The following is a 132,094-nucleotide window of genomic DNA, read 5'->3' on the forward strand; positions in this document are numbered from 1 at the left end:
TACAAGGCAGACAATACAAACATGAACGAAATGAATCATGACAATTCATATTAATTGTGGGCATTCACATCTCTAGCTGTCTGGTCACAGTGGAAGAGTAGGCCAAATACCCCATAGAGGGCCTCTCGGGTGGAGGCCCTTTTGCCAGCAGTGGCGTGAGCAAGCAAATGCAAGACTGCACAGTGAGTTATTCAAAGATTAATCCACACAAATTGCAGAGGTGACGTTTTGGGGAAATAGTGGAGGCATAGTCACATTCCTAAACACTGGCGCTGGTAGAACGAAACTAGCACAGTCCTCTCCTCTCCTCTCATCCGAGTACCTGGTGCAAAGTCAACATCGGCACGTGGGTGATAATAAATTAACCCGTAAAAACAAAGTTTTTCACTCTAAATCCTTTATATGCGTGGCGGCTAGAGTCCTCTCGTCCTCTGGCTTGAGATGGCTGCCACCTATGGGTCAGATGATTGTCTGCCAGCATTAAGCAATTGGTAATTAAATATTTAAAACATTTTCCCTAAACAGTGTAAAATTTTGGGAAAAATTTTTCACGAAAATTAATTGTCACGCACAACGAGTCTGTGTGGAAAATGTCAGCTCGAGTGGATCACGGGAAGTGGGTTAAAAAACGACCGAAAGATTTGCACGGTCGTAAGCAAGCAAGCAAGCACGCAAGCGAACTTAATATAAAGGATTTAAAAAGTGCCAGCGCGTGCATTGGTGCTGACACCACCACCACCACCACCGGCGCATCCGATGCAATGCCAATCTCAACGTGTGCTTACGAACAGAGCCTGCCTCGGCGGTTTTGAGTCGATTCATGGGCTGTCTTTAGCGTTGTGCATCTGTTTGATCACCGTTTTGCAGTTAACAAGAACACGACAGAAGCGCAGAGGATGTGAGCAGAGAAGCCATCAAGTTGCGTCACCTTATTGAGGGGATAAATCGAGCAGCGGTTCTTAACATCAAAGCCACATGCTCACACCTCCGCATGGTTGAGTGACAACTCTTTGAGGTCTGAGACACATTCCGACCAGAGCAGGCTATTGACTTAAACCACTCTGGGGTTCCCTTTATAACTGTGCGACGCTATATGTTTAAATATATATAGAAATCTGGCATATGATGTGCTCAAATGTGGCCTTATTGTGAGATAGCTGGAAGGCTTTGTAAATTAAAATCCCATAGTTTTAAGCTAAAAAAAACGCATTATCAACAACACACACACACACACCATGATAGACATTTTAAAATGCATACATGTTTAGTTTAATAGGTTGTTTTGAGCTGAGACAAATGGTCGATGAAGACAATGATGTATTGGCTAGAAATTATAAGACTACTTATTTTGTGGCCAATTACTCCGACTCTTGCAAAACCACTCAGACATCCTGCCTTCTGAAGGCAGGCAACCCCTGACAAGCCACGCCCAGCGTGATGCAGGTGATAATGCTGATGATGTTACCAAGCCCCGCCCATCACCTCTCGTCCAGCGGCATACATGGGAACAAAGGTGAGACTTTTTTTCACAACTATGTTCGTGCTATTCCATTAGTCAGGTATTACATTAATGAAAAGCCCAGTTTTAAAGTTTGTTTTCTTTCTTTCTGAAATTCGAAGATTGGCGTCTGAAATCATAATGAAACACAGTAAATCCAAATTGTACTGCATTTTAATGCTTACCAACAATGAAATAACCAAACACGAAAAGTCATGCAAATACTAAATGTCCCAACAGTAACGACTAAATGTCAAAACAGCAAATACGAAAAATACCAAAATTCAGGCCGAAAAAGCTATAAAAACACATTCCGGACTGCAGTTATTTATTTGTGCATATTAAGAATGTATTATTCTAACAAAGTGCATCTAAGATCGAGGGCCCATTTTAACAGATGAAGTCTATAGTCATATTAGAAACATAAAAACAAAGCGCAACGTTCCAACGCTTCACAAGACAATGCCAAATATGATGGGAACTAAAGTTAAGGACTGTGGATCGTGTACTCGGGAACGGAAGGGCATTTTAAACGTTTATTAAAACACGCAACAGCACATCTCAGTGTTAAGTGAACACAAATGCAAACATTTGCACCTTGAGGACATGGAATAAAGATTCAATACGCCACGATCATACAATTTCAGTTGCTAAATGACAGCCACGAAAGAAAATACCTGCTGCCAAAAAAAAAAAAACACTCGAGCAGATTAAACAATCTATAGGAAATAGCCACACGGCTCAAAATTCGCACGGTCACATTTTTAATTGTGGCAACTCGCCCGTGACGAAAACTGATTTTCGCCCCGCGGATGGCTTGTGAAAAAGACAGCAGGGGGAGCGGGGCATGGATATATTATTTTTTCCCAAGTGTAAAACTCAAACGTTAAGTTTCACACACCCGTAGCTGCAAGTAAAACCTGCTGGAAGCTTTCGTTGTCCGGCATCGTGGTGATGGCTCTCAAATTAGAATTCTAAATCCATTCAGTACACACTGCCAAGCAGAAGGGCAGATGATGAGGCTGTGCATTTTCATCCATTGTCATTGTAAGCATCGCTACTGTGTCGGTGTTTTTTTGTAGTTGTTCCATATAGCTCTCCTGTGTATTTTTGGGTTGTTCCGCGTGTTGTTCGGGATGATGTCCGACGGTTCGCTCCCAGAAACGTGGAGCAAAACGTCGGACATCACGCCGGACAACAGGCGGTACAACACGAAACACACCAGAGATACGTTTCATATTTTAGCACTAAATTGTAAAAAAATATACACATATTGTCCCGAAGTAACTGCATGAACAAATGTCGAACTCACCAACCAGACAATTTGCCTGCAACTTTCCCAAAACCCATTGCTCTGACACCCCGGGGTTCATGCAAATTTCCGTCTTTAACAATCATCAGTTGCGTGCCAATTCATCACACAACCTAATTTACATTTAAATGGAGAATACTGGGAATCATAGATATATGGAGCGTGGGCAGGCGGCAACACTGAAGTCAGAGAGCCTCTCTCCGAATGTAAATCCCTTCCATTCTAATGCCTCTGTTCCTTGCCCACAAGACTGTACCAGCCCAGGAGCAAGTCAACAGTAGCACCAGGACCGAGTTGTGTCCTCAACCTACGGAGAGCGGTTCAACTCTGTTGACATAGTCCTTCCTACCCTTTCCTTCAACATCCTACCCTCTTAGGCCAAGCAGCGGTGGTTAGGAAGTGATCTTAAACATACGTTCCTTTTGAAATGAAGTTTATTTAAAATGCCAACGTGTGCTGGTGTAGAATAGTTAACTTCTGTTTTCTATGTTGAAGATCTTTTGCACCATACGTAGCCAACCGTGCTAATCGGAGGTGCAGGGATGTGATTTTCTACCATGTAGATTTAACACTATCACGGCAAGGAGGTCGAAACAAGTGACTTCAATTACATCATACGCGTGTATTACTTCTGCCTTGACCCTGTGTGTCATGACTTGTTCTGGTGGTCTACCCAGCTCTACGCATGCGGTCTGGTGTGAGAAGAGAGCTCAGGGTCACAGTTCTGGTATTAATTGGAAACCAGCATGAGCTGGTGTCAAGGGAGCAAAGACTCCCCCTGACTGGCTGGCTGACAAGCACTGGGCCAGCATAGTTCCCAATGGTCTTGGAAATGAGGCATCAATTATTTACATATTAATATATACATTTACCCAATTAAAGTGGAATTGCTGCTGTGGTGGTAATGGTAGATAGCACACTGGAATATTCAGAGGTCACCAGTTCGATCTCAGGTCATGGTAGGTGAGATAATGGATTTTTTTTTCAAACTCACTAATCTATTTTTCTTTTACCAGGTCAGGCCCACTGAGCTATATTTCTCTTTTTCAGAAGCGACCTGGCCACAAATGATAGCTCAACGAAGTGGCTCATTATGTGGAAATGTATAGCATCCAAACACTTTAAACACGTTTCTAAATGTGGAGGGAAAAATTGCAGGACCCGGAGAAAAATCCACGCGATCACGGGGAGAGAGACATGTAAACCACAACCTCCTGCATAATAGGCGAGGTAGTTAACATCTCTCCCTCCTCCCCCCCACCTCGTCCAACTCAGCAGTATTAATGGGCACAACAGTCAATCAGCAGGTTGGCGTGTGGTGGGGTAAAGTGTGTATACCAGCACTTCTTCTGAGATGTCTGGCCAGCGTGAAAGAGTAGGCCAGATGTCATGTAGAGGGGCTCTCCAGAGCTACCGCTAGTTTGAGGCCCTTCTGCCAGCAGTGGCTTGAGCAAGCAATTGCAGTGATGCGTCTTTGCCCTTTACCAACTACTTTTGCGGTGCACGGGAGGTGTGCCGTTTGTTTACCACTTTCGAACTTTGTTCAACAAGGACAATGTCCTTGATTTACTCCCACGAAACAAATCATTCATTTCCCAAATCCCGGACGTGGCAATAAATCGGCCTCTGCAAAAATGAAAACGTGATTACACTGTTTATTTTTCTTTGATTTTGTACTCCGATAGTAAAGTCACAAAATCTGAGCATCCCCAAGTGTCCTTGGGCCCTTCCCGGTGCAGCATAGATGGTGAGCTTAGGCAGAGGATTGCCCCACAAGACCAGTTAGCCACGCAACGTAAACCGCAGATAATGAACATTTACAAATTAACACTCAAAGGCTGACGCTGCCAAAGATGCATTCTCCACCTCCCTACTCCCAATCAAAATAAATTAAATGGGATGCCATTATCTGTTGATTTTGATTAACCATGCTGAGCTGCATCATTTTAAGTCCATTAGAGTTGCACTGCTCGGAATTTGGCTCATGGAGCCTCAGGCTTACTCCGTGTGCTGCCCAATTTGAGGGCTTGATTGCAGAGCAAAGAGCCAGGGTCTTTTGAAGTGGCATCTTGCTCGTGCACCGTTTTATTTTTCCCATCAACAGATACAATAGAATCTAATGCACGTTACATAATTTAAACCTGTGTGGGTGAGGAGAGCTGACACGGGAAGGCTGGAGTGAGCTGTTTCCCTATGCAGCAGAGTTGAGAGCTTCTGAAATGCACTTCTGCAGACAAACATTGATTGTTTCATGTGTTGGGGCAGGCTGGTCATGCATGGAGTGTTGTGGCCTCTGGGTTTGGAACTGTGGGTTTTTGCAAATAAAACACAGCAAGTGCCATTGGCCCTGCAACTATGTAAACCAAGCATTAGGGCGCTACCTGCCCAACACACGCACCGGGCGAAAAAAAAAAACGTACGTTCTTGTTATCTTTATAAATCTAAAAACTTGCACGCACAGATACAGGGACACAGACAGAAACGCACGCATACACACACCTCTCCGTAGGTCCTCATGCAGTAAGTCTGTATGCTCAGCGCAGACAGGCGCGGACGTGGTGTGCATTTCAATGCTGCCGAGGACATCGTGCGGGTAACGGAGGGGCAATTAACATGATGGGACAAACAAGCCTGCGGCTAGCAGACGGTCCCCGTACACGAATTGCCTTTGGGTCTCGCTCTATCCCCCATTAGAAATTATTTAGTTTCACCATAGCCTTCTGCCAGGCTCTAAAGTATCTGTACACGATAGCACGGGATCAATGCAGAGGGAAGCATTTGTACACGTTGGTTGCTTTCTATTCCGCTTCGATGAGGGCCTCTAACGAGCGAGCCGGCCACCGGGAAGGGAAACGCTGCACGAGACGCAACGGAGAAACCTCGGAGGCCCACCTCGTCCCCCACTTAGTTCATCTTCCTGTGCAGGAAAAGCCCGGGTGAAACCGTTAATACACTGGTCTGAATATCTTGACATTTAAGGCATGAATCCCTGGCCAGATTGCCTTGCGTACACTTACAAATTTAGATTCATATGGTCTAGCCATTTGTGATGCATTCACGGACGACAGATGTGTCTTGTAACAGTGAGGAGATGAGCATAAATAAAACATAAACAACCAAAACTTGCAAAAAGGGCATGCGGAGGCTGCGGTGGTGGTCTGTGGCACGAGTCGACACTCCCTCCCTTCCTTGCTCACGCAGCCTTCATCTCCGCAGGACACCTTCGTCAACATAGCCCCGGCGCGTTGGGCAGCGCCTGAAGCGATGGTGCCAATGGCCCAGATGCTCGCGCCCGATCACCGCTTGGCGGGGGGCGGCGGCATCAGGGATTCTTCGTCCGCGCTCGGGCGTTTCACGCCGGCGGCATGGTTGGCGTTTGACGAGACTGTCGGTGGTTGCTGGGCTGGCGGTTGCTGCTGCTGCTGCTGCTGGTGATGCTGCTGGTGCTGTTGGTGATGCTGCTGGTGTTGATGGTGGGGTGCAGCGGGTGCGGCAGAAGCGCCGGTTGATTTGTACCGATGCTTGTCAATGTGGTCCAGAAGGATCTCCTTGGTGACGGGAAACTGGATGCTCTCGCACACGCCTAGGAGGGCCAGACAGATTGGGTCACGTACGATGTCTGGGGCACGGTGACATTACCGGCGGCTGCTGTGTCTGCAATTCAGGGCCATCCTCCACAGCCCTCCTGTCGAGTGACTTGGCTCTTTGTAATACGGTATCAGTGGGGCTCCTTCTATGTGTGCTTTTAGTTTAGCCTCCCATGGCATCTTTATTCATAAGACACAAAAGGGAGAAGCCAGCTATGCGCTTACACGCTACTTTCCTTGGGAGCCTCTTCAGCCCTTAACCCTCCCGGCATGCAACCAACTCGCCTGAAGTAAGTCACTTTCGATTTAAAGCTTTCGTGACTGCAGGGATTCATCTTCTTGGTTCTTTCGGTAAAGTCACGTAGAATGGAAATAATAAAAATAATACATCATAAAATAATTCTCACGACGTTTCGGCCACAATGCAGGACGGCTACTTGCATTGTGGCCGAAACGTGAGAATTATTGTTTTATTTTTTATTATTTTATTATTTCCATTCTACGTGACTTTACCGAAAGAACCAAAAAGATAAGTCACTTTCCTTCCACAGCTCCAACACGGCCCTTAGATCCGCATAGCTTGGGTCCAAGTCAACGGCACAACTATAAGTCAGAGACGCTTCGCCAATTCAAGCGATGCATCATGCCTGAAGAACAAATCTGGCTCATAGGCTGGGGTTAGAGGAGTGTGACTCTCCGTGCACACGCGAAAATAAGTCAGCATCAGGGACAGTACTGACATGAAACCCCGAGGACTAGCAGCCAAAGAGAGGCACTCGCCCTGCAACCACGCAGGCACAATACCAGCACACTCCAAAATGGCAGGAAATATAATTATTTAAATTCCAGAAGAAACCACCCCCCCTCCCCACTAAACCACTTTTTCCGCAGACTTGATTTTACAGTCAACCACACTTGTTCCGTATTAATGCGGCATCGTTAATTAAATCTACACGTGTACAGACAGTTAAAGTGCCCATTAACGTTGTCGCCTTTGACCATTAAGGCCGTCGAAGCAAGTCTGTTTTTCCCCCTAACACGACGTCCATGCAGATAATCTATAACCCAACTCACCTTTAACGCAATGCACCTACAGCACAAGGACTGATCCATTAGGTCTACTGTGTGGCCAGCACATAAAACTGCGAGTGTCACATTTCAGTGACCTAGCACCGCTCATTACAATTTAGTCGTCACTTTAAACAGGAGGCCGAGTGCTGTATGGCGCTCAAGAATTAAGTTTGTCTGCTTCGCAAGCTGGGCTAAGAAGCCGAGTTCAAGACCTGGGGCATGGGTGGCTCAGGAGGCTAACGCCGGTGTCAGAATTCAGAGCCCGTTTCTTCGAGGTTCTACGTTCACATTTCGATCTACTTGCACGTGGTGAGCGTTCAGCCATTAGTTCACTAATGAACATTGTGAAAAAGTTACCGGTGCCAGAAGTGCTGTTACACTAATGGCTATGCCTTTACAATGCCTGTCAATAACGGGGTCACATTACCCTGGAATTTCCCATTTCACAAGACAAGTGCTCAATGTATTGCCCAATTCTAGATTTGAAGCTTTCGTGACTGCAAGGAATCATCTTCTTAGGTTTTTTCGGTAAAGTCACGTAGAAAGTAAAATAAATAAATCACTTGATACAGCTAATCTGGCTGTGACGGTCCCACCTGATGACGGAGACTTGTGTTGCCTCCGAAACGTCGTGATTTTTGTTTTTATTTTATTTTACTTTCTACGTGACTTTACCGAAAAAACCTAAGAAGAGTATTGCCCAATGTCTTATATAGCTCAAAACTAGGTATCCCTTATATTTGATAAATACCAGGGTATTCCCTGTGCCGGGGTGAGAGACAAGGGACCGATAGGCAATACCTTGTGATATGTAATAGAATCCAGTAACAAGCCCACCATTGTCACCCAGCACAAAGAGATATGTGCACCTGTTTCAATCATTCTCGGCTCCAAAAGCACACCGATTCTCGATTCTCACAGCTGCCCGTCTGCCGCAGCTGAAGAGTTTCTCAGGAAGACGAAGTGGGAAAGTTGTTTACCGAACCCCCACCCCCCGCCCCCTAAAAACAAAGGAAACCTACAATTTATTTTAAATGACCAGAGTGAAATGAACATTAGGTTTTAGGTGGCGTGGGCTAGGTTGGGTTTGTACAAGCAATCGCTCAGCGGACGTAGCGCCCCACAATCAGCGGTCAATGTGGACACGGTGGCTGCGCTCAAGAGAAATGCAGGAGCAAATGTGGCATGAGGGAGGGGAGCCTCGGGGCCGTGAGGTTGTGCCACATCATGTGGAAACGAGATTGGGTCCGAGAGCGGGCGGCTGGAAGAAGCGTGGCAGCACTCAGCGGAGCGTGCGTCCAGTTATCACGTTCATGTGGCGGATCACATGTGATGGATGGATGAAAGCAAGGGACGGTTCACTGCCGCGGGTGGCAGCAGGAACCCATCGCATTTAAGCGCTTCTGCGGCCGTCTGGAATGCCCTTGCTTCTGATATCAGGAAGCCACTGGAGCTGTGCGCTTTTAAATCATCTAGATTGAAAACTCATTTCGTTAGAACTGCTTCTTGTGTTTAGTTTGTCCTTCCCCCGCACATCCGATTAGCATGGTTGGATACCTTTTTGCGGAAGAAGTTCAACATACACTACATACATACAACAGTGGCTGTTGTTGTACGTATATACGTGAATGTGATTAAATAAAGCGGCCACTTTAGACCAACTCCTGAGGTTTATTCCAATGTAAATAAATACCTTAACTCTTGCCTCCCAAAGTCTTGGTTGAAGCTACCGGATTTTCTTTTGTATAATTTGCTTATTTATTTTTGTTCTGTTTTCCATACCTCCACTTTTCACTTCTCACATACGTGAAGTGTTTTACATTCATGACGAAGTGTGACTGCACACGTGCACATGACGTCATGGTTGTCGCATGAAAGTGACATCACTCTGCGACGTCAATGTGTCTTGCGCGACACCCCTCAGCACGGAGGATGTCACGCACGCTCATGAATATGAATGAAATGGCAGCAATACAAGGAATAATTAATATGATGTACATATTTATTAATATATTCCCCTATGCTGTGAGTCTACTTTAGCTATCGACTTCTGAACAGATTTGCTTAAATTTATTAATTTTTTACTGTAACAAAAAAGTTATCAATATGAATTGTTTAAAGTTGTGAGAGAAAAAGTGTGCGAATTTAATTTGAATCCAAGTTTCACAGTGGAAGGACTTCTGGTTGTGGACACGATGAAGGTTCACTGAAAAATACATATACTAAAACTATAACTGTGGATAATCACTGAAGTTAAATTACAATAAGCTAATATCATATGCAGGCTTTCATATGAAGTTCAATGTTTATACCAACATGATCTAACCCAATAAAACTAATTATGAGTCAATACAATACGCTATTGTTAAGTAGGAAAGCCCTACTGCTCCTCAAAAATATTTTTCAAGAGGGCCTTGAATTGCAATATTTTCAGTGAAGTGTCAAAGGAAATTGGTATATCTGGAGAAAACTCAAGCAACACAACAAGATACCGATAAAAATTCCATATAGCTCGAAAAACTAATTGCTTTCATGATATCCACTAACCATCTTGTAGCACTATCAGCTACATCTCATACAATGAAAGCTGTGAGCTCCCGCATGGCCTTGTTTGAAAGTGTAATTGCACGGACAGATTTGCCTTGAAAAAAATGTGTTTAATTGTAAATAACGGTATTATGATAAAGATAACCAAAACACTTCACTTATTAGTCCTGTTCCATGCACCGTTTCTAAAGATTCTTAATTAAAAGTTGGCAAATGCAAAGTTGGGAAAAAGAGTGAGCAAAAGATTAGGCTTAATATATAACCGGTAATATTCTTAAGACAACTCTAATCCTTCATGCTGAAAGTTTCTCCATCTTCTCATGTGCATTACAAGCTTCGCCGAAATTACTATGCACTGATTTAGTTTAACATGACACCTAACAAACCGAGGGTTTTAATACAAAATTAGAGTTTGACAAAAAAGTGTTTTTAATTGAAATTATGACACCCTCAAACCTTGTATTTCTCTTCTAAGCATTCACATTTTAATAGATTGGTGCTGTGCGGTGACAGAGATAGCCTACGATTGGGGCGACTGTGAGATAAGGCCCGGGTGGTGGACAAAGCGAAGAATGGAGCACGATTTACACTGCCAGTAAGACCATGAATTTGCTTCTTACTCAAATAGACAATTAATGTAGGCCTTCTTCTCAAAGAACTGTAACATTGCTCTTATACAGCACATACATATACGGCCGTTTTCATCTATCCGCTGCTGGATGAGGGAAGGGCCTCCCTACACCATGCGAGTCATGGAAGGGCAATTAACCATACTTCACCATCCTGGTCAGCATGGGATAGTTAAAGTGGAGAGTATAGAAACTAAAACTAAACTATTTTTTTTTATTTTATTTTACCAAGTAAGGCCCACTGAGCTATGTAGCTCTTTTTCAGAAGCGACCTGGCCACAAATGATAGCTCAACGTAGTGGCTTATCGTGTGGACATTTATAGCAGCCAAATACTCTAAAAGCATGTTGCGGAGGGAAAAACAGGAAGACCTGGAGAAAAATCCACGTGACCACAGATTTTTCTGCACTGCCCACTTATGTAACCCTGACACCACCTATTACAACCTGGCATGCATGGTGCTTGCCCAGCGAAGCATGATCTAGGTTCAACCCAGGCACATCTGAGTTTAATGCAGTATACATAATTAATAATTAAAAAAAAGATACATACAGTTTCAACGTGTTTTCACCAGGTTATAACATTTGTTTCCATCGGAAAGTCTCACTAAATCTCAAGTCTTTTTTTCAGGAAGCTTCTGCATTGGGATGTGTGGCCAATGCCTTTAATAAGGAGTGTTTGAATGTATTCATGCATGCATGCATGCACACACATGCAAAATTATACGACATCTATTTACTTTAACCTCAAGTGGAACTGAGTCATTAAAACACATTTGCCTCGATGTGACGTGCTGAACGAATTTAATTGTGCATAAGAATCCACCGGGGAGCCAAAAACGTGCCAGGAAATACAAATCAAAAGCACACCAACCTACAGCGAACATCGCCCCAATTACCCTTCAAGCATTACCCTGGCCTTGCAGTCAGCTGCAGAGGGCCATGCGGTGGGGGTTAGGAGCTGATAAACACCTAATGAGTGATACTAATTAGAGTAAACACAACAATATGAAGCTTGGGTAAAGTGGAGATAAAGCGAATTAACGCACTGTCTAGTGTCCCACATGCTCAAAACAGTGGCGGTGTGGCGTCACGTACGCGGGTTATGTATGAATGCTCTTGCTAATGCACGCGTTAGACCCCTTCACACCTACCTCCTGGTGGGAAGGGCAGGCCCGAGTCAGCCCGTTACAGCAGGAGGCGTTGCATACAGGTATTGAGAGTCTCACTGAGAGTGGGTTTTGAACGTGCAGACTAACCTCACTATGCAAATACATCGGTAAAGGATTGTGCAATTGTGTATATGCGCAGCAGCAAATACACGTAGATTGTTACGCAGAGTTGTATTAAAATCAATGCTAGTGAAACATTCAATCCCAGAAGGCCATGTGGCTGATGGTATGTGTACAAATGTACTTGTTTTTTTATGTGGATGGACAGATATGGGATGGAGGCGTGTTTTATCTTTATTTATTTTGTTACTTATATTCTTCACGATGACACTATTGATTATCTTGTAAGTGAGAATGCTTTTAGTAGCGAGTTAGGTATATGGCCAGACACATGCACACAATATGCCGCATACATTGATAACCACACACACCACACACAATATATACCACATCCTCACATAACACACATCACACAAATACACACACACACAGCACAAACACGCAAGACCTCATAGACACTCCACACCCTTACTGAGCACCATACAAACTAGGCATTCTCTGCACAAGATACATGATACAAACCCTACAAGTACCCACACCAATTGTACTATACAAACAACAAGACAAAGATTTCCCATATAGTCTTAACAAACATTTGGGGAAAGTTCTGTTAGCGAGCACCTACGAAGGCAGGCACAGAACACGAGGAGGTAGGTGACCAGCACCATGCCCGCCCGCCTTTGTCTCCCACGTGGCAATGTTTTCACACTGCAACAGATATTCATTTGAGGCCGAGTTTACCTAGGGGAGGCCCAGGACCAGTTCAGATAATTCTCATTGGTGTTGGCCGTGAGCGGGAATCGAACTCGGATCACTGAGCTCATAGCATGACGCGCTAACCACTACACTACCACTCCTCACTCAACATACACTAAATACAAATGTATACTAAACAGTATACCCACACACATACAAAGACATGCCATACAAGATTCACACAAGCAGACAAACCCGTATAGCCTTAACAGACTGTTGAGGCAAGTGCTGTTAGCGAGCACCTATGAAGGCCGGAACGGTACACGAGGGGGTGGGTGGCCAGTACCACGCCCAACCACCTTTGTCTCCCTTGTGGCGATGTTTACACACCACACTAGGTACTCACTTGAGGCCGAATCCACCTAGGGGAGGCCCATTACCGGTTCAAATATCGTCACTGGTGTTGGCCGGGAACGGGAATCGAACTCGGGTCGCCGGGTTCGTAGCGCAATGCGCTAACTGCTACAAAGACAAAGATCCCCCGTATAGCCTTAACAGACTGTATGGGCAAGTGCTGTTAGCGAGCACCTATGAAGGCCGGAACGGTACACGAACGAGGAGGTGGGTGGTCAGCACCACGCCCGACCGCCTTTGTCTCCCCAGTGGCGATGTTTACACACCGCACCAGGTACACATTTAAGGCTGAGTCGACCTAGGGGAGGCCCAGGACCGGTTAAAATATCGTCACTGGTGTTGGCCGGGAACGGGAATCGAACTCGGGTCGCCGGGTTCGTAGCGCAACGCGCTAACCGCTACACTACCGTACACACACACTGTGCATGGTGCTTGTCCACAGATTGGCTGAATATGCCCCGCTTAAGTATGCAAAGTATGATCTGTGTTTTGATTTAGTGCGCTGATCTTAAAGGTGCATTGAAAAATGTTGATACTCCGACTGATGCTCCTACTGTTGTGGAGTGACTCATGCAGCCAGCTATGGCTGCAGGGTTTGGTAGTACATGTTGTTTACGTCGTTTATTGTGAAAATTCTGTCAGTTCCTATGACCTGCACTGTTTCATTGCTTTTATGGCTTTATTTTGGTGATTTTCGAAAAGTTTTTTGGTTTGGCCATGTTTGTTTGTTGTAGTACAGAGTTAGACTAATGGCATTAATCTAAGTTGTCTTGTGGTTGTTGTTGTTTGACTTGCATCCCACTGGGATATTTGCACACAGCGTTGGTGTACGGTGTTTTTTTCTGCAATATTTTGCTGTCTTTTCTTGGATTTTCTGTTTGCACATAGTCACTTTAAGATGTTTTCTTGTTCATGTTTTTGTTTTTTGTTTGTTGCGGTTGCACCCGATTCAATAGCCGAATGGCTCACAGGACTATACCTAATAAATTAATTTCGATTTAAAGCTTTCGTGACTGCAGGGATTCATCTTCTTGGTTCTTTTGGTAAAGTCACATAGAAGGGAAGTAATAAAATAAAAAAAATAAAAAAAATAAACATAATAAAATAATTCTCACGACGTTTCGGCCACAACGCAAGCAGCCGTCCTCAGGTGAAAACCAGGTCTGCTGTTTCATTCAGACGTGACTTTACCGAAAGAACCAAGAAGACTAATAAATGAACTTTGAAATGAACTTTGAACTTTGAACTTACCCATGGCGGTGGTGAAGCTGTTTGGGAAGCTCTTGTCAGTGCGCTGCCTCATGAACAGCCACTCGTTGTTGTGGAACTTGCACTCGATGATCTTGTTGTCGTACTGCCGGAGCTCCTTGGTGGCCTGGAGGAATTTCACGCAAGGCGATCGCGGTGACCGAAAACGCAGAAACGTGCAAAAAAAACAACAACGCGGGAATGGATGTCGAAAGGCATTGAGCCTGACAAACCAATCTCGTTTTGTAGCCTCCACCCTGATGGAACAATCACATACGAGAAGGCCCCGTTCATTCATTCACGCCATTGGCTCCTTTGTGAATAGCAGTCAAATATCTCGCTTTTGTAAACAGATGCTGTGGGGACGACATGAATGATACGTCAACCACATTGCAGCACCTGTCGCAACACCCACACACATAGAGACAAACCTCATATATTCACACTAATAGCAGGAGAATGACCCACTTTTTTGATAGGTGAAGGTGCATTATGCAACAATGCAAAATGCATTTGCATGCAGACAGGCCTAGGGCACGTCGGGACTAACTGATAAAAACTCCCACACAACATCAATAACGTGTGTTCTATATTTATTTTTCTTCACAAAACTCAGAATTACGTAAGTTGTGAAGAGCTGAAGTAAGGATCTCTGCCAAAAACCACGAATATAGGTATACATAAGAACAAACACCAACAAACGAGCGATTTATGCAGTGCTCAGTGATAACACTTTCCTGCTTTCGTGCAGAAGACTGCCCCCACTAAGTGGATGATAGCAGAGCCACGCCAATCAACATTAATCAAACTCCGCCCACTGCTGTAAAGATATGCAACTACTGTACTGCAGAAGTGATCAAGTGGATTTCAGATTAACCGGAGCACACATTGTTTTCGCTTAAGCACGTGACTTGCCATAAATATTTCCAACAATATATAACTGTTTTTATCGTATTAATTTTGGCTGAAGGGAAAATCCATGAGTTATTAATTCGTGTAGAAAATCTCAGGCGTGCAGTTAATTTGCCAATCAGATAAACCACGCGCGGTTTATCGAGAGTCTACTCTACTTGGCATAATGGTGTCAGGCGTTAGAATACCTTCATCTGTGCAAATGGAGTGTCCTTTTGGCCCACATACAAGAGCCCCATGGTCTTCGTCAGCAAGCTTAACACACGCACACACACACATGCAAAGACAAAATATTGACAAGTTAACCTCACAGAATGTTGGGACAAGTGCTGTCCGTGAGCACCCATGAAGGCCAACATGGCGCACAAAAGGGTAATGTCGCAAACACGACATGCTCACAGCGGTAATGTTTACATAACACACTGGCACTGGGTACTCAATTAAGGCTAAGCTAACCTAGGGGAGGTGCAGCAGCAGTTTAGCAGTCACTGATGATAGCCATGGCTGTGAATCTTAGTCAGATGTCCGGCTTGTTGCGTAGTGTGCAAACCAATACATCACCGTTCCCAGAACACACATTGGCTCAACACCCATCCTCACTGTTGCCAGCCCATGTCTCACACATAACTGATTGTGCAACATGATTCATGTGCATACAACATCGACGCATATTTAACTGATGTCCTGTATGCACACAACTCAATGGCCACAGAATCACAACGAGGAGAGACACAAGTAATCCATAAGAAGCATACTAGACTGACATTGTGATTTATACTGTTTACATCCTTGTAATTCAACGACCAAGGAACTGCATGTTATCTAGGTGTAGGTCTGCTTTACCACACTCTTGTAGAAATGAAAGAAAATCTCACGAGCTCATCGGTCTTTGGACCTCCTGGACCTGTTTTCCAAAAGTATCTGTTTCAGTTTGTCTGATTCAGCAAACTTTACTTAAAAACACTGGCCCAAGAAGGCCGATGGAACTGAAATGTTACTTTATTTTTATATGGTGACAAACTCTTGTCTATTTACTACCTTCTTTTATAATATACACAGAAGTTTATTTGGAATCTGCCAGTTCTTGATTGAATGCATATTGGCAAGGTAGCACTGCACGCAAAGTGTTCGCCCCTTATGGGACAATTTATTTTCTTTATGTTCTTTACCTTCCACTTTCTGTTAAATTAAAGCTTTCCACAGGATGCCCAGATGCTGCCATGGCATAATGATGGGCACATTGGACTTGCAATTTCGGGGCCAGCAGATGCAACCATGATCAAGTTTTCCTACACCGTCCCCCACAACGCTTCTGTCCGCCCAGCAGAATTAATGGGTGCACCGTGAGTCGATTGGCAGGTCGCGTATGGTGGGGAAAAAAGTTAAGTTACTCCAACCGCTTTCAAGACATCCGGCTAACGTGGAAGAGTAGGCCAAACACCTTCGACAAGGCGCTCTCTTGAACATCCTCTTTGTGGACGCCCATTCTGCCTGAGCAAAACATTTGAGGGCTGCACTTTTACCTTAATCTTTTAAGCTTTCGATTGACCCCACTCACCCCTCGCCGCCGATCTTGCTGATTTTGAGGCGGAAATCCACCGAGTTCTGGCTTGGAGGCTTCCACTTAAGCATGTCCGAGCAGCGTCCGGGCACGTACACCTGCAAAGATAAAGAACCCCCATATAGATGAAACAGACTCTTGGGGCAAGTGCTTTTAGTGCTGTACGTGTACAAGGCCAGCACAGTACACGAGGGGGTGGGTGGCCAGCACCTTGCCAGGCCACCTTTGCCTGTATATTTGGAGTTTGCAGGTCTCTCTCAACGTGGCCGCATGGATTTTCTCCAGGTCCTTGGGTTTTTCCCTCCACATTTAGAAACATGCGCTTAGAACATTTGGCTGCTATACATTTCCACTTGATAAGCTACTTCGTTGAGCCATCATTTGTGGCCTTGTCGCTTCTAAAAAAGAGTTACATAGCTCAGTGGGCCTTATCTAGTAAAATTAAAATAGTTTCATTTACTTTCTCCCTAGTGGCTATGTTTACACATCGCACTAGATACTCATTTGAGGATGAGTCGACCTAGGGGAGGCACAGGATCGGTTCAGAAAATCGTCACTGCTGTTGGCAATTAGTGGGAATCGAACTCAGGTCGACGGATTGTAACACAGCGTGCTAACTGCAGCGCCACGTAAACCTACGCACACAGACACACACACACGTGCGGAACAGTGTATGGTAATTCACAAACTATGCCATTCATTGTTCACGCCATAAGCTACAGCATGGGGCGTCACGTGCACCATTTGAATACATGATACATTGGAGGTGGCTGGGTGGCTCGGAGGTCAGAGTGGTGAATTGGCACCACTAAGATCCTGTGTGCGAATCTGGGTTTCAGCTGTCTATGATTAAACTTGTTTTTAAATCCTTTATATTAAAAGTTCACTTGCTTGCTTGCTTGCGCGCTTACGACCGTGCAAATCTTTCGGTCGTTTTTAAACCCACTTCCCGTGATCCAATCGAGCTGACATTTTGCACACAGACTCGTTGTGCGTGACAATTTCTTTTCGTGAAAATTTTTTCCAAAAGTTTACACTTTTTAGGTAAAAAAAAATTAGATTTAATTACCAATTGCTTAATGGTGGCAGGCAATCATCTGACCCATAGGTGGCAGCCATCTCAAGCCAGAGGACGAGAGGACTCTAGCCGCCCATTTCAAAGACCAATGTGGGCTGGGTTGTGGCCTATTGAACACGCATATAAAGGATTTATAGTGAAAAACTTTGTTTTTACGGGTTAATTTTTTTATTCAAGGGTAGTGAGTTAATGGTTTTAATGTTAAGCCACCAATGAATGTATACAATACATTACATTAAATCTGGTTATGCACTTCAATTGGCTAAAATCCAGCTCTGAGAATTAAAATGTTGGTTTGTCATACGATGAACATAACTCTCAGACGGCAGAGTCGGCAGGAAAATGCTGCCCCATACTTCATTGGCTGGGTCTTGAAGGCATCTCAAGAAGTAGCTCTGTGAAATCCGATTACGTGGACCATCCCAGAACATTAAGCATTGTACTGCTTCTGTGAGAGATCTGAATGGATTTTTCATCTCGTGACATGATGCTGATTGAGAAATCTGGATTAATTGTGGGGAAAACAACATTTTTTTTCGCTAAAATGGCATTATTTTACTGTCCTATATTGACCCCACTTAGTAAAAAAATACAAGACCACGGCAAACTGGGAGGTCACGTGCATGTGCCGGGTCGTAGGAATGTCACAAATCAATGAATTGTCATGATCTCATTCATAGATTTGTTCCCACCATGGTTCAATGTAAAACGCATAGTGGTATGAATCTACAGAATCTATACAGCTGCAGCAAACTAACCATGTATGCATCTGAAATAACGGATGCTTACATGCATCATGTGATTTAGGTACCATCGAATTAAGAACATATTTGAATTGAATAAGTGTCGTCGACAATTTCTAAAGTGAAAAATGTAAGCATCGCTCCTCTTTGATGCCACGTTAAGTAAATATGATTTAGCATAATACGTTAGGCTCTTTTATGTTACATTACTCAAGAGAAAACTCCCTTGTCGCAGTAAACTTGTGTCATCAGATAGTCTACGAAGATTCATTCCAAGTGCTAGGGAATAAGCGTGGATTCCAAGAGAGAAGGAAAAATTTAATAAGTGCACATATTTACATTTGAATGTCAGCCGACAGCTGTGCGTGGAATCTTTCCGGACATCTGAAAAGGTCTGACTGCTAAAAAGGTGCCTTGTCATTATCATTTCAGCACTTCCTCCCCCGACCGTAATTAACGTCCGTTTGGGTAACTGAAGCTGCAACAGATTCTCTCTTGATCCTCTTGACATTAAAATCGGGATCATGCCAGGGAAGTGGGTTCTTCTGCGGCTTTCTCTGAAAGCCAGCACACACGAGGCCATTTGGGTCCAGGGCTCACCAACACTCCCGGGGAATCCGGCTGCGGCGCCCACGACTCAGAGCAACGGTTAAGCTCTCCCAAGTGCTTTCGGGTCGTGCCGCATGTTTGATCGGCACGACGTCCGACGTTTCGCGCCTACGCGCTTCGGGGGGGGGGGGGGGCGCTCCTTTAGGAACTGAAGCGTATTCTGAAGAAACTCCCCGCACGTGGAGTGCAACGTCGGACGCCGTGCTGAACAGGCGGTAGGTACAACCCCCGGAAAACACAGCGGAGCTAACACAGCGCAACCGAGAAGACCTACGCAGTAGATCTCCACGGTCGTTACGCAGGACCCAGCTTTGCCGGGCACGCTGCGCTTCACCGCATCTCCCACGGGCAGCACTGCCATCACCCCAAACCCCCGGCAGCACAACGATATTTCACGAACAACCCACCGCCGAACGGGCCAAGGGTTATGAGCACTTGGTTAGAGAGGATGAGAACCCTTTTGCATCGAATAGCAGGGAAACAGAAGGCCACTTAGCAACCCACCTGGGTATGAAGTGATGCATGCACTCTCTAATACGGCTTCCGAATGTACTCTGAGCTTGCCGATGATATCTGAACATCTTCTTGGTTCTTTCGGTAAAGTCACGTAGAATGGAAATAATAAAATAATACAATAATTCTCACGACGTTTCGACCACAACACAAGCAGCCGTCCTCAGGTGAAGAACAGGTCTGTCGATTATTTTAATTACTTCCCTTCTACGTGACTTTACCGAAAGAACCAAGAAGATGAATCCCTGCAGTCACGAAAGCTTTAAATCGAAAGATATCTGAACAGTGGACGCAGGCAGGGGTTTGCATGCTGAACCACACTGATTTGATCATAACAGGTGCCAAGTGCTTACGGGGCACGCAGCTTTCTTTGGCGACCCCTTGACAGGGTTTGTGTTGAGCATGTAAGCTCTCCTACTGCACACAATGAGAAATCAACTGCACGTCAAATCCCACCACATAAGGTCCAAACAAGAAAAGGTTTTGTTCCCCATTTCCTATCAAAGTATTTTATTTTATTTTACAACTAGCTCAGCTTTATATTGCACTATTTAATGAAATATAATGTATTACAGTGCACTCTGTTTTATAATGATCACGACTTACAAAGAGCAGCTGTGCAAAAGTATTGCTTATTAAAGGACAATTTCATCCCGATTGATTTTAAGGCTTTTTCCAGACAGATCTGCTGCATACAGTGGAAATCCCATTTATTGATTTGCCCTTCCATAAATACAAGAAATTGGACATAACTATTCCTGTTCAGATCGCTAAATGGAGAACAGCTTATCAGAATCGACAAATGCATTAGAAATCCTTGTAGGCACCAAATTATGAATGCATTTTTTTTTTACATTTACGTTTATAAACAACGAAGAGTACATTTTATGGAAAACATTACAAAGTTGGTTTTACTCGTACCTCAAATTAGCACGGTTTCATAATTTCCTACCGAGGATTTTTTTGTGTGTTTCCACTGCATTTGGCGATTGACTGTGTTTAATGATGCTCTGCAGTGGCCCGCTGGCTCTCGCCCTTACGGCGCTACACTTTCATGAGCGGGCCGAGGCACCGCGCCGCGTTTATTAAACATTAAAGCAAAAATTCTAACCACTCGCGGGAGGGCGCAGAGACAGCATACATTTTGAATGAGCGGTGATATTTAATCAGCCGTACTCCATCAACTGGAAATGGAGTTGGGGAGTGGGCGGAAAAAAAAACAGAAGTTCCTTCAGTCTTCTTTAAGCAACCTTCACGTTCAAACCCAACGCACGTGCGTGGCCGAGCATCAGTGGCACCCACGCTGCTTTGGCAGCGTCATGAGCTAAAGATTTGAAGTGTGCCCGAGAATTGTGAACCGTTCACCAAATTTACACCAGAAAAAAATTGCCGATTCGAGTGATGGACTCTTGTATTGCACGATATACTTAAAATATAACAATGAATGAAATAATTTACAACTCTTTGTCACTACTGATGAATGAAAGCCTAACCGTGCCAATCGGTCACATGCGGTTGTTTAATTATGTTTGGTAATGCAGAGACATCAACAGGATTTTGCCAAAGAAAGTGATAAAAATGGACATTCGCCAATGCATGAATCAGAATATGTCTTATGCGTACGGGCTCTAGCAACCATACTTGCTGGGAATTAGAGGACAAAGTTACGCGGTCGCACTCTTTGTAACGTAAAAAGTGGAGCAGTGAAAGTCATAACTTGTAAAAACTACACATATCTGCAGTATAAAGTAAATCGCATTTGTGATGCACATAAGCACTTCTCCTCGCCACGTTTCTCTCGCGATAAACTCTTTACACGAGCCATAAAAATCGAGTGCTTGTGGGCACACGCTGTAATAACAGCGTCTCTATTAAGAGGAACACGATCAGGTGTATTCCGAATGTGTCATAGCGATGATGACATGGACGATATGGATATTTAAATATCCATTGAATGCCCCAGTGACAACTTATTACATGGCACCTACATTGTTCAACAGACTACGCACGTCGACAGTAATGTGCCTTTAAAGTTGTCTGCATTCATCTAATTAGGGGGACATTAAAAAAAAAGAATCCGGCTCCAGTTAACACAGCCTGGTTTAATTGGAAACCACACGTGTAATAAAGTGTTCATTGCATGGGGATCACCAAAGAAATTGGTATCCCATCCTCATCAAGTCGTGCTCAGCCTCTGTCTCTACGCCTACTTGCCTCCGAGCATTGCTCTGGCATTTAAAAGGCGATCTTTCCACACACACCCTATACCAGGTGATGGTGGCAGTTGGCAGGCACCTCCGATTAGCACGGTTGGCTACGTACGTTGCGAAAGAAGTTCAACACATGTACAATACAAGCAGCGCTGACCTGACAGATAACGAGGATGATGATGAAGATGATGATGATGAAGATGACAACAACGTCCATATTTTGATTGATATTTGATGAACACCCTTTGCAGGGCACATACAAGGTGTGCATCTAGTGTGGATGAAATGGCCGATGGAAGTGACCTAAAAAGTAGCTCTGTGCTGTCATTTTCCAGGGCTCGCCTCTGGCACACAGTCGCGCGTACTACTAAATTTGTTCATCTCTTTGGATGATTCTGATGGCATAATTTTAAAATAATTGAATATGATAATGATGAAGTTAGAAATGATAATAACAATGACCCGTGAATTATTTCACTGGCATATGTTGCCAGCTACAGGGAATGCTCGTTGGAAGGCTTAAGAACATTCTACCACTGTCATCACAATCACCGTTGTTAATTACGTCTCGATGCACAGCACCATTTAACTACTAATGAGAGCATGGGTAGCATATGAACCATGCAAGGCTCACAATGCTCAGTCAAGTCCAAGGCGATAATTAAAAATGGATTTAGGAAAAAATAATGAAGACACCAGCATTCACTTCATTTTGCTCGGATTGGTCAAAAGTGATTTACACAGACATTAAAATTAAAACCGTCACTGCATGTAGTCGTTTATCAATCCATTCAGGCATGAGGACATCACTACACCATGTGGGGCATGGGGGTTATTGAACAATACTTCACAATACTGATTTGTGCGGGTTGGTGAAGGCAGCTTGGCTTCTGGTCGCTACAGGACGTGTCTGTTGTTCCCAACAACGTAACAGTCAATTCAAGATTTACCCTAAACGTGTGCTAGCCTGTGACCTTCACTCAATCTAAAAAAATGCTGTAAAGAGTAAAGTGGGTCCGTTATCATGCAACTCAACTGGCCTTGTGTTCAATTAAATTATAAAACCCAAGAGCAATTAAATTGGTACTTTAAATAACGATCCAATTATAATAATCATTTTCTATTCATGTGTAATACTCTTATGACTCGTTCACACCGGAGTTGGAGGCACACTTGTTTATTTAACACCACACGTTGTGACATACACACTGAGGGGGTATCGGCCCCCTCACCCGTCTATCTGAGGACACACCTCTAGGCTAACCCTAGCCTGCCTCAGAGTCCTCCTCTCGTGGACTAGGGGAGGCTATCTTGGCCCGACACTGGTCAGTCGGGCCCGGTACTCAGAGTCCAGACCAACCCTGGCTCTGGCTCTGGCACCACGCCACTGACTCGAGCCTGCGCGGTCCTGACAAGGACGGCGTAGCAGGGGGAGACCAGGGCTCTATCTGGGACGTCTTCCGTCTCCTCTTCTTAGCTAACCAAACTCTCCCTAGCCCCCCGATACATTTCCCTTTTATACATCCCCCTCCCTGAGGGGTGGGGCCCCGGGGGATCGTAACGTCCGAAGCGCGGACGTCGTAGAGGGCACCTGCCCGTGCACTGACGTAGCCCCGCCCACTGTGCTAGTTTCCCGTTGGATCCCATACATATCAGCTCGACACATATTCCCTCCGTAAGACCCCTACACATGGATAAAATGTGTCTAACTCCAATGGAACATTGCAACAGATAACAATATACGCATAGTATGCACTTTAAAATGCAGTGTGCACACAAAGACGGTGACAAAGATCTCCCTTGTGCCTCTCACAGACTATTTGGGCAAATGGTGTTATCTGTTGGGACATGGCATACAAGGGGGTGGGGTGTCGGTAGCACCATGCTTAGCCGTCTTTACATGCCCAGTGCAGGTTTTTTTCACAATGCACCAGAACTTGTTTAAGGCTGAGTCGACCTAAGGAGAGAGACCGTGGACCGGTCTAGATAACGCTTGGCACTGATTTTAGCCGTGGCCCAGAAATCTAATTTAGGCCCCCCCATGTTCGAAGTACAATACAAGCGCACACGGTGGGCAGAGCACACAAAGACAAAGATCCCACATACAGCCTTAACAGACTGTTGGGGCAAGTGCTGTTAGCGAGCACCTTTCAAGGCCGGCACGGCACACGACGAGGTGGGTGGCGAACACCATGCCCGGCCGCCTTTGTCTCACCAGTAGTGATGTTTGCACACCACACCAGGTATTCAATTATGGCTGAATCGATCTAGGGGGAGCTCCAGAACCGATTCATATCATCGTCACTGGTGTTGACCGTGAGTGGAAACCAAACTTGGGTCGTCGAGTTCGTAGCGCAGCGTGCTAACCACTACACTACCGCTCGCTACACACACATTCATAGACACACATGCATGCACAGACTCAAACGAGTTTCGGCAAACTTAGAAACGCACAAAATAAACCACTCGCACGTGTATAGAATGTTTCTACGGCTCTTTGCGGAGATGTAAAGTTATTAAGTGGCGAGTTAAAAATTGTTCAATGTCATCTGGAATTAAACGGTCAATGGAGCGAAGATCATTTGTGTACACGCACCGCAGGCTCTGCCCGAGAGCGATTCATGATGACTGCTGCTCATTATCATGTCAAGCAGCAAATGTTGGTTTAAATCGCAGTGAGTACTTTCAAATGTACAAATTACCTTAACATTTAAAATTACAATTTCAATTCAAATCACTTCGACAATACAATTAAGAGTTTTTATTAGCTGGCTTAGGATGTTGGACATGCGGAGTTTACAGCAGGAGGTGTGGGCAGTGATGCTAACTGGAATAGCGCTGCAACATAGACATCCTATGCACTCACGGGCATGCAGAGATGGTCGGTGTGCAACGTGGGGGGTGTGCAACGTGGGGGGGTGTGCTGTGTGTGTGCCCTGGACTCCAGCAGAACTTTACTTGTCACCAAATACATGATGCGTGTAAGCATGTGTAGATTCAAAACAGACAAGCGGCAAATCACCCCAACCCCCCCCCCCCCCTTCATTCAATGATTTGTCACGAGGCAATGTTGTGATTTAATTGAATACTCTTCTTCGTATTGGTTTTATCGTCTCATTTCGAGCTAGGCAACACGATTAAGTGATCAGTTACTCTATTATCGGTGTCATTACTTGTCTAATCGGGAAAACATGAACACAGTTTAGAAACAGTCTCGCCTCTTGTTCTCACGCGTGACGCTAGACAGGAGGATACGAGTGGTGCTTGGTGACATAATCGGCATCGTCTGAAGGTTGTGGCTGATAGGGGTTTCCCACCTTCAAGGCAGGTTGTCTAGGTGGCCGCCATTTTTAAATGGGCCCGAGTAATCGACCACAGAAAAAAACAGCCGATTATGAATTTAGACGATTAATCAACTCAATTGACTAATTGCCCCAGTGCTCGTCTCATTTGAGTTGTTTCTAATTTGTTATCTCATTTGGACAAGCTTGTTTGGTCCCAAAGACTAAATGCGGTATTGGAATGTAGTTCGCATGAGTAATGAATAATTTAACACACAAACTTTAATAATTTTTTGTTAATTCACTTTCATCAAAGAACAGTTGCATTCCAAGTGCAATGTGTGTGGTGCGTGCATTTTTGCACGAGGGACTCACATCGATGGGCCTTGTGCCGGCCGGCTGGAAGATGAGTCCATCTACCTCATGGCTCACTTGCTGCACAAACTTCCCCTCCAGCAGCTGCCAACAGAGAGGTACACACATCACACGGGCACCACACACGCACCACATAAGCCCCGTGCGCACACGCACTTCCACAGCAGGTGCTGCTGACTCAGTGCTGCCTTCATGGTGTTATCAGCCAATTAATTAGTCAGTTTAACACGTAGGCTTTCACGAACAATATAATCCAAAATACAGGGTTTTTTTGGGGCTAGATCGCGTAACAGGAGGATTTTTCCACAAATCTGGCTGTCGCCTTAAGAAGCTAGTTGTAATTACTGGCGAAAAGTCGTACTCAGATTGTAAATGTTGTGGCTTTGCTCTCCAACACACCGGTGTGCAGTACTTGTAACAAATTGTCACATTCTGTTTACATGATAAACCTTACAAATTGGCTGTGTCGGGTGGTGGAGGGTTTAATGACACATTTATATATTTAGGCAATCTCACCCAAAAAAACTGTATTATGGATTAATTAATTAGCGTTTACAAAATAAAGGTTGTGGATTCACTCTTCAACACACCGGTAGGCTAAAGTAGTGAACTATTTGTCTTTTGTCAACGTGACACATTTTTTACGGATTGGCCGTGTCGGGTGGTGGAGGGTTGCGACACATTTATAAATGACGCGATCTCACCCAAAAACCATTATTATGAATAATATTGGTCGTGAAAGCCTACGTGTTAAACCAGTGTTTACATGTTGGAACAGGAGCACCTGGAAAAAAAACCACGTGTGCGATGGGGAAACTCTCTCCTATACAAATGAAACAGATGGAATCTCCAAAACGCTATACCGTCTTCTGGCATGCCAGGGGGCATGGCATGCCAGAAGACGAGGCTCACAATGCTCAGTCAAGTCCCAGGCGACAATTAAAAATGGATTTAGGAAAAAATAATGAAGACACCAGCATTTACTTCATTTTGCTCGGTCCACCAATGGAAGGGGACTTTCACAACATTTGTGTGAGCCATCAAATCCTCACCGCCAGTGCTGGATAACAATTGTGCGCCACAACCGCCCAGCGAATTATGTATTGAATGTCAGCCTTGCTACTGGCTATTCTCGGCTGTGTTGAACCTCGAGTGATTTTTTTTTTTGACAATAAAGCCACACTATGGCATGCTTTCAAAGCCTGTATTTTAAGGGAGCCGTCATTTTCGTACTAGCGGTCATAGAATAGGTAAATGTTTTAATGAAGGACAAACACACGTACAAAACAGACACGTACACATTAAGCATGCGTTTTGAAATATACAAAGTATCCTCCGACAGATCATATGTACAGATATACTATTTCCCGGGCATAGCAATAATTGGCTCCATTAAAAACTGGAATTGTTTACGTTGGCAAACATTTTAGCTTTAACGATCGAGATGCTAAGCCAGAAGCGGGGTTACACTTCCTGCCAGAAATGGATCCACTAAGCCAGCTGTGACCAAGAGTAATTGGCTCTAATGTGCAATTCCAATTTTGGTAACAAACTGTGCGCTTTAAAAATGGGTTTCAAAATAAAAACCTTCAAATAGACGACAATCTTACCACCACCAATGCCCACACAACTAAAGGCCCTTAGCCGCTTACATAAATGCATGGGTATCATAAATATAATTTATAAAAATTTTCTTTAGACCATCAGCCAACTAATATAGCTAGCATTTATGCTCCATGTGCTACAGAAACCAACGCTGAAAAAATTTAACAAAGGAACCAGTTATCATGTGTATATGATTTCCTTCAAAATTAGATTTTACTATTTACATTTCCTGCTACATATCTATCTCACCACCAGCTCGGGAAAGGTAGTCAGAAGTGATATCGTGAATTTCAAAGCGCAGTCATACCCGCGTATTTATGGACCCTTTGATAACCTATGACACAATTCAAGACCTGCCAGTTGGAAATACAAGGACTCTCAGCCTGTGCACACCAGGGCACCCTTTAAAATTCAGAGCTCGCGTTCTGCACACAAATGAACGTGGCACAAGCGCTAAACTAATGCCACATATATCCAGCCAAGTGCATTACAATATCCATCTACAGAAATCCTCGAGGCAAACAGTCTCAGGAATATGCCTCTGTGGAGCCGCACGATATTCATTCACATGCTCCTATTATTGAATTTTATATTTTTTCCCCTTTACCAGCCCTGTTGAGCTGCAACCAATATCTTCGCGGCATTGAAGTGGTAACCGAGACTTAAGTCATCTCGGCAGGGCTACCTGGGCCTAAAGCCGAGCCACCGGCATCAAAGCCCAGCAGCCCAGACTAGACCATCAACCGTCTTGAGGTTGCAAAATCCAGTTGTTTTTTTTAAGGCTCTGCAACAGCAGATGATAACTGGAATGTGATCACCATAGAACACGTTTCCGCATTACATGCATTTGTCACAAAACGAAATTGGTAGAAAGAGAAGTAGCACCGTGGTTAACGCACTATGCTATGAAACCAGAATCCGAGTTAGATTTCCGGCCATAGATAACTTGAACAGCAAGTAATATCCCAACCGATTCCAAGCACCATCCTCCCCCTCCCCTTTATAAAATTGCACTGACCAATGTGGTGAAGAATGGTCAAACAACCCCCATGACTGACACAGTGTGGACAAGTGTTCATCTTGCCGTGGACTAACAAAGGCCTGTAATTATTGACGTTTTTATCAATCGTAACATTGGTCTACAGCCAAAATGCTTCCGATATAAATGTAGTCCAAATTTACTCATTCTGGGTCACTGAGAATGAAAATGATGCTTAAAATTATGGATTGGCTCTAGTTTTCAAGATATGCTACTCGGTGGGAAGGGATCCCAATTTAAGCCAAAAATGACTAAATACATCTTTGACTGGATCTACGAATAAATCTATGACTGGGTTTGGACAGTACTTGCTTTTTGAGTACCTCCGTGGAAAATTTCCAAGGTTAAGTGAAGCTAAGATAAAGGAAGGTGTCTTTGTGGGTCCTCAGATTCGTGAACTTCTTCGAGATGATGCATTTGACAGTGCACTGCGTGGCAAGGAAAAGACGGCATGGAAAGCCTTCCACAGTTAGTGGCAACACATTTTCTCGGAAACAACAAGGCAGACAACTACAGGGAGTTGGTGGAAAACCTCCTCAAGGCATACAAAAGCCTTGGGGTTGCAACATGTCACTAAAGATAAAAAAAATTGCAATCTCATCTAGATTTTTTTTCACCGAACTACGGAGCAGCGAGCGACGAGCATGGCGAGCGATTTCACCAGGACATTGCGACAGTGGAGAAACGCTATCAGGGCAAATGCAAGAGACAAGCCAAGAAGCACCGAGTGGACACTGAATAGGAACTAAACTATGTACTTACAAATTTTGACTTACAGCTTTCGTGACTGCAGGAATTCATACCCTTTTGGAAAAGTTACGTAGATATTATTTTATTATTTTTCTATCTACGTGACTTTACCAAAATACCCAAAGAGTATGCACTTATATATACATAGTAGTTTTTTGCCTTTTGTTTCATAATACATTTTATTTATATAACCCTTTTGCTGATTTTTAAAGTGTTACATAAACAGGATAGGTGACATGTTATCATGTAAAGCAACCATAAACACATGAAAAGACCCAGGTTAACAATTTATGAGTAAAACTCTACAATCTACACAATATACAGAGACGTAAAATGTAATAACGTAAATATCTTGGGGACAGTAGTCAATCAGTTGTTTGAATTGTCATATTTGAATTCAGCACACCAAAATCCATAATAAACAGCACCTTTCATCTCTGAAGCAGACAAAGTCAAAAAAATTGTAGACCAGTGTTATTGGTGTCACTGAATTGATCGAATTCAGGTGGTACCAATTTTTACCTTGGCCATGGTACACGACTCCTAATCCCTTCACTCCTCGCTCCCTGACCAATGCACGCAGTGGCCAGGAGGCTACACACGTCTGCTGTACTGCATCTTCCAACCCACGGCTGCAAGGCATTTGACTCTACACACAGCGGCAGCAACAGCGTCGCGAACAACTGCCTTTAGATCGTAGCAGAGGCCGCTAAGTGCATGGACAGAATAACGACACTATTACATTTGGTGACTCTTGGGATAAACGGAAGCATTTCACAAATCAGTGCCAACAAAGCCACGGAGTAATAAGTGTTAAGTCATTTCACATTATGTTCTACATTTGTATTCTCATAACGACCCGGTGTTGAAATCCAGCCCATTTGTTTGTGGCTTTAAATTAAGACTATTTGGATATTTCCCCTTTGCAAAGAGGCTAGTGGGGAGACATTTGTTAATTTTCGAAATGTACCCTGCGTAAGGAAATTTCACCAAATTATGCTTTTACATTTACGATCAACCATCACTGTATCTCTACAAGTCACGTTGTGGTAATGGGAATCTATGCAAATATACTTACGTTTGTTTTATAGCATGCTGATGGGTTTTTTTTTTCTTTAGGCTCATGGCTAAGCATCAACACCAACATGCATTTCATTGCAGCACGTGTGATGCCTCCACGAAATGTAATTTTGTGAATTTATTCATTGAAAGCCAGAATGAAAACATATAAGAATGTTGTTTATCTTCCCTTTTAGTGATGTTTAAGAATGTTGTTAAAGTACCAATTATGTGTAATATTCCTGTCAGACTTTATTATTATTTCTACTTTGAGCCACTGATAAGACAACACGAATTTGAAACAATGCTCTTTCAATAGAATTCCATAAATAAATATGCTGCTACTGTCACAACAGATTTATGTCTAGCTCTCCACGTTCTAATTTAGAAACATGCATTTAGAGTATTTGACTGCTAGAAATTTCCACATGAGCCACTTCATTTGTGGCCAGGCCGCTTCTGAAAAAGAGATATGTAGCTGAGTTGGCCTGACCTGGTAAAATAAAAAATAGAAAAGAGTAAAATAAAACTGACGACGAAAGTGGTGCAATCCACAATCTTAAAAAAACTAAACTGCATTGCCCTACATATGAATTCAAAATAAACTTACCTCAATACCAAATGCAATCAATCATTTCAATAGCTTGACCTCGTGGTGCATGTTATTAATCGAGCACTTTGCATGCAAGGCATGGTGGATCACACTAATGTATGAAACACCCAAACACGCTTGGCTGCGAGGTGGCCAGATGACACTCCCAGCATTCCCTCGCTATTCGCGACGGATACGTTCCGCAGATGCTCGTGATTCGCAAATTTCGCGGATACGAATATCATACAGCGCAACATCTACAGGTGCTTCTAAAGCTTTGAGAAGTTCTCTCTCTCTCTTTCTCATCTATTTATCTCATTATTTTCTCCATAGTCACTTTATCTCGCCACTTTCTCGCATCACATTCTCTCTCATCGCTTTCTCTCTCTCTCTCTCGATGCAGCCATGTCGAGCTACAGATGCGATTTGTGGACAGCCAAAATTGCAGATAGGAAGTTTGTGAATCACGAGGAAATGCTGTACAGCAAATGGGTTGTGAACCCATCTGTGCACAGCTTAAACATTATCCCCTCAAATACATGGGGTTTCTCCAGGTACTCCTTTATCTTTTTACACGTAAAATACAAAATAAAAATAAACACAACTGGCGAAACATCCCCAACAGCATTATTATTGTTGGATATGTGAATATTTACAGCCCTTTGTCAGCACACTGCTGGATGGTGGCATCCCTAGGCCTTGCTGGTTAGTGTATGTTGGTGAAGGTGGGTGGCCAGGAAGCATATATGTGGGAGCACACAAGTACAGTCCAACAATTAATTTAGTTGCACTTCCCCTGTGCTGTCCACCACATATCCCCGCTGACTATAACACCTGTTGTGCATGATGGTTGCTATTCAGGCTCAGCCCTGCTTAGCCTCTGAGGTCTTTGTTCAAAGGCATGATCATTATTCCATTCAATTATTTCCACACAGAAATAAATTGAGTCTCATTTGCTACCTGGCAAACAAGGATTTTGCTCACTCTGGATCCAAACTGTGAAGTTAAATAGTGTGCTGTGATCCCGGGACACGCAGATTGTCAAACAGTGGAGAAGGACTGTGATTTCGATTTAAAGCTTTCGTGACTGCAGGGATTCATCTTCTTGGTTCTTTTGGTAAAGTCACGTAGAAGGGAAATAATAATATAATAAAAATAAAACATAATAAAAAATAATTCTCACGACGTTTCGGCCACAATGTAAGCAGCCGTCCTCAGGTGGAGAACAGGTCTGGCCCACTGGCTCTCCACCTGAGGACGGCTGCTTGTGTTGTGGCCGAAACGTCGTGAGAATTATTTTATTGTTTCATTTTTATTATTTTATTATTTCCATTCTACGTGACTTTACCGAAAGAACCAAGAAGATGAATCCCTGCAGTCACGAAAGCTTTAAATCGAAATTTAATGACTGTGATGTTAAGAAACGAGGCACGGATTCGCCAGGGTGGGGAGGCAAGCAGGAACGTGTGTGAGAGAGGGTGGGCACTCACGGAGCGCGACTGCGTCACGTCCCAAAAGGGCTTTGCTCGTACGCTGAATGGCTCCATCGCCTTGTTGATGTGCCCTGCCTTCATCTTCTCATGCCGCGGCTCGATGATCTCGCGCTGGATGCACTGCTGGCGCGTCCTAAAGTCGCACTGGCCCACGGGCTGGCCCTGTCACCGCCGCCAGCACCGGCAGCAGAAGGGACAAAGGCATGAGCGCGCACACTCACACCCCACGTGGGCAAAACAACAACAACAACACAAAAAACTCCATTTCAAACAGGTCCTTATTCCTCTGGCACGACCCGTCAAAACACAAAACGGAATGCGGTAGCTCAGCCATGAATACATCGGCGATATTTCTTTAAGGCTCGATAAACCATTCAGAAGTGCAGGCAGTCTGAGAGAATACATTAACACTGAAGCGTGGCACGTTAAGGACGATGTCGTCCTACAGGGAAACAGCGCTACGCATTTATAGCTGTACACCGCAACCTTCCCGGAGATGACCGATACGCAACTGCATCTCACATTACTGCTACAACACACCAATAACATCTAGCTTTGCTTTCTAGAAATTCAAGTTATCAGTAAATGCACTTAGTTGATTAAATATTAAACATAATTGACATGTCGTGTAAAAAAACTAAAAAATATAATATACTCATGTTTCAGAGCCAATTCTCAAAAGTGTAGTGGTTTTTTTTACTGAAATATAAGTGGTTTCTGGCAAATACAATGAAGCACACCACTTAAACTGTGCTCACTGTGTTCTGAAAACTACTCTTTCCTGACTATTTAACACTATTCAACACCTCCTATTAGCACGCTTGTCGATGTACATACATACATGTATGCTGAACTTATTTCGCATACATAACAGTCCAACGCACAGCTACCTTTTAATGATTCACGTGGCAATAATTACTCGTGGTGGCCGTATGTTCTGAATATATTATGGCTACAGCCAATTAGCCATCAAGAGGGGACAGGATAGCACATTAATGTCCCAAGGCCACATTTAAGCCTCATCTCAACAGGAAAAGTGGATTTAATCCGAGTGGAGCCGGTGAGCGTGCACCCTCTGCTGCTCGTAAACATAAACGCACGTGGTGACTGGGAGCACAACCCTGCAGCGATGAATTAAATAGATGGTACTAAATGTTCTGAGATTATTGGACGAAAGAGTTTTATTTTACTTGTTACCTTTCTTGGCTACGTAAACAACAAACATCTGGAAATATTGTGCAGTTGTTTTCACAGCGAGTAAGGAATCTGCTATGATTCTCAGCAATGGTCAAGAATCTGCTGCTGTACTTCCCAGGTAAAATATAATACTACGGGTATGTTGACCCTTTACGCATACCAGCAGCTGTTCAGCACAGCAGGTAAGATTATCCAGCTAAAGGCAGGTAAATAAATCCCGCAAACTAAGCTCAATTCTCGTCATGACTAAAATCAATCAATCCAGGACCCAACCATGATTAACCCACAATGACCAGTGTGGTGATTGATGGGGAAAAAAAACGCTCAAGAATGAAATGGATGGGAAGGCCTTCATCCAGCAGCAAGCAGACTATGCTTTAGACAACTGGACAAGTTAACGGGTGGCTGGGCGGCAGAAACCATCTGTACAAATTGCGGCATAAAGAAAACGTCTTACGTTGAATTTGACGATATCGTAGATGAGGTAGCGAGGAACGTCCTGCCCATTCACCTTGTCGACGATCATCTCCTGCACATAGCATGGAGGGACATTCGAGATTAGTTTATGGGAAATGCTGATATGGGGTGTGCAAGTTCCTTTGTCAAGGCGCTCTTCCACCCCTAACCCAGCTTGAATGTACGCTGCCAAGCCTGGTGGTGTTCATTCAGACGCTGTCTTTCCGACAGACCAGTTCTTCGCCTGAGGAGGGCTGCTTGCGTTGTGGCCGAAACGTCGTGAGAATTATTTTATTGCTTTATTTTTTTATTTTATTATTTCCATTCTACATGACTTTACCGAAAGAACCAAGAAGATGATTAGTTGTATTCTTTTTTTCCCCATGTACTTATGGCACCACGGCACAAGAAGAAGGTATTTCCATTCGTAACTCTCACACCTCGAGTGCACAAGCATACATCAGAGAACAGCCCAGGGACATAACATTGTGAACTACTTCTGAAGCCATTTCAATATGCTCTGTAAAGAGTGTTCTTCACATGTCAATAAAATTAAAATGTTGCTACAGGAAGAATAAACTAGTAAGTGATTGCACTTGAGAACTCCGTTTAATAACCTGACGGTCACCAGGACTCTAGCCCAGGAATTCAAGTTTACCGCTCGCAGTCCTCATTCTGGCTCCCGACAGCTCCCACGGCAATGGTTTTAAGTACATTTTATTCACACACGACGCCTCTCTGCCCCAGGTATTGTGTTTGGGCCCTGCTGTACAATTTGAGCAGCTCACCCCATCCAAAAGCGTATTGTTGATGTGGCTGTCGGGGCTCTTGCGGTTCGGGAACTCAAGGCTGGCGACGTGGAATATAATATTGTCCCTGTTGATCATGAACACTCCATTTTCGCCATCGATGAGCATCATGTACCTGTGGAGGAGTGCAACATCAGCGGAGAGGAGTCATGCAGTGTTGATACGAACAAGGAGGGTAAAAGGGTGACATGCAGAGAAGTGAGAATTTGACTTTTCTCTCTGCACAGAACCTCCAGCATGTAATCATTCACGTTCCCCTGCGATATGATGAATGGGCATGATTTGATTTTTGAATGTAATGTTTTTTTTCATCCTGGTGTCACTGTATGTCATGTCTGATAGGCCGTTTGTTTCATTAGCCTAAACGTAACATTTGTATACCCTGTATAAGTCGAAAACCATCTGTGATTACAAAAACTAATCAAAGCATGCACCGCGAGTGTAGAATCCATTTAAACTCATGTATTCATTAGTTATTGCATTCCATCTGATCCTGATTATAAGGTTATTGTGCAATGTAAAAAAGTCTCCCCCCTGTGTGTAAAACGAAAATAAAATATCCGTTGAAAGTACACAGAGACCTCACATTCGCTGTTAGGTAAAGTAAGTGGACTTAGGGAGGACACTTCGCCGAAAGGGAGGGGAGCAAAGACAACACCCCCCTAGACCCTAGAGGGCAACTAATGTTGACATTAAGCAGTGGAAAAAGCATAAAGTTGATTACAATGGTAAAAAATTTGCATGAAACTTGATTTTATTTAAAAAAAAAACTCGTGGTGCATTCCCAAATCCTTAACCACTAAACACCAGTAACAGATCACACCACTGCAGTTCTCACACCCCCTCAACTGTGTCTCGATTCAATCTCTTAATCAACTACAAGCTTGCCCTCATCATCTCCAAGATTTCACGCATTGACAAGCGCTATCTACCTCTCTCATCATCTTACCATGCCCCTTCACCAGCTCTTTACTCCAGCAAATAAGGCCTTCTCTATACCCCCCTTATTTTAATATCTTTTCAATGAGAGGCTTCCTTCTTCTCTGCTGCTATGCCTAAGGTCTGGAACTCCCTCTCCATAGCAAGGTTTAGAACATTATTCTTTCTCCTCAGCTTACGACTGGCCACTATTCGTGTTTTAGTAACCACATCACCGTACCTCCCTTTCCTATAACTTCCCTTTAAACTAAAATCCCTCTTCCCCAGTCTCATAATGTGCATGTCTGTGTACAGCATCTTGAGATGCGGTCAGATGCAAACAACTTCATACATTAAAACTGCATGCAAAGTAAATGCTCCCGGGATGGCAGGCAGGCAGGTACTTACCGTGTGCCGTCAGCCTTCCAACTGACCATGTAATGCTTATTGCTGAGGAACACCAAGTTCTTTCTGTCCATAGACACGGGCTGAGCACCTGGAAAGCCAGACCTGTGTTGGCAGCAGCATGGACACAGAGAAACAAAGACGTCAGACAGAATCAGAATATGTATTGATTCTGGAGAAATCAATCCGATGAACTATGAAGCTCTTAATTCTAGATTTGAAGCTTTCGTGACTGCAAGGATTCATACTCTTCGGTTTTTTCGGTAAAGTCACGTAGGTAAAAAATCGACGTTTCGGAGGCAACACAAGCTTCCGTCTTCAGGTGGAACCGTCACAGCACGCTTGCTGTATCAAGTAGAGCCCACAGCGTTGTAGCAATGATCGGCAACGGCGGATAGGTGAAATTCCTCCCCATAGAGGGTATTGATTCTAGATTTGAAGCTTTCGTGACTGCAAGGATTCATACTCTTAGATTTTTTCGGTAAATTCACGTAGGTAAAATTTCACCTATCCGCCGTTGCCGATCATTGCTACAACGCTGTGGGCTCTACTTGATACAGCAAGCGTGCTGTGACGGTTCCACCTGCAGACGGAAGCTTGTGTTGCCTCCGAAACGTCGATTTTTTTACCTACGTGACTTTACCGAAAAAACCTAAGAGTATGAAGCTCTTTTTCACAGATTTCCAGTAGGAGTTGGTCAGAATGTTAGAAACATCAAACAATACAAAACACGATGATAGGAGTGCAGAGTATAGGAAAGTTATGCAGATCAATGTTCCATTTGTTCACCAGAGATGTAACGCGAGGCTCACAGCTCGATGTATCCACCGTCACCTTCGACCCACTCTTAGGCCAGGCTCGTTAAAAGTCTACGTCCAGTAAAATTCATTGACTCTCTTGCAATTGTATCGGCTACTGTCCTTGCCTCTTCATCAATAACCACATGTAGCTCCAACATAAGCTAGGACTGATATTTCCGTGCTAGCCGCAACTACGCGAGCGCTTCGTGAACGCGGGTCAATGTGACACACAACATAGAGGATCTGTTCAGTAAGAGTGGTCGGCAGGTTATACATTTTCCCCATCTGCGGAACACCATACCCTTTCCACATGCAGAATTCCTGGCCCTTGTGCTGCACCATGGAGATTTTATGCTGGGTGGTCATCTGCGTGACGCCAGGCACTTGGACACCCTCCAGGAACACCACGCCCTGTGGGACAGTGGCATTGTACACGGATGTCACGAAACGGTGATACTAGGTTATACGATGCAAGGTTCGCAATGGTCTTATCATTCGTTTTACAAAAACATCGTTCAATGCTGATTACAGTGTAACAAAAAAAATGTTGTTCCTGGGTAGTAAGTGTTATTTCCTAATTGCTTATGCCTCAAAAGCACAGAAAATGGCTATTATTTCCCACAAACTTTGCTTTTGTGACCAGGACAGTGACATTTTGAAATTTACCTATTTTCAAAAAGAAAACGTGTGCATTTGTGTCTGTCATTCACAAAAAAGTTCTGGTCACAAAAGCAAAGTTTGTGGGGAATAATAGCCAGTTGCAATACTTTTTAGGCATAAGCAATTGAAAAAATAACACTTAGTACCCAGGAACAAAAATTGTGTTACATATTGTTATCGATGCATTTTCTTTAACGCTCCATTTAATGCCAAAATGATTCATTAATAAAAAATTATGTTGCAAATAAATAGCTATTATTAATTAAATTACTGCTTTGCAAAATGTGTTCTGGAGTAATTGATGGCATTGTAAATTATACGATGGTTATAAGATGTAATCGTTTTTGTAGTTCTCTGAATTATTCAATAATTTCATAGGTTACTGGCAGCATCTGCATTATAAGAAATATAGATTATAAAGTCAGAATGCTTGGAAGATTTATGGCAGGCTCATGTTGAGTGAACTGCTATAACGTATTGTACAGTACGACATTAGCAGTAGCCCTTGTACCTCCCTTCCTATAACATTTAAAAAAAATCACACTGCTTTTGGAACTTGGGATGATGCGGTGCGCGCATGTGTACGGCTGGAGGACACGGTTACAGGCGATGTGAGAAATACAGCATCACACTCACAGTGCGAAAGATCTCCCTGCGATTGCGACCAGTGTGGGTCCCGCCAGATGAGCTGGGCGCGGCTCCATGTGCTGGGACGTCACCGTCATCGTCGAGCCCGGCATCGCCGTCGTCAAACTCCAGGCACCAGTCTGGCAGTGGCGGAGGCGCTGGCGTGTCCTCGGAGTCGCCATATCGGCCGAACAGCTCGTCCAAGTAGTCGCCCTTGTAAATGCCGGGCGGGCGTGCGCGGCTGAACTCCGCCACGGCCGCTTCCACGCTGCACACCAAACAAGGCGAAGAGCGTTCCACACGAGACTGAAGCCAAACGGCCGTAAGCACGTGAGAAAGGGCACCATGGTGGTGTGAGCTGTTAACTAGCTCGCCTGGTATACAGGTCGTGAGTACGATTCCACCCCTGATCCCTGTTTATTTGGAGGTTGCATGTTCTCCCAGTGGTCGCGTGGATTTTTCTCCGGGTCCTCCCGGTTTTCCCTCCACATTTAGTAACGTGCATTTAGAGTATTTGGCTGCTATACATTTCCACGTGCTAAGCCAATTCGTTGAGCTATCATTTGTGGCCAGGTCACTCCTGAAAAAGAGCTAGAAAGCTCAGTGGGCCATGCCTGGTAAAAATAAAAAATATAAATTATTTTATAGTTTTTATCGAGCCATTTCGGCCAGATTGAAACCCGAATGTGGGGGCAGTGAAAGGGAAGAAGAACCCACCTCCAGTCCAGCTTCTCTACAAGGTAGGCGCAAATGAGGAAGCCCGTGCGATTGAAGCCGTGCGTGCAGTGCACCCCTGTGGAAGCAACGGGTGGGCATGGTCAGTGAGCTGTGTTCAGCGGGTGCTTGAGACAGATATCCACATGATTCGTCCTGTGCTTTGATTCACAGCATTGTTTATTACAATGGGAATTTTCAGTGGCTGGCGTACTGTAGTCAAAATGCTACAGTTGCACATTAGCTTCGATGCACATGGACTTTAATAGATTCTACGAGATGTGTAAAGATTTACCTCCCCCCAGAAAATTGACGAATTGTCACGATTCAGGAAAATGATTTGATTCAAGAATACATAGTAGGGTCTTATATTTACTGTCTCATTTTTATGGATTTTGTGTTTGTTCTGCCTCTTGTTTTACAAAGGGAACATTTGCATATGCAGTAATCATCACATATATTGCATTAATCAATCGTTATTTATACACATGAATCGTGAGGGAGAAGTATCACTTTTAAATAAGTGATCAATTAATCATTACACGTCCCGCTTCTAAAAATGTAATGTTTACTGTGGCTATGTAAACTGGGAGACTATATGTTGCATTTGTATGATGATGTGTGCTTTGCCATTCTTGTCAGAGCTTGCCTATGATTTTCTGTGGGTTTTTCTTGATGTAGTTGTCGCAGAACTTGACAAAAACCTGTGTATGTTCAGGCAATGGGCACTCCCCATGTCTGCAAGAGAGACACAAAAAATTGACCAACTTTTCTGAATGGTAGATATGCGGTAGATGGGCATCTTAGCAAAACGTGGATATGTCTACAAATTTACCTTATGTGTCAATTGAACAATTTAACTGCGAAGTTATGGATCCTCGACAAATCAAACTCTATTCCCAAATGTCTATAGCGTATTCTATATGAATGCTATGGCATACAGGATAAGGTCTGTGCATCATTGGCATTTCTTGGCTGGCTAACCTCACTTCTGCCTGGTTGTCAAACGCAATAAAACCTTTCATCTTCCATTATATCTGTATGGCTTGACATCTTGGTAAGTGATCCATAATCCTCCCAGGACCTCTTTCCGGCATACATAATTTTGTTTGAAAGTTATACAAGTGTCAATGACTTTCGATGACCGCATCTCAAGATGCAAAATAAACGTCATGGTTATAAAATAAACCATAAGACTCTGAACACTAAATATCACACTATCAATGCGTTCCCTACCCCCGGCAATACAGCTTGAAGTAGGTAATTCCAGCATCTTCAATTTCCTTCTTGTCGTAGAAACGATTTGTGTTGGTCAGGTCAATCAGTACACCCATCTCCACCTGCCCAGGAGCACAAGAGACAGGCAATAGCATCACTTCCACATCAAACCCAAAAGCCTTCTCCGACTCCAGAAAAACATGATTTCGGAAAAAGGGCCAAAAGACATTTGCAGTTTTTTTTAGTTATCCATAACTGGTATTACAGTGAGTATATACAATGTGTAACACTTAGTAAATTCACTATAATATGAAGGCGTCCCCATCCCATGTCGGTCACAGGGTTTGTTTGATCATACTTCAGCACACTGGTCAATGGAGGTTCTTGAAAGGGGGAGGCCTAACAACCAGTTCAGATATCACTCACTACTGTTAGCCGTGGATATGAATTAACCTCGGGTCCTGGGTTCGGTGCGCAGTGTGCTAACCATTGCGTCACCACTCCAAACATGAGCATAAACTCGATGTGAATTTCTGGTCGGGTGGGGAAGTGATTTAGAGTATACAGCTCTCAATAAGAAATCTGCAAGTTAAAATCCTAGTCGGGATGAACCAAATCCTTTGTTATTCCAGGGTCAATAAAGTAATTACCACCAACTCGCACTGACTGGCATGGTGATGCATGGTCAAAACAACCACCATAATCAACGCAGCGTGAGGGGCAGTTTTCATCCACCAGTGGATTGACAAAGGGCATAATGCGTGTAGGTAAGCGCGAGTGCTTGTGAGTGGGCAGCGCAAGTGGGTGGGCTCAGCACCTTGCGGCTCTTGAGATAGACTGAGAGCATGGAGGGGTTGAAGCGGCACTCCTCCGGGACCTGGTCGTCGTACCGCGTACTCAGCATCGTCTTCAGCGGCAGGAACCTCTCTGTGGGGAGTTGACAGTGGAAAAACAAAATGCCCGATCCTGAAGAAATACGTAAAATGGTTCTAGCTGGTATATCGTTAATTACATAATCAATCATAAAATGACAAGGGTGACAAAAAATATATAACACGAGCACCTTTTTTGCCTGTCAAATTTTCTCCTGCCATTCCAAAAGTGTTTCAAGCAATTGTTTCTGAAAAAAGCTGATGTGTTTATCTTGAATGTTTCAAGTGCAACATTCAATATAGGGTTGGGATGAAGAAAACAAATCTAAAGTTTATCTGGGGAAATTACAAAAGGTGTTTTATACCCAAGGAGCAGCTAGAAGAATATTTTATTGGCTCTGACCCTATATTTGAGGGAGGTCAATGGTGAAAAATGTGATTACGTCCTATGCTTGCTGTTGAATTGCATGACCCACAGTCACAGTACATGCTTTGGAATGTGGTTCGTTCAATCTCCGCATTGCAGTTGCAAATATTGACCTGCATTAGAGTACTCAGCCTATCACCCACAATGTCCCAGACCTCGTCAGATCTTGCGTATCAAGTAAGTTTGACTCTCGATGGTCCTTGGATGGGAAAACACAATACACAGCAGGTTGTTATAGTCTGTTGGGCTACGTCGTGGAAAGCAGAGGGCAATGCAGCAAAATGCATTTTTACTGGACTTTCTGACCCCACTCTCCATCTTCACCAACCCACAATAGCCTGTGTCAAGTATGATCCCTTAACAGCGTGGGGTGGCCCTCATCCAGCCATAAATTTCTGTACAAGGTACATTACTCACGGAAAGTATTTAATGCTCAGGTTGAACACTGAAACTGATAATTTAAATGTGATGACACAGAAACGTATTGGTAAGAAAATACAAGCCTTCCTAGATGTTATACTGTACTGCAAGCATAGCTGGTGACAGGGGCTCAGAAAAAGTCAGCCATGCATTTCTTCCCCTGCATAATGAAACATAATTATTGACAGCAACCGTTTTTTTGCAATTTCATTTTCCTCCCTCTTACGTGCTGCATATTAAAGTAAACATTGGATATTAAAAAAATATCGAGTTAAAAAAAACAATCTCATTGAAGTCCAAGTATCACCCTGTTGAAATAATGGGACAAACTCATCACGGTGACAGCACTTAAAGACAGTGGTGGAAATTATGTTGTCGTGGCATGGGTCATTATGCATAGGAAAATTGCCAAGATCTCAAAATGTAGGTGCTCATTTTATGGAGTGTGCAGTATAATCATGGACCATATAAAACCGCTACTCTTGTAAAGGTAGGGTATATATTGACATATTTTGGTTAAATTAATTTAAGACACTCTAAAAAAACGATGTTCATTTGTATAAGGATTCCTATTTGTAATTTCAAAACCAGTGAATTATCTGTAGACGCGATACGTGAGACCACAGGGGCATGAGAATAACGGCGAGGGCAACTACACCACAAAGTTTGGACAGAGGTGGAAACCATGTATGCTGTGCCCCTTTCAATTAACACCCGGAACAAAAGCCACCCTCGCCCAAATTTGAAATGTGCAGCATTGCCACAGATCCACACATTGCCTTGATGGGCACAGATTTAAAAAAAAATTAAAGCCACCACAAAACGTGGTCAACTCCACTGGGCCACCGATCGCAGTTGCCTGTAGTTAGTGCCCGTGACGTTGGGAGCCACAGTAGACGGCACTTTCTCCACAAGCAGGACCACAAAGGGGGGCAGAAATCGCCATCAGAGAGGGCATCATCACCACCACCATCATCATCATCAACAAGGCTGCTTGCCTTACCGGCCACCAATTGCCCGCGCCTTGGACAGTGAAGCCATCGCGGCGGGATGCTGTTGTGATTCATGTCCTGGCTTCTAATTCAGCTACGCGCTCGTGTGTTTCAAGAAGAGGATGGTGGTGGTGGTGGGTGGCGCGGGGAGACCCCCAGAGAGACAACCACAAAAAAGTCGTCCCTGACCCCGACCACCCAGGGTTGACCCCCCCCCCACCACCCCCTTCACTGTCCGAGTTGGATCGCCTCTTGCCGGGCAGAGCGGCGAGGCGAGTTCGAGGCTTCACGCGCGGCCTCGTAGAACGGGCGGCCGGGCTCGCTCAAAGACAGTCGGACGCTGCTGTGAATGCCGAATGGCCTTCGTCGTTTAGAGGAGAAGGTCTAACAGCCGGAGGAGACATTTATTTCCCTGAAAGTCGGTCTTGATGAGCAGCGGTGGCGCAATTGCGACTGCAGATTGCCCATTGCATTCCACAGAGCGGCTATGCGAAACGGAAGCGCGCGTATCGATTCATACCGATTCCGCCACTCGAATCGATTCCTAGGTTACCACCTGCGCTTTGTGTGGGACGGAGAAATCGAATTTGTAAGTCGACGATTATAGAATCGATCCATGTAAATTTATTTACATTCAAATGTAAATGCGATGCTGGATTAGTGTTTAGTTTGTTTTCTCAAGGAAAGCATCAGCGAGTGTCAAGACTCTTTGTGGGTCTTTCGGTAAAAGTCATGTAGATAGGTTCAAAGAAAATAACAAAAAAAAACTAAACTCTTATTCAGCAGGTTCCTGACAAAGTCTTCACAATTAGGGGTGGGGGTCAATGCTGCCTACACGTGGAACATTCTTAACCGCCCCTACCGGACATCTAAAGAGCTTTATAGCTTATCGGATTCCATGTAAATTTATTTACATTCAAATTTAAATGCGATGCTGGATTCGTGTTTAGTTTGTTTTCTCAAGGAAAGCATCACCGAGTGTCAAGACTCTTTGTGGGTCTTTCGGTAAAAGTCACGGAGATGGGTTAAAAAAACAAAATAACTAAACTCTTATTCAGCAGGTTCCTGACAAATTCTTCACAATTAGGGGTGGGGGTCAACGCTGCTTACACGTGGAACGTTCTTAACCGCCCCTACTGGACATTTAAAGAGCTTTATAGCTAATAGGATTCCTCCTGCAGTATAAATGAATGGTATTCTGACATTCTGTGCACATCCTAAATTGCGCATATTGTCATTTGCGGTTCAACTTTTCAAATTTCACAAATGTGGAACCACGGCACCGACACGCTGTGGCCTGGCTCTTCCAAACGACGCCACGCGATCTTTAACGTCCACTGTGTATATATATATTTATTTGAGTTTTATAAGGGTACCACGGTGTGATTAGCCCCTCCCAACCCAGCCCCAACCCCTCCCCACCCAGCCCCTCCCCACCCTCCCCACCCTCCTCTCCCCACCCAGCCCCTCCCTCCCCACCCAGCCCCTCCCTGTGGGCTGGTCGAACCAGTGGGTTCCTACCGTATTAAATTGGCAGTACACAGTGGACAGCATACAGGAGGCATTACAGCAGATAAGCCAGTGAAGTCTAAGGACGAGACAGTATAGCAGATTTAAATGAGACGGTATTAATAACAAGGAAATGCTGTAGCTGCCTGTACAGCCAGTACACATGAGGTGGACAATATCGACAATACGAACGAGAAGCAATCATAGACCTGATGTCTAGTGACAATGATGCACTGTATGTTGAACTTTTTTCGCACCATACGCAAGCCAACCGCTCTAATCGGATATGCGGGAGAAGAACAATAAACAAACACACAAAAAACTGTTCGAAAGAAAGGTTTTCAATGTAGGTGATTTAAAAGTACATAGCTCCAATGGCTTCCTAATATCGGAAGGAAGAGCGTTCCAGACGGCCGTCGAAGCGCATCTGAAAGCGCCGCGCGATGCGGTGACCTGACGAGTCTTCGATAATGTCAACTTGTAATGCGCGCAGCGTCTGTTCGTCGCTCTCAAAGAAAAGAAACGACTCAGAGTCGTGAGGAGGAACCACGGACGAGAGGGAAGGCAGCACTTTATTCGTGAGAATGTTAATACGATATTTGGTTTTCTTTCAGATTGGGTATTGGGTTCAAAATGTGAGGGGTTTTCATGGCGCAGCCCTCCCAAAAGAAACCTATATAGTGTATACGTCAAGTTATAACACGTACTTATCAGGCAATTAAGTATAATAGGCAATTACGTTTCAGAAAACTGGTGATTAAGATCATCCCGTCGTAGTAATGCGGGATTTTCAAATACAAGTTGACCCTGCGCTTTATCGAGGAAACAATAAATGCACCACCTTTTTGAAGCCGAAACCACTTTGACATTTTCAGATTCATATATTTGATATAAAGTGACTTTTTAGCATAATAAACTGAACTTTTCTTTGTAAGAGACTATTGACACTAAGTAATGTTGATTGCTTAAAATTTTTATGAAAGCAATATCAGTCAGCACCAGGGACAGCGCTTTTATAACTTTAAATTATCGACCATTGTCAGTATTAATTTGTCTGTAATATACCCACAAATGCGATCGGCTGAAATATTGGCACAGAATTCATCGAAACGGAGTGAGCTACTATGTAAACAGCTGAATTTCCTATCCGACCTTCGGATTTCAGACACATATCTGCAGATGAGCATGCAAATTAGCTTTTAGAAATCTCAGGTGAAGGAGGGAAAGTCGGATGGAAGCAGGGAGGGAGGGTGACACGAAGATGTGGATTTACCCCTAAAAAAAAGTGGAAACTTCCCACTCGTTGAATAAATGGCCAGTGTTTCCCCCACTTGTTAACTTGAGCATTCATATTCCTAGCCGTTATAATGTAAACATGATCCTGCCAGCTGCAACACTTGAATAATTGTCATGTGCTCACTCATACCTGGAAATTATGCTGATAATTTTTGACCTAGTTTAAATAAAACATCAGTGAAAGAAAATGTTTATCTTGCAAATGTTATGGGATTAGCAAAATTTATGTCACCCCATATCGCTAATATTTTGACTCAAGAGTTGGTCAAATATATTATGAAGAAAAATCCGGCCTGGCGTGTGAAGGACACATTTACTTTTATTGGAGGGACTTAAACCGTGGAAGTTCACGGGCAATTTCTAGTAAATAGTGACTTGATGAACTGTTCACAATAACAATCGCAGAGGTGTTTTGGAACCAAAGCCGTTTCATTCACTCAGACCAGCACGGAGCAGCCGGATTTTGTGTGAAGTCACAAGTTAATAAATGTGACACCATCACCACCTCCACCCCAGCCCCCCACTCGCCACACGAACCAGCAGCCTTAATGGTCCCTCTGACAAACCGAACGTCAACAGAGTAAGAGGACCCCACGATCCACTTGCAGTCATGAAGGCCAACGGCGATGGTCAGGTTGTTTACTGACCGTGCAGATAAGATGCCCCCTGTTCCGGCCGTGTCATCATTATCCCACGGAGTGTGCACACACCCAGCCCATCACAAACACACAAGCAGGCGCGCAACCCTAGTAGTGACCCCGACATCATGAGCACTGGGTTCTCTATCAAGGTCGAGGGGCCTTTGTGTTTTTTTCTTTCTTTGTGCAGGGCGCTTTGGATGGCCGGTAGCGCGGGTCGCCTCGTTTGTTTGCCTGACCGCCCCGCGCCCCCTCGGTTAATGACCAGATGGACGGGTCGGTTAATTCAGCTCGACACCCTCACAGCGACCAACCGAGGAAGGGGACCTTTCGGAAATTTATGACGTGGATGTTTGCTGGTGATAAAACAACAATAACAAGAGGAGCAGGGAAGCGCTAAGTGAGGATAAGGGGGGTGGGGGGGGATACGCAAACACACACGTACCCGTGTGCAGGTATTTAAAATGCTCAGTGCGACTGTCAGAGAGAAGAGAGTAGCAGAGTCGTCTCATGAACAGGTATGTCCTTAGCTACCCTTGCTCACGGCGATAAACACTATGCAGGATGTACCCAAAGTTTTTTTTTTACACATATATTTGTTTCCACAAATGTTATCTTGCTTGTGCTTTACCGGCGTCATGTAAATTAGACTGAGCAGTCATTCGTATCTCGCAGATCAGTGCAATACCTGGTCTTAGACAACGGCCTGCATACGCGGATTTAACAGAACTACATCTGACAACCCTTAAAAAGACCGATGGTCAACACAGTAGCGGGCAGCACGTTCCCATCCACTTTGCCACCGATAGAAATGCTCTTTGCACGGTCGTCAAATGGTTTTATTTCACAGAACTGCAATTTAGCCAAATTAGGTGCAGAACCAACACTAAAATATGACGGGTTTTTGTTGTTGTTGTTGTTGTGCAGTCATTGCTGACCAGGCTGAGACCATCAACTCATCACGTGTTAGATGCCAGTTTAATCGCGAGTGGCTGCCTGGATTCGAATCCAGGATTTTCAGTGGTACCAGCTCAGCACTCTGACCTAATTAGCCACTGGCCACCTCGCCTCTTCTCAGCGTTGTTTTATGCCCAGGCCGGGTGTTTCGGCTGTTGTAATTGGCGCCTGCTAGGTTGGCGACTTGGAGAGAGGGTCGGTGGATCACGCATGGATGGGAGTCACGCGAGACACCCGCCTTGCAGGCCAACGAAGCGTTGCTTGGAGAAACGGGTGTAGCAAGTAGATTTCTGACCTGTCTCTGAATGTGAAATGCTCTGAATGTTAAATGCCCACATAATTGGGGTTTCTCTGGATAATCACGCACATTGGTGTGGTTACACACGAAAGATTTTGACTACACGAAAGATTCTCAAAAATATATGACGCCGGTGGTGCTGCTGATGATCTTGGTGGTGATCATGATGACACTGATGACGATGATTCCGCAGGTTCTGCGTGGTGCACCATGCACTCTTTGCTGGCCCTGGATCTGCTGCCGATGCCAGTCTTCCCATCGGCCTTCACGCACGGTGCGTACACGCGCTGTTTGTTGTACCATTGCAGGCTCCAGGTGTGACCAGACAGACACACACACACTTGTAAACGCTCACCACGCTGCCACGCAGCAGCCGATAACATCTGTTATCCACTGTGGCTGCCCATCCAACCACTACCCCGGCTCAAACACTGCTTAGCTTCCGAGATCTCCAATGACATCGGGCGAAATTCTGGGTGGTTTGGTATTTGGAGCGTTCATCATCAGCAGCCATGATCAGTCCACTGCTGGATGAATGCCTCCCCCACACCGTGCCGGCCACGGAGGGTTGTCTGAGCACACTTCTCCACGTTAGTCAGAGCGGCTTGGTTAACGGTAAAGGATCCCCTGGATCCGTCGGTTCAGATCCAACACGCCATTGATGTTAGCCATGCCGGGTTCATGACTTAGTGCAGTGGTTCTTAACCCGGGGTGCATGCACCCGCTGGGGGTGCGATATGCCCTTTCTGGGTGCAGGCAAGGTGAAGAACCACTGGCTTAGTGTGTTAACCGCAGCACCACTGCTCCTCCACAAAAGACGCACCGCTGACCGTATCATCGCATTTTCACGTCATTGAGCAAATTCTACGCCTTGCCCACGCACGCGCAGGGGTCACCGCGGGACGAGGAGAGGCTACGCATTTCTTCCACGGAGCACCGTTCAGGGCGCTGTGGCTTCCCACCTTGCCGTTCTCGCCTGGCGCGGGCAGCGTGCCGTGGCGAGCGGGGCCAAGTGCCCCAGCACACGGCCAGGGACTCCCAGAGCTCCGTCCCCCTTCTCCTCCCGGGCCCTGCGCGCATTGGTACCCCCTCGCCATCCACACCGCCGATGCGAGCCTTGGAGCCACGTGCGTGCCCTCGGCAGTTCCAAACGCGGCGGCATGGACGTGGGTCCCACCGCGTCTTCTCAACGCACCACACCTCTGCACTGCCAACGTGACGCCCGCGTCGTGGTTGGGTTCAGAAACTCATCCATACGGTCATCACGGTCATCTACATCACCACGTGGTCTCATCCGAGTGGCAGCGAGCGCACGGCGCGCATCTCACTCCGCCTCCACCGGGAGTGGCCAATGACAGAAGTGCTCCAGCCGCCGCATGCAAGAACATCATCGACAGCAACATTCACAACACCATCAATATTAACACCACCACCACCACCGCCGCCACCACCAAACCCGGGACTGTCGCCGCGGCTGGCGTTCAGAGGCGAGCCGGGCACCCGTGTCCCATCTGTGGGAAGCTGTACACGCGGCGCTACGGGTTGCGCATTCACGTGCGCACGCACACCGGGCACAAGCCGCTGCGCTGCGCCGTGTGCCAGAGGAGGTTCGGAGACCCGAGCAACCTGAACAAGCACGTGCGTCTGCACGGCGGCCGCGGCCACGTGGCGCCGTCGCGGCCGCGGCCTCCTCCTTCACCTCGGCCACGTGGTGCCGCTGACCCGTCGCACCGATGCCACGTGTGCGGAGTGACGACGAAGCGACGCAGAGACCTGGCGCGACACGTGCGCGCGCGCCACGCTCCGAGCGTGCCCCGATGAAGAGCGTCGTGGACGAGCACGCAGCGTGGTGCCGTTGGGGCAGCAGATTGAGAGGCGATCTCCCATTGAGCAGAGGTTGGCTGATATTTTTGAATAACGCTTTGCGGGACTAGGTGGTGGGCAGCAGATGGCAATGCAATTAAATTGTGATACTTTACTGCTATGCCCCACCCCCCGCCTTCACCAACCTGCACAACTGGCCCGCCTAAACCACCAACCCGCGTTCATCCAGCCGCCGATCAACCAAGGGCTGTACGTGTGCACGCATAGTTTCTCAAGTCGCGACGCAATCATACGTTTGCATCATCATCATCATCATCAGCAGCAGCAGCAGCTGCTGTAGGAGTCTCATCTTCATCATTGCCACTGAACTATTCTGCATTGATTACAAGGTTTAGTAATTGCCTCCGCCGCTTGGCAATTTCTGTTCGAGGTTATTTCTTGTTGCAAATTGCAGGGTCTAAAGACCCACCAAGTACTGCTGGGGCAGGCCCGTGCGATCCCAGTCACTGTGCTCTGGTAGCCTAAATCCAAAATAACCGACGATTATCCACAATTAAATTGTTCTGGAAAATAACAACAATAATTATCATAGCTCCCTACCTAACACAACATTGTTCAAGCAGACGTTTCTCTTTTTTTCTTTTTAGAACAAAAATCTTATGCTCATATTCTTAGGTTTTTTCGGTAATGTCACGTAGGTAAAAAAATTAAATTAATAAAAGTAAAACAAAACAAAATAAAAAATCACGACGTTTAGGAGGCAACACAAGTCTCCGTCTTCAGGTGGAACCGTCACAGCCACGACGTGACATTACCGAAAAAAACCTAAGAATATGAATCCTTGCAGTCACGAAAGCTTCAAATCTAGAATTTTATGCTCATGAAAAGAAATGTGGGCTTTAAGTCTTGACTCGAACAAGGGCAGAAAATAAAGTTGAATAGAAAAGAGAATTCCAGACAGCGAGAGCAGTCGCCGAGAAGGAGCGACCTCCTCGCGTGGAACGAAGGTTTGACGACTGTGGGCGACTTTATACAGAAGGAGGAGGAGACCTTCATCGCTGGAGAAGAAAATCAACGCGACAAAGAGTAGGGTGAGATGAGAGTGGAGAGATAGGGGCAAGACAGTGAAGAATGGAATGCTTTGTAAAATACGGCGCAACAACAGTGGTGGTCGTGGGTCAGGCGAGTCTGCGGTGATGTAAACACCGCGCGGTGACTGCTAATTCGTCTTGGTTTGTTTCTGGATACGTATCATCACCATCATCTGATGTTAAAATGAACATGTTCATGTTGACATAAAAGTGGTTGGGAAGATTTTTCATGCAGAACCAAACACTCGTAATGAAGTGGGTTAGCATACATGACGACACTTGGCTGATAATGATTATTATGATGATGATCGTAATTATGATGATGATTAAATGATAAAGTGGATGTGGATAATGATGACGATGATCGTTGATGATTAATATCATGGATATGACGATGATGACATGCACAACGATCATGGGGAAGCCAATCACGATGATGATACATAAATGATGACGGCGATGGATTGATGATGATGACAATTATGATGGTGAGAATGATGCTGATAATGATGACAGCGGCACGCATGATGGTGATGATAAAATATACACAGATAATGATGACTTGATAATAATGATTAACGCAATGAAGATAATGATGATGATGACGATGATGACAATACACCATTACGATTATGCAGATTATGACATGGATAACGATGGTTATTTAAAGTAAGGTGACACACGTAATAGTGTGTAGCCTCGTGGTGTCCACAGAGCCACAAAGACAAAATATCCCCCATATAGCCTTAACAGCCTTATGGTGCAAGTGCTGTTAGCGAGCACCTATGAAGGCCGGCACACCACACGAAGGGGTGGGTGGCCAGCACCACGCCCGACCGCCTTTGTCTCCCTCGTGGCGATGTTTACGCCACGAGGGACCGACGGGAGGCCCAGGACCGGTTCACATAATCGTCACTGGTGTTGGTGACCATGAGAAGGAGTCGAACTCGGGCCGCCGGTTCGTAGCGCACACGCGCACACCTCCGCAACTCCGAACCACACATACACTCACAACACTGCATGGGTAAAGATATCAATCACCACGATCCAGGAGAGAGAGAGAGACCGGCGTGGAACTGCGTGAGCAGAGGCAGACTCACTCCAAAAATACCTCTGCACACCGTGACCATATACAGGCTGACCGTCGTGCAGCCAGCGTGCTGTGTGGCGGGGGCAGCTGTTTAGCCAAAGCCTTTTTTGTTAATCGTTAGAAGAAGAAGAAAAACACTCCCAATGCACCAATACACTCAAGCATTGGAGCTGCATTCAAGAGTCCGGACCGAAGGTAATGGCTGCTGTAATATTCGCGAAGTACAATACAGAAAACTTGACACACGCACACGTCAGTAACGCTGCCCTAACAGCAAAAATAAACATGTATATAGAGGAGGTGACGTTTCGGGCAATGGTCCTTTCTCACATACATAGTGCCTGATTCGTGGCCTATATAATGGTTAACTAAATACAGTATTTGTTTTCTATTAGGGCAGTGTTATTGATGAATGTGAGTTTGTTTGTTGTTTTCGCTTGTGCACCACTGTCAGCACATTATCACGCATTTTGTTTGTGTGTGTGTGTTATACGTGCAGTATAAAACCCCCACTAGGGAGACAAAGGCAGCCGGGCGTGGTGCTGGCCACCCACCCCCCGTGTGCCGTTCCGGCCTTCATAGGTGCTTCTCGCTAACAGCACTTGCCCCAGCGGTTTCTTTAAGGCTATCCGGGGGATCTTTTGTCTTTGTATGCATACGGGTTTTAAAAAGCTGTCTGTTCCATGCTATTCTTGCGTATGGCAATACGTTGAGGGGCTAGGTGGCAATGTTGAGGCATGATAGCCGCGACGAGAGGGCTTCAGAAGAGAGTTCGTGGAGTTTTGTTCCATTCCTCTGTTGAAAGAACGTGGACCGCAGTGGTTTTACTATTTTGTCCACAAGTTGCAGGGCCACAATTGCGCTATTGTGGCTTGTCTTTTCATTTCCCAGGCAGTGTCCACGTGGCACGCGCTCTGGTTAAGGAGTGGAGCAGTAGAGTGTACATGCGAGTGTGTTGTTACGTTTATATGCAATAAACGAGAGCTGTTAGATAAGCTAATATGGCTACGTAAATACGGTAATTGAGCTCATTAGGGTTTGGTCATCGTGACTTAACGAGAGTGGCGGTGACTTACGGGTCATGCCTATAATCCAGAGCTTTGGAGGCGATGATTGGTTTAATCATGCGGACAATTGTGAAGCTACAAAATGGGACCTTTCTTTGCCAGTATCAACGTATGAAAAAATAAAAATAGGCTTTAGCCTTTCTGGCAATAAAACAGGAGGTGTTAAGATGTTGATTTGAAGCTTTCGTGACTGCAGGAATCCAAACTCTTTGGTTCTTTCGGTAAAGTCACGTAAGTAGAAAATAAAATACCTACGTGACTTTACCGAAAGAACTAAAGAGTATGGGCGTGAAGATGTTTAAACACCAAATAGAAACCTTCTTGCAAGCAATCAAGTTCGCATTATCCACACGGACTTGTGGTGAACATGCAAAAAAACACGCTCTGATAATATTTGATGCATTGTCTTTAAAACTAATTGGCCTACACCAGAGCGTTAATTCTAGATTTGAAGCTTTCGTGACTGCAAGGATTCATATTCTTAGGTTTTTTCGGTAAAGTCACGTAGGTAAAATATTATAATTTATTAATTAAATTTTTTTACCTACGTGACTTTACCGAAAAAACCTAAGAATATACACCAGAGCGTGTTTGTTTGTATGTTCACCACAAGTACTTGCGGTTAATGCGAATTTGATTGCTTGCAAAATCTTTGTATTTGGTATTTGAACATCTTAACACCTTCTGTTTTATTGCCAGAAAGGGTAAAACCCTTTTCTTTATTTTGGAAACAAAAACACAGTACAAAGATAGAATCTTAATATTAGTGGAGGAAAGTTATGGAGACCTCTTACATCAACGAAAAAAAACACATCTCAGGAATCAAATATAAAAAACAATAACTATTCTTGCTTTAAATGTACAGCCTTCTTTGTCAATCCACTGCTGGATGAGGTCCCTCCCCACACCGCGTGGCTCGTGGGGGTTGTTGGAACATGATCCATCACGTTGGCCAGTGCGGGTTAGCGAAGTTGGGGAGCATTGATGCGGCAACATAGTAGAACAGTACAACAAAATAACTGGCTGCACTACCAACTCCTGTCCACAAAGCAGCCCCGCAGCCTAGAATACCTGTGATGCTTGGTGGCAACTACACAGGCTCAAGGCTGCTTATCTTCTGAGATCAGCCTAGATTGGGCATTGTGGATGAGTTGTTCATATGTAAATCAAAGTCAACATATTACACGGATGTTAAGTAATTTAGTTAATACCAGAAACATTTGCGAGTAAATCGCACTTACAATAATGATATGATGCTTCTCCTACTGCAAATATAGAAAGGGTAAAACCCATTCTTATATTTTGATACTGGCAAGGGAGCGCCCATGATAAAATAATTCTTCGTTTGCATTTTTTTTTTATAACTAGTACTGACTAATGTCTCTAAACGTGGATATCTCAGTGTCCACTCGGCCAACCACAAGAAGTCACGGAACATGCCCCGCGAGAGGAAATGATGTGGGAGGGCCGAGGCATTTTAGCGAACAGCCCGAGTCGCTGAATCAAGGCGGGCAGGGTCACGGAGAGGACGGCTCCATCTATAGGGCCGACGGACGATGTTTATGCAGCGTCGGTAAATGTTGGGATTTTGTGGGTTTGTCGGAGCGACGATGGCTCCTGGTTTATTTTTTTGTTCATCCCCGAGACGTTGTTCGAACCCCTCCTCCAGCGTCTCTCGCTTGAACAGGGGGGGGGGAGGGGGGGGACGTCATTGTGTTTTTTTTTCTTAACGAAAAAAAATACGGAAAATGCCACCAACTGAAATTGAACATGGATAGCGACCGAGTCGCCTTGTTGATACAACTGGGCATGGAGCCACGCTTGCCTAGCCCCTTGTAATTCCAACGGTTCGCTGTAATATAAACCAATGCAAAGGCCCCGGAATTTTCAGTCCATTGCAACAAGCAAGGGCGGGCGATCATCGTCATCATCATCACACCGTGAAACAAACACATCTACGCGTTACATCCTTATAGCTACCAGTGCACCATCCTGTGAGAATGACCTTGGAAAATAAACTTATTTTGATTTGCCTAAATAGTTCTCTACCTCCGATTAGGACGCTTGGCTACGCACGGTGCGAAATACGTTCAACACACACACATACATCTATACTCGAGGAACACTTTTCAAAAAGTTTCTGCATCCTACAAAGAGTGTTTGTTAGATGTAAATCATAACATTTTCATTCATCACAGTTGCCATAACTTATCATCAGTGCAATGTCCAGTCCCTGTAAATCCACTGTTGGATGAAGGCCCTGTTGGTAATTGGGGTTGTTTAACTGTACTTCGCCAAGCTAGTAAGTGCAAAGGTTCATGAATGGAGGCTCCAAGACTGGTCCAGACATTACTTGCCACTCCTGTTAGCTGTGGCCAGGAATGAAAGTAAGATCACCAGGAACACAGCATAGTGCGTTTCTAGAAGGCACTTTATTAAACAACTTTCACGGTCTCGTCCGCACACTCTCCACAGTAGCTCAGCTTAGCCTCTACACAACTCTAGCCGTCTAACACTGACGGCGCTGACTAAGATAGCCAACTACCATCCTTCGTAGCGCAGTGTGTAGCGGAGACGTTTAGCGACGACGGCGACGAGACGACAGCAACGACGAGACGAGTCCACTCCCAGCACCGGCAGCCCCGAGCCCCCCGCTCTCGGCTCCTTGTATGCTCCCAGCGCGGCCTGGCTCTGCCCTGACCGCGCCTCCCTTCTCGAACCCGCTAGCAAGTTCCAGGGTCCTCCAGACGGGGTCCGTGACCCTTACCCCAGTTCCTCCCCTCTGCCCACACACCCAGTGCTCACGCCCTCACCGGCGTGTGGGCTGTGTCTGTCCACCACAGTTGCCGCTGCTGTCCACCAGCCAGCGCTATTACACTACACGTGTACAAGGGCATGTCACAGGGTGGTGACATGGCTTGGCGCAGTGCTTCTCGACCCCTTTCAGTCCACGGCACTCACACTCTCGAGATTGCTCGATCTTTGCGACGTACCGAACCAAAATAAAAATCACTCTGGATCATAGTTGATGATAATAATAATACGTCTCAAACTCGACTTGTACACTATGGCCACCAATAAGCTTGCCTCATGCAACAGTAATGAAAAATCTGTCATTGGCAATGTTTGTGTTGTGACGAGGTTTCTCACAATTTACAGATTTAAGTTATAATGCACTCCAGTGAGTACAACGTTCATAATGTTATTGTCTTGGAAAAGTTTTTGTGATTCTAACTTCACGTGTGTTACCTATGCGCGAGTGCTCTGTTCAATTGTGCTTCTTAATTTGCAGTGGTTCTGTTCTCATTATACAAGTAATAAATAATCATGTGTATTTTTCGATTTAAAGCTTTCGTGACTGCAGGGATTCATCTTCTTGGTTCTTTCGGTAAAGTCACGTAGAAGGGAATTAATAAAATAATAAAAATAAAACATAATAAAACAATTCTCACGACGTTTCGGCCACAACGCAAGCAGCCGTCCTCAGGCGAAGAATGAAACACCACCAAGCTTGGAGCGTATATTTAAGCTGGGTTAGAGGGGGGGAGGTGGGAAGAAGAGCGCCTAGACAAAATAATTTGCATATCAAGAAGAATTCAGCATATGGAAAATGCGTAGGAGGTGGGCTGGGGGGGTTCCAAATCAATACTATGCCCGTGCATTATGCAGGATTAGCAGCTGCTAATCCTGCATAATGCACAGGCATAGTATTAGTAGTATCAATACTAATACTATGCCTGTGCATTATGCAGGATTAGCAGCTGCTAATCCTGCATAATGCACAGGCATAGTATTAGTATTGATACTATGCCCGTGCATTATGCAGGATTAGCAGCTGCTAATCCTGCATAATGCACAGGCATAGTATTAGTATTGATACTATGCCCGTGCATTATGCAGGATTAGCAGCTGCTAATCCTGCATAATGCACGGGCATAGTATTGATTTGGAACACCCCCAGCCCACCTCCTACGCATTTTCCATATGCTGAATTCCTCTTGATATGCAAATTATTTTGTCTAGGCGCTCTTCTTCCCACCTCCCCCCCTCTAACCCAGCTTAAATATACGCTCCAAGCTTGGTGGTGTTTCATTCTTCGCCTGAGGACGGCTGATTGCGTTGTGGCCGAAACGTCGTGAGAATTGTTTTATTATGTTTTATTTTTATTATTGTATTACTTCCCTTCTACGTGACTTTACCGAAAGAACCAAGAAGATGAATCATGTGTATGTATGTTGAACTTATTTTGCACCGTACGTAGCCAACCGTGCTAATCGGAGGTGCGGGGGAAGGACAATAAAAAAAATCAGTTCTCAAGAAATGAGTCTTCAATCTCGATGACTTAAAAGTGCATAGCTCCAGTGACTTCCTAATAGAGCATTCCAGACGGCCGCAGAAGCGAATTTGAAAGCACGCGATGCGGTGACCGTCTTTGTTCGATTAGCCCCCTCAACCACCGAGCTTCCACCCACACTGGCTATCTTCATGTTTATCTCATTGGCCCACCTATGCTGGCTTCACTACAGGCACGCGGCATGGAGCAGCGCCCAACCCTGTTGCACTTGAACCAGGAGTGCCTGCTGCACCTCTTCTCGTTCCTGGGCCGGGCGGACCGCGCCAGCCTGTCCCGCGCGTGCACGCGCCTGCGCTCCGTGTACGAGGACCCCGCCCTGTGGACAGACCTGCGCTTTGGCTCCCTGGTGGAGCTCAACCGTGGGGACTACCGGCTGGGGTCTGCACTTCGCCGGTTGGACGTGTGCTGGTTCGTTACCGAGGCTGGACGTGGAGTGGCGTAGCTGCCGAGTGTGCATGTGGCGCAACTGCGTTGGGACCTATGGGGTCGCTGGGCTCTTTGGAGTGTCCGGACTTCCCATTATTTTTAAGATGTGGTTAAGAAACACCTGGATTACTTGGACACCACAGGCCAAAACTGCAGTTCTCTCGCTGGCTATGTGTGAGTGTGGCCGACCTATACTGTTCGATGCTCCTACTATGTGCCCTGCTTCTAGGCAGGCCGACACACATGAACAGGTGTAGGGGGCGGCTGCTGTGCTGATGGTGGCCACTTTCCCGCAGGTATTCGAGCCGCGTGAAGGTTTGCAACGTTGAGCCGTGGAGACAGACGGAGCTGCAGAGAGCCATGTGCTGCCAGCATGAGAGGGTGGTGGGAGACTTCTTGCTGCAAGTCAGCCGGAGGCAAGCACACCCGCGCACTTCACCACACCGTAGCACAAATGCGAATGCAGTCAGGCAATTTATTGATCCCCCCAGCATCGGTTCTGCAAATTAACCTTCCAGAGGTTGGTATCTAACCACTGCTCGTTGGGAGAGTTCCCAGTAGAATGTAATTATAATGCCACGAGCACAATTGTAATGTTTGCATTCTGACCACAAGCATTGCGGTGAATGCAGATATGATGGCTTGTAAAAGGTTTCATTTTGGTGTTTTAACATCTTAACACCAGTTTTGTTGCCAGAAAAAAGGGGGGAAACTATTATCATGTAATATAATTGCGTAGAGAAAAATAGGGATAAAATCTATCAATCAAAACCGAAAAGCCAAACTGTCATTGCCACTAATCCGTATGCTATTTCCCCACGGCAGTGAACCATTTCCAAACATAAAGGTTTCCACTTCTCTGGGAGAGATGCAAATGGATACTCCAACTCATAATATGACTTAACAGCACAATTGGGATACATTTTTGGGAAAATATATAAACGTATTTCAAAAAAATATAAGAGCTAGAGTAATTATTTTGTTGGGTTGCATCTTCCTTAAAGGGTTCAGCCAATGGATCTGGTATTGTCGGGCCTGCGTCCATCAGGTGCCCAAACCTGGAGCGGCTGTCCCTGGCGGGGTGCGCCCACGTGACGGACGAGCAGCTTGGCTCGCTGCTGCGCCGCTGCCCCCGACTGCGCTCGCTCTCCCTGCACAACTGCCGCTCGCTCACGGACGCCGCTCTCGAGGAAGCCGGGCGCCTCGCCCCGGGGCTGACCCACGTGCGCGCCGACTGGTGCCGCAACGTCACCCCGGCAGGCCTGGCGCACATCCGTGCCGTCTGCCCGGCCCTGCAGGTGCTGAGCGGCGACCGCGTGGGAGCACTCGTGCCCGACGAACCTCCTCCTCGGCCACCGTCACCCGGCAGACCCAAGGCTCGGTGCTCCCAATGGGGGCACGGGGGACACCTGGGACACCGGCTCACGGAGCACAACGCCCCGCTCGGCGGAGAGGGCTTCAGATAACGAGACGATGCTTGGGTGGCAGACAGATCCTCCACGTGAGCCCCGGACCAACGGCCAGAAGGCGCATGGTGTCAGGGGATCTGTTGGTTAATTGACCGGGATTCAAACAGAGCTCCGAATTCAGTTACGTTGGTTTGATCACCCACTGCCCTGAGCAGAGCCGAAGCTCCGCTTGGATACTCATCATCAGCATTTATTACTATTATTTATCCCGCGCCTCCCATGCAATATGTCTCGAGGTGCCAGGTAGTCACAGGAGACGTGATGCGAAGGCCGATCCACTGTCCCGCAGGTGAAGGGGGACGTGTCTGTGCCCTGCCGCTCAGTGGGACTTGTTGAAGCAGGGCTGATTATGAAGTACGCAGTCTGGGACTATAAATAACTCTGAACGTTGTACTCAATAGTTGGCAATTGGACAGAAGGGGGAGGTGGGCCCCACTCCTTAAAAGGCCTCCAATGCTGTGCCTATCTGGCTCCATATCTCTTGGCGTCTGTTTCTCCGTGCCCGAAACTGTCTCTTCCCACGTCTCAAGTGTCTCGCTCAATATCTGTCTTCATGACACTGTCGCTGCGACCTTTCTTCTTTGAACCTTGCAGAGTTTGCTCAAGGATGCAATTGCATTGCCCTGCCAGGTGACACAATCAAACGTGTGTGATCTTCCAGAAGCAATCCCTGACATGGTGTGTGATGGTGTGCGAGACTTTAAGAGATCGGTGAGGATATTTGTACTTATGCTGACAACTTCTATAACAGAACTGGGATATAATCGGTGATAAAAAAAAAACTGATTAAACAGATTGCAACAGTTGCGATATATAAGCATAGATCAAATAAAAATAACCAAACCACTGTCATGTATTACTGCCTGTAACAGAACATCACCTAAGACCATAAACATTCAGTAGTTACCTGTTTCTGTGCTCTGAAAGAGGGCTTTTACCAAACATGTTACCCCACACCTTCAATTAGCATGGCTGGCTATGTACGGTGCGAAAGAAGTCCAACATACATACTCCATATTTACTGTTTAACACATTCCTGCGGAGGGAGCTGGTAGGAACGTTGGGTTGCTCGGTCAATGGCCAGGGTCAACGGCGGCGTGGTGTATTCCGCAAATATGCCCGACTGTGAGGGCGGGCACAAGCCGGCGTGAGTAGGTTAAACGTTGAGTTTTATAAGGGCACCAGCCCCTCCCCACCCCGCCCACCCCCCGCCCAGCCCCACCCTCCCCTCCCCACCCGGCCCCTCCCTCCCCACCCAGCCCCTCCCTGCACGACGGACGGACACAATAATCCCCTGTGGGCTGGTGTAACCAGAAGGTTCCTACCAGTATAAGGCAGACTTAACGTCAGTAGCGATGTTAAGTTACGACGTGGAAGTTGGAAATCTGTCCGTATTGAGAACTACATTCCATTTTTTATTATTATTATAAACATACAAATTAAATACATTGATGAAAAACTAAAATTGGAACATATGTAATTAATTTAAGGTAAAAACCGCGTTGTTTATTTGCACTACACTTTACACCTACACATAGAGCACACCCACACACGATCCAAACCTGTGCATGCAATTATCTTGCATTGCTCTGTAAACAATATAGTGCACATATTTTTATGAATTCCCTAAGTAGTAATCTCGTGGGCACATCCAGTTAGAAATTGTTAACATGTTTTTTTAATTACACATTAAAAGTTGGTAAAAAATATATAATTCGCTGCCCCGAAATATTTTTTTACAACACCCACTCACAAACACACTTCCATAAAGCATGAAATACAACACGCACCAGAAAACCATTCACTTCAAAAAATAATTTTATTAAAAATAAAATATAGCAATACAAAATATAGATTACAGAGGTAAAATAATGACTGTAAACCACTTTATAAAAACAACCATTGCGAACCCCTGTTAGCGCACCCTCAATAGACGGTGTAATGTACAGGACATGAAGTGAGAAATGCATCATTATTCACATTGTAGCTAACAACTTCAATTACACACCACCTGCTTGCCTTGGTATGGACATAAAAAATTAACACACAATGCAAAATAACAGCTTTATGGATGCACAGACTGTGGTGCCCTGGTCTGTAAAACATTAATTAAAAGTTGCATGAATGAGAAAAGAACATTTGAAAATTACTTTCAAGTGCACGCACAGCCATCAGCAGTCACCCCCACTCGATCATGCAACAGTGTGTCACTGGAGGGCGCCTGAAAAGTGATTTTAAAGTAACAGTGGGTCACGATAACTCTTGCGAAGATGATCTCATATAAACAACATTTCAGTTTAAAGCTGTGCAGCTATAAGTAACATCCCCTGCAGAAAACGTGACTTCGGATACCCCGAGAAAGAGTGGTTTCGTAGATATTTACAACATAAGAGCTGTTTGTTTTTGTGTTCCATATTCCTTTAACACGTTCCTTCGGAGTGGGCAGGTAGGAACTTGGTTGGACAGCGCATTCGTGCACGACAGACAAATAATCCCTGGTGGGCAGTGTGGAACCTGTTCTTCCTACCTGTGAAATAATTCAAATGCCTTGCGTGTCTTTCAAGGTAGCTAGCTTACGAGCCACTGCACGTAGCTACATTAGTCCCACGGCGGGCGCGATGACAACCGCCGGAGTTGATAAGACAGTGGCAGAACCTCCTCCGCTCGAGTGGTGGGGCTGGTGAGTGAAGCTGGCGGAGATGTGGGAAAATGGGTTGTGCCGCGATAATACAGGTGGGGGGACAATTTCTGTATAAATCCAAGAAAGAAAAAAAACGGTGTCACTTGGTGAGGAGATGCTTCAGCCAAAAGGCTAAGGCACTGGGAAGGCATGACGGAATGGGGTTCAATTGGTCAGCTAGGGTTACAATATTTTTTTTAGGTTTGCAACAATTTTTTATTTGTACTATATATTGATGTGCAATGAGTAATTATATAAAAACCGACATTGTTACCCTATTGATGGACTGAACCTGGATCCTCTGTGTATAGATGGAGGCCCACCATTCTGACGACAGCATCTCTCAATCCACTCATTTACCACTTGTTTTTACAGTATGAATTATTATAACGTTAAAATGAAGATAACTGGCTCCTCATCTCCATCAGGGCACACGTGGATACTTAGCAGGGGGTGGGATACGATCTAACAGGTGGACGGTGACACAGGTGTGTGCGACAGCGACCCCCGTCCCCTTATTGAGGCGCCGCCTTTGTGAAGATTTGGGAGTCAGATGGCACCCGTGCGCGCTGCGCCCATGGCCGGGATGACGACCCCCTGCCTCTGCAGCTCCCGCAGCACCTCCAGGATGGAGTCCAGCTCCGAGCGGAAGCGCTCCAGCTCCGCGTTCTTGTGAAGCACCTGGCGACGCCACTCGGCCGCCTCCCGGCTGCGCTCCTGTTCGCCGCTCTGTCGCGTGCGCTGCACCAGCTGGTTAGGGGGGATGGGCCCATTGGCAGGGTCAGCGGAGAGGGGTTGGTGGCCGGGTGGCTCAGAGGTCAAGACAGGTGAGCTGGCACTGCTCAGATCCTGGGTTCGAATCCACCTGCGATTAAATTGTAATATGTATGTGTGTTGAACTTCTCTCGCACCGTATGTAGCCAACCGTGCTAATTGGAGGTGCGGGGGAAGGACAACAAACTAAACACAAAAAGCAGTTCTAAAGAGACGAGTTTTGAAATCTAGATTTAAAAGGGCGTAGCTCAAGTGGCTTCCTAATATCGGAAAAGCCTTCCAGACGGCCGCAGAAGTGCATCTGAAAGCTCGCAATGCAGTGACCGCCTTAATTCGATGGCGAGCCAAAATCCGCTGCTGCGAGGATGACCGAAGGTCACGTGATAGTTTATGCTCTTTGAAATCAGAAAGGTTTTGAGGTTCATTTGTGGCAAGCACTTTGTGTGTAATGAATCGGACCTTAGTCCGGTCACCAACCAAAGCACAAAAAACCCCATCATATTAAATTTGGTTATGAACTTAATTTGGCTAACTTCCAGCTCTGGCAATTTAAATATTCGTTTGACTTTGTGATAAACATTCCTCTGGCATGGCAGAGAGGGTAGGATAGTGCTGACCTTGTGGACCAAGATACTTGACGTGATCTAGTTCTGGGATATCTGCTTTCTCTAACACTAACATGTAACACAAATGGTAATGGTTATAACAACGTGCACACAGCATATACACATACATTCTGTACATGAACTCCAAGTATGTAGTTATTATTCTTTCATGTTTATTTGTGCGTGTGGATTGTAACATATGTATGGCTCACAGCTTTAACATTTCAGTGATGGCCAATGTTGCCATGTTAGGACTGCAGTTTGGAAAATGCTCAAGATTACAGGCCACAACATTTGTCAGTGAGGCCCTACCAGTGACATATAAATCAAGTGTGCAGGCAGTGCAACTGCACAGGCACCCACGAGCAGGAGGGGCCCAGGCACTGGACTATGAATAGGGATCAAAGGGGCATGTCCAGCAGCTGACTGTATTTTCCGCACCTCCGATAAGCACGGATGGTTACGAACTGTACGAAAGAAGTTCAACATATGGAAGTATTGGTGGTACACCGGTGCAGTATAATACACCGGTCCTCATAAAACAGTCTCACGATGTCGGTGTCGCCCTTGATTGAGCTGCAGACCCTCCATCAGAAGTTGCCTTAGATTCAGCAGCTGCTTTCCCATTCGAACGTGTGCCATGAAGTCATCATCTTTTGATGCCACCGTCCGCCAAATATAGATTCCGGAAATGAATCGAGGAACCGTCTGGCCAAGTCCAGGGCACGAGTCAAATCTGCCTTTGGAACAAGGAGTCAAATGTCATCAGGCTGGGTTCTATATGGCAACAGACTGTGAAGCTTCGTGTTCAGCTGCTCATAACATTCGTCTTCTCCGACCGCTTCTACATCACGAGAGCTGATGTTGAAGCACCCCGCAAGATTTCTGACCAGGGTTGCGAATCGCGTGAACATCAATCATTGTTGCGAAAAAAATAAAAAAATGTATATACCGCGCACCGGTGTACCGCGTATACATTAATATGCGTAAAGTAGTTGGAGTGTGTAGCTGCCAGTCGTGAGGGGGCAAGTAGAGTAGCCCACCTGCGTGAGCTCCTGCTCCCTGCGCAAGTGCCGCTGCTCCATCATCACCACCTTGGCCTCCAGCGCGCGGAACTGTTTCATCTCGGGGGTGTGCGTCTCCCTTGCCTCCCCTAGCTCCTGCAGCAGGCGCACCACCTGTGACCGTGCACCACACAAGGGACAAAGAATAAAGATGCCCGAAATAGCCTTAACAGACCGTTGGGGCAAGTGCTGTAAGCGGAGCACCTATGAAGGCCGGCACGGCACAGGAGGGGGTGGGTGGCCAGCACCACGACCGGCCGCCTTTGTCTCCCTCGTGGCGATGCTTACACACCTCACCAGAGACTCATTTGAGGCTGAGTCGACCTAGGACCAGTTCATATAATCATCACTGGCATTGGCCATGAGCGGAAAATCGAACTCGGGTAGTTGGGTTCGTAGCGAAGCGCGCTAACCGCTACACTGCCGCTCTCCACGAGGGACATACACACACGCACACACGGCACGCTTAATGCTGGCTATGTCACTTGCACTGGGCATACAGGCCTGCGTTCAAACTGAAGAACCTAAGTGCGCGGCAGATAACGTTTGCTTCTTTTCCCATCTTGTTTCTTTTTTACAGTGTGGAGTGGTGGCAGAGTGGTTAGCGCACTGTGCTATGAATCCAGCAACCTGAGTTAAACTCCTGGAATGGCTAACATCAGTGGAGAATGATATCTGAACTGGCGATAGCCCACCCGGCACTCCTTCAACAACCCACACTGATCAGCGTGCTGAAGTATTCAGTATTGGATTGACAAAGAGTGGTGAAAAAATATTATTTAATTGGCAGATTTACTTTCTCCTTGTGCCACTGCGCCAGGATTTTCTCCACGTATTCAACTCCTGTCTTTCTTGTAATAAATGTACACCATGTCAAATGGGTTTTCAACTAGTTAACTGCCCAATGAAGTGAAAAGTATTGACTATAAGCGGCACACATGTTTAAAATGTGTTCAGAGTTTAACACAACGCTGCTCTCGGCAAGAGTACAATTTGTTCGATCGTTTATTCAATGTCAGTCTTAAAGCATAACGAGACGCACGCTGGTGTCAGGGCACACTAACCTGGTCCTGCAGCGTCTGTTCGCGGCGACGTGACAACATTAGCTCCTCGTGTTCCACCTGCAGCTCCGATAGCTGTTGTCGAAGGTGAGCGATCATCACCTGCACAGCATCATCAACACCCATTAGCACGGTTGGCGACGTACTGTGCGAAAGAAGTTCAACGTACGTACATATGTAGAGACTCAACTCGGAGACACTAAGACTTGGAGGTAGAGGCCGACCGAAATTCTTTCGGTTTACTTTCGGTTTCGGCCAAAACTGATATTGACTTTCGGTCGTCATTCGTCAACCGAAGATTTATTTTTAGAATATAACGCTAGTGCTACGTCTATCCCTCTGCCTATCAGCCGGTCAGTCGGCGCTAGGCAATCTTATGCTATAGGCTGCAAACACACACACACACACACGTCAGCAGCAGCAGCTTGGGAGCGAGGTTACAGCCGCAACCATGGTCTGCTAATTAGAGGCCGACCGAAATTCGGTTTCGGCGCCGAAAGTTGGCAAATGGCCTCTTTCGGCATAGTTTCTGTTTCGGCCGAAGCCAAAAAGTAAACTTTCGGTTTACTTTCAGTTTCGGCCGAAAGTCAAATTCAGTTTCGGTCGGCCTCTACTTGGAGGCACTTCTTTATTTAGCAAGCACCATCGGGATAACACACAACACCCTACGTGGGTGCACACTATTATTATGACCGTCTATTGTCGGCGGCACTACTTAGAACAGTTGGTAGACTGTCTGACTAGCAGCGCCCCGGGATGATAAACACGGAGACGGCGACGAGAAGAATGGTGACGACGACGGACTTGAGCAGCACGACGGGGATCCCACTTCCACAGGGGCCCCTCTTATACTCTCAGCGTGGCCTCACTCCATCCCGGCCACGCCCCCTTTCAGAAAACCTACTAGCGGGTTCCTGAGGCTTTCCGATGGGCCCCTTCTGTGACCTTTCCCCTAGATGTCCCCCTCTCGTGTATATCGTGGCCTGCTGACTTGAGTACTGCCGTACACCGCAGTTGCCCTTTTTCGCCAGCAGCCAGCACTATGCCACTACACATACAAAGGATTGGCGGAGCACGACACAGACCACGCCTATGAATGATCACCCGGCCAGGTGGCACTGTGGTCAACATAACCCCAGATCCCAGCAGTCCATTCCAGCGAGACGCTCACCTCCTGAGCGCTGGTCTGGTTGGCGAGCTCGGCTGTGCGCGTGCTGGCATGCTGGAGTGCTTGCTGTGCCACCAAGCGCTCCAGCTCCCTCTTGTGGCCATCCCTCAGTGCTGCCATCTGTGCCGCTGCCTCCTCCCTGGACCTGCACACGTTAATTTCACAAACGTACAAAACACACAAAGATCGCTCTTTATAGCGCCAAAAACTGTTACGAAAAGTGCTGCTCATGACCATCTATCCAGGATAAAATTTCGCATGAGGTGGTGCGGCCAACACTGTGTCCAACCGACGTTGTATTCCCACTGCTGACGTTTACACACTGCACCAGGTACACATTTAAGGCCGCGTCAACCTAGGGGGTGGGAGGGGCCATAACCTGTTCACATATCACTTGTTAAGCATAGCGAAGTGCACTAACCGCTACACACCATTCCCCACAGCGCTTGGTTAAGGCGCTATATAAATTACATTGATAAGATACGATAAGCACGCACGCGCAGACAAGGGTCTCCATACTCGTAACAAATGCCATTAATCAGGAATTATTTACGGACAGAAATTCCCGTGAGCTTTAGCAGCGTCCTCTTCATAGTGCCCATCACCTGCAAGTCTCTGCCTCAGCCCGCGCTAGCAGGGCTTGCAGTTTCACCCGCTGGTGCTCTGCATCCAGCGCCAGTCGCTCCATCTCCGCCTTGAGCCGAGCGCTCTGCGTGGGCGACTCCGCACCCCGCTGGTGACGCTCCTCCGATTCCTCCACCTCTTCTTCCTCACCATCACCACAACCACCACCATTGCCACTCTTGTCATCATTGTATAGGTTCAGCACCTGTGCAGTCGCGTCACCATTCGCCTCTGTGATACCCAAGCCTTTCGACCTTTCACCCTCAAACTGCACACGCTTCTTGACGTTGCCGTGTTTGCGACGGGCGCTTTTACCGCCCCGTCTGCCCGGCCGTGTCTCGCCAGCGGCCGCCCGCCCCACCGTTCCCTCCATCTCGTCATTCTTCCTCCTCATCTCGTTCACCGCCACCTCCAGGCGGCTTTGGTCCGTTGCGTCCCGAGCGCCGTCTCTGAAGTGGCCCTCTGGAGCGGCGCCCCTCCCCTCCAGCTCCCGCAGCTGGCGCCGCAGCTGCTCGTTCTCGGCGGCCAGGGCCTGCTCGCGAGCTTCGTAACCGGCCTTGAGCACGGACAGGTGGTCGAGCGACGAGTGCGGCGAGTAGCCGGCACCGGAGGAGGGAGGCGGCCGCTCTCTAAGAACTTCTTCCAGCCCTTTGATCCTCTGCTCGTACTGCAGCTGCAGGGCAAAGAATCGTGAAATTCAAAATCGGCACACAGCCCGACAAAAATTTAATGTTAACAATGATATTCAATAATAACATTCTTGCTTTCATCCATAACGTATTCCAACTGTGCTATAGGCATCGTGTCACGAAATGTCAAAATGTTCATCCAGATCTCTCGCAGAAAGCAGTGCACTACCTCGTGTCAGAGAATGGCCCTGGAATAAGATGTTACAGAACTACTAAAGTTACTTTCATAGGCCTCTTTATCCACAATAGAAGCATACCATCAAATACCTTGGCTGCATGTCAATTAAACCAAAAGTTAAGTCTCAGAGCTAGAATAAACAAACACCAAGTGACAACAAACACTTAATATTACGGTGTTTTGTATGACCATTGGTGACCAAGAACCCGAGCATCTGAGCAGCTGCAGCTCAGTGGTCTGAGGCAGTACCAGGTCCCCGAGTCACACGGCAACCTCACTCACCTTCATCTTGTTGTAATGCTGCTCCATGACGCGCAGGCCGCGCTTGGCCTCCTCGTCCTTGTCCTCCAACTCCGCCTCCAGCTTGCGCAGCCGGCGCTCCAGCAGCTCCGCTGAGCCGCCTGGTGCCGCGTCCAAACCCAGTGCACGGTCGCCCGCAGACGCCGCCGCGTACATGAGCGCCGGCAGAGAGTTGGGGTGGCGCCGGCGCAGGATATCCTCCATCTCCCGCACCTGCATCGTCGTCGTCATCATCATCATTGACGCCATCATTAAAAACCCTGACCATCATTAATGCCATTGTCATCTTAGTTTGATTGGCATCAGCATTACCACCACCCATGACGACCAACATTAACACTTTCATCAATGAAGCTTGAGAACTTTTCTGAATTTAATTCAGTTCTGCTGTTTAGCACTGCAGTTTGACGACAGTGTTTTAGCGCATGCTGCCTCACTCTCCACGTTACACCACAACGAACCTTGTGCCTCCGCTTTCCCAGTGCCGTCTTTTCCCGTGCCGTACTACACTTCCCAACAGCACAATCTACCATGGCCGAGCTGTCTCAACACACCACGCACTGTTCTCCCACCTGTCTCTCCAGGTCCTGAATCCTCCGGGCGTCAGCCGCTCGCTCACCCGTGCTCCTGCGGCGCTGTTCCCCCCGGTCCCGAATGGCAGCCTGCAGCTCTTCCACCTGGCGAGCACACGTCGGATGTAGTATTCAGATAAAGATGGATTTTTGTAACACCCACAGTACTGTTTGGTATCTCTGCCAAAGCCAGTGCTCTCAACGAAAGAACAATGCATTTAACGAATTGCAGAAGAGAGAACAGCTCTCCGAAAGGCTCCTTTAACACATGCGGGACATAACAGAAATGGCTTTGGGAGTTGCCAGGCCACACACATTGTGTGCGTGTGTGGCCTATTGTGTGCATACTGACATGCACACACAGAGTTTCACAGCTCTGCACAAGAAGTGAATGTGTGTGTGTAGACACGCGCACAACACTCCGCGTGATCCACATTCGTGGCGCGGTACGTATATCGGTTCTGCGCCGGTGCCCCACCTGTTGCTTGAGGGCCTCAATCTGCGCAGTGGCAGCCTTGAGTCGCGCTGCATCGCGGTCCAGCATGTCCTGGTTCTCGGCGTACCACGCCACCTTGCGGGCAAGGCGCTCCACCTCCTGCCGGTGCTGCTGCTCCACGACCTTCAGCTCATGCTCCTTGTCACCTGCGAGCCACGGCGCATGTTTATTTTCAGCTATTTGTATGTTATGCTGCATCATCCTTCAATAACCTCATTCGCAAATGTAGTGGAGAAGAGAGCTCAATGTTAACAGATGTCACCTGACAGGTAGGTGGCCTGTGTCTTGGCATTCTCGTACTCCTTCTTGGCCTTGTTCAACTCCACTTCCAGGCTCTGGTTGGCCAGCTTCAGGCTCCTCACCTCCTGTATCAACTTATCCAGCTCCCGCTGTTCAATTCAAAGGTTCAGGTGATGAGTCTGATTAAACATCTTACATACATTTCCTCAAGACATGTAATGATTTACATCCACCCTCATTTCCCTCCTCCCATAATTTGACAATTAAATGAAGCAGGGCTGCGTAATTAATGAGCTCTTGCTTCACACATACGTTAAGTAACTACTTTCAAGGCTGCCTCTTACTGACACAACGTTGCCCATCGGATAGGTGAGTGTTTCACACAGGCTCCGTCCCTGAGTGGTCCACCAACCCTATTCGCAACTGGAGCCTCCAGCTTACTGGTGACCAGCGTGCACCACAACAAAGTCGTAACGAGATAATTGAACGAAAGAGAGATTCGCCGTGTCGATCGTCACCTGCGCACTTGACAGCTCCCCCTCCAGGTCGCCAGTTACCGACCGGTTCCGGGTGGGAGCGACGGCTTCTCTCAGGCGGGAAATCTGCTCCTTCTTTTGTGCCAGCTCCTCCCTGCTCCAACACAGCGATGAGTCAATTGGGGACGTGTCAAGAGGCCACCGGTCACACAGCCCGATGACGGGTTACATAAGACACCTCGAGTGAAGTTTCACTGCCAAGGGGTGTTGGTGCACACCAGTTAACCAGCACTTTGGAGTCAAAAGGTAGTTCATCTATATTTATTAAACTCCCAAACCTGCTAGGCTGAAAGGTGGCCTGGGGATAGCAGTACAACAATTTCATTTTAAACCTGTCTGTGTGGGTGTAGATTTCCTCCAAGTATTCATGTCATTTAACAGAAGTAATGATGGCCATAGTGCTTAAGTTTAAAAGTGACGATGTCTGTGGCACGATATAATCCTCTACGCCCCCTGGATCAAGGCTACAGAGATGTCAGTTGACAGTAGGATATCAATCTCTTCCTTCAGCCACGGGGGTTGATAGTATTTCAGCTACATCAAATTTAATCTATGGGTTAAAAACATTTCAGAAAATCTATGCTGTCAGAGGTCACTTTAAATAACAGATACCTATAAATATATTTTATTTAGAAATGAAATATCAGTTTCAACACTGGCTTTCATGATGATCCTAGATTTGGGTATTGGGCCATTTTCTCACCAATGTAATCTTTTGCATATGAAAAGAAACCAAAATGTTATTTTACATTATTACAGTATTTAATAGTTAACATTACATACAATGCTATTCATTGCTATTGAAAGAGACTGCTCTGTACCATTATATCGCTTTTTCGCTACCGCATTAGCAATATCGCAACATTCACTGTGATCGCCGTTAGACGACGGGTCGACAGGGACGACTCACTTTAGGTTGAGAAGCTCTGCGCTCAGCCGCTGGTTCTCATGGACCATTCGCTGCTCACTCTCCCAGTTCCTTGTCTTGAGGTCCTTAGCCTGCTTGTACAGTCGCTCGTTCTCCTGCAAGCCACGATTGCACGACAGCACCATCAATGGAGACAACACTGCGACGATGATACGTGCAACGTTTACAGTGACACTGCAAGCTCCCCGGCACCTGGTGGTAGCCCTGGATAATGACTTCTTGCTGACGCAGCTCCTTCTCCAGGTGGTGCAGTTTTTCGTCCACCGTGTCGCCCGGAGTCTGCCTCTCAGTCCGTGCGCTCTCCTCGCCGACCAGCTGACATGGCGAGTCCAGCCAGACGAACGATTAGGCATTGCTGGGCTAGACGATGCAGGGATGCTCATCGCATCCACTCTAATTATTTAAATGGAGAACGGTAACCCAATTTAAATAAAAACTCAGCACTTATGTCGATTACACTCCCTAACAAAAGAAAAAAAATGTCTACTAAGTTAATGTTTTAATAAATGGTCCTCCTTCAGCATCAACATGTTAATGGCACGGCCAAGAAAATGCCTAGTTTTTTTCTATTTGAACACATTTTACAATTTCATTCATCCTTCTGTGAATCATTACAATCATTATTCTGGAATTAACTGTGCACAAAGTAGCAAAGCATAAATGGAGGCTCACTTTTGCATGTAAAACAAAGTTCTGCTGCTTCAGCTCAGCGATCTCCTTCGCGTGCTCCGCATTCAGCTGCTCCTCACGGCGGAGGAACTCCGTGCACCTATCGCGGAGCTCCTTGCTCGGTTCCTGTACAAGCACAGAGCCACCGGCTCTCTCCCTCGCGCCTGTGTGGCCATCCCCGTGATGGAGCTCCGCCGTGGGACCGCCCTGCTGCTCTTTCGTAGGGGGCGAGGCTCCCCCTCGTGGAGGGGAGGAAGGATAGGCCCCATGAAAGAGGTGGTCGGCCTAAACACAAGCAACAGCAAAGCTCTTTAATGCACACTTCTGTATTAACTAGGGGATTCACATGTCCTTTGGCGATCTTGGAAAAGCAAAATTGTTACAATAATAAGAGTAATACATGCAAAAAACAATACTCATTTGGTATCCATGGTTGTGTCGTATAACTCTCCGATGTTTTCTGCTTCTGAAGAAGCTCTCAGCACATGCACCCAATGTCGGACTCCATGCTAAACAATGTGGTGGAACTCAAGAGATGAAAAATATTATTTATAAACAGCTAAAAAGTGCAAATGTGACTATAGGATCTGCCTTGCACATGATATCACCATATTGTGTGTATAATGCACACACAATTGTGTTTTAGGTCACTAACTCAAAATAAAAAAAATTGTGACCATATTATAATTTTATACAGCAGCAGCAGCAGGTCAGTGACAACTCTATACCAATTTTAAAATTGTTCGGAATTATCAGTACAGTCGAGCCATCATTGCCTAATGCATCAGGGGCTTTAAGGGGGGACAAGCCCTCTTTGATCACTGTGGGAATAATTTGGCACCACAAAATGGTAACAATAAACAAATCACTGTGAATAATGGTAGCTGAAAGTATTTATAAATTCCAACTGCAAAGAGCCACCCAGCATAGGCTTCCCTGCATAAGCAACGGCGAATGTTTGGAGAGTGCGAGTGACTCTCTGCAATCGCTCTCACTTGTCTCTCAGCCGAGTCGCAAAGCAGAGAACTCCTTACGCGCCCGTCCACGTAGCCAGCGAGCGAGCGCACGCACGACATGAAGTCGTCGTCCACAAACACGCCCGCCCTGGGCACCGGCGGGAGGTCGGCTAAAAAAAAAAAAAAGACACAAAGATCTCGCACTCAGCCTACACATACTGTTGAGGCAAGTGCTGATAGCGAGCCTCTATTCTTGAGGCCAGCATGCCGTCACAAAGACGGTCACTGCATCGCGCACTTTCAGATGCGCTTCGGCGGCCATCTGGAACGCTATTCCTTCCGATATTAGGAAGCCACTGGAGCTATGCACTTTTAAAACTAAGTTGAAAACGCATTTTTTTGAAGAACTGCATTTGGTGTTTAGTTTGTTGTCTTTCCCCCGTAACTCTGAATTCACGGTTGACTATGTACAGTGCAAAAGAGGGTGGCGTGACCAACACCAAGCGCCAGCCACCTTTTGTCACCCCTTGCTGATGTTTACACGCTGTATCGGGCGCTCAATTAAGGCTGAGTCAACCTAGAGGAGCCCCAGGACCAGCTGAGGTATCACTCGCACACTGCTGTTAGCCAAAACCAGAAATTAAACTCGGCCCGCCAGGTCTGCAGTGCAGTATGCTCACTGCTACGCTGTTGCTCCTCACACACACGCCTACATAAATGCAAGCAAAAACTCATGCATACACACTAAAAGATTATAGTTTCACCGCTGGTCATAATTGAAGGCAGCCAACACAGCTGCTAATACATTTTCAACACAAGTTAGCGGAGGTTCCCTCTGGGCATGTAAAGATTCATGCCACCCTGTAATTCAAACAATTATCACGGAATGGAGTCACAATTCAACGAAATTATGTTTTGACTCATTTGCACGGTCTCATTAAAACTGTCTGCCTCATTTGTTTTGTCTCATTAATTAATCTTGCATAACAATACCACTTGCTAAACAGTTTTATGATTCATTAAATAATCTATTCCTCAGTCTTATTTGACGCATGTATCTTGAGCATTAGAATAATTTTAATCAATTATTCTATTAATATTAAATGCTGAGTCCCCACCGATTGTAAATTCCTCCGTCACTCTTTCGTGCTGAGCACCTTTTTGGGTTTCTCTGCGACGAGGGTTGGCGTTGAACGTGGAGGCAGGGTTCAACCGCGGTTCGGTCTTTGTATGCGTCCTGCCCCTGGATGGCGAGTGCATGGGAGCACGGCTCTTCTTTTCGGCTCCCCCAGCTGCAGTAAAAGATGTGCCACTCAAGCCTACGTAACAAACACCGCCATCGCTTACCAGGGGCCGTTCAACAGATACCCCGTGCACGAGCATGTCCGTCGTACCCGGGCGGCCACGGAATCGAGTATAGCTTTAGCCAGTACAGTTAACTCTCGATTATCCGTGGGTTTATTATCCGGAGTTGTGGATTGACTGTGTTTGCGATTTAAAAAGTACATCATGTGTGCTGGATTTATTATGAGCTGCTCTTCACTCTTCGGGGGTCAGTGACTCGGTATACATGTGGCTATAAGCGTGTTGAAAAAAAAAACCGATTACTTTAAATATCAATAAAAACTAAATGTGGCATTCTAAGTATTCATGCCCTTTCTATATAGGCAAGAAATAAATATATAAATATGGTTTAATGCCCTAATTTTCACGTTCTTTTCATCCACGGGGCTCTGCCTTGATGTTACAAAGAAGCTCGAGAGCCATGAACACCTGAGAATCTGCACTGGATAGTGGGGGGGGGGGAGGACCCATACTAATCAAGTACCCAATGAGGGGCAGGATTTAATCTGCACCCTTCACCAACCCGAAATTGACCACCATTGTGAAGTATGATTGTATGTTTTGCATTATCCACAGATTAGTTTTTACACGGGCCACACTTTCCACCGCCTATGACCACAGATAATTGAGACTTTGACTGTAGTTCACTCGGATGTATCAGATGCGAGGGTCACCTGCACGAGTCGCTGGTGGCCGGGTGTGCCTGGTGGATGCCCGCCCAGTCTTCGTGGGCCGTTCGACTCTGGCGGGGCTGGATGAACGGCCATACCCCGAGCTCTTCACGTTGGCATACGGGCTGGAGGTTCGAAGCTTGCGGGACTCCGCGACTTGACGTTCCACGACTCTGGCTGTTCTGCTCTCCTGAAGTCTTACATTGGGAGACTGCACACCGCAAGGCAACATGCAGGCTCGTTTTAAAGATTTTAGGGCCGGGCACAATTTTGAGCCTTACTCTTTGGTTCTTTCGGTAAAGTCACGTAGGTATAAAATAAAACAGTCTGCCTCAGCAGCAGACTATGCTTTCCCACCTGATGACAGACGCTTGTGTTGCGCCCGAAACGTCGTGATTTATTTTATTTTATACCTACGTGACTTTACCGAAAGAACCAAAGAGTATGGATTCCTGTAGTCACGAAAGCCTCAAATCAATGTTGAGCCTGCAGAGTGCATGGATGGGCAAGCCACTGTGCACAACAGGTCGCTATAGACCATAGGGTTCCGTGGTGATCAGCAGAGGGCAGTGTGGCAAAGTCCACTGTTGCCCCGTTTTCACCAAACCAAAGTGGCCAGCGTTGTGAACCGTCAGATAACACCCAAGACCCACAGGGTATGGAGGTGCCGAATTCCAGCAGTGGAATGACAAAGTACTGTACATGTATAATGCCTTACCACAAAACTCCAATATGGAATTATTAAATACGTTTTCATCAGTACTAGGAATCATCATTGGTTTACTTTACTAGCTCTAAAGGTACTGTTTATGTTGTAGCACATACTGTAGCATACAAACGAAAATGTGTGCAATTATTCGGAGAGTAAATGTTATGAAATATAATATTTTATTTCTGATCATTAAAATGAGCTTTCCACATAGAAAACCTACCATATGACACGGATACGTGGTGAAGGTTAAATGTGGGAGCACATGGAGATCCGCAACGAGGTATTAACCTGCACAGTGCGGATGGGCATGACTGCCGTGTGCCCACTCTACCTGCTGGATCGCGTGTCGCACGTCGGACCCCCGTTGTGGGGACGAGCCTTCACTCCTGCGCGTCGACGCCACGGTTCCCCACGGGTCGGCAGTTCCCACAAGGTTTCCCGCAACACCAGCACCGCCACCACCACCGCGTGCCACACCGTCAACCTGAGGCCGTCCGCCTGGTCCCACCAAATCGAGTTGGGTGTCTGAGGATGCGGCGATCGTCAGGGCCGTAGGTGGCTCCAGCTGCGACTCCTCCGGGGTCACATCGGAGGGGCCCTCTAAGTGCAACCTGCATGGCACCGGGCGTGACAATGTTGCGGTAGTCGGCAAGCCTTCCAATGCGAGGAGCATAAGATTTTTTTTATATCACAGTGGGGGTTACACAAGCCCAGCTGAAGAAGATGGGGGCAAAACATATTTTGGGGCTCAGAGGGCATGGGAATTGGCATGTAAATGGGGTGTGCCGTAACCATGAACATGAGCAAGGAGACGGACGGTATAGGGGTAAGGACATGTAAATGCCTTTATTCCATGAGCTGGGAGATAAATAATGCAGTGAAGCTTCCACCTACCTGGCAGGCAACAGATCGAAGCTTCGCGCAAACGGCATTCCACTCTCAATTCTCCTCATCAGCTCTTCCTGTGTGGGAGCCTCCTCTGCAGAAAAATAATAGGTGGGTGATTGACAAGTCTAAATTAAAAGTCACAGTGTCTCCTTACTAATGTAAACAATGCGGGTAGTACTCGTCAACAATGAGAGCCTTATCCAGTGGTGGAAACCCAATATTATCATAGCAGGAACCAGTCTCTCCATTAAACATCCACTCTATTGCCCATAAAGTGCCACTCCATTTTCCCAACTTCTACCCGGTTTGCCCTTGAAAAACCGACTCCTGGCCACAACAAGCTCTTACCTGATCATAGATAATGCTCTACTACTACTATTTCCCATGACCAAATCACCTGGAACGTGCCTGATATGATCATATCTCAAAAGTTAATCGGGATTTTGAGCCTGTACAGTGCTTGGATGGGAAACCAATCACAGGGCAGTACAGCAAACCCCATTGTTGTACTTATATGCTCCCATGTTTATATTCTATATATAAGCACACTACTTTGGATATACAGATGCCTATCCTCGCTCCCAAGGGGTGTGCTTACCGTATAATAAAACCCACACTTTATTAAGATAATCTGAAAGTGTTCTGGTGACAGATCCTAAGGGGGTGAGATCGTGAGATAGACTCCCCCTCTTAATTGTTACCATAACGGGACGGAGGGTGGGTGGGGGGTGTTACAGTTGGGGGTGGTTTATGCTGCTTCTGCGCAACTGGGCTGCTCGCCATACCCACCCTGGACGTGCATTCGAGCGAAACGCAAACCCCCACACAGCCCGGCGCGCGCCGCAGGGATGCGTGGTAAAGCATCTTGCAGGCGTGATGCCAGCTGAGATGGCGGGTTGCAATTTCATCTCGTTTGTAAAATGTGAAGCGTGTAGTTAAAAAAAAAAACATCGGTTGTTTACATTTTTCTTGAATTTTTGGAGGCAGGAAGGGGGGAAGAAATCTGTCAAAATAACGGTGAGAAACGAATTGATTTGCTGATCCGTGAAAACATGGATAACTGCAAGGGCAAACACACTGGCAAGTTGGATCTAGAGCAGAATAAATGCATAACGGTATGTTTTCTATTATAATGGGTTCACATTGTTAAGTTCATTCAAAAGTGTGAATGCATAACTAAACTCTAACTTTGCTTTTAACAATCTATAATTTGTTTACTAAATCTTTCATTGTACGAAGCCAGAGTAGGACAGTTAAGGAGACTTACCAGAGCCAGTGGCAGAGAGTCCATGTGGCTGTACATGCAAGCTTGCCCCTGCAGGGTGACCCGTGGGATGACTGGTGGGGTCACGCATCGGCTGCCCAGGTTCGCTGCCTCCCGTCAGCCGGCCAGCGCTTCTGTAGACGCGGCACAGCGAGTCCAGTTCGCTGCCACTCTCTGCAAGCCATGGTCCTGGCGATGCAGGGATGGGTTGGGGGAGGGGCATCAGAGACATCACCACGGTGGCGAGATATTAACTACCTCGCTTAGTATACAGGAGGTCGTGGGTTCTATACCGAATCTGACGCCTCTATATTTGGAGTTTGCATGTTCTCCCCGTGGCCATGTGGATTTTTTTTCCAGTCCTCTGGTTTTTCCCTCCACATTTAGAAACATACGTTTAGAGTATTTGGCTGCTACTATAAAATTTCCACATAAGCCACTTCATAGGGCGTTCATTTGTGGCCAGGTCGCTTCTGAAAAAGAGCTATATAGCTAAGTGGGCCTTAGCTGATAAAATAAAAATTGTTTAGTCTATAGTTTCGTTTATCAAACACAACCGAGAGCGCTGTGTGGGTGAAGCGGCGAGGGGAGTGAAGGCCAGGAGGAGCAAGCACCTGCAGTGGGTGCAGAGGCATTGCGAGTGTCACTCTTCTCATGCTTGCCCTCCTCACGTTCGTCTTCTTTGTGATTGTCCTCCTCGTGATTGTCCCCCTCATGATCGTCCTCTTCATAATCATCCTCATAGTGATCGTCCAGAGTCGGCCTCATATCCAAAAGCAGCTTCTGAGTGTCCAGCGTCGAATCCATTGAGTCCAAAAGGGCAACTGGAAATAACATACATACACACACAGAAATAAATGTACTGTATGAGACAACTTAAAAAAATAAAGTGCTCTTTATGAGCTTTTTGAAGACAATGTTGGGTTATTTTGAAGTCCCAGTGATGTAGCTTAACATACAAAATGTACTACCAATAATGGTAGCTATATTAAACAATGCCAGCTTGTGGAGTACTCTTTAGGCCTTTGACCAAATAACCCAGAATGCGTTCGATCTAATTAGTTGTCAGAAGCAGGATTTCGCCTAGATAGTGATTTGGTGGGCAACCACCATGCATAACAGGTGTTTTGTCTCTGGCATGACTGCATCCAGCAATTGAATGGATTGATGAAGAGCTGACAATTTTATTCTAGATATTTTAAAGATCACAGCAGTGCATTATCCTCAGACCACAAACCTTTTGCCAGCATGCCGGTCGGTGCTGGGATTTCAATTGGCTTCCTTGGCCCCCCGTTCTTGGGTGGAGCTGGACTCTCGGGGTGGCCCACACTGTCTGCTTGCCCTGTGATCTCAGGTCTCACTGCTGCTGCTGCTGCCGCTGCAGCTGCTTCCGGATGCTCTGCTGCTTCTGAAACATCCCGTGCAGCCTGAGAAATGCCCGTCGAACTTTCTTGACCCACGTCAACGCTGTGCAGACCTGTATCAGATACGAAAGGATGAAAGGTGCTTCCTCATTAAAATGTTTATGATTTTAAAAGCTTGTCTTAAATGTTTTGATACTAAATAATACATGAATATTAAATGACTTAAAAAGTACCGACTGCACTTCATGTTACACTGCATTACTTGTCCTATGTGTCCGTTTATTGTGTTTCCTCCAGTGTATACAATGTCCTTGGCTGCCTTGGGAAAATGTGTCAATTCTAAGTTCATGTGCAGGAACAATGTGCAGTGCTTTGCTCAAATGTGCTTCTTACATTTCTTTGGAACATTGGGATTTGTTTTGTACTTGCATGAGTTGCAATTTAAAGCAATACATGATAATGATGATGATATCAATGCTGCCAGTGCACTTTACCTGAAGGGAACGTCCTTCTCACTGTTGTCTGGCTGTCGTCAAAATCCTCTGAGATGGGCCTTCGCTCTCGTATTGAGCTGCAGGAAATAAACATTGAATACAAATATAACCTCAACAGAAAGTTTCACTGTAAAAGTTTAAATAGTCATTGACAGAGACATAACAGAAAAGGGTAGAAGAATCAAGTGTTTAAAATACATGGTATTTGTGCCACTGTAGGCACAACGAAAAAAAATATTTTAAATACACAAACTTTATTTAAAATATTACAAAATATATGCCATCCACTGCCGGATGAATGCCTCACCAGACTGTGATGGTCAAGGGGGTCATTTTACCAGACTTCACCACACTGGTCAGTGTGGGTTGAAGGGGGGGAGGCAGGAACTGGTTCAAATGTCACTGAAATCTCATGTTAGCCTTGACCGAAGCTCAAACCACCGATGTTAAGATGTTCAAACCCAAATAAATACCTTCTGCAAGGTATCAAGTCGACATTCACCACACATACGTGTGGCAAAACATGTAAACAAACATGCTCTGATCATACATGCATTTTCTTTTAAACTGATTGGCCTATACTGGAGACAGCCTTGTCTCACCAGTGAAAGACCAGAAAACGCCAAAAGGCAAACAGTAGAAAGACAATGCAAACCCCACAATGCATATATCGGAATTGCCAGAAAGGCTAAAATATTTTTTTTATTATTCATCATTTTGGATACTGGCAAAAGATCCCATTGATATCAAACCACCGAGTTTGTAGCGCGATGCACTCGCCATTGTACCAATACTCTACCCCACAAATACCTTATTTTATTATTCTACTTGAGTGACTTCGGATCAAATTTTTGAGAATTCCTGATAATTCAGAAATGAGGACAGAGTAATAAAATAATAAAAATAAAACATAATAAAATAATTCTCACGACGTTTCGGCCACAACGCAAGCAGCCGTCGGGGAGACAGCGTCATTCAAACGCTGTCTCCCCGACAGACCTGGTCTTCACCTGAGGACGGCTGCTTGCGTTGTGGCCGAAACGCCGTGAGAATTATTTTATTATGTTTTATTTTTATTATTGTATTACTTCCCTTCTACGTGACTTTACCGAAAGAACCAAGAAGATGAATCCCTGCAGTCACGAAAGCTTTAAATCGAAATTTAAGAGGACAGAGTAAACGGGTGGGAGGGAACTCTCACCCTGGTGGCGAGGACAACGAGTGCTGTTGAGCGAGATCGTGAGGCGTGGATACCCCGCCTCGACTCAGCTCCCGAAAGAACCGCTCCTTTTCCTCCTGCTCCTCCAGGGTGTCCAACCCAAACGCCGCCACATCCTCTGCCCGAGCCGCCACCCAGCCGAGCCCACAAGCGCAGGTCACACGGCATTAACACACGCACGCATTCAAACGATAAAACTGAACTTAAAAAAATATTCACTCGTGGATCACAACACTGGTGGCAAATATCACTTGTGACTTATTCCGTAATCTAAGGATAAAAGTGACTTTGTGATTTGTGTGCATAATACACAGGTTCATTGTCATGCCCAACTGACACTGTGTTATGCAGAGCACCTAATAATTGTTTTGCACATGTACAGCCCTCTTTTATCAATCCACTGCTAGATGAGGGCTCTCCTATGCTGTTCAGGTTGTGGGGGTTGTGACCATACTTCACCACACTGGTTATCGTGGGTTGGTGAACGTAGCATAGACATGAGAGCATAAGATTACAGTGTGACACTTGATATTCTTCACTTTGCTGCCCATAACATAGCCCAACAGCAGTGTATAACACCAGTTATATGCATTGTGGTTGCACATCCAAGCACTATTCAGACTGAAATCTGCTTAGCTTCTAAAATCGGATGAGATCGGGTGCATTCAGGGTAATTTAGTCATAGGCATTGTCTTATAATTATAATTAATTACAAATCTATACAAATTTACAACCACAGCTATCACAATAATTGCAAATCATCATAAATGAATATACAACAAAAAATATAAGAGACCCATACTTTGCGTTAATCCTGGCATGGTTAGCAGAGATATAGCATCACCATACAGCGTGTAGTTTGATCCCACAGAGAGGTGTTCAAACACATCTATCTAACCACTTGACACTCTCAACACGTGTGAAGGTGTGCAGAGGACAAGCTCACCGTCCACTTCAAGGCTGTCTCGGCTGATGGAGACAGAAGCTGTTCCCCTGCGGACATCCTGACGGGGAAGCCTCTGGCTGCTCTGCTGCTGCCCTTTCTCCTCATCTTCAGACTCTTCCTCCACAATGGCGCGGGACGACTTGAGGAAGTTCCGTGTGGCTCCATTCAGCCCTAAGCATGTAACAGTTCAGCGACACAAATATATTCCTATGTTCACGATAAATGCATTGAATCTTGAATGGAAAATACATGTTTACGTATGCAAATGATATGCTAATAATATATTTCTTGTGCTAGATCACACAGACACAACAATGTTGAAATAACGCATACACGATAATACAAACAGGAAAAAAAGAATAGGTTATTGAATCCGATTGAGGCCCCAACTCATGACAATACACTGCATTCCTCAATAAATGAATGACTACATTAGGACCGAAGATTCCAACCTCCGCATGTTTTTTGGACCACTTTACCTGGCTGTACGAAAGCGGTTTTCAACAAGTAAAGTCACAAGATGCAATCTTACAATCTATAGGACAACTTGTACTGGCTGCCAGAGCCATCACAGTGCGAGATATTTTTTTTTTCTAAAGTATTTTATTAACAAGACGATTCAGGTACACAGAGGATCTGAAAGGAGGTTGACACCGGCACAAACAAATTATGGATTCCAGTGCAATGAAAACCTGTCTAAACCGCATGTTTCAACAAACTGCTTCAATAAACTCTGCAACCCTGGTGTCTTCCTAACCTCTGATACCCCTGTAAAAAAAAGGGAGGGGGGGGTGCCTAAATGCCCAAATGAATGCTCTTAAGAATAATGCCCACTCGAAAAGAGATAGTGAAGGAGTTCCATGTTGGGCGGTAAGCTTCCTCCCTGCCCCTTAGTTTTGCACTTAAGATGCTCTCGAGCGACAGTGTGAGAGATTAATTAAGGTTGGTGAACGTGAAGAAGTGAATAGGCTCTGACCTGTGGGATTGACGTCACGGTCATCGCTCCACCAGGGCCGCCGCTCTGGAGCAGCTGAGGCTGTGTCGCGCGAGCGCTCCGGGCTCCCCACGGCGCTCGCTCTCCCGGAGCGAGTGAAATCAGATTCGTCGGACAGCGACTTTAAACGACACAAAGCGTCGCAGCGATGCGCAAGCCACTTTACAATCGTGACATCGAAAGCAACACGCACACAATGCTCTGTAAAAATACTGTTCTCTGGAACCAAATGGACGAATTAAAGTAATTTAAATTATTCGTGATGTCAGTTCTGATTCTTAACAGGGTGTGAATGTGCATGCCTGGCTACGCAGATCTTTGGAGGTGAAAGTTGGTGGATCTTGCATACTTGTGAAACTCTAAAACTCGTTGAACTGCGAGGTGACCAGGATATTGCAGTACAGAAAATGGGCTTGTGAACCATTGTGTGTAGATTTTTGAGTCACCCCATTGTATGCATAGATTTGCAGGTAGATGTATCAGCTATCGTCCAGACTCACACTCATTTGTAGGAATGGGCAAACGACCAAACTTTATTGACAATCTTGAAAATGAGTGATTGTTGAGACTCAGCCGTTTCACCGTCTAGCTCAGCAATTTTTAGAATACACCAACCCTTTGCATCCAATCGGTGTGCACCACCGCGCCCGGCTCTTAAGACTCGCAGATCAGCAGCAGCAGAATCTCACCTCCTTCATGAACTTCTCAAACTGCTCATCCAGCTCCTCCTTTGTGAGCTGGCCACGCTGCATTTTGGCCGAGGAAAGGGGCTGCTTGCTCACCTTGGCACTCGGCAGCGACGGCACTGCCACATAATCCACGGTGGCAGCGAACCAAGGCGAGCATCCACCTACAAAGGCACCGAAATCAAGATTATATTTTTAATCTTTTATTTAATCTTCTTTTATTTTACCAGGTAAGGCCCACTTGAGCTGTATGGCTCTTTTTTTTCAGAAGCGAAATGGCCATAAATGATAGCTCAACGAAGTGGCTTATCATCACGTGGACATTTATAGCAGCCAAAGACTCTAAATGGATGTTGTTGATTCTAAATGTGGAGGGAAAAATCGGAGGACCCGGAGAAAAATACGGTACACGTGACCACGGGGAGAACAATACACCATTCAAATCGGTGGAATTGCTGCGGCTAGAAACCATTCGAGGGATCAGAGTATTGGGCTTGTGGTCTCATTTACTGGTGCGGGGCCCGATCCGATTACATGCCTGGTAACCCATATGGTTTACCCACCCCTATTCTTGTATAGGGAAATTGAGTTTTCATACGGCGTACAGCTGTTTAAATACGGCAAAAATTGCATATGTGTTTGTGTTTCTCCCTAGTGATGGGACTTTGTAGGATGAACGTTGAGATTTATAAGGGTACAGGGTGACCAATAAGGTCTGAATTGGTCTGTAATAAGGTAGTCACTGATCAGGGGTTGACAGGTATTTGATTATATGTACGTCAATAAATGCTCTCACCTGGCTGAAAAAGGACGCGATGCATGCAATTCAGTGGGCTCATCAACTGATTAAATTACATCAATTACCGATTTATTTCATGTCTGGTTTTTATGCAAAGTCTGTTATGTTAGTCCCTTCTCCCGTTCCCGTTCTGCTGTAATGTGCACCGATGCACATACAATGAATATTGGCCGATTAAATGTACTTCATCCCTTTGTCAAACCGTGGGAATTGACGCTGAAGTCCGTTATTCATCATCAGCCATGGTCAATCCACTGCTGGATGATGGCCTCCCCTAACCGTCGGCACCCTCCCATGACCCTGCGATGTTAACAATGCACCCGACACCTGATTTGATTGCAACGCTCCATCTCTGCGTTGGACATACAGTACTCCAATCTCTGGCTGTCCGGTTATTATGCCAAGTCTAATAATTGGTCTTTCCCCTTTTGTTCTGGCAACAAAACTGAAACCTTTTACAAGGAATCATGCGTGCATTAACCACAATATGTGTGGTCAAATGCAAACAAAAAAACACACTCTGATAACATATGCATTGCCCTTGAAACTGATTGGTCCACACCAGAGACAGCTTTCTTTTGAGCCTCGTCTCAAACGGTGCTAGACCAGAGGGCGCCAAAAGGCGTACAGCTCAAAGACAATGCACTATCAAAGTAATGAGGGCTCGAGGTAAACATCTACATCATGAGACCTCCTTTGCCAGTACCAAAATAAGAATAATTTTTTTCCTATTTTTTCTGGCAACAAAACTGAAACCTTTTACAAAGAATCATGTCTGCATTAACCATAATATTTGTGGTCAGAATGCAACAAAAAAACAGTGATAATATGCATTGTCCTTGAAACTGATTGGTCCACACCAGAGACAGCTTTCTTATATTTTGGTACTGGCAAAGGAGGTCTCATGATGTAGATGCCAAGTCTGTTGTGTTTTTTTTAAGTTGGCCATTAAGTTTAATGTACCTAGAGCAAGCCCCCTTGTTGTTATCAGATCTCATAAGCTGAGCAGGTTTGAGCCTGGATAGTGCTTGGATGGGTGATCAACGCAGTACGATATACCAGGTGCTATAGGCTGCTGTGCAGTAAAACCCACATTATTGTACTCTACTCCTATGGCTCCGCACGTCACATTGTGATTTTAATTTAACTTAGTTTTTTAATTTTGATTTAATTTAATTATTTTCATTTATTATTATCACATTGTCATTTAATTTAGTTATTTTCATATATTATTTTATTACCTACGTGACTTTACCGACAGCTTCAAATCTAGGTCTTGTAAGTAATGATCCGAGGTGTAGTTTATTTTGCGATAACATTCCAGACCCTGGGGGCATCTATAGCAAAGTCACCTCAAACTAGTCCAGCAGTGGAGTGAGTGTACGCGTGTCTCACCTGGTTAAATGAAGAACACCGTCACCACCACCACCATCATCGTCTTCATCACCTCACTGTGATGAGAGCGAGCGCGTACTCTGTCTATTATCACCAACAAAATATTAATATTACCACGACCTTACTACAGCTTCGCCCTTTTAACACTTAATAAGGCGACGCGTGTTAATTACGCGGCTATTTGCCATCGTAATTGACACTTTTAACACGTTGGCTGCCACTAACGTTGATGTTTGTAATGGGACGGGCCGCTCAACAAAACAAACGGCGATCCGCATCCCCCGCGATTCGATTATCTGAAGATTGATGATGAATCGATTCCGCAACCGATTCCCACGTCTAGTTTGTTCCGTGGCGTCTGTACTGTCTCGGGTTTTTTTTGCCTGTCTCGTTCGTTCCGATCCATCGGTGCATATGAGGCGAATTATTCTATGTTAACTGACTCTCACGCACGCCACGATCCCACGAGTGAATCGACAACGCGAAACCTAAACACGCAGTAATCGATTAATCGATTCACGACCTGACAACCGAAAGTCTCGCGGGAAAAAACCCGCCGCTCGTGACGTCACCGGCATCTGCACGCGATTGGCTAAAAGAGCGGCACGTGACTTAGTCGCGCCCCACCTCCCAATCGCGTTGCGTGATTACGTCATCACGCAGCACGTAGCCGCGTGGCGACGTACGCAACGCGTCACGGCGTAACTTGTCAAGGCAAAGGCGCAGCCCTGCAATTGCTGGCTCTGGGGGAGTTTCCCACTAGAGCAGGGGTCGGCAACCTACGGCTCCGGAGCCGCATGCGGCTCTTTACGGGCTGCTTCTTGACAATATGTACGTATGTACAGTATGTACTCAGATGCATTGCGGCTCTTGAAATACTGAATTTTGTACCGAATTGGAAAGAAATGGCTCTTCTTGTTATTTTGGTTGCCGACCCCTGCACTAGAGGGAGCCATAGATGCCTTATTTATGGGGTGTCTAAGCTACTCTTTCAAGCACTACCATTTAAATTTCGATTTAAAGCTTTCGTGACTGCAGGGATTCATCTTCTTGGTTCTTTCGGTAAAGTCACGTAGAATGGAAATAATAAAATAATAAAATAATAATAAAACATAATAAAATAATTCTCACGACGTTTCGGCCACAACGCAAGCAGCCGTCCTTTCTGACAGACCTGTTCTTCACCTGAGGACGGCTGCTTGCGTTGTGGCCGAAACGTCGCGAGAATTATTTTATTATGTTTTATTTTTATTATTTTATTATTTCCATTCTACGTGACTTTACCGAAAGAACCAAGAAGATGAACACTACCATTTACTTGTGCAATTTGTCCTTATATACTGTCTTTTTTATGGTTATATTTCCTATAATTTGCACTCCTATCGGTTTTTGTCTTTTTTGTTGTAACTTTCTGACACTGAACTGTCCATTCCTTAGAACTTAATTTGCTATCTTATATATACAGTATATACGTGTACATCATCTTCATCTTATACATTGTATGCTTATTCATCTTGTTATTCATATTCTCCACAATGAAGCGAATGGTTTTCAGTTTTCATTTATTAGGTAGAGCCCTGTGAGCCATTCGGCTCTTGAATCGGGTGCAACCGCAACAACCAAAAACATGAACAAGAAACATCTTAAAGTGACAAAAACATTTTAGATTTGAAGCTTTCGTGACTGCAAGGATTCATACTCTTAGGTTTTTTCGGTAAAGTCACGTAGGTAAAAAATCTAATCAAATAAATGAAAAATGTAGTTCTTTTGATTTTTTTTTATGAAACATTTAGTTCGTTTTCATTTATTTTATTTTTTACCTACGTGACTTTACCGAAAAAAACTGAATATGCCAAAAACAATCTTCAAGTGACTACGCGCAAACAGAAAAATCCAGGAAAAAACAGCAAAGTCTTCCAGAAAAAGCACCGTATGTCAATGCTGTGTGTAAAAATCCCAGTGGGATGCAAGTCAAACAATAACAACCATAAAACAATTTAGATTAAAGTTATCAGTCGAACTCTGTACTACAACAAACAAATATGGCTCAACCAAAAACGTTTTCGAAATCACCGAAATAAAGCTATAAAAGCAATGTAACAGTGATCATAGGAACTGTGATTGAAATTTACGTTTGGTTGTGCATTTCTACGTGATTTCGTGTCGAATTGGAACCCCATATCCCCTTGCCTGTAACATCTGCAGTTCGCTGTCATTGATTGAGGCATGCCTGGCTTTGCTGATCAGACGTTTATTGTTAAATTTTAATCACAGTTCCTATGATTACTGTTGTTACATTGTTTTTATAGCTTTATTTTGGTGATTTCGAAAACATATGGTTAAGCCATGTTTATTGCGGAGTTGGCCTGATAGCTTTAATCTAAATTGTCTTATGGTTGTTATTATTTGACTTGCATCACACTGGGATTTTTGCACACAGCGTTGTAATGCGGTGTTTTTTTTTTGTTCTGGAAGATTTGCTGGTTTATCCAGGATGTTTCTGTTGCGCGTCGTCGCTTTAAGATGTTCTCTGTTCATATTTCACGTAACTTTACCGAAAAGAACCAAAAATTAGAAATACTTTGTTTGAATTATGTGGAGGGACTAATATGTGAAGGAGACACAGTCTGCACATTTACTTTATGATTTATATTATCATCAACGACACTCATTATTGTTTTGTTTACATATGATAACTATAATAACCCTAAATCCGTTTAATGTTTGTGCAACTCAATTTTGTAATTATACTATGATCAGTCGAAAAATGATTTGCCCAAGCAAATTATGTTTCACCTCAGGGAATTTAAAATCTAACTTTGTTCAATATTTTAGATTTCTCATGTAATAATTGTTTATGTTTTGGTTTTGATGTCTATTTGCTTCATTGCTCTACTTTATTATACAATTTTCTTGCTTTTGTAATGTTGGTGACCCATGTCACTTGCAAATTAGACTATCCTGGTCTATAAAATTCTCACCTGGTTAAAAAAACACATTCCTGCGGAGGGAGCTGGTAGGAACGTTGGGTTGCTCGGTCAATGGCCAGGGTCAACGGCGGCGTGGTGTATTCCGCAAATATGCCCCACTGTGAGGGCGGGCACAATCCGGCGTGAGTAGGTTAAACGTTGAGTTTTATAAGGGCACCACGGGGTGACCAGCCCCTCCCCACCCAGCCCCACCCCTCCCACCCCCCACCCAGCCCCACCCTCCCCACCCAGCCTCTCCCCACCTTCCCCACCCAGCCCCTCCCCACCCTCCCCACCCAGCCCCTCCCCACCCTCCCCTCCCCACCCAGTCCCACCCTCCCCACCCAGCCCCTCCCCACCCTCCAATCCCCACCCAGCCCCTCCCTCCCCACCCAGCCCCTCCCTGCACGACGGACGGACACAATAATCCCCTGTGGGCTGGTGTAACCAGGAGGTTCCTACCAGTATAAAAGCTTGAACTTGACTGTTAGCCATGGTCAGAAATCAAACTCATGCTACCGGGTTTATATTGCAGTGCACAAATCACTGTGTCAACGTACCGACATTATAACGTGAGCCATGTTCAGTCCACTTCTGGGTGAAGCCCTCTCCGAGCTGTAGCCATCTATCACGACCCTGTCATGCAATGATCCACCTTAGCGATTTCACACAGGATGATACGATCGCTCCATCTCCACGGTGATCCCCAATGTGACTTTGTCTCAGCCAACTTCCATCAACCCTTCTGGGACATGTCCTGCCCGAAGCCCACTTTTCTTAAAGATTAAAAAGTACGTAATTAATCCGCACATGTTCTCAAATGCAAGGGCTCCTCCTCAACGAGATCACGTATAAAAGCACAGGCGTGTGTGGCAGGATTCGTAAGCATGCACCCATGTGTCAATTTTTGCCACTCCCATGACTGAAACATTTTAAAATGACTAGCATTAAAGTCGCCTTGAGGCTTGCGTCCACGGGGAAACACTTTAAAATCTTTAATGCACGTCTCTAAACATAAACACAAAAGGATTAGCTGACTTTTCTTGGCTTTGGGTTTCAATAAATGCTGTTTTGTTTGAATGTGAGGCCATGCCTTGGATGTAATCCTTTTTTTAAGAAGGTGCGGGCAAGAGCCAAGATGACCTCCTTATCTCGTGGGAACATTCTCTCCAGCTTGCTTATTCAATGCGGTTATATATTTACTCATTTATTGACGAGCAGCCCTGTGCGTGAGAACAATGTACAGTGTATATATTCTTGCCTTACCCAATTGGGATGAAATGATTTGCGTGGTGGCTTTTAAACGAAATCATTTTCACGCGGAACCATTGTGGCAGTCGTGGTTTTTTGTATTTTTTGTTAAATTACACAGCTCTTCAGCATTTCAGTGTATAATGGTCTCATCAGTATGAGTGCATCAAGCTGTTGTTATTTACAATTGAACCACGGGCAATGTTACCCATTATAAATGTATTTACTTATTCTATTTTCTCACCACCTTTGATACGATATTGTGCTTAAGGAAAATTGCATTTCTATTTCTAAATTAACTGGTAAATCAAAGTATGAACATGAATCGGTCAGCAAATGGATGAAACAAGAGGCAGCAAGTCTTATTATCAAGCAGAACAGATTATAATGACGTGGATATCAAGGAAGGATACCTCAACAGAGTATTCTTAGGTTTTTTCGGTAAAGTCACGTAGGTAAAAAATTAAAATTAAAATTAATAAAAGTTAAATAAAAAAATAAAAATGAAAATCACGACGTTTCGGAGGCAACACAAGCTTCCGTCTTCAGGTGGAACCGTCACAGCACGATAGCTGTATCAAGTAAATGAGAGATTACAAGAGATACTACTCCGTATATACAACAGAGGTTTTCGCAAAAACAGATTCGATGGAAAGTGACACATGAAAGACAGAAAAACGGAATACCGAAAAGCAGATGGCGAGACATGGCACACTAACTTGGCGAAAGATCAAACGATGTTGAGGGAACTTGTGTCGACAGCTTTTGCAGAAACGCAAATCTTCCTGATAATTCCAATGTCATGGACAACATTTCACAAGTCGGTGTGCCAGACTGAGCCACTACTTGAGACAGGTGCTGCTGCCGTTTTGAGATGAAGACAAGCCGCCAAAAGGCAAACACGTGGCTTGTGGATGAGGATGATGATGGATGCTGAACCCGCTTCATGCACCCAGCAACTGAGGCCACCGATGATGTCACTCTCTGCTGGGTTTGTGCACATAGTGCGTTAGAATAAACATATAGTCGGAGTGTAGCGGCTTCACACTGCAGCACATCGTTAATGGCACACAAAAAACAGCCCGGATCCTGTAAAGAAAAATAAATACACTCGGTAACATTGTAAATACAAGGCAGGCTTTTCACGTTGTGAGCCACATTATGTTTTTGCAACAAGTGGGTGAGATTGGCTCATTGTTAGGGGGCTGGCGTGGGAACACTGCCAGGAAGGAAAGGGCTCAGCCTTCCTCTAAATGCATTGAAATTAGCATTTGGAATGGTGCAACTATTTTAGGTCATCCTTTATAGAGCATTAAGCCATCTTCGTTGTTCTTTTGGTGAAGTCACGTAGAATGGAAATAATAAAATAATAAAAATAAAACATAATAAAATAATTCTCACGACGTTTCGGCCACAATGCAAGCAGCCGTCTTCAGACAGCTGTCTCCCCGACAGACCTGGTCTTCACCTGAGGACGGCTGCTTGCGTTGTGGCCGAAACGTCGTGAGAATTATTTTATTATGTTTTATTTTTATTATTTTATTATTTCCATTCTACGTGACTTTACCGAAAGAACCCAGAAGATTAATCCCTGCAGTCACGAAAGCTTTAAATCGAGCATTAAGCCAGTTGAGGCCTATGAACAACTCACATTGAACAGGCCCAATCTCACCAGATCTCGGAATCTAAGCAGCTATGACCCTGAAAAGCCGAGTGATTCGATGGGTGACCACGATGCACACCAGGCTCTGATATGTATTTTTGGGGCTGTGCTACGAAGTGGACAGCAGAGAGCACGGCAGCAACGTCCATCGTTGTACTGTACTTCAATGAGGCCACGTCTATGCTCCCCACCTTCACAAACCTCACTGACCAACATGGTGTAATAACAGCGTACGCCCTGCATGGTGTGGCGAGACCCTAACCCGGCAGTGGATTAACACAAGGTATGTACATGTACACAAATAGGATGTACATGTACACATGTACATCCTATTTGAGAGGCGCTCCAGTTGTGTGCGAAAGAGGAGCACCTGACCCTAAGTCTCGTTCTAACTGCTGCAAACTGTCTCTTTGGTCCCGTTCCCTACTCTATCCGTTGTTTCCGGGTGATTGTTTCATTCACTGAGTCTCCTGGGTGAGTGAATGATAGGGTAGCCACCTCTTCCACAGACCAAACCCACACGTAATGTCTCAGTCAGCCTCGGTATATTAAAACTATGCAGTAAACTTGAATAAAGTTCAACACAATACCAGGACTGGATTTCAGTTCAAATCAATTCCTGCCACCCAAACACAGATGCCAAATCCCAGACTGTCCGGGTAAAATCTGAACAGGTGGCTACCATAGTTAGATGGCTGGCCACATCAAGGCAGCTTCTACACCCAATATATTCTGAGCGCAGGCCCAAAGGTCAGGAAACTCCAGGCATCCAGCAACAAACAGCACGTTTTAAAATTGTGACAGTGAAGAGTATGGTGGTTGAACGCCGTGTGGAAAACACGAAACAGTTGTTTGTAGACCGAGTCCTCAACATGGGTGGAGGCATCGGTGAGCAGAGTTCATTGGAACTGTAAACTACGGTCTAGCAATCGATAGGAGACTGACAAGTTGCATTGTCCCTCCTCCGCAACCTCCGGTTACCATTGTTGGCTACATACGGTGCGAAAAAAGTTCAACATACGTACAAAGATAGTTAATCTGCTTCATATCACCTCTTTAGACTGTCGCGCCGTTTAATCTCACCCCCAGTGAATGCACAATGCTGTGAACCCAGCAACTTGAGTTCGCTCAGCCTTGTCTTACAAACATCTCACGGCAAGATGTCCAGTGGCTCCAAGGCTCGTGTCTCTGCCTTAGCTCTCCATGTGTGAAAGGAGCAAGGAGGCACCCTGGGACGCTCATGCCTCATGGATACGACCACCCTCTGCGTAATGTCCAGGCCAGTAACTGCACGCACACGGGTCCGTTGCTTGTGGGGAGAAGCAGCAGGGAGTGGCATTGTCAGTTTTTTTTGGCAGAATAATGGGGGATTTTATCTGCTGCTAAGCCAAGTATGAAGCTCTATTATAGAAAGGTATGGGAGGTAAGTTGAAATAAAAAAAAACTAGGTTTTGGTATGCATTAGGGTAAATCGGTTTTATTCGTGGTTTCATGGTTGTTTCGAATTAAATGTGATAGCAAGATTAACCAAAACAAGAATTTCAGACTCAACCGCAAGGATGGGCAGGAGCTTATGCGCTGGAGGGAGGGCATCTGTAGGAGGCAGGAAGAAGGCCTAGGCATGGAAGAAATTACGGATTGGTGACACGCAGGAATGGGTAAAGCTAGTCAGCGCCACACTGGCTGCCAGTAATGAAAGCGGCGGTTCCTATAATCCTCCAAACCACAGTGTTGTCAGCTGTGGGAATTGTGCAGCGATGTGCTTAAGTGGCCACGATACGGCACCGAATGTTTGGAGGAAGTGACTCACAAGCAGTTACAAGTCTATAGAGTAATCAGTGGCGAGACATCAAATCAAGTTGGGGGACGCAGTGTTGAATGTCCCCATGTGTTGTTTTATTACCTATGCCCAGTGCGGTTGATTGAGATGACTCAAGCCGGAACACGATTAATACTGTTTACAAGTTCGCTTGACTCAACTGGACAAAGCACGAAAAGGGTAGTGAATACAAATTAAACTTCGCAGCAGCGGTTTTTGGCTCGTCATAGAATAAGACGGTCTTTGCGTCACACGCTTTCGGAGGCGCTTCTGCGGCCGTCTGGAATGCTCTTACTTCCGATATTAGGAAGCCACTGGAGCTATGCACTTTGAAAATCTCGATTGAAAACTAATTTCTTTAGAACTGCTCTTGGTGTTTAGTTTGTTGTTTTTCCCCCGCATCTCCTATCAGCACGGTTGGCTACATACGATGTGAATAAAGTTCAACATTCCCATGTACACGAATTTATACAAACGCCACAACGACATGTTTGACTTGGATTTTAGATGTGGCACTGAGACCCAGCCCCTAACACTTGTATAACATTCTGTCAAATCTTGTCGTTGGGAATGTTGCAGTTGAAGACGTGAAAACAGGGCATCGCTTTGTTATGATGGGTTTCAAGACTACCACGGGTCGATGCCGAGCGAGTGCGCCCGCAGTTGCCACGTGCCACATGCAGTGTCTTTTGGTGGAAAGGGAAAAGAAGCGTTTAAAAAAACCTCTTGGCTGTAAAAATGTCCCGTGTGATTTATGTGGAGCTCTTGTCAGTGAGGCATGCTGGGAGCTGGAGTGCAGTGTTTGCTCACCCCAATGGGCAGACCCAGGTGAGGCTGACACCTCTTGTGTAAGCAAATAATTCTTGTTTAAAAAAAAAAAATTAATGGCTGACACTCTCCAGGTCATGGAACGGGGGCATTACTCTGAGCGAACTTGCTTAAATGTAGATGAGTTTTTATTTTTACAATGGGTGGGATGTTCGCATGCTTTCTTCTGGGATGATGCCACACCAGAGGTATTTGTTCGTTTTTTTAGCGGGATGGAATGTTCACCTTGGTTCCATGTTGGTGCAAGTGCATAGAAAAGCGTGCAGACTGTGGTGGTCTGGGACCGTTTTTCTTGTTGTTGTTTTGCTGCCTTGCCCAAGCTTGCATTTTGTGTTGACAAATCGGCAGGAATGTCTGGACTTGTGCAATTTGTACTTCGATACTTTATTTATATTTAATAATCTCTTTTGTCACTTGTTACCCTTATCTTGCTTTTGTGTATTTTTTTCATTGTTTGTAGATTTAACTTGCTGACCTGCCCCCACTGCACATCTCATCGGATTCCTCCAGTCTAAATAAAGATTCATATTCTGATGTAATAATTGGTATCAGTCCAATAAAAAAAAGTTAGGCAATTTTTTAAAAGTATTTTAGGATGTCCCTGTTACAAGTACCAGCAATACAGCGGCACGGGATAATTAGAAATATATTAATTTCCTTGCACTGCCCTGTTTATAGAGCAGTGTATCAGCCATCAAGCAATCGCCTTTTAATAACAAGGGGTCCCTCCTCCAGCGCATGCCTTGTAATTATGGAGCCGCTAAATTAGCTTTCACTCCCAGCCCTTTGTGCAAGACACTGGGGATCAGGAGCGGGCTTTAACCAGACTTATTGCCCTGGCCACGTGATGGATGCTGGCGGGAGCCTTGCTTGAGCAGCCCAGGATTTTCCATTGAAAGGTTCAATCCCACGGAATCTGGTCTGCTGGGCAGGTGCTCTGTGGGAAGTGGGTTGGAGGTGTATTCTGCAAGATGTGTTATTTCTCCCAACGTAAATATTCTCAGGCACACAATCTAATGACACTGTTTATTTATTGTTTGCATCTGTTTGCACCGTTGTTGAGTTTGCTTTTATGTTCCCTTCACTTCGCCCAGGTCTCTGTTGTAAAAAAAAACAGTTGTGGAGATTTTAAATACCTCGCCTGGTAAACAGGAGGCCATGTGTTCGATCCCGACCCTGACGCCTGTATATTTGGAGTTTGCATATTTCCCCCGTGGTCGCGTGGATTCTTCTCTGGGTCCTTCGGGTTTTACTTCCACATTTAGAATCAACATGCGTTGAGAGTATTTGACTACAATAAATGTCCACGTGATAAGCCATCTCGTTGAACAATAATTTGTGGCCAGGTAACTTCTGAAAAGAGCTGCATAGCTCAGTGGCCCTTACCTGGTAAAATAAAACAAAAAGTGTTTAATTTGGAGATATCGGTCAGGGCGAGAGAGCGGGAGACACAGAGAGAGAAAAAAATACATCCTGCATGGGAGAGGCAGAGAGAGGGAGGGAGACTGAGAGAGAGAGAGAGGGATGGTGGTGGTGGGGGAGGACAGAAAGGCAGGAATGGGTGTGAGAAGTGAAGGGAGAGATGGGGAGATGGAGATATGGGCGATGGAGCGAGCGGGAGGGGGAAGAGTGAGAAGAAAAAGGAAAGAGTGCTGACCCCCTGACCCGCGAGAGCTGGCCCTCCTCACATTGTTGTGTCTGCGTCCACTCAGCCATGGTAACGAGCGGTAACGGGAGACGGCGCGTGCATTCCCTCCGCGCCTTCAGGCCCATCATCGTCGCACCGCGAGAGAGGAAAGGGGTCACCCGACACTGCTTGGGCCCCACCGCATCCCAAAGCCAACTTCGCAGGCGCGGCAGAGCCAGTGTCACCAGCAGCAACAGCGGCAGCCGCCTACACGACAAAATGCATTGCTCTGTTCAAGTCCAGACTCAAGAGTTTTCTTATTTTCATGCGATGAGTCACTGTCTGTATCTCTCTCTCTCTGTGTGGATAATTTGTATTGCCACCTGTACTCAACAATCATATGCTGTCCTTCTCTGCTTTGTTAACATTCTACCCAACTTGCCGTCCCTTCTGAAACGTGAAAATCGTGAAAAATGTCCTCTTTAACTTACATCAGTGTGCGAAGCGAACTTGAGCAAAGTGGGCCCCTATCTTGACGAGGCCCAGACTGCGCCTGCGGTGAAGATTGAGCAGATAATGCCTCGCTCACGTGCTCCACTGTCACCTGCTGGAGGAGCTGTGGACATCTGATGACGAGTTAACCACCATCACTGCACGCACTCAAACATGGTCGTCAATGAGCTGACCAAGTTTGTACGATGGACATGAAATGAAGTAATCAGCGCACATATTTCACTCGTTGATACGCCATCAATGCATGCACATTTCCAGCGCTTGTGAGAGCCTAAGAGTCCATATTAGCGACACTAAAAGTTGTTATGAACGTTGTTAGTAAAGGTGAACGGGTGGTCTATGAGTTCACAATCAGAATATTTATACTGGAGGAATACGATGAGCTATGAAGCTATTTTTAAATCCTTTATATTAAGTTCACTTGCTTGCTTGCTTGCGCGCTTACGACCGTGCAAATCTTTCGGTCGTTTTTTAACCCACTTCCCGTGATCCAATCGAGATGACATTTTGCACACAGACTCGTTGTGCGTGACAATTAATTTTCGTGAAAAAAAATTCCAAAATTTTACACTGTTTAGGGAATTTTTTTAAAATATTTAATTACCAATTGCTTAATGCTGGCAGACAATCATCTGACCCATAGGTGGCAGCCATCTCAAGCCAGAGGACGAGAGGACTCTAGCCGCCACGCATATAAAGGATTTATAGTGAAAAACTTTGTTTTACGGGTTAATTTTTTCACATACTAGATTTGAAGTTTTCGTGACTGCAAGGGTCCATACTCTTTGGTTTTTTCGGTAAAGTCACGTAGGTGAAAAAAGAAAACAAATAAATTAAATCACGACGTTTCGGAGGCAACACAAGACGGAAGCAAGACGGAAGCTTGTGTTGCCTCCGAAACGTCGTGATTTAATTGATTTGTTTTCTTTTTTAACCTATTTTTCACAATTAAAGCATTGAGCGGGCATCTCTGATATTCTGGTTTCGATTCCAGGTTTCACCCATCGGTAATTAAAGCAGATTCTCCAGTGTAACGAGTTCATGGTCTTAGTCTAAGTCACCAATGAATGCATAGAAATAAATACGATCAGAATAAATATGGGGGTTAACTTAGTTTATCTAAATTTCAGCTTTGCGATGTAACATTGCCAGTTTTATGACAAGCGATGCATACTAATTGCAGGTCATGTAAAACGCCTGCCCCTCGTGTGAATAGAGAGACCTATGCAAACGAATTCAGAATGAGTTATGTGACGTAGTCTTCTGGGGTCGCTCTCCAGCACAGGGTGATGCACTGCTTAGCTGCAAACATCCAAATTAAAATGAATCCATCTCGTGGAATGACAAATATGCCACAATAGGAACATTATTGTAAACAGAGTCAGCACAAACAGGTTTAACAAACTTCATCCACGATCACCTATGACGATGCCGTTAACGTAAACACCTCCGCAAGCACGTCTTCTTTAGACCTCCAGCTCGGCAGATCAATGTCACGGCAATCGGTGAGCTCACCTCTGAGCCAGTTTGCACAGAACCGGCGGAAAGATTTCCAGCGAACCCCGGTGATTGTTACAGGACGCAATCTCCCACCGTGATATGAACACAAATGATTCTCATTTACAAAACTATGCCAATTTGTATTGGTATCATTACTCATTTCACAATTTTATCTGGGTGACTGGTCACATGGCTAGTTTCCAATTTTGATAAATTACCCACAATTGAGTTATAATAATAACAATTGTCCCATGCGGCCACAACCACGACTGGTTACATAAAAGGAGTGCGTTTTAATTGAAAAAGATGAACGGATGTGTCATGAGTGCTCGGATATTAATCTGGTTTACAAGAAAACAGTGCTCGTGGTGTGGGAGGGTCTCAAATCATAGCAACGGCCGCGTAACTATGCCCCCCGAAAAAACTTCAGGAATTCAATTCCCCCCATCCCCCATAGCCACCGTGAACCCCCTGCACACCTCCCCACACAGCCCCCTAACCCCGGGTTCCTTCCCTCCTCCCTCAGCCTTGGACAGGGGTTTTGTCCAATATTTATGAGCCCATGGGTGCCGCCCGTGGATTTGTTTACCGACACTTATAAATCTGTCAGCCTGAGCCACTAGCCCATTGCACACACACACATGCATGCACACCGCATACCTTGGGTTATAGAACCTAGCCCGCTGTGGCCATCAACCCAGTGCTGGCCCGCCACCACATTCTTGCGGTGCCCTGCAGAGGTATCAGCCTTGGCGCGGTGTCCGTGTCTCTCTCGAGCTCTGCTTGCCTGGGAACCCGCGTCACTCCGGCGGATGCCGACATGCTGCGGGGGATCGCAATGGAGGTGGCAGGACGTGGCCTGGTTGGCAGCCGCAGTAACTCAGGGACCGGGGGCTTTCAGGATGCGGTGCGGGCGCAATGGCCATGCAATGGGGGCACGGTCGAAGGCAGATGGATGCGTGGCATGAGCCGAAAGGGCAGACAAAGATTGAATTTACGACATCGAGACACAAATCAAGGCTCAACGACACATATCAGATGTATGTGGAGACATCGGGTCATCAGACACGCGCCAGGGCGCAGTGATATTGGTTGGAGTATTGCTGTATTTCTGGTGGCAATGCACTGCATATCGGCCAATAATAATGATGACCATTCTCTTTCTTTATTCAGAAAATCCTTGCTGAGTCTCAAGACTTTTTTCCAGCAAAGCCCTGCATTGGGATATCTGGGCCATTCAATGAGTGAGCAGAAAACATCGCGTATTCAAATGAATGGCACTAAAATTCCCGCACAGATGGATTCAATCCATTGCTCTACTATCATCTCCGTATCACCTTACAGCCCCAATGAGGCAACGAATTTAGTGGGGGCAGTACAGCACACTCCTCTAAAGTGAGTATACACCAGAGCATAAATTCGTTCATGACTGCAATACCATTGGCTACTCTAAAAGTGACAATACTGAAGTCTTACCCATCGCACCAATCAGTCAATGCAATATGAGCTTTCACAGTGGCCCAGGCACGGCTGGGCGGTGCGATGGGCAAGTGCACTGCAGTGCCAGGTCAGAGTGCATCGAGTAAAGTGTGGTGTTAACTGCGTAGGCCGTGCTCCTTTCCTGTGTCATCACAACTTTGTTATTTATGCACGTGAGTCAAGCCACCACTCCCCAAGAATTTAATCTGCCCGGAACACAGTCATTACACGCGACTCAGAGAGATTAAAGTCGCACATGAAAGAAAGAAAGGAAGAAAATGCAGTGGCTCAGCATTTGCTCAAAGAGTCTCGAAGAGTCTCAAGGCACAAAAAAATGTTGCTTAGAAATTTGTGCAAAAAATTGGAATGGTGCCAGAAAAGTTCTGGCTGTCAAAAAAGTGTTTTTTTTTTCTAAAGAGGCTCACAGTGTCCACTTAATTTGGCCACCACTGACACATCACACACACACCCACATCGCCCCACCCTACCCCACACAAAGACGGAGTTCCCCATTTGGCCGTGTAAGCTGCTGGAGCAAGTGCTATTAGCAAGCGCCTATTAATAACGTTATGGCACGCGGTAATGGTGGAGCCAGCACCAGCTGTTGTTTGTCTTGCCAGTGCTGATGATATTCACACACAGCAATCAGGTAATATATGTTTTAGGCTGACACAAGGATGGCCCAAGCCTGGTTCAGATGGCAATAGCCTCTGGTATTGTGCATGGTGAAAATGTTAACCTCACATTTTTCGATTTAAAGCTTTCGTGGCTGCAGGGATTCATCTTCTTGGTTCTTTCGGTAAAGTCACGTAGAAGGGAAGTAATAAAATAATAAAAATAAATCATAATATAACATAATAATATATTATTTTTTATTTGTATTATTTTATTACTTCCCTTCTACGTGACTTTACCGAAAGAACCAAGAAGATGTTAACCTCAGTTGCCACGATCTTACCAAGATGCAGAAACCACTATGCCACTGCTGCCCAAAGACGATGATTCCCCATAGAGCCTAGACTGTTAGGGCAGGTGCTACTAGCGCGCATCTATGAGAACATCTTGCTAGTGGGAACATTTACATACCGCATTTTGTACTCCTCATTTAAGGATGAGTCGACCTAGGGGAGGCCCAGGACAGAATCAGATGTCACTGGCAACCGATATTGGCCGTAGCTGGGAATCGAACCCAGGTGACCGGCATCCACAGTGCAATGTGCTAACCACTGCATCGCTGCTCCCCATTGCTCTCCGCACACAGACACACACGTATACACCGATATGAATCCCATTAAACACTTTCATAAAATAACACTGTGCAGGCACGGCAGGCCATTGCACTCCAGCTCCTCTGTGGCAGCGTGGGTGTAAACAAATACACGGTACAAACGTCTCTGCCTTTTGTCAGGCACAGGGCCGACAATGGGGTAGCACTGGGGAATTAACCCCCGCGAGGTGAGCTGGAGTCACCGGGGTCGGGGGTGGTCATAGGTCGAAGGTCACGGGATGATGAAAGAGGTCAGCGATTGCCGGCTCCACATGTGGGCCCAAGCGTCCGAGCTCCGAGGGCAGAAGCTGTCCTTGCAGCCGCAGGAGGATGCGCCCACCGGCACAAAGAGCGGTCTCTAACAAAAGCAGACAATCTGTGCCAAGCTTCCAACTCAAGGCATGAACTCCTTGGCCAAACGATGACTTCACGGTTTGAGTAAAACAGTTTGTTTGGCTGGTGATCATGATTCTACTTGATTTGGACTGCAGACTGTTGGTTGTGTAAAAACAATAATAATTCACGGCTCTTTTTCAATGGCATTTAACACGCAGCCTTTCGCGACACAATATTATTTATAATAACGTTTTTTTTGGGGGTTTATAATTTACGTGATCTAACCCAAACAAAAGTTGTTTTAATGCATCGCTGGATAAGGGCCTGCCTTAATCCACAGCATGTCAGTTATGGGTGAATATTTCACGACACTTCATAACGCTGGCTAATGTGGGTCGGTGAAGCCAGGGACGATAGGATCGGTTCAGCGATGATTCACCACTGATGTGGCTGATAATACAACTCAGGTTAAGGGATTCATAGCACAAGTGTTCTACCCAATGAAAGCATACTCGTTGGTTCTTTCGGTAAAGTCACGTAGGTATAAAATAAAATAAAAATAAATCACGACGTTTCGGGCGCAACACAAGCGTCCGTCATCAGGAGGGAAAGCATGGTCTGCTGCTGAGGCAGACTCTTTTAGATCACGTAAAAACTGGTTTAGACCATGCTTTCCACCTGATGACGGACGCTTGTGTTGCGTCCGAAACGTCGTGATTTATTTTTATTTTCTACCTACGTGACTTTACCGAAAGAACCAAAGAGTATGGATTCCTGCAGTCACGAAAGCTTCAAATCAAGATGCAATGAGACAATGTTTGAGCAGGTGTGGAGCACATTGATGTATATTATCTCTCAAAATGAGTTATATGTACAATCATGGGTACATACTATTAGCTGCGAGACTGTTCACAGTTATTCACACGAGCTGTTAAAATGCCTCCAGTCAATATTAACCATTTAATGAGGTGCTAAAATAAAGTCTCTCTTTGTGTGTGCATGTGTGAATATTTGTCCGTATGTATAATTTATGTGTGTACATATTGGGTGGGTATAGGGAGCGGTCGTGTAGTGGTCAACGTATTACGCTACAAAACTAGCAACCTGAGTTTGATTCCCGCTCACTGCTAATACTAGTGGAAAATATTTTAACCAGTCCTAGGTCTCCCCTAGGTCAAATCAGCCTCAAATGAGTACATGGTGCGGTGTGTAAACATCAGAACCGGGGAGACACCTGAAGACGGAAGCTTGTGTTGCCTCCGAAACGTCGTGATTTTTATTGTTTTATTTTTATTAATTTTAATTTCATTTTTTACCTACGTGACTTTACCGAAAGAACTAAGAGTATGAGACAAAGGCTTGCCGGGCGTGGTGCTGGTCACCCACCCCCTCGTGTGCTGGGCCAGCCTTCGTAGGTGCACATGAGCAGCACTTGCCACAGTCGTCTGTTAGAGGCTACACGGGGGATGTGTGTTGAGTCGCCAATAAGGCAATCTTGCCTTTCTGATGGTATATATTTGTGCATGGGATGCATATCGCGTGTGCGGCATGCCTTATGCATGTTACAATGCGTTGGTGGGATACTTAGCCACCACTCCTATATGTACGTATGTACATACACATCATACCGATCATTCAGACGCCAGTGCACATGCTAAGACTATATCGGAGTGTTGTCGTCTTAGTTAGATGATATTCTACGCAAATGACAGTGGCGTTACGTTGCTCTCTCTCAAGATAGCTGTTTCAGCTGCAACGTAGCCTATCCTATATAGCGCTGCTGCTGCTGCTGTATAATGGTCAGCACGCTGGACATGCAACCCAGACATTTCTTGTTCGTTTTGGTCTCGCGGCTCGGCAATAAAAAAAAATTGCTGGTTCCATTACACCCCCCCTCCACATCCACCCACACACCCTCCACTTGTTCACCCAGCCGTACAAATTGGTATACCGCAGCCGCAACCACGACGAGCAAGGTTGGCTACGTACGGTGCGAAAGAAGTTCAACAAACATACATACACACGTACAGTTTGCCGACGCACAGGTCACATGTGGTGGGGTTAAGTGTGGGGGACCCTCACTTCTTCTCATACGCCAAGCCAGCTTGGAAGATAAACCCAAAATCCTCCCCCTCTAAAGCTTCATCTTGTGGATACCCTGCATCCATCATTGGCAATGGGCAACTAATTTGCAGGGCTGCACCGTTGCCATTTTAAATATATGTACTTTTTCTAACCATTATTTTGAAAGGTGCCAAGCCTGCGAGCGATTAACTGGCATTTGTTTATTCGGAAAAGCCTCACGAGTCTCGAGGCTTTTGGGTTTTGTATTTGTCCAGGAGGGTTCCTCGTTTGGGATGTTTGGACAATTCCATTAAGGATGGGGTTTCCTTTTGTGTAGGAGGTAAAACCCACGCACCCACAGACCACTCACGTGCCTTCATCATCATCAGCATTACCAGTCGCGGCGTATCGACTGCTGGATCAAGGACTCCCCACGTTGTCAACATTCTTCGCGGGCCTTGCGATGCTACGATCCATCGCGTTCTTGCACTGCGAGCTGATCCCATCGCTCCCGAATCTGTCACGATCACACGTCATGGTTTCCATCTTCCTAAGGACGACTATTTGTTACTTTCCAGCCATGCGACTATTTTCTGCTTTCACGCTCCTGTTGCCTGTCGTGGCATCTTTAAATTGGACTTGTGTTGTCGCTCACTTTGGTTTCGAGGATTGTCCTTCAAATAATTACCGGTGAGCTGAAACAACGCGAAGTGGAGGTTTGTCGAACGCTTGCACAAGTACCAATTTGTTTGGCTGGGTCATGTGGTGGAGGGTTCTTAATGACACGAATTTAGTCAGATCGTTACATAGCCTAACCCACAAATCAACTTTTAAATTAAACTAGCCCAACTTTTTATTTTACCGCTGAGCTATGCAGCTCTTTTTCAGAAGCGAGCTGACCACAAATGATAGCTCAACGAAGTGGCTTATCACGTGGACATTTATCGTAGACAAATATTCTAAACGCGTGTTTCTAAATGTGGAGGGGAAATCCGGAGGGCCCGGAGAAAAATCCACGCGACCACGGGGAAAACCACACAAACTCCAAATATATAAAGTCTTCAGGATCGGCATCGAACCCACGACCTGCTGTAGACCAGGCGAGGTAGTTAGCATCTCGCAACCGTGGCACCCTCATAATGACTTGCCTTGTGCTCTCTATGTTCTATTGTGGTTCCGTGTTTTCCATCTTTTAACATTTTTATAACTTTTCATTTCCAATATTCTTCAACACGCTCTATATGGTTTCAGATATCTTGTTTTGTTTTCCTTTTTACTTAAAGTGTAACATCCTATTATCATTTACTACTCGAGGAATTTCAATTTGTTGCTTAGAATTGGTCTGAATCCCCCTACCTCCTGAGCAGCAAATGTCTGTTATGTCAGCTGTCTTGTTTTTTTGTGTCTTGTTACGAGCTTTGTCCTTACAGACCGGTTCACAATCTTATTTCCTGCACCGTACTGATATCTCATATCTTCTGGCCACCTCATAGCCCAATCTAAGTACTCAACCGACCCTTGTCTCCAAAGCGCTGGATCACAGGCTTTCACCAGCACGTAGCGACCCAGGTACAAAGACAAAAGACCCATACAGACTCCTGGGGTCTCGTGCTGCGAGCGATCACCTATGAAGGCCGGCACGGCACTCTAAGGGACGGTGTGGCTATTAAGAACACACGGCAAGCGCATTTGTCTCCCCAGTGCTGATGTTTAACACACCACAGTGGGTCCTCATTTAAGGCTGAGTTGATCTAGTGGGGGGGGGGGCAGACACAGGTCAAGTACAAAGACAAAGATCCCCCGTTTAGCCTTAACATACTTTTGGGACAAGTGCTGTTAGCGAGCACCTATGAATGCTGACACGGCACACGAGGGGGTGGGTGGCCAGCACCACGCCCGGCCGCCTTTGTCTCCCTAGTGGCGATGTTTCCACACCGCACCAGGTACACGTTTGAGGTTGAGTCGACCTAGGACCGATTCAGATATAAAATCGTCACTGGTGTTGGCTGTTAGCGGGAATCTAACTCGGGACGCCAGGTTCATAGCGCAGCGCGCTAATCGCTGCGTATTTTTTGTTTCATTCACTCACGCGTTTGGGTGAAACGCTTTATGTGCAGCTACTTTTTCTATCAAGAGCTTGCGTCAGTAATCAAACCACGATGGCTGTGGCTGTGATGCAGTGTGCAACCACCACTCCCTATTTATACTCACTCATGAGCACACACACGTGCATACAGAAAACAAAGACCCCCCGTATAGCCTGTAACAGACTGTTGGGGCAAGTGCTGTTAGCGTGCAAACTATGAAGGCCGGCACGGCACACGAGGGGGTGGGTGGCCAGCACCAAACCCAACCGCCTTTGTCTCCCAAGTGGCGATGTTTAGACACCGCACCAGGTACTCATTAGTGACTGAGTCGACCTAGGGAAGGCCCAGGACCGGTTCAAATAATCTTCGCTGGTGTTGGCCGTGAGCGGGAATCGAACTCAGGTGGCCGGGTTCGCGCGCTAACCACTGCACCACCGCTCCCCATACGCCCACACACACACATGCGTGCGTGTCCATAGAAGCCTCTACTGTGAACCCGTACGCATGCTTTGTCACACACAGATGGAAGTCGCACCCACCCACACAGACATTCACACACTGGGTGATCTCTAATCACATCCAGGCAGCGTCAGCAGGGCGGTGATGAGAATCTGTGTTTTTTTTAATGCAGCCCTACAGGCCTGGACCGCTTTAGCGCCTATTTTAGACATTACATCATTATACGCATGCGTGCACGCTTGCCCCATTCGACCTGCACATCCACATATACACACACACACACAGATACCTTGCTTTTTTTTCCACTGCACAACCGAGCCGTGCCGGGGGGTCAGCCTGGTGGGGCTCACGAAGCGCCACGTTGTTTTTTTTCTACTGCAGACCCTGAGCCGTGCAACTGACGCCACACACAATGAACGCATGATGACTATAACCAGCCCTGCTTTTCCCAGAACCAGATGTAGATGTTATATGTGGATAGTATTTCTCGGTTTGGTTCTGGGTCAACTCCGCTAATATCCAGTGTAAAACCACGCTGCCACGGCTCGCATGTGGCAGTGGAAAAAGGGGTCAAGAATTCAACATTTAGCCTGACAGACTGTGAGGGGCTAAGTGCTGTTATAAGGCACCGATTAAGGCCGACTTGGCATACGAGTGGGTTCTGTGGCCAACACAGCGCATGCCTGGATGTGGCTTCCCGTGTCTCTCCTGCGCTCATGTTGACCATCCTGCTGTGCCTTTGCCCTGTCAACTGCTAGATTCTGATAACGACCGCCAACGTTAGGCATCAAACTCAGCTTGCCAGGATCATGGCGCTGTTATATGCACACACAAAGACGTCAACAATGATGTTCGCGAGCACCTATGAAGGCTAGCGTGGCACAAATGTAGGGTCAGAAAGAGCACACTCTCATCCACCTTCATCTAGGCCAGTGTTCTTCACTGCAAGGCCCGCGAGCTACTGGCGGCCTCTGTGGCCTTTAGTGCGGGCCCGTGACGTGCGGCCACCGACAATACACAACACGTGACAAAACTCCCAATCATCATCATCATCGTGCTGCTGTCAAACCCCTATTGGTTTCAAATGTGTGGCGGCCCTCACACCGATGATGGCTTATTGGCAAAAGTGTCCGCCCCTCTGAAAATGAGCGAAGAACACTCATCTATAAGATAGGTTTTCCCATTTTTTTCTGACACTGGCAATGGAGGTCCCATAATGGACACTGATCTAGCCAGTGCTAATGCTCACAACACACCAGATCCTCATTTTAGGTCAAGTCGACCCAAGAGTGGCTCAGAACCTGTTCATATATTGCTTCGCCAAATTATGTTATCTACGTCCGAGTAGCTGGGTTGTTTTACTGCTAACAACCCAATTACTGCTCCATCCTATCTTCAAAGACAAAGATTCCCCGTATAGCCTGAAGGTACTGTTGGGGAAGTGCTGTTAGCGAGCACCTATGAAGACCGGCACGGCACTCGAGGAGGTGGGGGTGCCTGCATCAAACCCGTCCGCCTTTGTCTCCCCAGTGATGATGTTTACACACCGCACCAGGTACCCATTTGAGGCCGGGTGGACCTAGATGTGGCCCAGTACTGGTTCAGATCATCTTCACTGTTCTTGGCTGTTAGTGAGAACTGAACTCGGGATGCTGTGTTCATAACCCCAGTGTGCTAACCACTGCGCCACCGCTCCACACACACGCACACAACAAACCTGATTAGCGCGGTTGACTTGGTACGGGTGGGAAAGACGTCCATCATACATACATGTACACACACATGCAAATATATACACGTGATGCTGCTGTTGCAGAGCAGTCAACTAGTTCGCGATGCCAGGGCGCACGGCTTAGAGCACGCGCGGCTAACACTTCCTCTGCCGGTCGCGTTATTATTCCAGCATTCCATCACGTAACTAAACCGTGGGGGGCGGGGGGGGGCAGAGGTAAAGACCCCGGGCCGGCAACTATTTACAGACAGTCCCCGTTACACAGCCCCGCGGGGATTACGGTGTCACCTGAGTCAGCGACTCCGTCCGTCCACTACAGCGCGGGAACAAAACTCGTGCTGAAAGTCAACAATGGGCCGTGTGTGTGGGTGGTGTGTGGGTGGTGTGTGGGTGGTGTGTGTGTGGGTGGTGTGTGGGTGGGTGGTGTGTGGGTGGTGTGTGGGTGGTGTGTGTGGTGTGTGTGGGTGGTGTGTGGGTGGGTGGTGTGTGGGCGGGTGGTGTGTGTGGTGTGTGTGTGGAGTGTGTGTGTGGTGTGTATGGTGTGTGTGTGGTGTGTGTGGTGTGTATGGTGTGTGTGTGTGGTGTGTGTGGTGTGTATGGTGTGTGTGGGTGGTGTGTGGGTGGTGTGTGGGTGGGTGGTGTGTGTGGTGTGTGTGGGTGGTGTGTGGGTGGTGTGTGTGGTGTGTGTGGGTGGTGTGTGGGTGGGTGGTGTGTGGGCGGGTGGTGTGTGTGGTGTGTGTGTGTGGTGTGTGTGTGGTGTGTGTGGTGTGTCCTGCGTGTGTGTGGTGTGTGTGGGTGGTGTGTGTGTGGTGTGTGTGGTGTGTGTGTGGTGTGTGTGGTGTGTGTGTGTGGTGTGTCCTGCGTGTGTGTGGTGTGTGTGGGTGGTGTGTGTGTGGTGTGTGTGATGTGTGTGGGTGGTGTGTGTGGGTGGTGTGTGAGCGAGAGGAAGGGCAGAGGGGGTGGCTACTTTAATAGCCACGGAGCCACGGTTCGGCATGATGAAGCATCTGAGTCGGTGGCGTAGCTATCGAGTGTGCAGGCGATGCAACTGTACCAGGGGCCCAAAGGTAAATGCGGTGGGGGTCGAGGGAGGGCATTTAGTTTTGTCCACTTTTTTATATTTTACCAGGTAAGGCCCACTGAGCTGCGTAGTTCTTTTTCAGATGCGACCTGACTATCACAAATGATATATCTTACGGTGTGGCTTATCGCGTGGACATTTATAGCAGCAGCAGACAAATGCTCTAAACGCACGTTGATTATAAATGTGGGATGTGGGGGGGGGGGGAACTGGAGGGACCGGAGAAAAATCCACGCGACCACGTGCAGAGAGAAACGCACAAACTCCAATTATACACCAGGCATCGTCAGGGTTGGGATCTAACCCATGGCCTCCTGCATACCAGGCGAAGTAGTTAACATCTCGTCACCTACAATTAATTCCTTGCACCAGGACTCATGCCAACCACGCAATGTCCACTGCAGAGGGGTGCCTTAATTTGACGGGTTCTCATATTAGCCCTGGCCGTGCCGGACAGGCAGTGAGTGGCCAAAACTTAAAAAAGCCACAAACATTACAATCAATGGGGGGAGGGAGAGCAGTTTGGGGTTGGAGCCCACTTCGCCAACGAACCAAACCCCTGGCCCCATCACTGACCAGCACGAAGCAGCCAACCAAGCTACTCGCACGACCCCTCCCACCGACCGTGGCGCTAACCCCAAACTGACCCCTCCGCCGGGCAGTGCTCCTCCGTGATGGGCCCCCTTGTCATTGTTTGTTCACGTTCGAGTCCTGCCGTCCGCAGAACCATGATCGCTGGAGGCCTCCCAAAGGGAGTGTGTTCGCTCGCTCGCTCGCACCCTCCCACCACCACCACCACGCCCGCGGAGTCCAAAGGTTGCTAGTTTGCGTCCCAGCTTTTTGGCCTTCGGTGCCGAACAAATGCCGCTCGCTGCGTCGATGGACAAACGCGACGAGGAGGAGAGGCGCAACTTGTGCGATTGCCTCCCCCCCCCCACATTCAGAGTGACACTCCCACACCCCCTCCCCCCGTCCATTGAATTATTAATCCCACGAGACAAGGCCGTGCTTGTGGCACACAACGTCGAGGGTAGCGAGGACTCGCACAAGCAGTCGAGCGTCTCCCCCCCCCTCCCCCGTAATTTACAATGGGGGCCCCCCTGTTCAATAACAGCAAGCCGAACTGTTTATTGTTTTACGTACTGATCGTAGCCTGTCACTGGGAATCTGTGTGCTGTGTGGAGTGGGGGGGGGGAGCGGGCAGCAGCAGGGCTGCATGAAACATCCACCCGAAACATGTTTTTGCTTTTTCATTAAACGCAATCCAGCTGTGGCCGCTCACCACACGGAGAAGCCCCCCCCCTTCCCTCCACACCGCCCCCCCCCCCTCGAACTGTTTGCAGGCAACGCAACACGAGGACACGACGCACAACCGTGACTGGCTGCATCGCCAAGAGCACAGAGAGCGTGGTGGGTTTTTTTTTGGTTAGCTTACTGATACACGGGTGACCCGTTATTTGCTTAATGCTATCGTGAATTACTGCGTGTGCCGACTGTGTTTGTGTGTTGACCGTGCGTGGCTGTGTGTGGGAGCGGTCGTGTAGCGGTTTGCGCTACGCTGCGCTACGAACCCGGTGACACGAGTTTGATTCCTGCTCACGGCCAAAACCGGTGACGATTATCTGAACCGGTCCTGGGCCTCCCCTAGGTCGACTCATCCTCAAATAAGTACATAGTGCGGCGTGTAAACATCGCCACTGGGGAGACAAAGGCGGCCGGGCGTGGTGCTGGTCACCCACCCCACACGTGTGCCATGCTCGCTAACAGCACTTGCCCCAACAGTCTGTTCAGGCTATAGGGGATCTTTGTCTGTGTGTGCTCACCAGGGTTGCAACATTGTGTGGGGTGTTTCTTAGCAATATCTCTCAACAGGTTTTGCGGGTGCCCGTTCGCCCACGACGCCCAACAGTGGCCGTACCGAATGTGCCATCCGTAATTGCCACGGTTATCTTCACGTAGCACATGTTCTAGCCCCGTGTGGTTTGCCCCACGTGCCCGTACCACGTCGGTGTGGTTTATTGGGATTGAACAAAGGCGTTGTGATCTCCCCTTTTTCTGACGTTGCTCCCAGTTACATCAACTAAAGGACTCTTCTATATCGTTCAAGAGCCGTTCAACTCCGTGGGCTCTGGCAACATGCACCCCCCCCCCACCCACCCCCCACTATTTTCTCAGAGCTGAAATGCACACTGGCCATGTTAAACATTAATAATTGAGCAGCGGGTAAATGCTGCAAAATTGATTTTGCTTGTTTACGCCCACAGCAGTTTATGTTTTTCTCACTGGAACAACTCAAACCGCCCGGTGTTGCTGGGACTGAATGATCCTTGTGTGGAACGCGTGATCAAATGGAAAAAAGGAAGAAAAAACAGCCCACTGGGCCTATAGAAATGACAATTACAATTCCATTGAAGGACGCTTCTATTCATTCCACGGGAGACGATGCAACGACGCTGCGAGTAACCACAACAAATGGAAAAAAACAACGCAGGAAATGTGAATTGGTGTTTATCTATGAAAAATATGATTATTATTTTCACACTTTGATACTGGCGAAAAAGGTCCCATGGTGTATATTTTGCCCATGTCCCATTCTCGAAACTGAAAACCCCCCTCTGCAATAACACGATTCACGGTAGATTAACACGGTAGATACATATTTCACGTTGGGAACTTGGCCAAACTTGACCGCTTTTTTTTGTTACTCTGAAACTGAGATGTTTTATTTCGGGAAATTGCGTTGCTGAAACAAAAACATTTTCTACAACAACAACAACAACAAAAACCCATGGTGAACTCTTGCCAGCTATTGTTTCGGTGGCAACGTTTTAAAGCATGCCATGAGCCCAGTGACGTCAGTGCGGACACGCTCGCTTCTCTGTGACGGTTGACTGGGAGAGGAGGCATCGTGCATGGAAGAAGGCACTCGGCGACAGTCGGCCACCTCGCTCGGTGAATACAAACGAGCAACGTGGAGAGAAAGAGAGAGAAAGACGCGGCACAACAAAACTGCACTGAGTGGGGCGGTGAACAAGCAAACCCAGCCCCCCTCTTGACAAGAGCCTGAATCGCAGAGTTCATGGCTTGACTCGCCCGCCTGACCCACGCCTGTACACCCGTCATTCAAGTACTCCACCATGTTTGCCCATCCTTTACGGCTCTTTCTGCCTCTGATTGACTCTCTTCCTTGACCCAATCACCACACCTCTCCCTCACGTCCCTCCCCACTGCTCTTCCACTCGCCCCCCCCATCCTCCCCACTCACCACCCACCTCTGCCCATCGAGAAAAAGCCAATGATCCTGTTTGGCAGTGTGAGAGGGCATTTTAAAGGCTGATACCTGCGGGGGAGGAGGGGGGGAAGTTGTTTGCTTAGCAGCACCTGAGCTCATCCGGCTGACCGCGTCGGCGGGCTGTACGTCACAAGCGCACGACCACACCTGACGTTCGGCTCCCAAACGTAAAACCCGCTGGGCTGAATAGGGGCCGACACAAAGAGGTGACATTTGAATCGGTGAAAAAAAAAGTGTGTTGTTGTTGCTGTGTTTACATGCTGCGGCGTAAGGCGAGGCAGGCTTGTTGTAACGCGGCTTGTCAAGAAATAAAAACTAGGCACGTACACACACGCGCTTGTACGCAGATTGAAATGATGGCAAATACGAGCTCCTCGGTTAACAAGCACATCTCAGTGTCCGGTAAAAAAACTAAAAAAAGTTACTGTTAAATAAATAAAAAATGCACGTGTTTTGTCAGTGTAGTGTATTCATCGCTGTGCACAGTAAACGTGAAATGTTGGTCAACGTTGTGTCTGTTGGATCCAACCTCACGGCAACATTGCACGTTGAATTCGGTGTATAATCCAAATCGGTGTTTAAAAAAAAAAAACCTCACTAAAAAACTGGGTATATGCTGGAATATGGTGCAGCATGAACATGTTGGGACATTATTGCAAGCGTAATGCTTTAAATGGGTATGTTATGCCATTGAAAAAATCTCAAAAGAGACATTAAAGTAGAAGGAAAATGTTGACGTCCTGGCAAAATGTTCGTTGGTCTGTTGCATTGTCAATAAGTAGGTGACAAAGTAAACTTGAAGCGAAATATTAAAATAAGTAAAACTTTTTTTCAGATATTTTTTCAACAGCAGTGCATCAGAACAAATTAAACAAAAACCTTCAAAAAAAGGGGCATTGCCCAGAACAAAGGCTCATTATCTTTTTGTTGTTGTTTTAAGGCTGCGTTCATGACAAATGTGAGATGTATGTATAATATAAAGTTATCTCCAGTGCTGATGATCACCACCTCGGCTCTGGAGAGAATCCGGGCTCGAGGCATAGGCCCTCCGTGTGTGCCGTACCGCTCAATCTGCCGCGCTGTTCGGCAAGGCCCTGCTCTTAATCTGGGTGGCTTTGGCTTCAGTTAGGCTCGGCTCAGGAAACAATTTGACCTGCCTTCTCAACTTACGCCCTGCCTTTCACTGCCCGTCCGGGACGTAGCTCTGGAGCCCGTCTCTAATTTCAAACGACCCAGGCCCCAAATCCTCATTTGCCTCTCGAGGCGAGCATCGGCACCCCCACGCCCCCCGTGTCTCTCGGCTACGGCGAGCCGTGGGTCGATCTAAAAAGCGAGAGAACAATCGGATGTGGATTATCCCACTCACATCATCCACAATGGTGCGGCGTGAGTAGGTACCACGACAACAACAAGAAAAGATCAGAGCGTATAATGGGAAGAATATCTCGGCATACTGGAATAAAGTACAACTGCATTGTCTAAAGTGGGCGCATTGCTATTGTACAACTGACAAAAACGGGTGCTTTTAATGCCGCGGGGAGGCTTACAGATTTCCCAGGACAGCTTGCCTCGGGTAAATCAGGACAGGTGCTAGACGGCAGAATCCAGGATTGTGCAGCAGCACAGCCTCCATAATGCTTCAAGACGTCTCCGATGAACCCAAGAGACAGCATGCCTTCTCGCAAGAGCGTCATTAAGAACTCAGGATCCACATGAGGATGTGTTAACCCACCGCAACAAGCAGCGAACGCGCTACCGCTTGGCCATGTCGCCACACAGATAAGAGTCAACGCATCCCTTGCAGGTGTTTTGCATGCGCGTGTGTACTTCTTTCGCACCGTATGTCGCCAACCGTGCTAATCGGAGGGGGCCTGCACTGTGGTGGTTGAATGCGTCATGGGTGAAGACGAAATAGACAAGTGTGCTAGAAAGACGAATTCCTGCAGTCACGAAAGTTTTCAGTCAAAAGTGAAGTCTGATAAAGTGAGTCCCCAACATGGGTGGAGGAATCAGTGGCAGAAGACTAACCATGGCAGTCGTGATATAAGTGGTAAGGAAGGGGCTGAAATGCTGGCGAGCGTGTGACTGGAGTGACTGGTGTCTAATCTTAATTTTAAACTTTCGTGACTGCAGGAATTATTATTTGGTTATTTCGGTTAAGTCACGTCTAAAGATAAAATAATAAATTAAATTAAATAATAGAATACGACGTTTCGATTGCAACACAAGCAATCATCATCAGGTATAATGAAATAGCGACTATCGTTTTTCTGGTTAGATTTTATGTCGCTATTTCATTATACCTGATGATGATTGCTTGACTGGTGTCTAATGACCTTCCCCGTCATCTTCCCCAGCGGCGGTACCGTGCCACGTGCAGGAGACCTGACGCTGCACAAATGGAAAATTAAAAACTCTCTGGTGCGCTACTGTGGTCATCAAAGGCAGACCGTACGACGTACAACGACGCAATGCCCGAGCCACACACACGACGGAGACATCGCAGCGATGATTATGGCTGGTCAAGCCAGATGCGGTTGTCTGGGCCTGACCACCAGTTAGACTGATAACTTTAATCTAAATTATCTCCTGGTTGTTATTGTTTGACTTGCACGCCACTGGGATTTTTGCACGCAGCGTTGATTTGCGGTGCTTTTTCTGGAAGACTCTGCTGTTTTTTCCTGTATTTTTCTGTTGCGTGTAGTCACTTTGAGATGTTTCTTGTTCATGTTTTTGTTTGTTGCGGTTGCACCCGATTCAAGAGCCGAATGGCTCACAGGGCTATACCTAATACATAAACTGAACTGAAACTGAACTGAAACTGAACCTGAATGTGAAATCGTAGTCGTGGCACTGCCCTCTACATCAGCAGCAGCCGTACGAAATAAGAAGAAGCGGTACCGATTACACTTCTGGCATTTCAGGCTAAATGGACTCTCAGAGAAGACATAATGAAGACGTTCAAACAAAACCCAAAACCCAGTGTCGGCCAGGCGCATGGAGCGTGCACAGACACACTGACAACCAGGTCACCCACATGTTGCGGATTAACACGGAGAGGGGATGACTCCAGCCTGCGTTGCTGCTACTGCTGCTGGCTCTTTGTGGACCCTCAACAGATATTATTTTTGTCGAGCGCCTCCACCCCCCGCCCCCGCCCCCTTCCCTTTCAATGAAAAATAAATAAATTCTGTTGAGGGCACAGAAGAGATATGGACGAGAGATAGAGATGCAGTGGGATAATACAAATGCCGACGAAAATAGAGATGCAGTGAGATGAGAGATGCAGTCAAAATAAAGATGAGAGAGATTGGTTGGCGCTGTATGTGAATAAGCATACAGCGCGTATTGTGATCTAAAATCTAGCTGATATTTGGTGCTTTTTGGTATTAATATAGGGGCCCTCCCGAGCTGCGCGTGGATGACCGTCCGCTTCTATTTAACTCGCTCGTGCTTAGTGCAGCTTCTGCCTTAAGTTCGACCGCCAGCGTGTGTGAATTTGCGAAATATCAACCCATCATTCCCAGCCTGTGCGACAACGCTCGGTCTTGCGGGAGAGACACCACGATTGCATTGCTCCGGGAGACGGATGGTGGACGAGATGCGGGGTCATTCACGACAGAGGCCTGCGTCCTTCAAATCTCAAGATACATCGTGAGAGGGGAAAAAAGCGATTTTCCATGCCGTCTGAGTGAGAGAGACCCCACGAGAGTGACACAATTTGTCGGTCAAACATAGTCGCTAGAACATGTTTCAGGTAATTCAAGTAAACTTCGGCAATGCGACTCAATTCGATCGAACGCGTGTGCAAATATTTCGATTTCATGACTCTGGCAATCCTCCCTCGCTTTACGCGGTTGTTGCGCGAAGCGAAAACCGCACAAGGAGACAGCTGCCTGCCGAGGAGCGCGTACAGCACACACAGTACACACACAGTACACACACAGAGTACACACACACACAGTACACACACAGTACACACACAGTACACGCACACACAGTACACACACACAGTGCACACACAGTACACACACACAGTACACACAGTACACACACACAGTACACACACAGTACACACACAGTACACACATAGCACACACAGTACACACACAGTACACACACACACAGTACACACACACAGTGCACACACAGTACACACACACAGCACACACAGTACACACACACAGTACACACACACAGTGCACACACAGTACACACACACACAGTACACACACAGTACACACATAGCACACCCAGTACACACACAGTACACACACACACAGTGCACACACACAGTACACGCACACAATACACTTACACAGTACACACACACAGTACACACACAGTACACACACAGTGCACACACACAGCGCACACAGTACACACACACAGCGCACACAGTACACACACACAGTACACACACAGAGTACACACACACAGTACACACACACAGTGCACACACACAGCGCACACAGTACACACACATAGCGCACACAGTACACACACAGTACACACACACACAGTACACACACACAGTGCACACACAGTACACACACAGTACACACACACAGTACACACGCAGTACACACACAGTACACACACAGTACACACACACAGTACACACGCAGTACACACACAGTACACACACAGTACACACACAGCGCACACAATACACACACAGTACACACACAGCGCACACACACAGTACACACGCAGTACACACACAGTACACACACAGTACACACACAGCGCACACAATACACACACAGTACACACACAGCGCACACAATACACAAACAGTACACACACACAGCACACACACAATGTTGTCCGTTGTCCGACCTACTGTGTAGCCACATGGAGAGTGAATTCAAACTGCCTATAACCAATGTTGGGTATAAATAGATTAGTCGCATATCCATCTCAAGAAGCTGGACAGGACATTGGGACGTGGGCATCCTAGCTATAGGAGGGAATCATTATATATGGCACTGCTAAATTCTTGCTGTCGCCTGATGATGCTGGTTGTAATTACCGGCGAGACGTCGAACTTGAATTGTAAATGTTGTTGTGGGTTTGCTCGCCAACACATCGGTGTGCTGAACTAGTAACGAATTGGCGTGTTTTGTTAACGTGGGAAACCCTTACTAATTGGCTGTGGCGGGTTTCAAGACACATTTATATTTACACGGATAATTGTATATATTTAGAGAGAGAAAGAGACAGTTAGTCAATGGCAAAGGAAAAACAAAGTAAGATTTGGAGCTTTGATTTTAACAGGAACAAAGAAAGAGACGACAGCACAGAATGGCTGGTGAAAGAACGTTCCAGATTGGGGACAGCAGGAGAGAATGAGCGACACAGGGCTAGAGTAGAGAGTGCGTGGAGGGGAGCAGAGTGAGAAAGCAGGGAGAGGTAGGAGAGTGCGTGGAGGGTAGTGGAATGAGATGAGAGGGGAGAGGTAGGAGAGTGTGTGGAGGGTAGTGGAATGAGATGAGAGGGGAGAGGTAGGGGAGTGCGTGGAGGGGAGTAGAGTGAGAAAGCAGGGAGAGGTAGGAGAGTGTGTGGAGGGTAGTGGAATGAGATGAGAGGGGAGAGGTAGGGGAGTGCGTGGAGGGGAGTAGAGTGAGAAAGCAGGGAGAGGTAGGAGAGTGTGTGGAGGGTAGTGGAATGAGATGAGAGAGGGGAGAGGTAGGGGAGTGGGTGGAGGGTAGTGGAGTGAGATGAGATGGGAGAGGTAGGAGAGTGCGTGGAGGGGAGTGGAGTGAGATGAGAGGGGAGAGGTAGGAGAGTGCGTGGAGGGTAGTGGAGTGAGATGAGAGGGGAGAGGTAGGAGAGTGCGTGGAGGGTAATGGAGTGAGATGAGAGGGGAGAGGTAGGAGAGTGCGTGGAGGGTAGTGGAGTGAGATGAGAGGGGAGAGGTAGGAGAGTGCGTGGAGGGTAGTGGAGTGAGATGAGAGGGGAGAGGTAGGGGAGTGCGTGGAGGGTAGTGGAGTGAGATGAGAGGGGAGAGGTAGGGGAGTGCGTGGAGGGTAGAGGAGTGAGATGAGAGGGGAGAGGTAGGAGAGTGCGTGGAGGGTAGTGGAGTGAGATGAGAGGGGAGAGGTAGGAGAGTGCGTGGAGGGTAATGGAGTGAGATGAGAGGGGAGAGGTAGGAGAGTGCGTGGAGGGTAGTGGAGTGAGATGAGAGGGGAGAGGTAGGAGAGTGCGTGGAGGGTAGTGGAGTGAGATGAGAGGGGAGAGGTAGGGGAGTGCGTGGAGGGTAGTGGAGTGAGATGAGAGGGGAGAGGTAGGAGAGTGCGTGGAGGGTAGTGGAGTGAGATGAGAGGGGAAAGGTAGGAGAGTGCGTGGAGGGTAGTGGAGTGAGATGAGAGGGGAGAGGTAGGGGAGTGCGTGGAGGGTAGTGGAGTGAGATGAGAGGGGAGAGGTAGGAGAGTGCGTGGAGGGTAGTGGAGTGAGATGAGAGGGGAAAGGTAGGAGAGTGCGTGGAGGGTAGTGGAGTGAGATGAGAGGGGAGAGGTAGGGGAGTGCGTGGAGGGTAGTGGAGTGAGATGAGAGGGGAGAGGTAGGAGAGTGCGTGGAGGGTAGTGGAGTGAGATGAGAGGGGAGAGGTAGGAGAGTGCGTGGAGGGTAGTGGAGTGAGATGAGAGGGGAGAGGTTGGAGAATGCGTGGTGGGGAGTAGAGTGAGATGAGAGAGGGGAGAGGTAGGAGAGTGTGTGGAGGGGGGGGGCAGAGTGAGTTGGGCAGGGAGAGGTAGGGGAGTGGGTGGAGGGGAGTAGAGTGAGATTGGGAGGTAGGGGAGTGCGTGGAGGGTAGTGGAGTGAGATGAGAGAGGCAGGAGAGTGCGTGGTGGGTAGTAGAGTGAGATGGGCAGGGAGAAGAAGGGGAATGCGTGAAGGGGAGCAGAGTGAGTTGGGAAGGAGGCAAGTCTGTACACTCGTGGCTGCACGATCACCCATCGTATAAGACAATGTTGTTTTCTGTACAACACATGCACGCGTTGGGGGATGTCCACGTTGCGACCCCAGCCCTTGCGTCTACGCGATCATGAGACACTGTTTGGCTTTATACTCAAAGCCTTCAACAACGTGGCGTCTCGCTAAGGGCTGACTGACGGCTCCAACGCGTCTCGGCTCGGTCCCCCTACAACTGCTGCTACTGTGCAGCGGCGGCGGCGAAGACGGCGTCACTGGCTCGTCTGGATTAATCCTTCGGGGAGGAAGAGGGAGAAAAGGGGGTGCCGGCTTTCTTCTCGGCTCCAAGTGTCTCCGCGGTTTCCTCCCCGAGGCCGGCGTGACGTCACACACCGCGTGCTTCGGGGCTGATATTTGGCAGCGGCGAGCGCTAATTGACCGCGAGTTTCCTTCAAGCGGCTGTCCAAAATTCTCCAACCTTTCTGGGGCACCGCATTGCGACAATGCAATCTATAAGACGCGCGCACACACACCACACACACTCATGACTCATGCAGCCAGCTATTGCTGCAGGGTTTGGTGGTACATACTGTTAGTTTTTTCGGTAAAGTCACGTAGGTAAAAAATGAAATTAAAATTAATTTTAAAAAAATAATAAAAAAAATAACGACTTTTCGGAGGCAACACAAGTCTCCGTCATCAGGTGGGACCGTCACAGCCAGATTTGCTGTATAATTTTTTACCTACGTGACTTTACCGAAAAAAGTAAGAGTATGAATCCTTGCAGTCACGAAAACTTCAAATCTAGAATTGGTGGTACATGTTTTTTATGTCGTTTATTGTGAAAATTCGGTCACAGTTCCTATGATCACTGTTACATTGCTTTTATGGCTTTATGTTGGAGATTTCGAAAAGTTTTTTGGTTTGGCCATGTTTGTTTGTTTTAGTACGGAGTTAGAATGATGGCCTTAATCTAAGTTGCCTTGTGGTTGTTGTTGTTCTTCTTGGTTCTTTCGGTAAAGTCACGTAGAAGGGAAGTAATAAAATAATAAAAATAAAACATAATAAAATTATTCTCACGACGTTTCGGCCACAACGCAAGCAGCCGTCCTCAGGTGAAAACCAGGTCCGTCGAGGCGACATAGTCTGAATGAAACAGCACACGAGCTCCAAGCTCGTGTGCTGTTTCATTGGACGGAGATCACATTCTGCCCTCAGCTCAATGCAATTCTCAATTCAGGCCTAAAAAAGCTCCCAGCATGTGGAGCGAAACGTCAGACATCATGCGGGGCAAACACGTAGTGCAACCTGAAAACACATCAGTGAGTAATACAGCACCACCGTGCAAACCGAGACAGTATATACGTACAGTACTTATGCATCTTGAACTTCTTTCGCACCATATACGTAGCCAACCGTGCTAATCGGAGGTGCGGTTTTATATGCAGAAAAAGGAGCTTCATAAGCACGTACATAACGTGAATTTCCCGTGCGAAGTGTCAGATCGTGGAATGACGTCACGCGATTTTGGACGATTTTTTACCCCCCCCCCCCTCGTCACACGGCGTCACAAAAAGTCAGACCCCCCCTCAAATATGACGTCACAAAGCTCTGCCCCCCCCCCCCCAAAAAAAAATACTTCAAATCGCTTTAAACTATTGTCATTGTAGTGCGTATTTAATGTGCCGCTGCACTCTGATGTTGTAGAAGAAAACATTTATTACAAAGTCTATTAAAAAGTCTGTTTAATTAAGTAGAACGTGTTGTCTATATTTATTTAAAGTTGCGCATTTTGATGTGACGTCACATTTCTAAACCCCCCCCCTCGTCACACATCGTTACAAATGTCTGACCCCCCCCCCCAAGTGCGTGACGTCATTTATGGACGGCCCCACAACCATGCAAACCAAACACACAAATCCATCGCCTACCCTCCCCGCCCGCCCCAAATGCCCTGGAAACCGACAATTTTACAAAATCACGCCTCCGTCATTGATCCCACCACTAAACACAGAACGCACGGCACGGGCTACTTGGCCAGGGCCACCACCGCGGGACCAGGTAGCGACGTGACTGCCGTGAGGCATTCGCTGCATCACGGCGGCGTTATAAGCGGCGTGGCACCACGCTCGCGCCCGGCAGCCACCGGCACCGTGGGTCAGAGGTCGCAACCGGGTACCCGATACCCGTACCCTACCCGATACCCGGCTACCCGTAACCGGCAGGGTACGGGTACCCGTTTGCGACCCTTGTGCGGCCGGGTACGGGTAGGCCGTGAGTCACTGGTGAGTAACCGTTTGTCACTCATTTCCCAACGTCTTGTCTCTTCTCACAATTCAAGTTCCTAGAATCAACCCACCCGCGCCTGCAACATGGCTTCATCCCAGAGGTCGCAATCGAGTACCCGATACCCGTACCCTACCCGATACCCGGCCGGGTACGGGTAGCCAGGTATCGGGTAGGGTAGGGTACGGGTACCCGTTTGCGACCCTGGTGCGGCCGGGTACGGGTAAGGAATCAAAACCCGTTTGCGACCTCTGCCGTGGGTTGACGAGCAACTCGGCCAGTGGAAGGAAGAGAAAAAAAAACCTCTGTCGCCGTGGCAACCTGGGCTGTAAGAAAGGCACGCGGCGCGGGACCTCGACGGAATGTCGGGGCCTTTTCAATCAGGCTTAGGAGGGGTTAACAACCACAAAAAAAGGAGGCAGAAAGAACAAGAAAGAATTAAAGGGCCAAAAAAAGTCGTGTGTGTGTGGGCGGTGGGTCTGCTTGCTTTTTCAAACCAATCTCTTTAGTGAGGGCTGGTCCAGAATGACTCCAATGGAAAAGTGAAGGATAAGGATGGCCTAATGATGATGTTGAACACGCAGGGTACAGGGGGTGCCTCTGCCCCTCCTGGTGCAGTCCCGTGGGGTCATGTGTGGGGTATTACGGATGCCACATCTGAGGTACAAAACACAACCTAGTAGTGGGAACATCTCACAATGCCAGAAGTTGTGGCCGCGTTCTTTTTCCACAGGACTGCGACCTTGCAAAGAGGACGGATCCTGGGACAACAATGACAGGTAAGGGACGCTGGGGGTGGGGGGGGGGCTGTCAGGAAGGGGGCATGAGCTTGGACATCTCAGGCTCGTTCACTTGAAATGCAGGGCCCCTGGGTCAGTACAAAAGGGGGCTGGCATCACCACGCATCCACAAATCTGACTGTCGAGAATTATGCGTCTCAAAAAGCCATCCCATGCAGTCCAAATATAAGGGTCCTGTGAATTGCCATACATCTCATAACGTATAACTGTATTGACATGTGTCACATACGAACATTATACTTCTCTGATGCCCATGTGCGGAAATGATTTATAATTAACTTAATTTAAAAAAAAACATAAAAACAACAATACTTTAGTTTATAACCGTATTGCCATGGTGCGGTTAACACGATTTGCAATCGGAGGGTTTAACGTTCAAATCCTTTTGGCGTCATCTGGTCCAGCACCATGTGAGACTAGGCTCTAAGGAAAGCTGTCCCGGGTGTGGACCAATCAATTTCAAGAACAGTGCATCCATTATCAGAGTTGTGTTTTTTGTTTGCATTCCGACTGCAGGTATTGTGGTTAATGCAAACATGACTCCTTGTAAAAAAAGGTGTCCGTTTTGTTGCCAGATAAAAGGGTACATACCCAATTATCCTGATCAGGGGTTGAATTTAAGGGGGCGACATAACATCAATATATATCCTGAACCCTGCCAAAATAATTTGGGATTTTCACCACTGGCACAGGGCTGCAGACATGGAGATGACCGTGGCTGCATGCTCAATTGAGTATGAAAAAAACCCTCTTGATCATGCTCAATTGAGTATGAAAAAAAACCCTTTTAACCACTTTTTGATTTGGTTTTTGAAGTAATTGGTGATGTCACTTAGAAAAAAGCCATGGCATCTGACTTAATGGTCTCGTGCCATATAGGAGACACGGCACGTAGACATTGTATTTAATTGTAAATCCGGCTGCCACGTGGGCTTTTGCGTCTTAACTTCACGACATGTCATTTTATTTTCCCTTCAACGTCCAGCACGTGTTGCCAACTTTCGCGCTCTGCAAAAAGAAGGCAGCATCGGCCTTGCACGCATGCAGACATTCAGAGTTGCACCTGTGTGCACCAACACCTGCACATAATCCCGGGGCTGCTCTTGCATGAGTCGTGACACATTGATTTCCCATGTCTCGTGTATGAAGTGTCTAGCCCGGTTTCAGTCAGTTTTATAAGGTGCCACCCAAAGCGTCTAATCGCACCTCCGTGCGCACCTTAAGTATTCTGCTTGTCAGCGGCACAGCTGGACTCTATTACAAGTAATATAATAAGAAACATGTTTAAATGCCTGCACGCTTGGACTTTACCTAACCTATTGCCGAGTCTTTATGTTCATTCGTTTTGAATGTTGCTTCTAAATATTACACTGTGTAACAACTTTATTTATTTATTTTGTTCCTCGGTAGTGTGATTTCCTAATTGCTTATGCCTCATAAGTACAGAAATGGCGATTATTCCCCACATACTTTGTGAGCTGTAGATAAGGAGTCGGCAGCCTTCAAGTACCTTCAAGACTTCTTGCCTAAGCTGTCTGAGGCAAAGGTCAAAGCTGGTGTCTTCGTCGGACCACAGATAAAGAAGATCTTGGAGTGCAATGAATTCCCCAAGAAGCTCACTAGTCGGGAGAAAGCGGCTTGGAACAGCTTTGTCGCAGTGGTTCGTGGCTTCCTGGGCAATCACAAGGTCGAAAACTACGTGGAGCTGGTTGAGATTCTGGTGAAGAACTACGGCACAATGGGTTGTAGGATATCCCGCAAAGTCCATATCCTTGATGCCGATCTTGATAAATTCAAGGAGAACATGGGAGCGTACTCGGAGGAGCAAGGCGAGCGCTTCCACCAGGATATACTGAACTTTGAACGCCGCTACCAAGGACAGTATAACGAGAACATGATGGGAGACTACATTAGGGGGCTGATTCGTGAAAGTGATTTACACTATAATCGTAAATCTCGAAAAACTACTCACTTATAAATCTGTTGTAGTCATTGTTGCATTACTTTAGTATAAATACATGTAAATTTTGATTCATATGTAGTTTTTTCTGACTTTACGTGAACGAAAAGACATACATTCGCCCGTTTTCTCATTGAAAATAGGTACATTTCAAAATATCACTGTCCTGGTCACAAAAGCAAAGTTTGTGCGTAAGCAATTACAAAATAACACTTAGTACCCAGGAACAAAAATTGTGTTACATCGTGTTATCATGCCCTTTGTTGTATAGGTATGCATGTTATTGTTATACGCTCTGACTCGCTTTCATGTTATACATGTTTAAGTCCACGTTTCTCTTTAAAAATATATACTTTGGGTCTCAATAGCCTCTTCGTAGTAATACTAATGTTCAGTCCTTCGTCAATCCACTGCTAGATGAAGGTCTCCCCATGCTCTGTTGGTCATGGGGTTGTCTGGTGGTACTTATACACACCCCAACACAGAATAAATCCCTGGTTTCAATCTTCCGTGAAGCTTTTGGGCAACCCGAAACGCGTACCCACAATGCATGGCAGTCGCAGATACTCAATGCACAAGCAGAAAATGTAAAATCTCCGGCGGTGTGCGACTGTGGATACCCAGAACACACCGTGGAACATCTGACGGCCCAAAGTCCGATTCACAAATACAAAGGTGGCATCATCACAGCGATAAACTCCACCACTGCTGACGCAGTTATTTGGCTCAGTCACATCAATGTATTAACATCAGCCATACGAAACAGTGTGGCATGGTAAACAGGGACATTATTGAATGAATGGATAATATCCATTCACATTGTTACATATATTTCCAATACTCAATTATTGGAATTCACAACGAAGTGCGTTATTGTGTAAGAAAATCATTGTGCTGGTTTAGAACAATAGAAAAGAATCAACAAACTGACTGGCTTGCTTATATCACTCTGCACATGCATGTAAACACGGGGAGTGGTGGCACAGCAGTTTGCAAGCTGCACTCTGAATCCAGTGAACGAGCGTCTATTGACAGCCGTGGCTAACAGCAGTGGTGAGTGATATCTGAATCGGTCCTAAGCCTTTTTTTCAAAACCCACATTGACCCGTGTGACGAAGTATGGCCAAACAACCTCGGTAGCCGATGTGGCGTGGGGGAGACCTTCAATCAGCAGTGGATTATCAAAACACTGCAAATACTCTATTGTTTATCCATGATTTTGACCAACAAACCTGGAATGTACATTCTTACATAGGCACATCTACACGCATCCAATCGTACGCATATGCAAACGCAAGGTAGACCTTGTGGGGAAACAGCTGTTGGCCTCCGAGGTTCTTGAAAAAGGGCCCCCACTCTTATCTGTGTGTTTATTTCTCTTCGTGATAAGCATCAAGCCCTCTGGTCCCTCGGTCAGCTCCGCTCCGAGAGCCCCGTCAAAGCAATGTCTGTTTCCCATAAACATTGTCCATTCTCCACCTAGGGGCCTGTGGGCCTGACGACCAATGGGGCTTTTTTCTGGGCAGCTCTTTGATAAGTTCAGAAAAACATTTCATGCCAAAAAGTTGCGTGTTTTTTTTTTTAAAGAACGAGGCGCTTTCTGGAATTGTTTTCTCAATGCGCCTTTGCGCGTGCTCGCGTGGGTTAAATGTCACACGGCAGAGCCGCTGTGCTATCCGACTGTTTGAAAAAAAAAAGATTACATTACAATGTTGCGTGAAATAGCAGTGGTAATTATCTTAGCGCTGTGGGTATAACAATGCAAAGCTTTTGTAACGCGCGCAAATTTGCAGACGTAGTGGCCGCAACTCAGAGGCGCGGAGCCAAGCTCAGAGTCGCTCAAAAGCGTGATTGTAGAGGTGAGTTTTTAAGTCTCTCTTGAAGGAGGCGATTGAGGTGATGCTGCGAATGTGCAGAGGGATATCGTTCCAGACTGTTGGGGCTGCCACCGAGAAGCGGCGCATAGACATGACAATCTTTTTATTTCCTTTGGCAGAAGCTTGCGTTAACGTTGGGTAATCCACACTTAAAATTGCAATACAAACGAATGATTTTGGCAAAACATACAGTCAGTTACCAGTGGCGTTAACTTTTAGGTGTGCAGGCGGTGCCACTGCACAAAGGGCCCTGGAGAAGCCCATGCAACACGCTACCATGGGTTTGGCAAATTGGACAGGGGGCCCTCTTTTCATTCCTTGCACCGGAGGCTATGCCAACCCACACTATGCCACTAATAGCAAACATGCTGTGCGGCGGAAGACAATTCTGAGGGCAGAAGGGTCCCACAAGATTATCAAGCCCACTGAGTATTTAACAAAGTGAAACAATGTTCTATGACAAAAGTAATTGTGGAGGGCACGGGCAAGGATCCCAGTGCGAGTAATGTTAATCCACACTTGGTCACAAGGGTTCATTGTACAGTGATAATGCCCTGCCCCTGCATCTGCCGCTTGAAATGGGACCCCCCCCCCCCCCTGATGTTGCAGCCTCTTGCGTTGTTTCCACGACCACTGGGAGCCTGGCCCGGCCGGCACTGGAATGACCCGGGAACAGCGTGCGCTTCTGGTCACAAAAGTAAAATACCAGCACACCCGAGCCGCGCTAGCGAGGGGTCCTCGCTCTACGATTGTTTTTTTCCCAAGCTGACAAGAAATCTGAATCTGGTTCGCGGCCAGGACCAAGGGTGGGGTTAATCATTTAAGGCATTGGATGTGACTTCAGCGGCACGGCTTTGGTTCGGCAGTAGAAAAAGAAATCTGGCGCTTCGTAAGCTGCACTCGGCTGGCTTGACACGGTCCAGGCACGGCTCTGTTGCACAGTGGGAAAGACGTGGAAGGGAGCTCGGGGTCCCTCGGTGTGGGAATTAACCAGGATCAGTTCCGTTAGGATTGTGTCATTGGAAAAAACAAGCACGGTGCCAGACGGTTCCCACCACAATACCTTGACGATCTCGTCAAGGAGCATAAACCATCACGCGAACTCCGGTCATCCTCGCAGCGGCTTTTGGCTCACTGCATCACGGGCTTTGAGATGCGCTTTCTGCGGCCGTCTGGAACGCCCTCCCTTCCGATATTAGCAAGCCACTGGAGCTTTGCACTTTTAAACCATCTAGATTGAAAACTAATTTCTTTAGAACTGAATTTTGCCTTTATTTTTTTTGGTCCTTCCCCGCACCTCCGATTAGCACAGTTGACTTGGTACGGTGTGAAATAAGTTCAACGTACATGCATACGTATAGTGGTGTAGCTATCGAGGTGCGGGTGGTACCACTGCACCAGTGACTACAGGCCACAGGTGCCCAGGTGCTGGGCCACAAAGGGGGGAGAAAGTTGGCAGGACAACCATTTCATCAGATGTACCCGGGTCCATAGCAGCCACGCTATGCCACTGGTTCCCACTGGTTGTGGAAATTAGGCATTTGTGGGGCGCTACAGTGCCAAAGTGGAGGCTTTGATGCCGCCACCTTGGTTATGTCAATGTGGCAGATGGATCAGAAATTCAAATTCAGTGATGCTTTTTTATTTGTGCTGTTTACTTCGTGTCTTAGGTCAGGGGTCGGCAACCAAAATAACAACAATCGCTATTCTTTTTCGAATATGGTAAAGGGATCAATGTTTTAAGAGCCTCAATGTGAAAACGAGACGGTGGTCCTTCAAAAATAACGTCACGAAGCAGTTCTTCATAAGCCGCGTGCGACTCCTGAGCTGCAGATTGCTGGTGCCTGACCGTGGTAACCTGGACTCCCATGGTAAACTGGACTCACATGGTAAACTGGACTCACATGGTAAACTGGACTCTCATGGTAAACTGGACTCCCATGGTGAACTGGACTCCCATGGTGAACTGGACTCCCATGTGGAACTGGACTCCCATGGTAAACTGGACTCACATGGTAAACTGGACTCTCATGGTAAACTGGACTCCCATGGTGAACTGGACTCCCATGTGGAACTGGACTCCCATGGTAAACTGGACTCACATGGTAAACTGGACTCCCATGGTAAACTGGACTCCCATGGTAAACTGGACTCCCATGGTAAACTGGACTCCCATGTGGAACTGGACTCCCATGGTAAACTGGACTCACATGGTAAACTGGACTCCCATGGTAAACTGGACTCACATGGTAAACTGGACTCTCATGGTAAACTGGACTCCCATAGTAAACTGGACTCCCATGGTAAACTGGACTCCCATGGTAAACTGGACTCCCATAGTAAACTGGACTCCCATGGTGAACTGGACTCCCATGGTAAACTGGACTCACATGGTAAATTGGACTCACATGGTAAACTGGACTCCCATGGTGAACTGGACTCCCATGGTGAACTGGACTCCCATGGTAAACTGGACTCCCATGGTAAACTGGACTCCCATGGTGAACTGGACTCCCATGGTAAACTGGACTCACATGGTAAACTGGACTCACATGGTGAACTGGACTCCCATGGTGAACTGGACTCCCATAATAAACTGGACGCCCATGTTTAGGGGTCGATAACCAAAATAACAAGAGACATTTTTGTTTTTCGAATTCGGTAAACAAAAATATTTCAAGAGCTCTCGATAATAGAGGGTTTTGGGTTAGATCGCATAGCACAAATGTGTCGTTAAACCCACCACCACCCGATACGGCCAATTAGTAAGGTTTGCCGCTTAAACAAAACATGCCAATGCGTTACTAGTAAAGCAACACCGGTGTGTTGGAGAGTAAACCCACAGCATTTACGATTTCAAGAGCTGCAATGCATGCAGTGAATACGTGAATATAAATGGCGTCACGGACCTCTGGAATAGGCAGAAATAAAATGGATATGATAGGTAGAAATGTCTATATTCATTAAAAAAAATAAGTATTTCATTGACGACCATGAAAAAAGGTGTAATTTAAAACGAAATACATTCATATTCTTGGTTCTTTCGGTAAGTCACGTAGAAGGGAAATAATAAAATAATAAAAATATAAAACAATAAAATTCTCACGACGTTTCGATTGCAACACAAGCAATCATCATCAGGTGTGAAAACCACGGCAACGTTTTCCCCTTATAAGTGACTTTACCGAAAGAACCAAGAATATGAATCCCTGCAGTCACGAAAGCTTTAAATCGAAATTTAAATACATTAATTTAAGATGCAGTGCAGAGCAAGAGAGATATATTGTCTTCATGTGGCGACTTCCATGCACACTCAGCTCGAATCAGGAAACGTGCTGTGAAAACAATGGATACATCACAGGACGCTGACATGAAGCGGAAAAAAAATGTTTTTTTGGGGGGAAAAAATAATTCCGTTTTTGGTAAACAATGATGTTCCTGTTTAACACGTCGTAGGCTGTCGCGACCAATATCATTCATAATAGAGTTTTTTTTGGGTTAGATCGTGTAGATATAAATGTGTCGTTAAACCCGCCACCACTCGACACAGCCAACTAGTAAGGTTTGTCACGTAAACAGAACATGGCCAATTCGTTACTAGTACAGCACACCGTGCGTGTATTACCATATGAATAACCCAACCGGTAATAGATACCCATTGTGATTTATATGCGTTCATTACATGTGCACGTGAAGGGTTCACAAGTGACGTCATCACATCTATCCCTCAATTTAAAGAACGAAACAGGAGGATTTATCCACAAATCTGACTGCCCGTCTGATGATGCTCGTTGTAATTACTGGCGAAACGTCGAACTCAGATTGTAAATGTTGTGGATTTGCTCTCCAACACACCGGTGTGCTGTACTAGCAACGAATTGGCAAGTTCTGTTTACATGACAAACCTTACTAATCAGCAGTGTCGGGTGGTGGCGGGTTTAACGACACATTTATATTTACGCGATCTAACCCAAAAAAACACCGCTATAATGAATGCTGCTACTGAACTTACATAAGAACAGTGCACTATGAACGCGCCAATTGAAGTTCAATTCCCAGCCATGGCTAACACGAACGAGGTGTGATATCATAACCAACCTGCACGGACCAGCGTGTGTTGAAGTATGGTCCAAACAATTCCCACGACCTGGTGTCATCCTCATCGCTCACGATCGATGGCCATCACAGAGGTTTTCCATCTGTCACCGACTCACGGAGAGTTCGGTCCAGCTGCTCACGCTGTCCAGCTGACTGATGCGTTTCATTTCTCTAGCCTTCCATATAATCCCGTGTATGTATGAATGTAGAACTTCTTTCGCACCATACAAAGCCAACTGGGCTAATCGGAAGTGTTGATCCCTTGCAGAACACGATTTATTGGTTCATAATTAGTTTGTTTTGAGTTATATCATTGTGTAGGTATAATTGTGTTTTTTACTATAAATATGCCAATAGATTGGGGGTTTTCAGCAAATCCAGAATGACAATGGTGTATGTTTCACTGGCGCTTACAACAAGCATAATCAGGTATTAACAAAAGCTCTGCTCTCATTTGAGAACTTGATTTCATTGGCTCTGTTGCGTGCTGGAGGATTATGGTTCAATTTTGACATAATACTTACACGATTCAACCCAAGATAAACTCATGACTAATCATTTTGGGTCGTAAAGCCTCCATATAAAATTCCATGATCTATTTGCGCACGTGTTTTAGTCTATCGTGTTTGTTGTATCACCTCCGATTAGCACGGGTGGCTCCGTACTGTGCGAAAAAAGTTCAACATATATACTGTACATACCACAAGTAATTATTTTTGGAGTCCGTGCTGCATCCTGTACCATGCTTGCATAGCTCGATGGTTTATTGGGATAAGACTCGTCTGTGGCCGATCGAGTTTTTGTTGCTAGTTTACAGGCCAGTCTTTCTAACACAGTTCGGCTCCATGAAAAGAAAAAAATTAACCCGTAAAAACAAAGTTTTTCACTATAAATCCTTTATATGCGTGGCGGCTAGAGTCCTCTCGTCCTCTGGCTTGAGATGGCTGCCACCTATGGGTCAGATGATTGCCTGCCACTATTAAGCAATTGGTAATTAAATATAATTTATTTTTTCCTAAAAAGTGTAAAATTTAGGAAAAAAATTTTCACGAAAATAAATTGTCACGCACAACGAGTCTGTGTGCAAAATGTCAGCTCGATCGGATCACGGGAAGTGGGTTAAAAAACGACCGAAAGATTTGCACGGTCGTAAGCGCGCAAGCAAGCAAGCAAGTTAACTTAATATAAAGGATTTAAAAAATAAACACTTCTGAATGATTTGAAGTTGAACCGAGGTTGGCAGAGTGCATCGCTTTAGTTTTTGGGGGGGGGGGGTCCCCTTAAGGGGATGTCATCTTGCGCTTCTGTGTGTTGTGTTTATTGGGGTGCTGTAACATGTTTTTGCACTGCAAACAAAGTGTCTCAATAGCAATAATAACCGCGCTATTGATTACAAAGGTAATGTTAAATCGGGCATGGCATTGTGAAATCAAAGTACACGTAGGAATGTGATTAATTGCAGCTGCCATGGACCGGTTGCCAGTGGTGTAAAGCATGGCACCGTCTTCATTAAACACAGGAGATAGAATGACAGCTCACGATGACGATATTGGTGATGATTAGATGTCACGAACGTTCTTGTTTTTGAAGGTTTCACGCCTGTGAACTGATCGCGTAGAACTCTGCCACTGCTCGGAAGGCCTGGATGTGATCGGAACAAGAGGAACACTGTTAACCACAACTATACACTCTCTCTATTTACACCTTAATCGGTGCTGTTTGTTGCTGGCCGCTTGAGGTTTTTTTGCGCCTGTCCTAAGAAACTATATATTTTTTCCAATTCACTGCTTTGTTCAATGACAGTGTATATTCAATGACATTTTTTTTTATGTGAAGGATAATGTTCACCGTCCTTCCACAAAACCAATCTTAAACAAGACGTAGGTGACGACATGTTGCCAAATGCATGCAATTGGGGTGGAATAGGAGCTACACGTGGCAAATTCCATCCAGACAGCTGGACATCAACGGAGACCGTGATAACAATACGGAGCATTACAGGAGAAACTGAACACGTTTCGTCAATAGCATGTTATGTACGCGATAAGAAGGCACATTGCCCGAAAGGTCGCCTATTATATTTTAATTATTCAAAGGCCACAGGTGTTGTTATTGACGTATGTGTTGAGTTGTTGTTGTTGTTAATTGTGCGTTTGCACCACTGCCAATACAGCAGCAGCATGAAATAATTGATAAATGAACGTACATTAGCAGGCTTTACGACAGCAATTATTTTTGGAACTACTCTACTTTGATATGAATAAAATATGTACATTTAGAGTCAAACGCATTCTCTTATTTTCCTAAAATAATCCGCGAAGGCTAAACACATTTTGCTGCGCTTATGCAAACATGTTGGCTTACATCACCAAAGTATGAAAAACAAGAATAGGGTTTTGCCCTTTCTGGCAATAACACAGGAGGTGTTTAGATGTTTAAACACCAAATGAACATGATGGCGGTGACCCCGGGGTCCCGAATAAACGGAAGTCAAAAATCGCAGTTTGTTTTTGGCGATTCTGTCCCACCGCGCACAATAACACCGCGACCCACGTGGCGCGGATCATTCTGTTGCCGTCTCGTCCAAGCGGAGCAACAGCGAGGACGAATGCGCAGAAGAAACAACACTTTGAAACTTTGATCAGCGCATCGTGTAGAGCTCGTCGAGATGAATAGTTCGCCGTGCCGTTCGCCTTCAACAGACATTAAATGACGTCGCAACGCAGTTTATGCGAGAGCCGGGGGCTTATGGAACCCCGGGGTCCCGCCATAAAGTTGAAATAGAAACCTTCTGCAAGCAATCGAGTCTGAATAAACGACACGTACTTGTGGTGAACATGCAAACAAACATGATCTGATAATTACGTGCATTGTCTTTGAAACATGCATCACCAAACACCGTGCATCATTCGACGCTGTACATACTGTTGATGAATTTCATTGTCAATTGCATGTTGCCCGTACGATTAGTTTTGTTTTATATGTACGGTACAAACATGACCGGCAGTGTCACACTGCTGCTCAAACGCCCAATGGGGTGGGAGGGAGGGGGGGTTTTGCTCATCCCCATTGAACCAGCGGTGGAAATTCCACATTCACATGGCAGGGTGCAACATTGATACCTGCAATTCATACGGGGCTCTCGCATGGGTCCATAAAATATTCATGCAGGTACCTGTGTACAGTTGTTGTTGTTGGTGGTGAAACCAATGAATATTTCGACTCCATTAAATTACAACTTCAAGTCCATACATAGCATTGGCACCGTTTATTGGTTCATGTGGTGGA

The 132,094-nt window shown here is 46.2% G+C and overlaps 3 protein-coding genes across 4 annotated transcripts; 1 reads left to right on the plus strand and 2 right to left on the minus strand.

The window, feature by feature from the left end:
- Positions 1–1,268: 1,268 nt before the first annotated feature.
- On the minus strand, positions 1,269–43,092 carry RNGTT (RNA guanylyltransferase and 5'-phosphatase). The gene is made up of 16 exons (XM_078877330.1): positions 42,580–43,092; positions 40,675–40,784; positions 39,876–39,979; positions 39,289–39,377; positions 38,643–38,718; positions 37,935–38,193; positions 36,940–37,049; positions 35,842–35,943; positions 34,495–34,630; positions 33,708–33,779; positions 32,051–32,215; positions 25,516–25,599; positions 16,704–16,804; positions 15,334–15,400; positions 14,237–14,360; positions 1,269–6,393 (listed from the first exon to the last, which is right to left on the minus strand). The coding sequence occupies exons 1-16, from the start codon at positions 42,641–42,643 to the stop codon at positions 6,107–6,109; spliced, it is 1,950 nt and encodes a 649-aa protein (XP_078733456.1). The 5' UTR covers positions 42,644–43,092; the 3' UTR covers positions 1,269–6,106.
- A 13,781-nt stretch (positions 43,093–56,873) lies between these two features.
- Positions 56,874–58,586, plus strand: FBXL22 (F-box and leucine rich repeat protein 22). Its single transcript, XM_078877189.1, has 3 exons — positions 56,874–57,100; positions 57,415–57,534; positions 58,167–58,586. Exons 1-3 carry the CDS (start codon positions 56,874–56,876, stop codon positions 58,582–58,584), a joined length of 765 nt encoding a protein of 254 aa, XP_078733315.1. The 3' UTR covers positions 58,585–58,586.
- A 1,755-nt stretch (positions 58,587–60,341) lies between these two features.
- Positions 60,342–85,147, minus strand: CEP162 (centrosomal protein 162). Of its 2 annotated transcripts, none has more exons than XM_078877326.1 (27): positions 84,904–85,147; positions 82,713–82,873; positions 82,006–82,144; positions 81,030–81,200; positions 80,066–80,201; positions 78,865–78,941; positions 78,244–78,483; positions 77,621–77,830; positions 77,010–77,180; positions 75,749–75,833; positions 75,186–75,465; positions 74,146–74,353; positions 73,285–73,419; positions 72,167–72,297; positions 71,175–71,456; positions 70,695–70,817; positions 70,485–70,597; positions 69,557–69,668; positions 69,061–69,187; positions 68,781–68,944; positions 68,303–68,407; positions 67,713–67,943; positions 66,545–67,236; positions 65,943–66,084; positions 64,775–64,873; positions 63,690–63,824; positions 60,342–62,017 (listed from the first exon to the last, which is right to left on the minus strand). In XM_078877326.1, the coding sequence occupies exons 2-27, from the start codon at positions 82,773–82,775 to the stop codon at positions 61,817–61,819; spliced, it is 4,572 nt and encodes a 1,523-aa protein (XP_078733452.1). In that variant the 5' UTR covers positions 82,776–82,873; positions 84,904–85,147; the 3' UTR covers positions 60,342–61,816. The 2 variants fall into 2 exon arrangements, with proteins under 2 accessions (XP_078733452.1, XP_078733451.1); XM_078877325.1 differs by having other exon boundaries at positions 77,010–77,195.
- Positions 85,148–132,094: the final 46,947 nt, after the last annotated feature.

The sequence above is a fragment of the Lampetra fluviatilis genome, chromosome 47, assembly GCF_964198595.1.
Source record: "Lampetra fluviatilis chromosome 47, kcLamFluv1.1, whole genome shotgun sequence".
NCBI lineage: Eukaryota > Metazoa > Chordata > Hyperoartia > Petromyzontiformes > Petromyzontidae > Lampetra > Lampetra fluviatilis.

Excerpts from the sequence above, each read along its gene's own strand:
- RNGTT (XM_078877330.1), bottom strand. The coding sequence starts at position 42,643 with ATGAATCACAACAGCATCCCGCCGCGATGGCTTCACTGTCCAAGGCGC. Across the intron at positions 35,944-36,939 it reads GAATTCTGCATGTGGAAAGG|GTCTGGCTTTCCAGGTGCTC; the intron begins GTATGGTGTTCC and ends CTGCCAACACAG. Across the intron at positions 15,401-16,703 it reads AGCAAGATCGGCGGCGAGGG|CTTGCTGACGAAGACCATGG; the intron begins GTGAGTGGGGTC and ends GCGTGTGTTAAG.
- FBXL22 (XM_078877189.1), top strand. The coding sequence starts at position 56,874 with ATGGAGCAGCGCCCAACCCTGTTGCACTTGAACCAGGAGTGCCTGCTG. Across the intron at positions 57,101-57,414 it reads CGCCGGTTGGACGTGTGCTG|GTATTCGAGCCGCGTGAAGG; the intron begins GTTCGTTACCGA and ends ACTTTCCCGCAG. Across the intron at positions 57,535-58,166 it reads TTGCTGCAAGTCAGCCGGAG|GTGCCCAAACCTGGAGCGGC; the intron begins GCAAGCACACCC and ends TGCGTCCATCAG.
- CEP162 (XM_078877325.1), bottom strand. The coding sequence starts at position 82,775 with ATGCAGCGTGGCCAGCTCACAAAGGAGGAGCTGGATGAGCAGTTTGAG. Across the intron at positions 75,466-75,748 it reads TTCGATCTGTTGCCTGCCAG|GTTGCACTTAGAGGGCCCCT; the intron begins GTAGGTGGAAGC and ends GGTGCCATGCAG. Across the intron at positions 64,874-65,942 it reads ACCAGACCAGCGCTCAGGAG|GTGATGATCGCTCACCTTCG; the intron begins GTGAGCGTCTCG and ends GATGCTGTGCAG.